The sequence below is a fragment of the Amblyomma americanum genome, chromosome 7 (assembly GCF_052857255.1).
Source record: "Amblyomma americanum isolate KBUSLIRL-KWMA chromosome 7, ASM5285725v1, whole genome shotgun sequence".
Lineage (NCBI taxonomy): Eukaryota > Metazoa > Arthropoda > Arachnida > Ixodida > Ixodidae > Amblyomma > Amblyomma americanum.
Window position 1 is genome coordinate 124,749,955 of NC_135503.1, and position 144,179 is coordinate 124,894,133.

The 144,179-nt window shown below is 48.9% G+C and overlaps 1 protein-coding gene across 1 annotated transcript; it reads left to right on the forward strand.

Annotated features, from left to right (window-relative positions):
• Nucleotides 1–27,270: 27,270 nt before the first annotated feature.
• Nucleotides 27,271–91,905, forward strand: LOC144097440 (uncharacterized). The gene is made up of 5 exons (XM_077630158.1): nt 27,271–27,375; nt 32,834–32,972; nt 61,350–61,541; nt 90,278–90,409; nt 91,182–91,905. The coding sequence occupies exons 1-5, from the start codon at nt 27,281–27,283 to the stop codon at nt 91,380–91,382; spliced, it is 759 nt and encodes a 252-aa protein (XP_077486284.1). The 5' UTR covers nt 27,271–27,280; the 3' UTR covers nt 91,383–91,905.
• Nucleotides 91,906–144,179: the final 52,274 nt, after the last annotated feature.

Sequence of the window (144,179 nt, forward strand, 5' to 3'; positions counted from 1 at the left end):
TTAACAACGTTTCGTTGCTTCTTATACAACTTATGTATACAGCTTTTTTCCGTAAAGTTTAGACGGATTTATTTCCTTCTCTAGAAATGATTCCCCAAAACAAATGTTGGTGTGTATGTGTAGCGCCATCTTTTCTGGCTAACTTAACCTATTTATGTTAATTGCCGTGGCAGCCGCTAGATGGCAATACATTTAGAAATATACGTTCTCACTAGTCGTCTGCGCATTCTACTGTGAGCGAATGTGGAGAGAGGAACGTGCGCCTCGAACAGCGTGTAAACATAAAAGTTCTGTGTGAAGCTTGGGAAGGCAGCCAGACAGGCATATGAGCTCCTTCGTGACGCTTACGGCAACGAGACAGTATCGCGGGCGCGTGTTCTCGAGTGGAACAACAGGTTCGTGTCGGGGAGAACGTCGGTGGAAAACGACACAAGGCAGGGGCGTCCTTCAACCTCACGGAATGAAAACAACGTTTCTCGGATCAGGGAAATCGTCCAGCAAGACCGCACCATTACAGTGCGCATACTATCAGATGCTCTCGACATTAGTAAGACAACATGGCATCAAATTTTGCGTGAGAACTTTGGGCAACGAAAGCTGAATGACAGACTTGTGTCGCATTCCCTCACGGAGGACCAGAAGGACACGCGGGCATCAGTGAGCACTGATTTGCTCTCCGAGGCAGAGAAAGATGCTGCATTCGTAGACAGCATCATTGCTGAAGACAAAACATGACGTTTTCAATACGATCCTCAAGCAATGAGGCAGAGCGCCGAATGGCGGTCCACAAGCTCTACGGAGCCCAGAATGCTGCGGCTACAGAATACCAATGCAAAGACGATGCTGATAGTTTTTTTCGATGCCAGAGGTTTCATACAACACGAGTTCGTCCCACAACGGCAGACGGTGAGTCAGGAGTTTTATATCCGCGTGCTCCAACAAATGCGTGATGCACTAGCTGCGAAGCCGTCGCCCTGACTTATGAGCATCTGGACAATGGAGCCTTCTCCACGATAACGCAAGGCCGCATATTGCTCTCAGCGTGACAAAATTTCTCGCCAAGCACAGCATTACTGTACTTCCCCATTCGCTATACTCGCCTGACCTGTCCACATGCGATTTTTTTTCCTGTTTCCACGCTTGAAGAGAGCCCTAAAAGGTCGCCGGATGAGGGGCGTTGAGGCCATTCAAGACGCCACGACAAACTGACAGCTGACAGTCCTGCCGAAAGAAGCATTTTTCAGCTGTTTCGAAACCTGAAGAAGTGTTGGAAGCTGTATATAGACTCCAAGAGAGACTAATTCGAAGGGGTGCTGGACAAATTATTTCAATGTTAAACGCATTTTTTTTAATGAGCTCAGTCTCGGAACTTTACGGGCAAAGGTTCTATAGGTGTATGTACATACCAGGTGTTTCAGGCAAGGTGATCACTAATTTTTAAATGAGCGTTTTTGTGGTAACCCGAAGCAATCTGCGGCATACTAATACGAGTGTTGGCGGACGTAAAAAAACGGGCCTACCATCTTTACTAGCTAAGTGATGAACAAAATTCTGATAGTTAACTTTTCATCTACTACCAATAGGCGCCTGATTGCAATTAGAGATTTGCAGCCCATTGTTAAATATCATACCATATTTTAGAATTTTCGAAAATTCCATTACTTTCGCCGTTGTGGCACGACCAAATTTGGCTATTTCGATTATTATGACCACTGGAGGGGTTCCTTTGGCTGCATACCCTTCGGAAGTGCATGTATTTTAGAACGATGTAGTCAAATTTTCTCGTGCCACAGCGGCGAGAGTGATGGCGTTTTCGAAATTCTGAAAATTGGTATGGCTATTATTAACGGCCAGCTACAAATCTCTAATTGCAATCAGGTGCCTACTGGTAATAGTTAAAGAGTTAACTATTAGAATTTACACTGAATACGTCTGGTTCGCTCGTTTATTGGAGACACACCGAGGATACATGGGTATGTTTACAAGAGAGAGGACCGTACTCTCGGCGCATGCGCGGCCCCTCGGATCTCTGGCGGTGGGTCTTGCATTGCTGAAACCGAAACTTGCTCATACCACACTGGAAACCGAAACTCTCGAACACCACACATCCCTCCCTACTCAGAGGGAGTTACCACCACTCTTCGTAACGGTCCGGGGACGGCGGCGTCCCGGCGGCCTCAGTGGTGGCCCCTGTAGTGCATCGTTGGATGGGAGTGGCTCGCTTATGCCGCAAATCGCGGAAGCACTTGTAGTGAGCGCCTCTTTATCGTTAGTCTGGCTGTCTGGGAGGAACAGTGGAAGGAGCGACGGCTGGACGCGATTGCTGGGTGACTCTGCTGCGAATGCTTTGTCGTGAGTTGTTTGCTGCCTCGTAGTATGAATGCGGTTTTTGTGTCGCCGCACCACGCCTCTGTCCGTGCTGACCAACCAAGATCGGCGACCGACATGTTTGATGACGCTGCCTTGCACGCACGCTGGAGCGCCTGCGAAGTAAACGATCTGGTTTTTAAAGCGACAGCTTTACTGGTCGCGAACTTGCGATTTCGCCTTGGCGGTCGTCCGAGGACGCACATGACGTCACAACGCGCGCAGACCGAACCGGTCTGGCCGGGCCGGCGGCGGCAGGCGCCCTCGGCGCGAAATAGAGGCATGCTCCGTCTCCGCCAGTGCGGTCACAGTGTGCCGAAGTCGCCGAACGCGTCGGTGTGTCACAACTACCGATCGTCAGCCGGTGGCCTGGCGCAAGCCGTCGAGGCACAGTGGTCGCTTTACGCTTCCCCGTGGCCTAGAGGCGAGTGTTACGCAACATTTATTTGTAAAGGCCGGTCAGCCCGCGCGTGGTGTACGTGTGTCGGTGATCGAGAAGAAACTCAATGGGTTGAGGTTTCTCAAACACTTTACTCGGTGGCAGGGAACAACGCAACCAGGTAAAAAACGAACAATGGAGTGACAGAAAACGGTAAAAAACACGAAACGTGACTAGCAGGAGACACACAATACACAGGCTAATCCATCCAGTTAGGAGAAGAACAACAGAGGCATATAAAATGCGTTAGATGTAGTAAATACAACGCTACATATACAAGGAAAAGGAAACGTCCGGGAGACAGTTCACGTACGGGGGCCAAGGTGACGACTCCGGTTCGGGTGGCTGTCGATGCGGCGATGGCTCGAAGGCGGCGGGCCTTGTGCGATGGAACGCGTGCCTTGGCGCGGTAATTTGGCCCTCAACACCGCGGACACACCACCCACCCTCCTTTGTTGCGTGTCTTCTCCCGACTGCCTCAGCTCCCCTTAACCCGGACGAGGCCGGCGGCCGGAACACAGTTTTCCTCCAATCATCGGGACGCTTTCTCTGTGTTTCTCCCCGCGGGGACGACGGGGAAGAGGGCACGCCGGGGAAGAGGAGACGCCGTAACCGACAAGGCACCTCGCGAAGCGCAACGGAGAGCCGCACGCTCTGAGGGCAGGAGAAAGCGCACAAGATTTATGGCTCCCGTGACAGCCGTCGAAGAGTGGGGGGGGGGGGGGTGGAGAGGGAGGGGGGGCTGGAGAAATCGCACAAGATTTATGGCTACCGTGACAGCCGTCCCCGAGTAGGCCGGGCCTGCACGGTGGAGTTCTGACCACCAGCGCATATGTGCCACTGTCCCTGAAAACGCCACCCTTCCTCAGAACACTAATGTTCGTTTGGTTTGCCGAAGGCGGAGCCCCGAGAAAGAACTCGATGGATCCCCCGCAAGCAGCCGTGCTGCGACCCAGTTACTGCTCTACGTGAGCACCCTCCTCTGCTCTCTCCCAATGGGCAACGTCCGGCTGGTCTGTGACACAGCCCCCGCTGAAGAATATCATAGAATAATATTTTGCTAGGCACAGACAAGCGACAAATAACACGAGAAAAAAACCTTTAGCAGTTCCACGTCACACATAAGAGAATAGCGATCAGCACTCAAAAGGGGCTTACAAGTTACAACCTACAGTCATACATGCGGATATCCACTTCACACGCGCACTGGCACGAGTCTCCTCACACAAGTAAGAGTATCTGCACCCGATCTCGCGGACGATGGTCAGTTCGCACTCACTCGCGAAGTCGACATGAAGTACAATTCACACATCATGACAAATGGCCAGCGGCCACACTATAACAGCGTACACTTTACATTTGTATTACGCCACAATGCCGTCACACTGAACACAAGAGAGAATATACAAAATATTATTGCACTGGAACGTGATAGCGGACACACCCATACACAATACCTGACGCTATACAGGTGTGTCAACGATAGACACAACACGCCTATGCCACTTAGCCCACCTACTCATGTAGTCTGCTCCGACGTTGTCCTTGCCCTTAATATACTGTACCCGAAAGTCATACTCCTGGAGTTTGATACTCCAGCGAAATACCCGGTTATTTCCCGACGTAGTGTCTTTGATGAACTGCAGTGGTTGGTAGTCGGTTTGCACGACGAATCGCCTACCATACAGAAACACGTGGGATTTTCTATTCCGCACACGAGAGCCAGAGCCTCCTTTTGTACAATGAAATAGGCTACCACCCGCGGCAGCAGCTTGCGGCTCGCGTAAGTCACTGGGTGCAGGACTTGATCGTGTTCTTGAAGTAGAGCGGTCCCGAGTCCCCTGTCCGAAGCATCCGTCCTTAGGACGAACTGTCTATTAAAGTCTGGAAGCTTCAATATGGGGTCAGTTGTCAATATGTTTTTGAGACTGACGAATGCCCGTTCCTGGTCGGAGCCCCAGTGAACAGTCGTCGGCTCCCCCTTCCGGGTCAGGTCAGACAGCGGACAAGTCAAAGTGGCATATCTGGGAATGAAATCTCTATAATACCCGGTTAGTCCCAGAAACGAACGGACCTGCTTTTTCGTCTCGGGCCGAGGAGCGTTCTGAATTTTCTCCAGGTTGGCATGAAGATGCGACATCTCCCCAGACCGGATCTTGTGGCCCAGAAAAGAGACTTCTCTCATCCCACCTCCGATTTGGCCGATTTGACGGTCAATCCAGCATCCTTTATCCGCCGAAACACTTCGCGGAGGGCTGCACAGTGCTCCTCCCATCTCGCGCTGGCGATGAGAACGTCGTCGTAATAATATGCGACGTCCGCTAACCCCGAAAGGAAGGTACGCATCAGCTTAGTGAAGACCGCAGGGGCGGTCTTTATGCCAAATGGCATGTAGCGGAAATGGAAACGCCCATTTCGTGAAGTGAAAGCGGTCTTACATTTTTGAGTCAGCCGAGAGAGGGACCTGCCAGTAGCCGCTGGCAATATCTAACTTGGAAAAAAAAATTTGTTGCCTACAGTCGCCAGCAGCTCGTCAGAGCGAGGAATGGGCTCAATATCAGCTCTCAGAACCTTATTCAGCTGGCGAAAGTCGATGCATAGCCGGTGCGTGCCATCCGACTTTCGCACGGCTATTAGCGGCGAATTATACGCCGACTCGGACGGCTGGATGATTCCTGGCTGTAGCGTGCTAACAATTTCCTTCTCTATGATATCTCTTATTGTGAAGGGCAGAGGGTACTGTTACACGTGGACAGGTTGTTCGGTCCGCAGTTCCAGCTTGCACTCGGCTAGCCTGGTCTGACCTGGGATATCTGAAAATATTTCTTCGTAATCTTGCAGAAGCTGCCAGATTTCTCCCCTTTGTTTCCTGGTCAGCTGTTCCCCGATGCTCACCTCATAGAAAGTCTGCGACTGGAAGCCCTGTGGCACTTCAATTTCACTTGTATTCGCTTCCTCTGCGGAGACCACAGCGCCTACTGCAGCCACACTCGGTTCTTCCTCTCTTCGATTATACTTTTTCATCATACTTATACCAAGAAATTTGGTAGTGTGGCCTAGATCTACTTCGTAGTCGACGTCTCCCTTTCGAGTCATAATGGTATAGGGCCCCCTTCACTGCATCAGCAGTTGTGTTCCGTGGGCAAGAGGATCAGAGCTTGATCACCAGGCTTCAGCGATCGCTTTCGACTCTTCAAGTTGTAGTAGCGGCCATACCGCTCTCCTTCTCGCTGCAGCTCTCCACGTGCCAGCTTGCAGGTGTGCTCCAACCTCTCGCGAAGTGCCAGAATGTACTCGTAGGTGGTCCTCAGCTCCTCCGGAGTGGCGTCGTTCGTCCACAGCTCTCGCAGTACAGCAAGTGGCCCCCTTACATTTCGCCCGTAAAGGAGCTCGAAGGGGGAGAACTGGAGGCTTTCTTGCGGAACCTCATGGTACGCGAAAAGGAGTGCAGCGAGATAACGCATTCGTTTCAACATCCGTTTGAGTGTCCCGTTAAAACGCTCCACCAAACCGTTGGCCATGGGATGATAAGGTGTCGTATGTAGCTGCTTTATTGACAGCAGTCGGCTCACCTCTTTCCTTACGTCCGAGGTAAAATTCGTGCCTCGGTCGCTCAAAACTTCTCGTGGAACTCCCACGCGAGGAAACATCTCGACGAGGGCCTCGGCCACCCTCTCCGTTTCAATGCTTGGGAGCGCAACCGCATCAGGATACCGGATGGCGTAGTCAATCATCGTTAATATGTATCGGTTTCCCTGAGCAGACCTCGTGTTCAATGATCCTACAATATCAATGACCACTCTCTGAAAGGGCGTCTCAATGACTGAAAGGGCGTCTCAAGGGGTGCCTTTCGGGTGTGGCCTCTGGGAGTGGTCCGCTGGAACGAGTCGCAGAACGCGACGAACCGTTTCGCGTAGGCCTGCAGTCCCGGCCAGAAAAATTCACTTTGAACTTTGAGCACTGTTTACCTCCCATTACACCGTCATGAGCGAGTTCGAGTACTGCCGTCCTAATTTTCATGGGAACGACTACTGGAATGTATTCCCGCCCAAATTTAGACGTCAATTCGCGCTGGAGAACTCCGCCTTGGAGGAATAACTGATGGCTCTCTCCATTTCTGCTGTGTGCCACTTGACCCACTCGATCGAAAGCATGCCCGCAGCGTGCAGTCATGCTTCTGCTATTCGCACAAGCCTTCGCGGCTTACGTTTTTCGGAGTTGCCCAACAGTCAGAGCTCCCTCAGTTGTCCCTACTCCCGGGCTTGCTCCCTTGTCACAACGGCGTTTGCCTGGGCATCCTCTCTGTTTGCAGCAGCTGCTCGCTCGTTCTCAGCGATGGCCTCCTCACCACTACCACTCCCTGGTGGCTCCAACTCTGTCGAGGAGGGCATCGTCGCAGCCTTCGTCTGTAGCTTCCAACTGGGATCCGGGTCTGCGGCATGTCTGGCTCCTTGAACGTTGCCTAATACGAGATCGTAAAGGGGGTCCTCCATACACTTCGGCCGAAGCCGATCCTTGGGGTAGGCGGTGTCAACGTCGACCCAAGCCTCAGGAAGCATGAGAACCGACCGATCGAGGAGTTAAACGGGGGAATTGAATCCCGTGAGATCGCCATCTTCGACCAGGCTCCTCCTCACTATCACCGTGTTGCACCCGGTGTATCGAAGTACTCGAACCCTATTTTCGCTAACCAAACCGGTGACTACAGGAAGCTCCCCGCTCACAGTCCCGGCCTTAACAGTCAGACCGGCTCCCACAACGGGGACCTTTTCCCCATTTTTTAACTCAATTTATCTGTCCTCGACGCATAACGATACTGATTCTTCAGTGGCGTCTTTTGGCTTCGTCGAAGCCCTCTGCCAACACTTCCAACTAATATGACCCGTTCGGCCGCATTTGAAACATTTCGGAGGTAGGCTGTTGCCCTCCGCCCTGCCGACACAGCAGTTTTTGGCTCGATGGTCGGGGCGTGAACAGAGGGAATATTTCTGCGCCTCCTGATCCTTCGGCTTCCCAGCCGGCTTGCTCCCGTCTTTCCTTTCACCATTTTTTTGAGAGCTTGCTGTAGCTGCCTACTTTCTCCTTGTAGCTGGCCGTTTTGAAAAGTTCGCCCATGCATGAGCGTCCACGTACTGCTCCGCTCTTTCGACCGTTTCTTCAAGGGTAGTGCCCTTCTTCTCTTTTTCTTAAGAAAGAGTTCCACCGGCACGGCGCCGCTTGAACGGAACTGGTTGTTAACCATCAGCTCGAACATAGCGTCATACTCCTTCTGGGTGCTGGAAACCTCTACCCACCGCTCGAGGAAGTTCTTGAGTCGAGTCACAAACTGGGAGCAGGTTTCCCCATTCATTGGCGATGCCCTCTTGAACTTAGACTGGTTCCTTCCTCCGTCAACCGAAATCGCAGCATTAGAGCTTGCTTTAACTTGCCGTAGCTCGTACAATCAGGCGCGGAAATTCTACTAAAAACGCTCAGCGCCTCGCCGCTCTTTAGATGGGGTAGCGTGGTCGGGCTCGGAGAAGGGACGAGGAGCATTGGAGACGTGGTTACGAAGGGAAAAACAAGGAGAACATTACACAAATACTATTTACATACTTTACAGAGCAACTGTGAGTGCTTCTCAGTAAAGGGAGCTTCTTAGCTGTCGGAAGTGTCTCCCAGAAAAGGGTCTCTCTCAAGAGGGGGGCTTTGTCTGGTAATAAACCAGCCGCTCGTTAAATACCCTTCGTATTCCCTAGATCACTGACTGGGGAATACAGTTCGAAGAATGATGTTCAATGAGACGATGACACTGATGGTGTCACCCATGGTAGGGCGGTCTTGATGTTCTCTCGCAGCTCGGTCGATGGAAAGCGAACAGGAGCCGGTCACTTTGTCGTCAACACCGCCTCCAGGTGGGCACGCACGTGGCTCCGGACTGCGCCCATGTGGAACAGGAAGGCGCCTGCGTGACACAGGAATGCGGGCTGTCTCCCAGCAGGGGTTGAAAGATCTTGTACTGATGACCGCAACGCGGAACCTCTGTCGAAAGCGCAGCTCTCGGGCAATTGTTCAACCCCAGCGTGACTGAAGAGGACAACACTCCGTTCGTCGACTAGATGGAATGCTCGACCACGTGGAGACGCCATTGTTGTCGCTGCTTCCGACATTCTTGCAGCCACGTTTCTTCCAGAAGGATCAATAGCCTTCTTGTTAGTTTTCTGGAATTCCGGATCGGGGATTCCGCGTCTTTATGCATTTGGGCTGGAAGGCATGCCAGACATAAGAGTACCCCCGCCACCAGACAATGCGTCGGGAAGATGAGCTTCTCATACGCAGCTCGGCTGACAGGACGTGCGATAATGGGTTCTCGTTCTGTAGTTCTCCCGGACTCTCCTGCTCTACCAAAGGAAGTCCAGCTCCGTGATCTCCGCGAGTTGAGCAAAACGGGACAACCAACGCCAAACCGCACACAACAAAAGCGAGTGCCGCTTGTAACCCATTCGTCCCGCCAGACCAAAACCAAAACAAACAGATTACACTAGGGAAATTCCTGTATGCTAAACTTTAATTTAAACCAAAATTTTGCTGAACGAATACGAAGCGTGAACACGATGCAAGGTTCAGGTGTTCGGACATTTTCAAAGTGTTGTCATAGATGACACTCAAGAAAGAATGAAAATTAGAATTGATCTGCAAGTGGCCGGGAAGGTTAAAACTATCTCGGATGTCATCCGGGCAAGGACCAATCTACTGAGAGGTCCCACGGAGGCTTTTAATTTTGTCACAAGCAGTTTTCTATTCCCAACTAGCAAAATTGGCCATACGGTCTTCCTTTCGTTCTGCATGGCAGCAGACACGACATAAATGTGCAAAGCTTGCACAGCAAACAGTACTGAAGGAACATACTGCACAACTTCATGCGGCAAAACCAAGTAGCATCCCTACGAGTTCTCGCGAGCTACCCGATGTACAACGGCCGAAAGAGGCTTCGCCCGTGGTCCTTTGTCTGCGGACACTAGCACCAAACAATCAGCGCAAGTAAAGTTTGCGCGCCAAACCAAAAAACGAGTCTAACAAAAGTTCAAATTCATCTCAAGGCGCCCACACGAGAGACTGCGCCACATAGGCCCATCAATCACGTCATTATTTCCGCTCGTCAGCGGACACTCGCAGTGCGCAGCTAAACATGCCGCAAGGTGATTCGCATCAAACCTATAAGCATAAAGTGATGCCGTGAAAGAAAAGAACAAAACATGAGATAACTGCGCGGGTGAGATTACAGATCACAAAGCAGATGGTTGTTGCTACAGTGTTATATTGTGCTACATGTAACTTTAGAGAACTCACTGGTTACATAAAAACAAGGATCAAAGCTACATCACTACAGCACAAAATTCCTGAGGGGCGCAAAGTTCTACTGAACCATAAAACTCAAATCTTGGTTCTAATGAATAGAAAAACGAACACTAAATGCAAGGAGGACCTAATCCTGGTATACGCCTTAAAACATTTTTAAGATCTAAGGAATCAACTGTTTCTTGAGCTGCACCCTGCACGGACGCGGTCGGACGGCCGCTCTACCAGCCCAGGCATAGCCTCCTATGGCCAAGGCTTCCTAAATGTTGAGAGGCTGGTTAGCTACGCCTCTGTCAACACCCTCCAGAGATTTCCCTTTGTGCGACATGCGTCGAAGTCTCGGGTGGCTCTTGGAAAACTTAAAGGGCAAGGGTGCTGGACAGGGCCGCTTCCTGCTCTCTCTCCCTTCCTTGAATGCTGTGTGCCCCTCCGACACCTGCGCGTCCTGTGGCGCCCTTTTGTGTGGCGGCCGCATGCCCTTCTGTGTTGCACCCCGCACGTGTCACGTTTCCGGGGACAACAGTCCCACAGTGGGACAGGTGGCTTCCGCCCTGCATGCGTACGCATAGTCGGTTAGTCTTGCTCGCGACGCCTTTCGGATTTCCGGTGCCGCGGCGAAGATGTCGGGCCGTTACACTACTGATTAGTTTTCACACTTCCGGTGCTTTTGACCCGCACGTCTTTCTTCGCCTGCAGCCGCCTTCGGGAAACTAACATTGTTGATTTTCCCTTTCTTTCATCAGTTCTCGCGGTGCCAGCGCGTGTTGTGTTAAGCTGCTCGCCTTCGCCTCAACACCAGCAGCCGGCATAGCATTTGGCAAATGCTCGTCGCGTTCTCTATTTTTCTCGCGCAGCAAAACTACTTGCGCCTTGCGCTGGTAGCAGACTACGGCGCACCTGACGAACCGTTCGCTGCCATTTTGTCTGAGCCCGATGGCTCATTTTCCTGTGATCTGTCCCTAGCTGACCAAGCGGGCTTCGTGGGCTGGTCGCTGACACACTGATGGGAGCGCTGCCCGCTGCCATCAATACGATCTTTAGAGTCCGCCTCTATACGCATGCCGAAGAAGTGGAAGAGGGCTCTTTTTGCTATTTCGTAGTTGTCGGCCTCCTCGTCGCACAGCCGCGCTAATACGGCGCCGACATCACAAGGGAGGATGGCCGTCAACATCCATGGTCAATCGCCCTGGTCTACCTGCTCATCTGCGCAAATGTTTTCAAAATTTGCAAGAAAATTTTGGAAATTTTCTCCTCTTCTAAAAATTCTCAGACGCGCTCTCGCTCTTTGCCATCTGAGCAATTTAAGTTTATGCCTGAGCTCTTCCAGTTCTCGTTCACGTTGCTTCTCTAGCCTTGCCAGTCTCTCGAGATACTCCGCCTACCTCTGCTTTTCTGTTTCCTCACGAAGCTTTCGCCTTTCTTGCTGGTCAAGAAGCTCGGTTCTCTTTCTGCTCGCGGAGCCTTCGTTTTTCTTGCTCAGCTCTTCGTTCGAAAACCGTCTCCCACGCCTCGTATCCCGCTTCGACTGTCACCTACTCCGCCCGTATAACATCCAAAATCGCCTCTCTCGTTTTAGTGGGGTCTACTGAAATCCCCAATTCCTCTAGAAATTCAAGGGGGTCCTTTACCTTGAACTTCTCCATCGCGGATCACACCTTGTGCCGCTAACCCCCTAAAACACAAGCTTCACCTTGAAGCAAACAAAACACAAAACTTACCAAATTTCCTTCCCCAGATATTCAAAATCTCACTACTAACATCTGCCAGTGCTAGTGCGGTGGGGCGAAATGAATGGAAAACATCGGGCACTCACCCTGCCGAGATACAGCTGACGCCGTCAGTCCCGTAGCTGCCGTGGTTCGTTGGAGCCGGTGACCTGACTTGTCGATCTCTCGGCATTCCGAAGCGTAGCTGATGCCATCAGCGAATCACGCAGCTGCCGGGGTCCATTGGAGCTTGTGGTTTGACGCGGGCATCCCACCGCTGCCAACCAGTTGTTGGGATGGGGTAGCGTGGTCGGGCCGGAGAAGGGACGAGGAGCATCGGAGACGTGGTTACGAAGGGAAAACAAGGAAAACCTTATACAAAGACTATTTACATACTGTACAAAGCAACTGAGAGTGCTTCTCAGTAAAGAGAGCTTCTTAGCGGTCGGAAGTGTCTCCCAGCAAATGGTCTCTCTCAAGAGGGGGGTTCTGTCTGCTACCAAACAAGCGGCTCGTTAAATACCCTTCGTATTCCCCTGCAGATCCCTAGCTGGGGAATACAGTTCGAAGAATGATGTCCAATCAGACGATGACACTGATGGTGCCACCCACGGCAGGGCGGTCCTGATGTTCTCTCGCAGCTCGGTAGAGGGAAAGGGAACAGGAGCCGGTCACTTTGTCGTCAACACCGCGTCCAGGTGGGCACGCACGTGGCTCCGGACTGCGCCCATGTGGAACAGGAAGGCGCCTGCGTGACACAGGAATGCGGGCTGTCTCCCAGCAGGGGTTGAAAGATCTTGTACTGATGACCGGAACGCGGAACCTCTCTCGAAGGCGCAGCTCTCGGGCATTTGTTCAAACCCAGCGTGAATGAAGAGGACAACACTCCGTTCGTCGACCCGGTGGCATGTTCGGACACGTGGGGACGCCATTGTCGTCGCTGCTTCCGACATTCTTGCAGCAACGTTTCTTCCAGAAGGCTCAATAGCCTTCTCGTTGGATTTCTGGAATTCCGGATCTGGGAGTCCGCGTCTTTATGTATTTGGGCTGGAAGGCATGCCAGGCATAACACCGCTCAAACACAGACTCAAAGAAGTGGACCATTGGTCCCGTGGCCAGCCTTGGCTCTGTGCCACGCGCTCAAAACGCCTCAGATAGGCATCGAGGTCATCGCGCTGTTCATTGAAGACAGGCATAACTCCGTGCGGGTTCACTTTGTTTCCTTGGACCGCTCCCCTCTTTCTCTTCCGACCCGGACCTGGAGTCCGCTTCAGAGGTACCTGCGGGTTCCCGCCTCAACAACACCACCTCCTTTTCCCTTTCAAGCAAAGTCATTCTTATTTTGGATTCTTCTCTCTGCCTCTCTAACTCCTCTCTAACACACTTTACTCGGCGGCAGGGAACAACACAACCAGGTACAAAACGAGCAAATGGAGTGGAAGAACGATACAGAACACGAAACGTGACAGGCAGGAGACACACAATACACAGGTTAATCCATCCAGTTAGGACAAGAACAACAGAGGCATATACAATGCGTTAGATGTAGTAAATGCAACGCTACATATACAAGAAAAAGAAAAAGTCCGGCAGACAGTTCACGTACGGGGGCCAAGGTGACTACTCCGGTTCGGGTGGCTGTCGATGCGGCGATGGCTCGAAGGCGGCGGGCCTTGTGCGATCGAACACGTGCCTCGATCGGCGCGGTAATTCGGCCCTCAACACCGCGGACACACCACCCACAATCCTTTGTTGCCTGTCTTCTCCCTACTGCCTCAGCTCCCCGCAACCCGGACGAGGCCGGCGGCCGGAACACAGTATACCTCCAATCATCGGGACGCTTTCTAAGTTTCTTCACGCAGGGACGACGGGGAAGAGGGTACGCCGTAATCGGCAAGGCACCCCGCGGAGCGCTCCGGAGAGCCGCGCGCTCTGAGGGCAGGAGAAAGCGCGCAAGATTTATGTCTGCCGTGACAGCCGTCGCCGAGTCGGCCGGGCCTGCACGGTGAAGTTCTGACAACCAGCGCATATGCGCCACTGTCCCTGAAAAAGCCACCCTTCCTCAGAACACTAATGTTCCTTTGGTTTGCCGATGGCGGAGATCGGAGAAAGAACTCGATGGATCGCCCGCAAGCAGCCGTGCTGCGACCCAGTTACTGCTCTATGTGAGCCCTCTCCTTTGCTCTCTCCCAGTGGGCCACGTCCGGCTGGCCTGTGACACGGCGGTCAAGCGCAGTTGGAGTATAGAGGGTCTCGGTTCAGCGGACGTGACGGCGCCGTGGTGCGCACGCGCGGGCGTTACGCGGTAGTACAGTGGTGAGCAGCTCTGTCTAGACTCAAGAGCGCGCTGACGGTGCTCTACTTTGCTCTCTCCCAGTGGGCCACGTCCGGCTGGCCTGTGACACGGCGGTCAAGCGCAGTTGGAGTATAGAGGGTCTCGGTTCAGCGGACGTGACGGCGCCGTGGTGCGCACGCGCGGGCGTTACGCGGTAGTACAGTGGTGAGCAGCTCTGTCTAGACTCAAGAGCGCGCTGACGGTGCTCTACTTTGCTCTCTCCCAGTGGGCCACGTCCGGCTGGCCTGTGACACGGCGGTCAAGCGCAGTTGGAGTATAGAGGGTCTCGGTTCAGCGGACGTGACGGCGCCGTGGTGCGCACGCGCGGGCGTTACGCGGTAGTACATTGGTGAGCAGCTCTGTCTAGACTCAAGAGCGCGCTGACGGTGCTCTGCGGAGCAAGTCAGCGCCATCTAACGTTACGCTCTGGGTTCGAGTCACGCGTCCCGTGCGCATGCGCGGCAAAAACAGAGGGATGCCTGCTCATCGCTTCCTTGTTCAGCCCCCACCTTGCGAGCTCGTTTCGTCCCGCCAGGAACGCGCTGCCTGCATTTGTGACGGTGGCCAGGGCGTCGGCATGCCGCCGTGTTCAAGTGTAACGAGAGGGCCAGGAAAGCAAGCGCGAGTGATAGCGGATGAACGCCCGTTTCTGCATCCAAGCTCCTTGATCTGTACGGATGCCAAATGCAGTGTCCCTTGTAGCTGATAATACAGCGCAAAGTCACGCAATCAAACAATACGCCTGCAAGGCATGGTGCGTGGTGATAACGCGATAACCTTATACGGACAAAACGGACAACAAACAACCACCTAAGCCCCATTCCCGCACTCTTAGCGTGGTGCGTGTTTGAAACGCGCTATCATCCGCTCTCACTTGCGTTTGAAACGCGCGATCACCCGATATCACTTGCACCTGCTTGCCCAGGCGCCTTGCGATTCCTGCGAAACGCGTTGGTTTCCCGGCCGCTATTACATAATATGCAGCGCGGCCCTGGCGCAAGCAGTGCGAAGAAATGAGGCCGAGAACCCACGAGCATGCACCGCTTTACTGTGGCCGCGCATGCGCATGGGGCACATAACTCAAACCCAGAGCCGAACGTTAGATGGCGCTGACTTACTCCGCAGAGCACTGTCTGCGCGCTCTAGACAAGGCTGCTGACCACTGTACAAACGCGCTGTAACAGAGCCTGCGCTTAATTGGTAAGCAACGTATTTGGTGGCGGCATCTATGGGAGCCACTGAAAACCTCCGCACACTCACGGAATAATAAAGAAAAACCTGTGCCGAGGCTCGGAATCGAAGGAGGGCCTTTGGTGTCTGAGGCTGAGACGCTAGCACTCCGCCATGACGACTCTAGGTTTAACCATGAATAAAGGCGCATCTAGTGCATGCACTCTTCAGATGCAGAAGTCGCCGCGCTTTCGCTACGTATACCCTGGCCTCGCAGAGCTAGGCCATCAGCATTTTTTTACGAATCAGTCGTCCATCATCTTTTTCCTCCCCCCGTTAGCTGGGAGTCTCAACGCTTCAGTTGCGTCAATGCTGTCGAAGTTCGCGACCAAACATCATCATGGCAGGTGTTTTCTTTGGGCTGGCATGCATTGTTGTGTGCTGCTTTAGCAAAAATCGTGGCAGTCGGCCGGCGACAGGGCTGCCTTTCTCTTTTATAAGCGCTTGCTTGAATTCGAAGACAATGCGCTCCATTTGTCTGTTCGTGGCAGGATGATACGGAGCGCTCGTGACATGTTCCACTGCATTTCGTTTAATGAAGTCCTCTGTTTCCGCTGAGACGAAAGGCGGTCCGTTGTCGGTTACTATTTCCCTTAGTACGCCAAAGGTTGAGAATTGATTTCTGCACTCCCTAATTAGGTGCTTCAACTGTATGCTCGCCATTTGTCGCTCTTCAAGCCATTTGCTGAATGAGTCGACGGCAAGCAAGAACATGCAGCCCTCGATTGGACTTGCGAAGTCCATGTGAATTATCTTCGATGGCTGTGTTGTCTTTGGCCATACTGGAACCAGTGCTTTCGCCGGTGCCCTGCGGTTTTCCTGGCATGGTCTCCATTCCTGAACGGACTTTTCTATGTATTTGATGAGACTAGGTCATCAAAGGTAAGCTATTGCATAGGCCTTCATTGCGACGATGTCTCTTTGTCCTGATTGAATGACCTTTAGAGCCTCGGGGCGTGGTGCTCGCGGAATTATCACTCAGGAGCCCCTAAGTGAATACCCTTGGAGCGTTGACAGCTCAGGCGCTAGCTTCACATAAGGCCGGAAGTCATCGCCTTTCAGTGCTTGAAAATTTCCCTGCTGGGTCGCTTGAGAAACTGCTGACAGAATATTGTCGGCGCGTGTTAGCTCTGCGATGCGTTGGGACGAGAGTTGGGGATCAATCGCACAGTCTAGCATCATCACATCGCCAAGAGCGGATGGCTCGTTGTCATCTCCTTGTAGCGGAAGACTGCATAACGCATCTGCGCTCTTGTTGCGACTGCCTTGTCTAAACAAGCTTGTAGTCGTAAGCGGACAGCCTGAGGCACTATCTCGTCATGCGAGGTGGTAGGACCTACGGATGTGGCTTTTCGGCCCCAGAAGGCTCAGTAATGGCTGGTGATCAATGAATATTGTCATGTGTCTTCCAGTTATATATTTCTGAAAGTGATCAACAGCAAATATCACTGCAAGTAATCTTCGATCCAGTTGTGCATAATTCCGTCCAGCTTTGCCTAGCGTTCGTGACACAAAAGCAATGGGCGCTTCACTTCCGTTCTCGTCAATCTGCGACAACACAGCGTCAACGCCACAGGGCGACGCGTCTCATGATAGAAGAGGCTTGCGTTCGTCATGGTGAGCAAGCACTGTGCAGTCTCGAATTAGCTTTTTTAGCTCTTCGAAAGCCCTTTAATGCTTTTTTCTTCATATCCATTGCATTCCCTTGTGCAAAATTGAGTACAGTGGTGAGGCCACTGTCGCCCTGTCCTTAAGGAAGCGGTCCTAGAAAGCAAGCAACCCCAATATTGCTTGCAGCTCCACTTCGGTTTTCGGCTCTGGTGCATCCATGATGGCCTTATCCTTTGCTGCAGTTGTATGCACACCTTTTTCATCCATGCGGTGTCCGAGGAACTGCACACTCTTGACCCCAAACCAAAACGTGTCCTTCTGAAGGTCCAGACCATTTTATTCAATCTTGACAGCACTCGGTCTAACCTTTCATTGTGTTGCTGTGGCGTTTCTCCGCAGACAATTATGTCGTCCGGGTACACGCTGGTGCCAGAAATTCCGGCGAGCGTTGTCTCCATGATCCGCTGGAATATCGCCGGTGCTGCAGATATTCCGAATGGAAGTCTTTTGACTGCGTACAGTGCATTCATGTTGTTCACGGTCAACACCCTTGCTATGGCTTCAGTGACCGGAAGTTTCTGATAGGCTCGAAAGAGATCAAGCGTTCAGAACAGTGTTTCACCTCTTAGAGTAGCTAGTACCTCCGCAGTGGTTGGAAGCGGATAGGCTGCTTTCGCGGATGCGGCATTTCCCGTGCTTCTGTAGTCCCCGCACAGGCTCAACAACCCAGACTTTCCGAACCAACACCATGGGTGTCGCCCAAACAGCATGTTGAACTGGCTGTAGAATGCCCTGCTGCTCCAACCGATCCAACTCTTCAACAGCTGGTTTGAGCGCAAGGGGAACCGGTGGAGCCTTACAAAAGAGTGGTGGGACGTTCGGGTCTAGCTCAATGTGAAATTGTGGTCCCGCTTAGCTTAAGACGTCTTTGTCAAAAACACGTGTATGTTTTTCTAGCAGGCAATGCAGCACAGTGTGCTCGGTGTACACTGCGTCTTGCGTTTATTTACGCCTTGCAGACGGATGTTCAGTGCACTGAACCAGATAAGGCCCATAAGGTTGCATCCGTTGCCTTCTATGACATGCAGTGGAAGAACGTAATATTTTGTCTTGTGGCGAGCGTGTACTTTCGTAGTGCCAACGAGGCTCAAGTGCTCTCCTGCCCACGTATGAAGGTTCAAGTCGAATTTAGCTAACGTGGAAGTTTTGTAGGACATGTCCACTCGTAGGTCTCCCTACTGATTAAAGAATAGGATGCCCCCGAGTCAACCTCGAACTCCAGCACCTTGCTGTTGACGCGAAGTGGTACCATGAGCTTTGGGCACGCCTGTAGGCTTTTTACTGTGTTCAGGTCCCGTGCTGACCTCTGTAGCGGCTGTTGCATGCTGGTATTGTGGCTTGCAGTCTTAGGATGGATTTGATGCGTAGCAGTTCTGAGTTGCCTTTTCTTTGCGAGGCAAGCTCTTTCGATATGACCGATTTTTTTGCAAAAGTTACATGCAGCATTCCGGAAGTTGCACTCACTCGGATCGTGCGAGCCGTCGCATCTGTAGCACCGCGCCTTGCGCGGAGAGTGCTTTCTCCTTCTGTGCCTTCTTTCCTCTGGCTTGTGTTATGCACCTCTAGACTTTCTTTTTCATCTTTATACTCTGTCGCTGCAGGGCAGCGCTTTCCGCCCTCTCGACGAGGTCGAAGGCCTTCTGGAACGTTAGCTCTCTTTTGGCCAGCAGACGCTGTTGAACAAGTTCATTGCGGATGCCACAGGCGAAACGGTCGCGTAACATGATATCCAGGAGGAGGCTGGTGCTGTCGCCGAAGTTACAATCCGCGGCGAGTTCTTGTAGAGCAGCTACGTAAGAAGCAATGGACTCGCCTGGTGGTTGGTCCCGTCTCTGGAATTTGCAGCGGCAGTAGAGCTCTGATGGGCGTGGGCCATAATGCGTAGCCAGGGTTTGGACGAACTCGTCGTATGGAACTTCTCCTGGGCGCTTTGGTGCGACCAGTGCGCGGACGGTTTCGGATGTCTCCGGCCCAGGGGTAGGGCGCTTCTTCTCTTCTGCTGTTATGGAGTTTGCGATGAAGCAAAACCGGGCGCGTTGAATCCAAGATGTCCAGGACTTCCCCGAAAAAAAGGCTCGATGGAGGCTTGAAAAGACGTCATTTCAGGTTGACCACACCCGCGTCTTCAGGGGTTCTTTGTTTTCCTCGTCGCCAGTACTATATACGTGTGGTTGTCACGTGTATTGGAGACACATTGAGGATACATGGGTATGTTTACAAGAGAGAGGACCGTGCTCTCGGCGCATGCGCGGCTCCTCGGATCTCTGGCGGTGGGTCTTGCACTGCCGAAACCGAAACTCGCGCACACCACACTGGAAATCAAAACTCTCGAACACCGCAATTGAGTTAATCACTTAGCTAGTTAAGATGATGCGCCTGCTTTTTGACGTCCGCCAACGCTGGCATTACTGTGCCGGAAAAAGCTTCTCTTTGCCTAAAAATCCCTATCGCACCACCGGCGATCGCCCCTGACGTAGGATGTTAAACTCCTGTCTCCGGTCTCCTACGGCCTGGAGTCTCATTTTTTATCTCGTGCTACCACAAAGCATATCTGCACGGGCCCCATCAACCGGATGCTATGCACGCTTTACTGGGTCTGTCGAGGTATTTAGGAGCTTGATGCCTTCCTGCGATTTCGTCAGGTCTATTAACCGTTGCTAGGTATTAATGTGGTTGAGACATCAAATTTTGAGGCTATAAAAAGCTTGCTATGGGCTTCCTCTGTATGTAAGGTCACCCACGGCGAAGTATTTGGTGCAGCAAACGCTTAAATTATATTGTTATTCATCTCCAAATAGTCCGTAAATGCCCTTTCTCACGATCGACACCCATCGCTTGCGCTTTAGTTGGTGACGTAGAAGTGTGAAATATCAGTGAATAGTAGTGACATCACAGCACTGCAACGTGACATACTATGAATGTAGTGAGATCACAGCACAGTAGCGCGACGTACTATGGAAGTCGAAGCGCGACATCGGCCAGGCGATGAGTCGGCAACTCGGCGGTCGCCACCAGCATCGGCGGCCGAGCGAAGCTTTCCCTTCGACGAGGCGATGACTATATATACTTGCTATTGTGGACACCTCTGTAGAACGAGTAAGCGACACGAACGGCAACATTTCGTAAGTTCACATTTGGCTCGACAGCGGTACTAATAGGTCTAGGGATCGTATGTGCGGGGATCGCATGTGCGATGTCGACGATTGTGGAGAGCAAGTTCAGAAGTTCAGAATGCAAATAGACACAACGCATTGTTTTGACAACATTAACCGGAAATCGAGGATTAATAACATCCTGGGACGGAAATCCATTTAGCCGGAAACGCCGGTGCTACCTGATGTGACCCAGTCTGCTAGGAGATGCTGAGCCCGGCAGCAGTCGTCGGGGGCTAATGTGGAGAAGAAAACAAGCCATTTTAATTATTGCAAACGGGCGCCGAACATGCTTCTAGATAAAGCAATTTAAAGTCCAGTCTTGGGCAGAGCAGAAAAACCAGTTGCCACGGGCGATAAAGGCCGGACATACGGGGTGTACAATCTGGCTATGAAGCGTTCCCTACCCTGGCGCTCACTTTCATCGGTAGTTCTTGCTGAGTTATCGCACTGCGTAAACAAGTAAACGTACAGCCGGCACAAGGAAAGAAGAGATTATTCAACTTAAGCAGAACGTAGCTTTACATTTAGGGCTGAACGAACGCGCGATTGCTGCCTAGGCAGCAATGTAAACAAAAGTAGCGCTGAGATGCAGTCGTCGTCATGTGCGCATTCCTGGAAAAATTCTGTACTCACGCGGTAAACGTCAATTACTGCGGAATTATCTTGAAGCATTCATTTAGCGAATACACGGACTGTGTGCTATAAAACAACAAAAATCAGCAGTGGCTTAGCCCGGGTATACCAGGATATGCGTAGCGAGAGGTACGCTTCCCTGGCTGAGCTTATTGTGGTCACTGTATTTTTAGCAGTGAGAGGCATATAAGCTCTATCTCGGCGGCTATGCGCAGTTTATTACGCTCGGCAGTCTGGCATCTCCGTTTGGCAAGCCGTTCCTGCAGTCTCTGTTCGGCCGTCTCCACTGCTCTCTTCGCCTTCTTACGCTCATTATCGTTTTGCTGAGTAGCCAAGTACCAGGCGAGAACCCCAGGACCGCCGTTTAGCAGACGCTGGACCCTCCTTCTTTGCACCCATGCCAAACGTTGTGCTGCAGCCGCCCATTACATCTTCGCCTTTTATACGAAATGCTGCGCATGCGACGCGCGGTTCGAGTGAAAGAGCGGCGTGCGGCGAGGCGGCGACGAAACGCGCGACGCACCTGTGGGGCTTCTCTGGTTACCATGGTATCAGCGTATACCACACAACTGCTTATCCGCGTGACGTCACGCGCGGCTCCGACGGTGGCGCGCGGCTGCGGCGACGGCGAAGCGTACGCCGCACCTAGTGCTCCTGTACGGTTGCCATCGTAGTGGTACGTGCGCACAACTGGTCTCTCCCAGCCACCGCGAAATGCTCAACTGGTAGCCCAGTGTAGCTCTCGCTACAAAAAGCGAGCAGCAGAAATCGTAATCAGTAGCCACAGGACCCGGAGGTGTCTCGCAGCGCGGCTGCGCGGGCGGAGCGAAGTGTAGACAGTGTGAAGGGCCGCATACGGGAGTCCCAGGCATTGCTGAAAAGAACTAGCCTGGCGACCAGTGCCCAAGACATTTTGCCTGCCTTCAAATATATGGACCCAGACATGTCGGCGAAAAAGGTGGTGGGGAATGCGGCGGGCGATGCAGAAGACAGACGTGCAAAGACAGCCAGACGGCTAAAGAGGAGAGGCTGCGCGCGGTGCCCAACGCAACCGCATTCTTCTCTGGGGTTTGCGCGGAGCTCCATCCCCCCGCACCGGCGCGCGCAGACGGGTTCGTTTGTCCGTTTACGTGTGCAGGCTGACAGGCGGCCTTACTAGCAGCGGACACGACAGACTGCGTAAAGGCTCGAGGTGGTGGGGGAGGTCGGCGGCTGGCAGCAGACGGGCTGCCAGCAGAGGAGGCGAGACTGACTGCAGAGAAGCGTTGCCCTCTGAAGGACACCAAATCCCCTTCGACCCATCCCCAACGAGGCCATCGGCCTTCCCGTCATAACGGCCGCAGTTCCTAGATGTTTGGCGAACCGTTGGGCGTACATTACCCAGAGAAAGAGAGAGAGAGGCAGAGAAAGGGAATCTCCGGCGGAGGCTGCGGAGACAAAGAAGAGGATTCGAGGAGAGACGGACGAGGTGAACAGATGCAAGATCGCGCTGGTCTATAGTCAGCGAGGCCGGATCTTAGCGTCCGCAGCAAACTGACCGCCAGCCGAAAAGCCCAAGACTTGTGGCCTCGACCCGTCACAGCACCGCCGGCCGAGACGCCGGGAAAAGAGGCAGACCGCGGGAGAGCTGAAGCAGCCGCAGCCCAGCGACGCGAGACGATTGGAGTGGAGCCCCGATCTACCGGACCGACTTCCAGAGGCTCTTATAAACCAGCGGTGAGCGGACCACCAGTTTCGCCTCCAGGCAGAGAGGAATAATTATCGTTTTGTCGGGTTACAGCGTTGTTGGCTCAATTCTCCTCGCTTCGGCAGGACCAGTAGATTGTGTGACTGACCCGCTACAGGCGGGTGCATCACAACAGCGACGGGTATTGGTCGGTACGAATGGTGAGGCATCTTGCCGTTGTAATGTTACCAGGGGATCGACCGACCGACGCGCTGCCGGCTACGGACCACCGACGCAGACGTCCGTTGAGCATCAGCGTCGTCGTAGTGTGGCAAAGCTAAATTCAACGCAGACGCCGCGTTGGCACACGCGGTATGCAAAACTGATATCGGCACAAGCGAGCCGCTTGGTTTCAGAACGCGATGTCACCCCTCGCCCGCTTGAATTTGCTAAGCATATCGTACACTGTAAACACGAATCAACCCAAATGTAGGTTTAAATGGTTGGCTCCTCCCTTTATACTCCGTGTGCGGAAACATTAACTCATATATATGGAGTAAAAGTGTGCTAAATGACCTATTTTACTTCCTGCACTAAATAATGAACCATAACGGAGGATTCTACTCCTTATAACCGCCATTTTTAAATGAAGTTTTTTGGCCTCAATGCGCCCCAAATCCCCAATGGAGCAAAAAAAAAAAACTATTTTGCGCCATCCGCCCCGCCACCTAGCGTCCCTTCTGCTTCTGGTCAGTCGTCAGATAATGGCGGTGTGTGACGACCCCATGGTTGTCATCGTCGCTGGATCTCTGCTCGCTTCTGCGCCTTCACGGGCGCCTGCCGCGGTACAAGATTTTCGGCTTGTCGCCGTTTCCCGCTATAGTAAGCCGCAGAATTTGACTCCTCTAGAGAAGCTTATAGTGCTCTAACCATACCTGACCCTCTTTTGTTGGTGTCGCCACCCCGTTAGAGCCTCCGCTTAGGCCCAATTCTCACAACTTATTTCATTGTGGTTCTCGCGGTGTGCTGCCGGGGGTTATAATGTGTTGCATGAACATGACACTGTTGCAGAACATAGTTTCAACGCTGAGCTCTTGATTGAGCAGGCGAGGCTACATTTTTCCTCAGTAATATTGAAAAGCCAGGCCTTAAAGAAGTGAATATGAAAGCAAACACCGTAATATCAAACAACCTTCAGCGGTGGTTTCATTTTCAAGTTATTCTACTCTGCTTTTTACTCAATTATAGCGTGGTGCAGACAGTGAAAACTACCCCGCGACTCTTAACAGATTTCACCTATTGATTCTAGTGTTACATTCCTTTATCTACGAACATAGCCAACCAAGCGAGCTCGGACAGCAAAAGCAGATTACAAGCAGACGACTCCTACCACATCCTCCTGCGCCGCCGCTCGGCTTGCAGACGGCGAAAAGAACGCGCTACGCGGGGTCACATTAGGGCAGAGCAGTTTCACAAGTTGGATTGCCGGCGGCCCCTGCAGCTGATGCCCGTTGCCGCCACTGGCACTGCTGTAAAAATGAGCCTAAATGAGGATAAATAAAGATGACGCAATTTTTGGGCTCCATTTCTGCAGGTAGCAAAAAAATTACTTCCTTGTACTCCTTAATACCTCCCTTATATAAGGAAGTAAATAAAATACTTCATATATGTGGACTAAATGAAGCCTTTTTTTTCAGTGTGCGCTAGAAGACAAGCCATTTACTCCCATTTGGGCGTTTTTTTTGTTAACAGTACAGTGCCGGCCGGCATTTCGAAAGCCACTGGTATGCACAGCATGTGTACGACAGCAGACTGCGAAGCGGTCCCTGTGTCAGTAGTTTTGGGGCCCACGTGACCAAAGTTGCTGATAATCGTAGGGAGTGGCGTCATAACTCACCACGGTGCTCGGAAACCAAAACTGAAATCGTTCATTATAGGTAATGCGATAATAAATTATTTCATCCACATCATCATCATCATCATCATCATCATCATCAGCCTTACTACACCCACTGCAGGGCAAAGGCCTCTCCCATGTCTCTCCAATTAACCTTATCCTTTGGCAGCTGCATCCACCCTTTGCCTGCAAAATTCTTAATCTCATCCGCCCACCTAACCTTCTGCCGCCTCCTGCTCCGCTTACTTTCTCTTGGAATCCACTCCGTTACCCTTAAGGACCAGCGGTTATCTTGCCTTCGCATTACATGCCCTGCCCAAGCCCATTTCTTTCTCTTGATTTCGACTAGGATGTCATTAACCCGTGTTTGTTCCCTCACCCACTCTGCCCGCTTCCGATCTCTTAACGTTACACCTATCATTTTTCTTTCCATGGCTCGCTGCGTTGTCCTTAACTTAAGCTGAACTCTTTTCGTTAGCCTCCACGTTTCTGCCCCGTAGGTGAGTACCGGTAAGATTATGCTGTTGTAAATAAATTATTTACCTGACATATATGAATTGCGGAGTACGTCTCACGTGTCCTGGGGCAATATGCAATGTTTGAAACAAAGACCACTACAACCAAAAAAATTGGTGTCTCCACCCCTTTTACCGCCGGGCTTTACCGAGTTTCGCAACTTACTCTCCTCCCGAGTGAGATACCAACACGGCCACTTTACCCGTCTTGGGGCCTATAGGGGCGGCTTCCCCAAAACCCAGGCTTGGTTCGCACAGCCCCATGCACCTGCGTGGCACCGAGCTCTTTGGAATCGGAAAGCAACGCGTGCGCGACTGGGTGGTACGCCCTTCGTACCGAAAGGAGACCGTCCGCTTCCTCTCCTCCCTAATGCTCTATGCGTGAGCATGCAGCATAGGGAGGTACACGAGGTAAAGAACTGAGAGGTATCTGGAAGAAAATAATGGTGCCAGGGCTTGATTTCGGGAATGCGGTTTTGCACCGAAGGACAGAAATTAGCCGGGCCTGGACATAATCAGCGAGCTGTTGGCAGGTTAGCTCCAGCTGCCCAAATGAAAACCGCCAACGAGGCAACAAAGGCGTACATAGGCTGGGCATAGAAGCACGGCTCAGCTATTCTATTTAGTACTAGTGAAAGAGCGCGACTCAAATTGGCTCAAAAGGACTAGAAAATGAACCAATTAAGCAGAAAACCGGCACGGAGGTATTAAGAACTTTAAACGACAGGTTAAAAGGTTAATTGGAGTAATTAAATAAAAAGACAGCTCACCCTAAGCCAGCATAAAAGTGGAAATGAATAATCTAAATGGAATCTGGTTTGTAACTACTCGCGTGAGAGTGCATTACTTTTTAATGCGAGATCAGACTCTTAATTAGAACGCGAAACAAAATGAAATTTAACAAAGCAAATGACACATGCGCAGATTGTTGTAAATCTGGGAAAATATTGAGAATCTTTTACTACAATGTAGGAGTATACAGTCAGTCTCTCTCCTAAGGCCCAAGGGTTTATAAATAACGAAGGTAATGCGACTGAATCTGCTGTTTACCATAGGAAAATGCGATTGGAAGGTTCGAGGCCTAAAAGTAGAGCCCAAAACGTGGCCCAAAAGTTCGTTCGTCCGTCAATACTGTGATCCGCTCAGCTACTCGCCCGGCGGCCTGCTCGTCCGTCCGTCTGTGCTTATATCCACTGACCCGCTCGGCCGCTCACCCGCCCGCCTGCTCGTCCGTCCATCCGTTCATGCTTCCATTCACTGAACCGCTCGGCCGCTCACCCGCCCGCTTGCTCGTCCGTCCGTCCGTTCGTGCTTATATCCACTGATCCACTCGGCCGCTCACCTGCCAGCCTGCTCGTCCGTCCGTCCGTTCGTGCTTATATCCACTGATCTGCTCGGCCGCTCACCTGCCAGCCTGCTCGTCCGTCCGTTCGTTCGTGTTTATATCCACTGATCCGCTCGGCCGCTCACCTGCCAGCCTGCTCGTCCGTCCGTCCGTTCGTGTTTATATCCACTGATCCGCTCGGCCGCTCACCTGCCAGCCTGCTCGTCCGTCCGTCCGTTCGTGCTTATATCCACTGATCCGCTCGGCCACTCACTCGCCCGCCTGCTCGTCCGTCCGTCCGTCCGTCCGTCCGTCCGTCCGTCCGTCCGTCCGTCCGTCCATCCATCCATCCATCCATCCATCCATCCATCCATCCATCCATCCATCCATCCATCCATCCATCCATCCATCCATCCATCCATCCATCCATCCATACACATACATACATACATACATACATACATACATACATACATACATACATACATACATACATACATACATACATACTTACTTACTTACTTACTTACTTACTTACTTACTTACTTACTTACTTACTTACTTAGTAACTTACTTACTTACTTACTTACATACATACATACATACATACATACATACATACATACATACATACATACATCTATCCCATCCCATCCCATCCTATCCTATCCCATCCCATCCCATCCCATCTTATCCCGTCCGGTCTGTCTGTCCGTCCGTCCGTATTTATAAACATACATGCATACATACATACATCCGCACCTATCCATCTATATCCAGCCCATCCAGTGCATCCGTCCAGTGACCGGCCAACCAGTATAAAATTTAGGGATATCGCTCGCAGCTTTCGAGCGATATCTATGCTTGTCACGCAAAAACCGGAATAGCGACTTCAGAGTTGCGCCTTGAAAAGGCGTTTCATTGAAGTGTGCATCGCCAAAAAATAGCAGCTGCATTGTGACTGACCACCCATAAATTTTTTTCAGCAGAAATTCGAAGAGTATATGACACCGCCACCCAGAGGCCGCGCACCCATTACGGCATTGGGGCTGGCTCTGATCACGTACCGTGGGCTCAGGGGATACCTGCCGCTCTTTAAGTAAGTGTCCTATTCCTTTCCAGATGTCCAGCTTTTAGGTGCGGGAGGTAACGCAGTACAGGCAGGCGATTTTTGCAGTACTAAAGCTGTTATACCCTTTCTGGATACTACTGAGTTTTATTCTATCTTTACATTGCGCTTTTCAATACAACACGCGTTTAGTACCTCCTTCCGTGAGGTTTGTTGTCCACGAATTTCAATCAAAAATCTCAAGACCTGTGAAACCTTATTTAAAGCTCATAATTAATAGTAGATTGAACAAAGGTTTCTCAGGAATAATTTCGACCATCTGGTCGAGTCGGTTTTCCTGCTGTTTGCGAAGAACGTTTCTCCCGGCGTGACATTTCGATGAGACGAAACGAAAATGAGAGGCCTGTGTGATCTACAACGTGAGTACGCATTGATGGCCCCTAGGTGGTCGAAATTATTTCAAGCCCTCCGTTACGCCTTTTCCTCTCTGCGGTCTTTCACTCTTTATATTTCATGGGTTCCTCACGCTGCTCCTGAATGACGAAAAGTGAGAGGAGGCTAAACGCAAAGGCGCCCGTGTGCTGTGCGACGTCAGTGCACGTTAAATATCACCAGGTGGTCGAAATTATTCCGCAGTCCTCCACTACATCACCTCTTTCTTCCTGTCTTGTTTCCCTCTCTCCTTTATCTCTTCCCTTACGGCACGGTTCAAGTCTGCGCCGATATGAGAGACTGATACTGCGCCATTTCCTTTCCCAAAAAACTAATATTCCATGTTTTTCGAACCCGACCGCGGCGGCTGCGATTTTATGGAGGAAAAACGCTAAGGCGCCCGCGTGCTGTGCGAGGTCAGTGCACGTTAAAGATCCCGAGGTGGTCGAAATTATTGCGGAGCCCTCCAAAACAGGCGCCTCTTTCTTCCTTTGTTCTTTCATTCCCTCCTCTAACCCTTTCCTTACGGCGCGGTTCAGGCGTCCAACGATATATGAGACAGATACTGCGCCATTTCCTTTCCCCAAAGAACCAATTATTATTACTAATATTATTGTTATTATTTTCTTTGTACAACAGTATTGGTATAGAAAAAGTGTTTTTATCAGCTCTCCCTCCATCATTTTTTACTGACCCCTCACCTCTATCATTTCACTTCTGACTTCCTGATATTCTTTCTTTCCACTGCCCCAGCTCAGGTGCCACCGCCGTAGTGATGGCAGATGCCGGGGCTAGGAAAAAACTGTTACCTTCCTTTTTGTTTTCCTACAGTTTTCCTTTCTTCCCCTCAAAAATTACAGTATTGCACTTAAGTCAAGCTCAAGAGCGCAAATGCGAAAGCCTTACCCTGTCCTCATTCACCTTCATTTTTCTTCCATGGTATATAAGGAGCGCAAAAACGGCACAAGGGACAAAGAAAGACGGACAACACAGGCGCTAACTTCCGACTGAAAGAAACCTAGGCGACCAAAACGAACGTGGACCATGAGGGGAACCAGGCGCATGCGCTCAGAAAGATCCATCATTTTGGCGCGGTGTCATTTCAGAATGAATCCGGTCTGTCCGTCAGCGGTTTTTTAGAATTGCTAAACTTTTATCTCCGCTCCACTTTCATTAACTGGCAAGGCGATGCTCACATTCAGAAACAGGGAATATGCATTGGGTCTTGTCTGGCCCCTGTACTTAGTGACCTGTATTTGGCTCATCTTGACAGGAGTCTCCAAGAGAGGCTTGCCAGCCCTCATGTAGTCAGGATTTTCCGTTTTGTTGACGATTTCCTATTTCTGGTTGAGTGTACGCCATCGCGCTTAGAGCAGGTTGCATCCGGTATTTTAGCTAATGTACAAGATTGTTTTTCACCGCTGCTATTGACTAACGAAATGCCTACCAACAACGAAATTCGCTTCCTTGATATCCGGTTTAAATTCCTAGAAAACCACGTGTGTTGGAGCTATTCACCTCGAGCCAACAAACCTTTACTTCCCTACACTTCTGCCAATTCAAAACTCGTTAAAAGAGGCATTATTAATTTATGCTTGAACAACGCTCTAGAAAAGTCATGCCCCCATCTCACAAGCGAGAGCTTTCACGAACAAATCGCAAGGTTCCATGAAGCAGGCTACCCAGCTGATATTTGTGTTTCTGTCGCCGAACGAATACCGAAGAAGAAGCCCCAGGAAAGTCTACTACCGTCCGGACCCTCAGAAAGAAAGAAGGAGAAAATTGGTGTCATTCCTGACATCCATTGCCTGTCCCATAACCTCAAGAAAATTGCAACAAAATCTAATGTTCGTGTCATTTTTTCTGCCCCTGACAAACTAACAGCGCTATCCAAAAAAACTTTGCCCGCCGATAAACGTCCCCAAAAGACGCAGTGCACCATTAAGCACAGACAGAAATTCGTGAAATGCACTGAAGGCATTGTTTACGACATCCCTCTCTCTTGTGGCAAGCGGTATGTTGGTCAGTCTGGTCGGTGCTTAAATGAGAGACTTCGCGAATACAATAATAATTTGAGAACACTTACTGGCAGCAATCTGGCTTTACACTGCAAGGAATGTGGTTGTGTGCCATATCTGGGCAAGTGCTCGATCGTCGCCAGACACCGGGATCAGTTAACTCGCGAGATTATAGAAGCAGCTCGCATCGCTGCCCTGCAAGACAAATGTGTCAGCAAGCCGTCTATCTCCCTGTCGAAAAGAGAGCTGGCCTTCTTAATGATGTCCGTTGTTCCTCGTTCACCTGGTTTTCTTTATCTTTCCGAGCGCATGCGCCTGGTTCCCCTCACGGTCCACGTTCGTCTTGGTCGCCTAGGTTTCTTTCAGTCGGAAGTTAGCGCCTGTGTTGTCCGTCTTTCTTTGTCCCTTGTGCCGTTTTTGTGCTTCCCATATACCATGGATCATCGTTACCGACTCGCCCAAGTTTCCACCCTTGTGAATCATTTTTCTTCCGGTGTTACTTTCTGTAATTTTTTGTTTATATTTATTTTTTAATTTTGCGACAGCGTATACAGCTTGTTCGGTCGCAAAGCCGTCGGTGTCATAGGAGTAGTAGTAGTTGTAGTACTGTCGACACTGCGCGTCGGAAATATTCCTTCCCTTACGGCGCGGTTCAGGTGACCACGGAGATGTGTGAAGCAGGCGTCATTTCCTTTTATTAAATTGTCCAACGGGCAACGCGTCGCACCAAGCGGACGATGTCGTTCCGCGGACTTCGTGCCAATGTTGGGGCAGGCGTCTTCCAGTCCTCTCGGGGCTGGGATCTAGGAGCTCTCGCTCAAGGGACCAGGGCTCCTTGTCTCCAAGGGTATCTGTATCTAAACCGTCGTCGTCGCTTCAGTCGACGCGGTTGATGCGACGCGCGTCATTTCTTTCAATATTGCCTCTCTCATTTCTTTGCTCTCTCCTACTGTCTGCACGTGGCAGCGAATGTGGCTCAGCTTGAGCCAGTGGGCAGGCCCGTGCCATTTCCTTTTCATTATTCCTGCAGTAGCAACAACAACGACAAGCTGTCGCGTCCCATTCTTAAAAACCAAGCTTAAGCGTCCTGCGTTTTTTTATTTTTTCTAGTCTTCGTACTGTTTGTTTTGCATGTGTTTAATTTTATATTGCTTTTATTCCTGTATTTCTGGTTTATTTCATTACACATGCGTTGCTCAGGAACGGTTGCTTATTCAACATTTACATTTTTGTTTTACTTTCCGCACAGCTTATGATTGACAGTTCGGGCGGACAACTTCCGTCTACAGTTTCCTTCTCCAGCTTCCGGCCACGCCACTCATCAGCCAAGAAAGGCCTTGAAACCTTTCTCTCGTTCTTCTCGGCGTGCGGCTGTTTTGTGGCGCGCTTCTTTCCTCGTCCTCCACCTCCCTTCTGCTAGTCCACTAAGGAATATCTATCGTCTGTCATGCTTCACTCCTTCTGCTCATTTCTTCCCTAAGCGCGCAAAAAACGCCCGTGCGTTGTGCAATGTAAGCCACAATATCAGACCGCCTAGAAATTATTTCAGAGCCCTTCACTGGGCAGACGTCTGCAGAAAACAGCTGAGAAAGTCTGCCCGCGAAGTTTTTTGCAGACATGGTCAGTGTGGGCATTGCAGTTCAAAAAAGACGAAAACATACTCCTAGGTTGTTTTGATCTTGAGTGATTTCAATGTGTTGGTCTTCAAAATGGAGCAGGCGGTCTGGGATTATTGTTATATTTCTTGCGCGAAATCTGTATCTTCGTAAATAAGCGATTAGGTTTTGATATTAAACTGTTTAGCTTTGAACCTGAACGAAGTGTGTTATTATGCATTATACATAGACGACGAGTGTCCTTTGTTTCAGAAGTGGTCTACAAGCAATTTGAGGAATTTAGCACAGATTCCGTACATTTGGGGTTTGTTGGGAAGGTTCGGACGACTTAAGGAACCGAAAGCCTTACTAAAATAAAGGAAAAGGCCAACTATATACAAGTTCTCATAATACTGATAAAGTTCTTTTATTATTGAGAAGGCTGCTTCTATAAATTTACAGGTGGTGAAACTAAACTGCGAGTCAGATATTACCTTTTGTTTGTCAAAGAACTTGAAGAAAAAACCTTTTGCATTCCCTTGGAAAATACAGAGCCTACTGAAATCGTCCTGTAATTTGATCGTATATTTTTGTCGCCTCCTTTATAAATTAGACAGTTCTGCAGTTTTCATTCCACCGGTAGAAATCCCGCATTCAAATGCAAGATTGTAGATGTAAGAAAGCAAGGTGAGATGAGAGGTAAGATACATTTCAATGGTTTTATCTGCATGGTGTTGATAATTAATCCTTTGCTTCTTCTAATTCCCATGTACAGGTTATAAATATTGTTTTCACCAGTAGGCTAGAAAATAGTCTCACTAACCTGATTAGGATAAGAGGTGAAGTATTGTCTGTAATAACTTAAGATGAAGAGACCTGTGTCAGAAAATGTTCCTTAGAATGATCTGCAATAGAACAATTTATGACGGGCTCCTGAATCCTGCAGGAGAGACCCAAAAAATTAGTTGGCAGCACAATAGAAAATACGGCTGGAATTCATAGAGCTAGCCACAAAACGTGCTTTCAGTTACCTGCGTCGCAATTTCTCGAAGTGCGTCCCTGATTTCCTCCCACGAGGACACCTTGCTTGGCTTGTGGCGGAAGTTGTCTCTGACGTCCCACAGAAGAGGGCGCTTCGATAATTTGGTGATGAGCGGTTCATTGAAGAGTCCACGTGACATTTTGCCGTGTTTCCGGAAGCGCATGTAGTAAACAAACATTGTCTTTCCCGTACGGGCCCTCCTCTTCTGCGCTGTCACTGACAGCGCTGCACTGACAGCGCTGTCACTGCTGTCAAGCACTTAGTGTACTAAGTGTACAGTCTAAGCATATATAGAGAAGTGTATTAAAACATCAAAGCCCGTCTTAGAACTGCCGGCAACGTTAAGGCAGACATAAAAAAGGTGCCGACAGAGCCGAATGTGCATTTCTCTTCTCTCCTAGGACCATATATTCTCCAAACGTGCTGGTCTCTGTGGCTCACATAACGTTCCGTGATGCCGACCGGCCAGACTGCGCGATCCTTCCGCCATCGATGGCGTCCTATCGTCGGGATCTTCGCCGCACCTACTTCAATACACTGGTGAGCTCCTTAAACAGGCCCGGTGCTTTGTCTACGTGCTGATTAATGAGATAGTATTTAAGTTCACGTCAGGGGCAAAATCTGCTGTACGAGGTCACTAAATTTTCTGACTGATCGAGCAATGTCACATGACTATATGACGTCATCACAACATGCCCTGATGGTTCGCACTGATAGCTCGAGGTCCGTGACCTTGTGACGTCACCGCAACCTAGTCACTATAAAAGGTAGAAAACTGGCCACCAGATTATGAGCAGCGTGCCCACCGTGGCCGGCGGCATTGAAATTAACAATAGGCCGAGATAGGTCACGTGTGGTGACGTCATCGCAACCAGCCTGCTGGGTTGTGGAAAACCTATTTTTTAGATAGCAACGTAGGCAGCACAAGAGTTCACGTCGGGATAAATGCGGGGACGTCCGGGGTCACAAAAATTCCCTAAATGGTAGAATTTGTAGAAAGAGGAATGTCGCCGGAAGGTCATAGGACCCCAGGGGAACCAAGCACAGGTCGCTACCCAGAGGAGGAAATTTCGAAAATGGATCGAAATTGATAATGAATAATTCATAAATCATAAATAGTGTATTACTGGTGATTAGTAGAAGAATTGAGGTGAATTAGTAGGCTGATTAAAATGTGTATTGGGAATTAGAAGGAAATGGTGCATTAGCGGCCAATGGACAATAGTCATCACGCCATTACCGCCCCCAGTAACAGAGAAAGAAGAACTGCACAAGTGCCTGAAAGCACGTTACGAGCCCATTCGTATTGCTTTTGAGACTACCACCTAAGACCAATCAGAAAAAAAATGTAACATACCAATTTCAGCACTGTCCCAGCATGCGGATATCTTCGCTAGCAGTCCGAATTTGGAGGGACCGACAATGGCAAAAACCTGACGCGAACACACTGACAAGTTGTGACCGGAGCTACGACATATGCAAAATATAGTGATGCCGCAGCCTACTCCTATATAGAGTCTGTAAAACGTACCGAGAGGTTTCGTTTTTTTTTTCCCGGCTAGCAATCATTTGCGTTGCAGCGCACGGTGCTGCCATCTATTCAGTGGATTTATTTTGCTTGACCTTTTAAGGACTGCTGACGCGAGTTTTCCGGAATACCGATTCCACAGCGTCTACTGATTTCCCATATGCAGCTCGCGTAAAAGAAATTCGATGGCAAGTGTGTAAAGACGCAGGAGCCCACATGTGCGACTGCAAGCCAATGCTGAATGATTTCTCGTGCTTCATTTTGTAAGAACTGCTGCGGGAAGCATAAGTGATTTGTTGGAAGAAGAACAGTTTACAGCGGCCTTTCAAGGCTTATTCTATCTAGACAGCACGCTTGGAACGTATAATTTTGTAATTGTGAAACCTTGGTTCGTCACGAGACAGTGAAGATAGGTATTTACTGCACTTCGGACACGTCCAACCAGATATATTACGCTCAGAAGCACCGCGTTTCTTCAGCTGAGTAGGCTAAATGACGTGTGGTTTGTCAGAAAAGTTACAAGCGCTGCACGACACACCAACAATTAGAGGGAGAGAAAACTTCAATTTTCCATCCATTTCCCGCACTTTAACCTAAAAAGAAAGCTTTTCAAACAATGTAGCGTCGTTCCCACCATTTCCCCCGCCGCACTTGCTCACTGCTTCTACGCTGGTCTTTGCTTCTTACATTCAGGCGTAGTCAAGGATTACCGCAACATCCCAGATGAAGGAACGCCCCTTTATCGCAACCATTTTTTTTTCTCACTCTGTTCATGCTGGGGCTCCATCTTCCTCGCTCGCTTCAGCGGTGACATGCTGCCCATGGTGACCCAGCCAGCGTTTCAATTTCAGAACGGCTTTACTTGGGTACAGCAGCAGCAGCGTTATGACAGGTTGCAGGGGAATGGTAAAAGCCACTGTAATTCTGTGTTTCAACCGAGAGTCCCGAAAATATCATATCGCCAAGTATCAGGGAGAAAGCGAGTGCATAATAATGGGTGGAAAAGATTTTGTTGCTACAAACGCCACCTACATCATGTCAAAGAAAGTACAAAATTTTTCACGAAATTCACAAGAAATTTACTTTAATATTTAATAATTATAGAACTAGCCCTTCGCACCTTATGAAAAGGGCTCACGTTCTCGAGAGAGAGAGAGAGAGAGAATAAAGCTTTATTTGTAAAGAAGGAGACCGCTGCTGATTGTGTGTGCGGTCCTCAGTCGAAGACTCCAACGGGTTCCGCCGACGCGTTGGCTATGGCGACTAGCGTCTCCGGGTCTCCCATGGTGCCGCTGGCCAGTGTCACCTACCACTGCTCCAGCGCCGCGTTGTGTGGCTTTAAGTGGTTCGGTTTAATTGAGAAAGTGCATGTATTGTGCGTGAATGTGGAAATATCGCCAGGCCAAAAATCATCGACCTGCAATAAGGTTTGGTATTTTTAGAGTGCAGCTGTTAGGCGTCCGTTCCTGCGTTTCGAGGCGTCGCCGTTGTCCGTCGTAACCACTGGGGCAAAGCGCTGCTCTAGCTGTGCACGCTCCTTGCGCCATTTCACCGTCACGCCCAAGCCGAAACGAATAGCCGCCGCCGTTCGCCAAATGCAAACTATCATAAAAAATATCATACAAATTATCGTTTGAACCCACAGCCAGAGGCTAATGTGGGGTTCGAAAACGAAAATTTATTTAGGCAAAAGCAGCCCTTTTGTGAAATGAAAAGTACACCATTACAAGCAAAAAGATCAAAACACAGCATTGCGTTCGGGTTAAATAATTTAGTTTGCACGTTTCAGTACAGTTAACAAAAACTAACCAAAGCAACCAACCACAATAGATACAAACCGAAGACAACAATCACATTGGTCGAATAATGGTCATAAAGTATGTTTTCAAGGTTTTACAGGTTTCATGAGATTGTTGGATCTCTGGTGGTAAACGATTCCAAATCTTGGTTCCAGCAAATTCCACCAGCCGTTCACTGCGTACAATATTATTCGGTGGCAGATTAAAATTGCCATATGAGAGGTTGTTTGTAAGCCGAGATGATGGGCGAAACAAAGCATTGAAAGGATGATCTTATTTTATTATGGTACTTATACAGATTGCTAATTTTAATGAGTGCAAAAAGACCGAAAGAAAGAATATTCAATGAATGGAACAGTGCCCTACATGGCTCGTTGTGTTTACAGCACCAGTCTGGTTCTTCCAGTGCAAATGTTCATCTAGAATGACACTGAGATATTTAAATGAGTTGGTTCTTTCAACGGGTTGACCGTTAATAATAATATTTATTTGCTTATTGTCAATGTTTATCTCGTGAGCTGAACACTATTTGGTTTTGTAGGAATTAATTGTTAGCTTGTTTATAAAAACCAGGTTGAAAGTTTTTCTAATTCAGTTTTTGCTTTGGCTTCTAAATTCTCATGGTTGTCAGTTGTAAATATAAGAGCAGTATCATGCGCATACATTAAAATTTCAGAACAACTTAGCCCTTGTGGCACGTCATTCAGATATAGTGAGCATAGCATGGGCCCTAAAACGGATCTTTGCGGAACCCCGGTCTGTGAATATTGTAATGATAAGGCTTATGCAAGTGAGCGTTTGGATGCCTCTTAGGTGCTAGGAGTCCGGCGGGGGTAGAGACGCCTATTTAGGCGGAAGCTCTCTAGGCAGGTAAAAAATGGGTTGAAAGGGGGTGTATAGAGTAGAGTTGATGTAAGCTTTGTTGGTATAATCTCGAGCTTACACATGCGCCCTAATATTGTCATTGATACCAGCATGTGCTAGGACCCAGGTGGTGATATTTTCATGTTGGAGATGGCCGCCCAGAACGCGGACAGCCGTGTACGGGACTCGTCCACTCGTACAGGCTCTGAAGGTTGCTTGGGGGTCTTTAAAAATGTTGGTGCCATGGTGTTGGATGCCGCTCATTTTGTTAGCCATGGCTATTGCAATCGCTTCTGCGGTCGCCGTATCCGGTGTCGTGAATAATGCTCCAAAATAAGGTGTGTTGGCTTGATTGGCAGCAGCGAAGGCATATCTGCGGGGCGGTGCATAGGCAGCCACATCCACATATATAGCCAGGTGTCTTGGCCGTATTGCCTACGGAGGCTGCGAAGATGGGCTTGACGCGGGGGGCGGGGGGGGGGGGGGGGGGGGGGGGGGGGGGGGGGGGGGGGGGGGGGGGGGGGGGGGGGGGGGGGGGCGCTCTGTCTCGCGGCTCATTTGGAGTGGGATAGTGTCCATGTTAAGGCAGGAGTGAATAGCGTTGGGAAGAATTCTGGTCAGCGGTTATGGTCCTGGTGGCTTGCGAGTTGCCTATTCTTGAAAGGTTGGCCCTACCCGCAGAGGTGGCGAGGAGACGAGTCTGTTGGAAGTTCAGAGCTGCCTCCTGGATTTCTGCAATAGTGTTGTGAACGCCGATTGAAAGCAATCTAGTGGTGGATGTACACATGGGAGGCCCAAAGCTGCTTTAAAGAGGGTTGAGATAAGGATATCGATCCTCTCTTGGGCAGTGAGGTCAATATTATGGTATGGGAAGCCATATTGGATCCGACTCAAGGCCAGCGCCTTGACGACGCGGATAGTGTAGTCCTCGCGCATTCCCCTTGCGATGTACAGCGATAAGTCGCACTCTATGTTCTATATTCAGCACGGACGTGCGTAGAGTGGCAATGGTGTGAGAGGGCTTGCCGTCATTGTGGACCTAGAGAGAGGCCAAGCACTCGGATGAGTTATTTTTTTCTTTAGGGTGGTTGTCAATTTCGAGCATGATTGGGCCGGGGGAACGATATCGGGACCATAAATACGGATGATTTCATATTTACCCGGTGCACATTGCATACCGCTGGTCTGAAAAAAATGCTCGACCACAGTGATGACAGTTCTTAGGGCTTGCTGTTTGGTAGCGAGGGTTCCTCGGGTTGACCAGACGGTGCTGTCATCCGCACGAACTGCGTATGCGATGCCGGAGGATGTATATAGCCTGTGCGCGAGAGGGGGCCATGGCTATATTCCACAAGCCGAGTCCTCAAGTTCGCCCGCTAAATTATGATCCGGGCAACTTTAAATCCCCTGCTGAAGAGCTCCGACCTGTGACGAGGCTCTCTTCTACGAATGAATCGTCAACGCGCACTACAGATAGCTCCGCGGCTCCTTTCAAATTAAGACGTAATGTCATGCTTATGCATAACAGCCCAACGACACAGTGCCAAAGAATACATGCACTGTGCCGTTGCGCACATATGCTTGAAAACATCACCATAAGCCTTGCAGCATCAACTGGCCCAACAATGAACTCTTCTAAAGACCCTTCCGCCCCCCCCCCCCACACCTGCCACCTCAATTCAGCATCGCCCAGACCCATTCTCTGCAAGCTTCAGACCACCCCGCCTCTTCCTCGAGCTCTTCTCACCTCCACCTCTAACCTTCCAACCCCATTTCTCCTACCCTATGTCAATCTGGAGCATTATCAGTGCCTAGTAGCCCTCCGAAGTCCTTCAATGAACTCATCTAAAGATCATTTCCGCCCCCCCCAACCCCCCCCCCCCCCCACGCCACCACTCAATTCAGCATCACCCAGACTCATTGTCTGCAAGTTTCAAACCACCACGCCAGTGCCCTAGTAGCCCTCTGAACTCACTTCTTCCCCTCACGTCCCTTCTACGTGGTGTACCTGGCTTGCATCGTACCACCTGGACGATCAGCCCGCAGTGATGCTTCATACCCAGGCTATTTCGAGCGCGTAAAGGGCTTTTCGCTCTCCTCTCTCTCTATCCGCAGCTTTTCCCATTCCAGATACCTGAATGCCTCCTGTAAACACATTGTGAATAGTATACTGGAGAGAACGTGTCTCCCATCCTGACTCATTTTTGTTGTAATTTTCTTTTCTCTGTGAGGGAGTACAGCAGTTCTGCAGCCGATAGATTTTTTCCAGTATAGTATTTACTTCTTTTATATCCAGATTCCATAATACCTGCATGATCACTGAGATTTCGACTCAGTCAAATTCTTCGCCGTAATCTATGAAGGCGATATATAGGGGTTGGTTTTATTCTGGGAATTTCTTCATTACAGCACTGCTGATGTGGATAGGGTGTATTGTCGAGCAGCCTTTACCAATGCCGGCTTGGTCGTTTGGTTCATAGAAGTATCTGATTGTTTTGCTTCTGTTAGCGATCGTTTTAGTAAATGCGTTGTAGGCAACGGACAGTAAGATAATCGCATTTTAATGTTAGAACTTCTAGTCGTCTCCGTTCGTATGTGTTAATATTGTAACATTGTTCCAAGATTCCTGCATGGTTCCAGGTCATCAGGCATTGTGTATACAGGGTGGCCAGTTCTTCTAGGACAATAGCACCACGATCCTTTAAGAGATTTCCAGTAACCTGGTCCTCACCAGCTGCTTTCCCTTTTCTCAATTGTTTGCAATGCTTTCTGTGCTTCCTCGTACGTTACCGATGAGGTTACCAGTGCCTCTGCACCCCTGCTCCGTGATCTCCTGCTACATTAGCTATCTTATATTTATTTTTTTATTACTTCAAAGACCCCGGATATGGGGCTTTACATGAGGGATGGGCATAACAGTCTACAGTCGTCCTGTCCCGAGATTATTTAACAAAAAAAGATCGTAAATGAGATGCGGTTCTTGCAGGGGGAGGGTACACTGTCTTGCTGTGGTGAATGCGGCTGGACAGACGATGTGCTGCTGATATGATCGATGCTCCTAAAGATGAATGATAAAACTTATGGAACAAGCATAATCGAGATATTTTTCTTCTTGTTTCAAGACTAGACAAAGAGCTCTAGATTTTAGAGAAGACACACTAGTATAATATGAATAATCACAGTAAATAAATCGGATAGCGCGATTTTGTATTTTTTCAAGTGTTAGCGAGAGGTTCGACCGATGAGGGTACCATACTGCAGAAGCGAATTCTAATTTAGTCGGACGACAGTTTAGTAAGCTAATAATTGAATGGAAGGGGTAGCAAAAACGAATATTTCGACGTATGAAGCTAAGGGTGCGGTTAGCGTCATTAGCGATGTTCGTTATATGTGAAGACCATGTTAGGGTATGAGTTAAAGTAATGCCTAAACACTTACAGGTAAGACGGAACGCACTTAAGAACCAAGAAGAACATATCTAGAGGGAATGTGGGATTGCCTGCGATGGAATGGAATCATACATGTTTTAGCAATATTAAGGGACCTTAACCAATGCTTGCACCAGGTTTCAATTCGGGTTAAATCTTGTTAGAGGTAACGTTGGAAGGAAGATCATTAATGCAAATGAGAAAAAGCAAGGGTCCGAGCACTGTGCCTTGAGGAACACCTGAAGTAACCGGAGAACGAGGGGACGACGATTTGTTAGCGTATACGAATTGTTCTCTGTTAGTCAAAAAGTTTTGAAGCCAGTTCATCACTAAATGATTAAGGTTTAGACGCGAGTTTTAGTAGTAATCTTTTGTGCGGTAATTTATCGAAGGCTTTTTCAAATTCAAGAAACAGCGCGTTAAGAGGAATATTTAAGTAAAGACGCGAACTAAGGTCATTGATGAAAAGGGCTAGTTGAGAATCACAGGAAAGTCCTTTTAAGAAACCATGCTGGTTAGGGTGAAAAAAGTTGACTGAGACTAGGAATTTAATGATGTGAGAATAAATAACATGTTCCATCAGTTTTGAACAAATGTTGTGAGGGAAATAGGGCGGTAGTTTTTACAAGAAAAAGATGAATTTTTTGGGGGACTGGGGCGATCTTACCTATTTTCCAGTCTTGTGGCAGCACACCTGATGTTAGAGACTATTGGAAAAGGTGGCATAAGATGACACTAACAATTTTCTTAGTATTTTTTTAGAACTTTAGAGTTTAAGCCATCAATACCGGATGAAGAGGACACTTTCAATGATTCGAGTAGTTTCATAATTCCACTGGTATCGAACAGAATGTCTGGCATAACAGGGTGATCGAACAGAGGGAAGTATGGTAATTCACCTTCGGGTTCTTTAGTAAAAACTGAGCAAAAAAAGGAGTTAAGAGTGCTACAGACTTCTTGTTCCGGTATGAGAATGTTACCATCTTTGTGTAATGTTAGAGGTTTGTGGCGTGTAGGGTAAATAGTTTTCCAAAACTTGTTAGGATTGGTGCGCAGCATAGACGGTAACACTGATGAAAAAAGGAACGTTTGGTTTGGCTTGATAAAGATTGGAATATGTTTTCCGCAGACTGATACTTTTTCCACGCGCAAGGGATATTTAGGCGTTTGGCTGTTCGAAAAAGTCATTTTTTGTTGTTGAGGCGCTTCAGTTCGTTATTAAACCATGGTGACGATGATTTTCTGTGATGGTGATAGTAGGGATGCGCTTATCAATCAGTTGATGCATTTTGTGTTTGAAGAGAGACCAGTTAGTTTCAATAGACCGGCTTGAGAAGTCAAGGACCAGCCTCGCCCAAAAGTCGGACAGTTCTGCGTTCATGGCTGTGTAGTTCCCTTTGTCATATAAGGTTAGTGTCTTTTTTTGCTTTTTCAGGTATGGCAGTTTGAAGGGAAATGTGCTTAGTATTACGGAGTGGTCACTAAGCCCAGTAAATGAAGCAGAGGTGACACGTTATCTGGGTGGGAAGTGAATACAAGGTCAAGAATATTAGAAGAATGATCAGTTTGCCTGGTAGGGTTAGCTGGGACAAGCCAAAGGTTAGGCACGTGTTAACAAAGTCACTTTCGATGTTATCTTTCGATGTAATGGCAGGAAGGTCGGACCAGGTAATATCGGGAAAATTAAAGTCACCATAAAGAAGAATGGGAATGTGCTGATGTGACGCAGTTATGACGCGGAGTATTTCGTGGAAGTGAGCTACAAAGGAATCTGTTAGATCAGGTGGTCGATAGCATACGCCGATGATAACTGGAGGGAAGGAAGCATGGCATTGAATGAAGAACAATTCTAGAGGGGAAGCAAGGTTAATCTCGGAACAACGACATGACTGATGAGCACCAATTAGTACACCTCCTCCTCGCCTGTTTATCCTTTCACGTCGAAAGAAATTGAAATCTGGAAACACGGAAAGTATGTCGGAGTTTCCTATGGACAAATTTGGACATGTTTCGGTTAGTACAGTTATGTTGCTCTCCGTCATGCGTACGAGACTGGCGATGGTGTCAAGCTTAGGTGGAAGGCTGCGGATGTTAGTGTAAAGAATGGTCAAAGGGTGGAGCTTAGTCTTTTCGCAAGGGCCATTGGGTAGCTATGGAGTGCGGGGAACGACTTTGTAACATGGCCATAAGTGTACGTGGTGGTACCGATGATGAGCTTATTATAGCGGAGTTTGTATTTTTCGGTTTGCGATTTTCCAAATGCAAGTAGCTACTTCCTTGCCAAGAGAGTAGTTTTAGAGTAGTCCTAGCCACTGTCCTTTAGTTTGCTAGCACAAGAAAGAATTTTTTCTTTTGTTTTATAGTGAGAAAAATTAACAATAATCGGTGTGATTTTGTTCGCGTCAAACTTTCCCAGTCTGTGAGCTCTTTCAATATCTGTTGGGTTGATTGTGACGTCTAGTTCTTCTTTGCATACCTCAGTGACAATTTTTTCAGATTCAGACCAGGTTTCTTGGTTAGTGTCTTTTAAGCCAAAAAAAACAATAAATTGGATCGGCGTGCCCTGTCTTCGGAATCGGCCAGCTGAGACATTATGTGCTATATTTCACCCGCATCCTGCTCCGCAAGCTCCCGAACATCGCTTATATCATCCTTTATGGCGCCAAATGATGCGCAATCTTCTTCAATTTTAAATAGTCTGCTTCTTATTTCACCTAGCGCTTTGTCATTATGGGTTAACATGCTGCGAATTGTTTTCATTTCGGCCAGCAAAGATGCCTGTCCAGATCGAAGTTCATTCAAAGCTTCCATTATGTCGGAAGAATCTTGCGGAGCAGTACCGCGGGTGTTGGGACAGGGGTTTAATTCATCACCCGCCAAAATCAGCAGTTGGCGGATGACACCGAGACATTCAAAAGCAGTCGCAACACAACACTGAGGGCTCGGCAGCACTAGCAATGCCGCATAACGGGTACGCCGCGCAAATAATGAGTATTCATAGTTTACCTGCACGACAAAAAGGCAACGCAGGTGAGCGTACGTGGACATCGTTGCAGTGCTGCCGAGCCCATTAAGCGCGTTCGGCGTTGGTGCTGTCCTTAAGTAGTGTGGACGCTGCGGTGACGTAGACATGTTGGCTATCATCGTTGGGAGGGGGGGAGCGTGGGTGAGTAGAGTGGCACATGCGCTGTACTCGGACAGGAACCAAAGCTGGCGTTTGGGCAGTATTCCAAGGTAGGCCTGCTTGAGGGAGGACGTAGATGGCACTGGGTCGACTCGAGTGATCCGGCCGACTGGAGTCCGGCCGTGATGCACGACCAGGTGTTGTTTGCTCCATGAATGATATGGCGATGATACCGGCAGGAGGGTGTTGCCGATGGCCCAGCTCGCGTGAGCACAAGCACCAGCCGGCGGACGGAAAGGCACGAGCGCAAGCGCCAGCACCTGCTCGACAAAAAGGCGACGCAGGTGAGCGTACGTAGACATTGTTGCAGTGCTGCCGAGCCCATTCTCTCACCGTGTAGATCTGATTCTTGCATGTTCTTATTCTCCTACTGACAGCTTTTAGGCTACCTGTGTTGTTAGGCAACATCGGTTACCTGGCGCTTATTGATTAACTTTGAGAGCTGTGCCTTTTCTATGCTATCTATGAGCTTTGGCGCTATCAATCTTTGGCGTTCCTAAATGAGATTTTTCGGGGCTCGTCGTAGGAGTAGAAATCAGTTACATAAACTCTAAGCGGGAGATCCGGTCGTGCAAAAGGCGCTGCCGCTTCTCGGTTTTTGTGCTGCAGGTGCCACAGATGCCCGCGGTAACGATGCAACTTGGCTATCAGCCAGTGCTCGTGATTTTGTTTCTCGTGGAGGTTTAAAGGCTTTTTTATATGGCGACGCTCACCGTAGAGGTATGTAATAAAAAATCAACAAATCACATCAAATAGGTAACCGGCATGGTTTTTTTTCTAGAAAAAGACGGATTGTAGAGAGTGTAAACCACAATGAAGGTAAGCGAGCAGTTATGAAAGAAGTATAGGAGGTCTGTTGACCCGTAAAGGGGTTAGGCACATGGTTGCTGCTCAAGCGACAAGGATGGATTGGTGGATGGGTGGGTGGGTGGGTGGTTGGATGGATGGGTGGACGGATGGGTGGATGGATAGATGGACGGATGGGTGGATGGATGGGTGGATGGATAGGTGGATGGATGGGAAGATGGGTGGATGGATGGACGGACGGATGGATGGATGGATGAGGCTGAACCTTTTAAATCGGGCGGCGGGTCAAGCCACCTGGCCATGTCACCTCTTCGCGCACTTTTGCGTGGGCTCCCAGACCCCCTTAGAGCGTGGGGGGGTAGCGGTCTCGGTCACAAACGAGATGCCCTCGACTCAGCGTGGCAAGCTCAGCCAGAAAGCAGCTACCAGGTGAGAAGGGGGTCGGTCGTTTGGTGCCCAGCTTTTGCCGCTCGCAAGCCAGAGAGTGGGTCAGAGCCAAAGGTTCACAAAAGAAAACAAAGCTTATAAAGCGAAGAGACGATATAGATGATTTCGCAATCCCTCGTACGAGCGAATACAAAGTGATTCACAAATACAATGCAACTCATGGAAAGTAACACTTGACAGAGATAATCATTCAACAGAATATTTGCACCTAAACTGCACTAACATAGAGAGAGAGACAAGCAAACAAAACATAATTTGTTCACCGGGCACTGCGACAGTCCGACGACCTGAGGAGCACGACGGGGCCGATCCGCAGACTGGCGCACGTTGCCTCGCTGGTCTGTGGCTGGGCGAGTGGTGTTCTCCCGGGAGTTGAGCGGGCGCGCTTCTCGGAAGCCTAAACGGCGGCTCGGGCTAACCGACAGCGGTTGAAGCCCCTCATTTATAGAAGCAGTCGGCGTCTGTTTGTTCTTCGTGCCAAGGCAGGCGCGCAGATACACGCAGCTTCAACTGCACAAGCTCCTTCTCCTTCTCGCGCCTAGCGCGCCACCCCATTGGTCGAGCGCGGAAACCACCTTCCAGAAAAATCTGGGTCATTCTCGCCACGCAATGTCATTTGCGCGAGAGCAAAGGGGAGAGATCATTTTAGCGCGGACAAGGTCATGCCCTCTCCATCGGCGATGAGTAGAAACAACTTCACAGACATTTTACAGAAATCGACGCCGCGCGTGGCTATGTTTACTTTGGCGCCGCGCCGGCGAGCTGACTGTAAAGGGCAGCAGCACACGCAACGTTACGCACTCTCCGGGGATCCTTCCCCGCTGTTTTTGTTTTATTTTACCGTGCGCCGGCACGATTGCTCACGCGCAGCGCTGTTTTTTTCGAATATGCGTCGAATTTTGTGACACCTTGACATGGAAATTTTACTCTTGTCTTGATTTTAGCCAACATAAGGTAACCTTCGCTTGGTTACTTCCACACGCTTAAAATCTACTTCCCCTTCACTGTCTTTAAACCCAAATGCTTTGAATAAATGAGCCCCGCTACTTTCCCCGGTAGGGTGGAGCCCTTTACAGAAAAGTATCAAGTGTTCAGCCGTTTCCTCCTCCTCTCCGCACGCAACGCACAACGTGTCTATACCGTGGTACCTAACTCTATATGTCTTAGTCCGCAAAACGCACGTCCTGGCCTGAAACAACAAAGAGCTTCCCCTATAATTATCACAGATATTTTCTTTGCCGATTTCCTGCTTAAAGATTCTGCATGTTCCCAGTGCTCATTTCGCCAGTATCCCTTTTTTCTACAGAGCTCTCTCTCTGTTTCTGTAACCTTTTTCTTGACCGATAATTGTTGATTTGCCCCATTACTGTTGTCCAGATATTTGCTTATCAATTTTCTAGGTCGCTTTCTACATTTGGTGCCAACATTCCTTATGTACAGGTATCTCAAAACATTCCTAGCCCAATGCTTTTCCCCCATTTTTCTCAATCGCTCCTCAAATGCTATCTTACTGCTAGCTTCTATGCTCTCGAACGACGGCCATCCCATATCACCTTGTACCCCCTGATTTGGTGTATTGCCATGTGCTCCCAAAGCTCGCCTCCCTGAGCCGCGTTGTTTGATTTCTAACCTTGCTTGAACATCTGGTCTCATGCACAGGACCGCATTACCGAAAGTCAGACTAAAAACCATCACCCCTTTCCAGACCTCTCTTACCACTTTATACCTATTGTAATTCCACAGTGCCTTATTTTTCATGACAATTGCATTCCCACTAGTTTTATTCATTAAAGATTTTTCATGCTCTGTCAGATAGTCAGCAGCGTTAATTATCCAGTCCCCAAGATACTTCTACTCATCCACTACTTCTAGCGTAAACTCCTGTACTCTACGTTCGCCGCCCTCATCATTAAATATGATGACTGCAGATTTTTCCTTACTAAACTTGAAACCTATTCTATTTCCCTTTGTACCGCATATGTCTATCAACTTCTGCAAGTCTTCCTTGTTGTCAGCCATTTGCACTATATCATCCGCGTATATTAGTCCCGGTAATGACTGTTTAATCCATTCCCCTTGCTTGAAAAAAGAATGGTTGAAGCCTAGTCCGCACCTCTCTAGCTTGGTCTCCAATCCTTGAATGTACAACATGACCAACAAAGGAGACAGAGGACACCCTTGCCTAAGACCCCGCTGTATATCTACAGGCCCTGATACATTTTTTTCCAATTTATGAGCACTCTGTTACCTTTATATATATATTTTTACGGTGTGGGATGCCACGGGGTGGCCACGGGCCCGCCCAGAGAAATATAGCAGCAGTACGGAGGAGAGCCGGCGAAGCACGACCGGCGGCGGCCAAGCTTTTCTCGTTCTATCTCCCTCGTGCTAGAGCCGCGCGCTCGCCGCTCGCGCTCGCTCTCCGCCTCTTCTTTTATTCCCGTATCACCTTTCCACCGGGGGGGGGGGGGGGGGGCGGAGAAGTTAGGCCGTGCTTTGATGCAGGGTTTCCTGGGGCGATGCAATGTGGGCTCGCAGATAGGAAACGGTCACACTCTTCGTTGAATTCGAAGTGTGTGAGCTGGGCGAAGGTGTCTGCAGTCGCCGAAGAAGGTCCCACACCGGTTAGGCTATCTTCAGGGAGTTTTATGCATATTGAGCGGCGATTCGTTTATGGGACTGTATTGCGTGGGGAAGGCATGGAGCCAGCAGGCGACGACGGCACTGATGAGGACCCGGTAGCTAAGTCGGAGTCACCGCAGGCGCCGTAGACATATCGCTTCATGTTTGAAACATGCTCTGGGAAAATGTGGTGCACACCGCATGGTCGATGCTCTGGCAGGTCTTCGAGGCGGTATGTCACGGGGCCGAGTCGGGCAACGACACGGTAAGGGCCGCGGTATCGGGGCAAGAGCTTTGCGGCACGGCCAGTCGCACGGATGGTGCGGCGAACGAGGACCAAGTCACCGGGCCGGAAGGGGGGATGTGGTGGTGCTGCCGCGTTGGCCGCTTGCACACGCGCGTGAGCCGTGAGGAGGTTGCGCTGGGCGTCGAGGCGGGCGGAATGAAGTCGTTGAGCAGATTCAGTTGGTGACGCAGTGGGATGGGGAAGGCCCAACTGCGCGTCGAGAGGGATGGAGGGCGTTCTGCCATAGACGACTGAGAACGGCGTCACATGCGTTGTTTCTTGCGCTGCAGTGTTGACTGCAAAAGCTGCAGCAGAAACAAAACGATCCCAGTTTGTGTGGGACGGAGCGACGTAGGATGCGAGTATATCCGTGAGGGTACGGTTAACACGCTCCACGAGGCCATTGCACTGCGGATGATTGACGGATGTAGTGGAATGCGCAATGCCGAAGGAGCGGAGGGCTCGCTCGAATTCATGGGACATAAAGCAGCTCCCACGGTCCGTGATGAGGCGCCGGGGAACACCGTGCCGAAGAACGAGATGCTGTTCCACAAACGCGACGGCATGAGCGGACGACGTGTCTGGAACGGGCAGTGCTTCGACCCACTTGGAGAAGTAGTCGATCGCAACTAGAACATACCGGTTGCCGGCACGCGTCTTCGGAAACGGGCCCAAATGATCCAGTCCAACCAGCTCGAAAGGTGAACTTGGTGGCGAAAAAGCCTGCGGGGGTGGCTTGGTTACACCTGTGGACGGTTTTCTGTACTGGCATGTCTGGCAGGACGCCACGTGTTCCTTGACAACTCTGGACATATTAGGCCACCAAAACCGCTCCGACACTCGTGCGTAGGTCTTGCCGCGACCAAGGTGACCAGCCGTGGGAGCGTCGTGTAAGCCGCGCAAGATTTGCGACCGCAGTGTTGCCGGCACAACTGGCAACCAGACGGGTGTTCGACCACGGAGCCGCTTCACATGACACAAGAGGTCGTCCTTCATTCGATAGACCCGGCGTAGTTGGCGGAGGCCTGCGCCGGCGGCGGTGCCAAGGGAGTGGATTATGGCAGCAATGGCGGGATCTTGCGTTTGTGCAGTCCTCAGGTCCGTCAAAGCCGTCACGGAACAAGGGTGGCGAGAAAGGAAATCGGCATCTTGATGGGCAGAGCCGCGCCGATGCACTATTGTGAAATTGTACTCTTGAAGTTGCAGGGACCAGCGTGCAATCTTGGCATTCAAATGTTTGGCGGACTGCAGCCAAGTGAGAGCGCTATTGTCCGTGACTATGGTGAAGTGACGGCCGTACAGGTAGGGACGGAACTTCTCGACGGCCCAGACAACGGCGAGGCACTCGAGTTCTGAAGAGTGGCGGCGGCGCTCAACGTCGGAAAGCTGGCGGCTGGCATAAGCTAGGACTTTGTGGTCACCAGACTCGTCTTCTTGCAGGAGGACAGCGCCGAGCCCATCTTGGCTGGCATCCGTGTGGAGGACGATGGGGGCCGATTCTTCGTAATGGGCCAATGTAGGAGGCTCGAGGAGGGCGTGCTTGACGTCAAGAAACGCGAGCTGTTGGGCCTGCGTCCAACTCCACGGTGCATTCTTCTTCAGCAGGGCGGTCAATGGAGCGCTGCGCTTGGCAAAGTCCGGAATGAAACGACGGAAATACGAAGCAAATCCAAGGAAACTTTTGAGCTCCTTGGCGGTGGTGGGAGCTTCGTAAGCTGTAAGCGCTTTTAGCTTTTCAGGGTCGGGACGGATGCCATGCCGGCTCACAACGTGACCCAAGTACGTCACCTCCGCGAAACCGAAGAAACATTTTTTTGGTTTTAAGCGAAGCCCAGCACAGGTAAGGGCTTCGAGGACGAGTTTGAGGCGTCTCTGGTGTTCTTCAAATGTAGCCGCGTAGACAATTACGTCATCCAGGTAGACCAACGCCATAGTCCACTTCAAGTGGCCTAAGACTCGGTCCATGAGACGCTGGAAGGTGGCTGGAGCGTTCTAGAGACCGAAGGGCATACGGTTGAACTGGTAAAGGCCGTCGGGAGTCACGAAAGCCGTCTTTTCCGCATCATCGGGGTGAACAGGCACCTGCCAGTAGCCCGAGAGCAGATCTAGCGTGGAAAAATAACGGGCCCCCTTCAGGCGGTCAAGCGCATCGTCGAGGCGAGGCAGCGGGTACACGTCGCAATTAGTAATAGCATTTAGCTTCCGATAGTCAACGCAGAAGCGGAATGTTCCATCCTTCTTGCGCACAAGGACGACAGGGGAGGACCAAGGGCTACAAGAAGGGGCAATGATTCCCTGGTCAAGCATGTCGCACACGTGCTGCTGGATGACTCTCCGTTCGGCTGGCGCTACACGGCGAGGTTGGTGATGAACGGGCCCGCGGTTTTCGGTGTTGATCCGGTGTTGAGCCCAGGAAGTGCACCCAAGTTCACCGGCGCTGAGAGCAAGGCAACTGCGATGCTCGAGCAGCAAGGTCTTCAGAGAGGCGAGCTCCGTGCAGGTCAGGCTGGGTCCAAAGTTAAATTCTTCCCATGATAGGATCGCCGGCGCTGGAGGGTGGCGAGGCGGGGCTTCAGGTTGCAGAGACGCCACTGGTGACCCGGGGTCCAAAACTGAGGCTGTACCCAATTGCGTGCCGGGAGTCAGCGCGAGAGGTACGCTGCTGATGTTGAGTATAAATACGTGGGCCTCTCCTTTGAGCACAGGCAGAAGGCTTCGAGGGGAGGTCATCTGACGGGCTGGAGCTGAAGACCGGATGAGTTCGAACAGCACGTCTGCTGTGACCGGACTGTCAAGCTTGGCATACACCCACGTTGCCGCACCCGGTGGCAGGGTCACGGCGGACGCCACAGTCACGGTAGTGACGTCGAACGGCTTGACTCGACACGGCCACTTCATCGCGAGGTCACGCAGAGATGCTGAGGCACGCTTGGTCGCCGACACCAGGGACTGCCACAGGGCGACACCGAGGCTGGAAACCCGGCTAAGCCAGCCCGGCCCACAGAGATTTCGGCTCGCCCGTGGTTTGGTTCTAGTAAAATTAAGGACGACTCCGGCTTGCTGGCACCACCCGCACCCGAGGACCACTGGCCAAATAGGGCTGTCTGCGACAACAAACTCGGTGGAGATGGTATTTCCGAGTGCTGTCAGGTTGACGACGACACGTCCGACTTGCTCCACAGGGGTGCCGTTAAAAGCTAAGAGCCGGGTTTTGGCGGCTGGCAGAAGCAGGTGGGGCGCGTTAGCAACAAACGATTTGTGCAGTACATTGACAGCCGCTCCAGTGTCAACCAAGGCCTTTACGTGCCGGTCAAGCAGGGCGACGTCGACGAGCACGTAAGGAGCATCAGTGGTAATCGGAGCCGACGAAAGGAGGGGACGCGGAGAACGAAGGAGTGTGGGGACGGACTTTCCCGACGTTGGAGGGCCGGTACAGTCCCTCGCGTAGTGTCCCCGCAGGCCGCAGCGGAAGCAGGTCATGCGGACGTCGTTACGCAGGCGTCGGATAGAGGCCGCAGTTGGGGCTGCGGACCGAGGAGCCTGCACCCGGACGCTGCGCTCGGCAGACGGTGGCGACCCCCGCGTGGCCAGCAAAGTCAATTCCGCCTCGATGGCGAGCGCCATGGCGGCGCGGACGGAATCAGGACGGCCAGAGCGGACCAAGCGCTGCACCTCGGGGAGTCGGATGGCGTCGACAAACGCCTCGGTGCCGACCAGGGCCACGGCGTTCTGAGGCGCTCCCGGCAGCGACTGCAGAGCCAGGCGCTCAATGGCGGCGGCGAGGTCCTTGTACGTCTCCCCGGGCTCTTGACGGCGGGCTCGCAGGCGGTGGTACTGCACACGGGGTTGACCTGAGGCACCATAGTGGTCGGCGAGGAGGCCCGCCAGAACAGTGTAAGAGCCCAGCTGGTCGGGCGGCACGTTCTGCAGCAGCTCGGTGGCGCGGCCCCTCAGTTTTGCAACGAGCATCCATGCCTTCATTTGCTCGTCCCAGCCTCTCGCCGCCGCAATACCGTCCAGCTGGATGCGGTAAGCATCCCACGAGATGGTGCCGTCAAATGTGGGCAATTCCACAACGTCCAACGAACACTGCGGCGAGGACGCACCCGCGCCGAGCACGCCATTGGCGGCCACGACCGCAGGCCCAGCGACGGCAGAGCCGTAAACAGCGGCGGCGGGGACGCCCAAAGGCACCTGACCTGTGCTCGGCTCGGCTGGCACCAGGCGACGGAGTTCGCGCCGGAGAGCTTCCATCTCCCCAGCCTGGGCAGTCAGACGGGCCTCCCATGCGTCCATCCGTTGGGTGACTGTATCCAGGAGGCGCTCAACACCGGCGTCCGGCTGCTGCGAAGAGCCGAGCCCCTCCGAGCGCCTAGGTCTAGCGGCGCCGGCCGCCGCGTCGTCGGCGCTATCGGCTGGTGGTGGACTCCTGTCGTCTGGCACGTCGGTTGCTTGATTCCGGGAGCGGGTGAGCGGCATGACCCCACTTCTGACACCAAAATGTTACGGTGTGGGATGCCACGGGGTGGCCACGGGCCCGCCCAGAGAAATATAGCAGCAGTACGGAGGAGAGCCGGCGAAGCACGACCGGCGGCGGCCAAGCTTTTCTCGTTCTATCTCCCTCGTGCTAGAGCTGCGCGCTCGCCGCTCGCGCTCGCTCTCCGCCTCTTCTTTTATTCCCGTATCAATATATATATATATATATATATATATATATATATATATATATATATATATATATATATATATATATATATATAATCTTTTAAAAGATTAAGTACTACATATTCCACTTCCAATGTGCCCAGTATGTCCCAGAAATACTCTTGAATAACGTTTTTGTAGGCTCCCCTAATATCCAGAAATGCTAGCCATAGAGGCCTGTGTTCCTTTTCAGCAATATCTATACACTGCGTCAATGCAACCAGATTGTACTCCTACCTCTTTTGTTTCCGGAACCCATTTCGTAGCTCCCCTAGCACCCCCTCGTTCTCCACTCAAGCCTGCCATCTGTCCGTTAAAATCTTCATCACCACCCTGTAAACCACTGATGTCACTGTTTTGGGACGATAGTTACTTAAGTCAGCTTTGTCCCTCTTTCCCTTATATATCATGTTCATTGTACTTAATAGACATTCATCGGGGACTTTCTTATCCACTATCATTTTATTCACTACCTGTATTAATGTTTGTTTTGGATTCGGGTCCTAGCTGCTCTAATAACATAATCGGAATACCATCTTGTCCTGTTGACGTTCCATTAGGAACCTTCTTCTCTGCCCTTTCCCACTCTCTTTGCTCAAGTGAAGCAATTGCAGTAACCGGTCTATCCTCCTTCGATAAATTATGTGCCACATTTCTTTCTATAAATTTTTCTGTCATCCTTGTTCCTATGTGTTTCATTGCTTCATCCTCTTCTTTTCGAATACCCTGATCTGTAACAATAAAGCTTTGCTCTAGCCTAGACTTATTACTCAATGCATTTATATGTGTCCAGAATTTTTGAGTTGCTTTTCTATCCTTTTTATTTACTTTTGACATCCATTGGGCACCCTTTCTTCTAATTTCTCATTAATCAAAAAGGATGGTTCCCTTCTATACTTAATGAAGGTATCCACTAATTCCTCCTGCCTTAACTGTTCTTCTATTTCCTCCCATTTCAGTCTTTTCGTGCTATCTTGCATGCTAATGAAACCTATATCTTAAGTAACTTGGCCCTGCCGCTTGTGTCTATTCGTTCTGGTATGGTTCCTTCGCCCCTTTGATCTCGGTTCATCCTTCTCTACACTGGTTTCCACAGAGCTCTGGGTCCCTCAAAAAAGCTGCTGCCTGGAGACCTATGCGGCTACCCGCACTCTTGCCAGTGGCACCACTGTAGTGAATGCCATCCTGTGCAAAAGGGTGGGGGCTGACCACGTACACGTGCCTGTTAACTTCTATAACGCCGTATCGTAGTCAGCCGCCGCGGTGGCTGAGTGGTTACGGCGCTTGGCTGCCGGCCCCAAAGACGCGGGTACGATCCCGGCCGCGGCGATCGAATTTCGATGGAGGCAAAATTCTAGAGGCCCGTGTACTGTGCGATATCAGGGCACTTTAAAGAACCCGAGGTGGTCGAAATTTCTGGATACCTTCACTACGGCGTCTCTCATAACCTGAGTCACTTTGGGACGTTAAAACCCCCATAAAACTATAAAACGTATCCTAGTCATCGACTCATTAACCAAGTTACACGGTTAGCCTCAGCGACACTCCTTTCCGTTTCGCTTGCCTGCCTCTGGACCTCTGGGATTGTGCATATGGTCACTTTCACACTTTCAGAGGCCTCTCTGAGCCTACGCATCCCCACTTCTAACTGCTTCTCTGGATTCTGTCTGCTCGCCTTCAGCATATCTTTGAGACCAGCATGGATAACGACAAGGTGTTCACCATCCATGTTGCCCCCTACCACCTCCTGGGCTTTGGGCATTGCATCTACCATGGACTTCCCTGACTGGGCTTTCACCTGCACCCGCCTGTGCGCCTTCACTGTCGTCAAAACGCCTCCCTCAACCCTCGCTACGTTCGAGTCACCGACTACCAGAACCCTCCTGCGCTCTAACAGTTCGCTTCCTAACTGCAACTGTTGCCCTCCGGATCACACTAGCTTGCTTTCCCGCTGCCGTACGCTACTGTTGCAACTCTCCGTGCCCATTTTTACCTGTCTGTCTGCCCCACTCAAAGCCTGCTGCGCTACAGCACTGTAGGATCGTTGAGCCTCGTCCCCAACCTGACACTGCTCCAAACCGGGGTGCCCTGCCGGCTTCGAACTGAGCGCTTCTACCTGCTCTTCTAGCTGGGCCGGCTTTTCCCGCTCCTCGTTCAGCTCGCCCACAATTCGCTCTACCAGGTCGGCATTAGCCTCATCTTTTTTAAGCGACTCGGCGATCTGAGGTTCTAGCTTAATCGATTCCTCTCGTTCCACCTTCAGGTCCCCTTTGAGTTTCTTAATCCTAGCTGCCCATTTCCCATTCAACGTCTGAACGGCCTCTTTAAAACGCATACATATCTTGCACGCGAAGCTAGCCCCATCTGGTGCGGCTAAGCTGTTGAACCTGGAAGCAGCAAGTGCAGCCTGACGAGACCATCGAAACCTTGTCCGCTATCATTGCAGCATCAAGCGTGCGGCCAGTATTCATCGGTGTTGGAAGCAACCGTCGGCAATGAAGGCAGCCAGCGTGACGACCACAATACGCCGGTCACGTCACGTCCACTAGGGAAGCGCCTGCTACAAAAAGGGACGCGTTTCCACCGAGGAATCACTTGGCAGCAGCAAGGGTAGCCTGACAAGACCATCCGAATCTTGTCCGCTATCATTGCAGCATCAAGTGCGCGGCCAGTATTCATCGGTGCTGGAAGCAACCGTCGGCAAGGAAGGCAGCCAGCGTGACAAAGACAATACGCCGGTGACGTCACGTCCACTAGGGAAGCGCCCGCTACAAAAAGGGACGCGTTTTCACCGAGGAATCACTTGGCAGCGGCAAGGGCAGCCTGACGAGACCATCTGAATCTTGTCCGCTATCATGGCAGGTTACAACGTTTTCCATACAGTGTATTGCCATTTCTGTCCTTTCGGCCCGAGCTGCTGCCAACGCCGTTGCTTGTGTGCACTGTTTTGTTGCATTTGAGATCGGTGAATCAGCTGAACTTAGGAAGGAAATGTGCGAATTTCAAGCTAAACTTGAACGGGATCTAAGAAAAGAGCCAAAGGAAGTAAAGGCAAGTCTCAAATTTTTCAATAAAGAATTCGAGGACAGCAAGCAAGAACGTGGTAAGCTCGAAAAAGTAAACAAAGAGCTCCAAGCGGCTATTGAAAGCTATTAGAAGGATGCCAAACGCTCAAAACGCAAGTTTTACACCTCGAGGATCGAATTACTTTCTCGGGGCAGTATTCGACGAATCGGAGCCTTGAGATTAAAGGGATACCTTTCTCTGAAGATGAAAACCTTCCTGATGCTGTTGATAAAATAGGGGAGATTTTAAAGGAGCCTGTTGCGAAAGCCGACACTGAAAGTTGTCATTGCGTCCCTGCAAGAAAACCCAACACTGTACCAAATATCGCTGTGGAGTTCAAAAGCCGTCCCAAGCGAGATTATGTGCTCCAGAAAGCAGGTAAAATGCGGTTGTGAACTGAGGACCTGGGTTTATCACCGAGCTAGCCCCCGTTCATCGACCAGAATCTTTGTCCAACACTAAAACGAGTACTTGGCATGGCTATTGAACACTAAAAGCAAAAGGGTTGAAAATTGTCTGGACAAGCAATGATAGGGTGCCAGGAAGGAAGAGTCGTCATCGATTCTGTACCTTCGTAATGCTCAGGACGTGGAAAAAATGGTTTAAGTGTGTTCACTTGTTCACATTATGCATCTCGCCTGTAAAATGACTGAGTCTCCGCACGACATAAACACCACATTTAATACATCGAGAAAAATTGGCTTCAGTTCCTTTCATCTGAATATTAGATCAGCAAGTGATAAAAAAGGTGAGCTTACTATTCTTCTAAATGAATTTGTTTTTGATATCGATCTAATAATGTTGATAGAAACGTGGTATTCATCGGATACAGAGGTGTACAAGCGTGAGGGGTATAACAGTTTCTTCCTAAACAGACCTAATAAACAAGGCGGGGGAATTGAAATCCTCATCAACAATATTCTAGAATGCGAAATAATTTCTGAACTGCCTCTGTTGGCTGAAGATTTGGAATGCCTATGCTTGAAATCGAGAAACTACATCTACTGCGTGGTCTACCGACCACCAAACGGTCAATTTAATAATTTCATTTCCCACATTGAACTGCTATTCAACTACGTGAATGTATATAATTTGGAATTATTACTTGCGGGTGATTTCAACATTGATGTGCTAAAATCTTGCCCTGCGCAGGAGACCTTTATTTTGACAGTAGAAGCAAATGGTCATGCTATCTTTACTAAAACTGCAACACGTGTTACAATGTACACAAAGACTTAGATAGACCTCTTTATCACCAACATTGGTGTAAAAAATGTAATATCAGGAGTTGTATGTAATGACATAAGCGACCACTTTCCGATATACCTTTTTGTTGGATGTGAAGATAAAAGAACTTATGCGCGAACTTCGACGACAGTAATTATCCAGAACATCACCCCTGTAACCTTGGAATCTTTCTACTCAAGTCTCGTGAATGAAAACAGGGAAGGTGTATTCCAATGTGACACTGCTGATTAGGCGTATGAAACATTCATATTCATTTTTAAGCGATATTACTGTGAAAAGTTAAAGAAATCGTTTTAAAGCCACCTCATAACAACCGAAAGCCCTGGATCAGACGTGAATGTTTAAGACGAATAAAAAAGAAGGCTAGATTATATAACTAGCTTGTCAAAACGAGGTCACTTTTAGATTTAGGAATATCTAAGAAATATAGATATAAGCTCAATTCCTTCCTGAGAAATGAAAAGCAGCGTTTCCTGCAGCATCAGTTCCAACAGGAATCCTGTAAAGGTAGTGCCGACGTATGGAAAAAACTAAACAAGTTGCTAAACAGAACCTCATCTTCGCCAGTCATCAAAGATCTCGTTTTTCAGGGCGGCCGTATACAGGGCACAGAACTTGCCGAAGAACCTAACAAATTTTTAAAAGATGTCAGCAGTTCTCAAAACTCTCCATTTCTGAGAAGCACAATTTCTAGGAATAAACGCAGCATTTATTTCGATCTGACAGATGAACGCGAGGTATGTAATATATTGAACTCGTTGAAAAATAGCAAATCACGCGATATTTATGGCTTACAAATTATTACAGTTAAATATGTGCTCAACGTTATTGCCCCCTTACTTACTTTACATATAATCTGGCGTTATCAGCAGGATGCTTTCCCAAATGAATGCAGATCTCCAGAGTAATTGTACTTTTCAAGAGTGGCGATAAAAATGATATGTCCAACTATAGACCGAATCCTATTCTGCCGATTTTTTCTAAGGGCCTAGAAAGAGTAATTAAGAAAAGACTCATCAACTTCTGCTATAAACTTGACCTCATTAATCCATCACAACATGGTTTCCGCCCAAACAGGTCCACTGAAACAGCCTTACTAATGCAAAAAGAGATAATCCTCGAGGTACTTGAAAACCTGGAGATGTGCATAGGTGTTTTCGAGGATTTCTCGAAGGCATTTGATCGCCTAAACCATCAAATACTACTCAACAAGCTAGAAAGATATGGAATCCGTGGCACTGCAACTTGTCTACAAAAGTCCTACCTACAGCATCGATATCAATGTGTAACAATAGATCAGCATGTTTCAACCCTTCAACCTATAACCACTGCAGTTCCACAAGGAAGTATTTTAGGACCGCTACTGTTTATTGTATACATAAACGACGTAACAGATATCAGCAACCTTCCAAAATATCTTCTGTATGCAGACGATACGAGTCTCTTATTTAGGGGCAATAACAATCCATTGCTCATTTCAAACATATACAGTGTACTAGAAAAGTTGAAATCGTGGAGCGCAGCAAATTCCTTGATAAGAACTAGTAAGAAAACAAAAGCGGTACTTTTCCATTACCGGCAGAGTGTCGTTACACCAGATCTTAGGCAAAAAATATACAACTCTATTATAGAGGTGGTAGACACAGTAAAAACACTAGGAATTCTCTTTAACAAGAACATGAGCTGGGACGCTCACATTAGCTCCACTTTAACCAATTTATCAAAGTGCGTCGGAATGCTCGAAAAATGTCCCTCCTATCTACCCGTATCGATTAAGTTAATAATATACAACACATTATTCATGTCGTATGTTAACTACCGTTTCCTTGTCTGGGGCACTACTACTCAAACTAACCTGCACAAGATACACATGCTGCAAAAGAAAGCAGTACGTTACACAGCAAATGTTGACTACCTCGCACATACCGAACAACTGTTTAAGCGATTCAAAATCATGCCCGTTCATAAGCTATACGAATTTTTCTTAGCCATAAGATACAAAAAAATCCATTTCTCACAGTGACAACTTCTTGATATCATTGTCATCCCTCGAATCAAGCTCAACGCCATACTCGTTTCGAAAACACTAAAGTTGGATCATTCCCTTTTGCCGTACAGAACATGGTCTACAGATGATGCGTCATGCAGTTCCGAGGTTGTTAGATGAATTAATATTTCAACGTTTTTCTTTTGAGACATCTAGAACGCAAACACTAAGAAATCATTTTTGTAAGCAGCTGTATTCCCTTTGCGTTAAAAGTGTGACAAGAATGATTTTAGCATCACTGTTAACACCCATGTATTGCGTATTAAAAAGCATGTACCAAGATTTTATATCCATTGTTCTGAATTTCTTGTATTATATTCTGTTATGTAGTGTGTGTGGATTTTGTACTTTTTTAAAACTTTTGCCCTTGCTTTACACCATGTAGGGGGGTTCGGGCTCCCTCAAGCGAAAATCGTTCGCTTTTTGTCTGAGCCTTCCCACATCATAATGATGTAAATAAAAATGACTTGTCTCGTCTAAATAGCACCAACGGTCGCACTCCTGGCACTGCACTAACTCCCCGTCCCCGTCCACGTTGACTTTCCTAGCTTGCCGACTCATCATCCGGCCGACTACCCAACGTCGCCAAATATCCAACAGAAAAACCTTCGGCACTACGCAACGTAAAAGCCCGCCAAGATTCCTACACAAAAATTTTCGGCACACACACACACATGACCACATCGCTACGGCGTCTTCTAAGCACAGCTTTGTAAAGCTTTGAACTGGCTAAGGCCTTCGCTTACTGGAAAGCGCGTAAAACAAAATGATTGTGAAAACTTTTCAATGCAATGTAGAATATACGGTGCACCGCTTTTGGTTTAGGTAAACAGAAATTCCGATTAAAAGCTGCAAAGACATGACGGTGCGATAGTCGAGTGGCTAGAGCCGGTGGTTGCGTGCCTAAGTAGCACAGGTTGGCATCGCTGCCAACTGCCCGTTTAGCGCGTTGTTTATTTTCGCTAGTTTTCTCTAGGTATGGACGGAAGGGCGGACGTAGAGAATTCGCGGACGAGATGGGTAAAAATGAAGACGCTGAACGCATTCCGACATTAAAAATTTTTGGGGGACATTTAACTTCAATAAATATGATGCGATTGCAGTGTCTCTTGGCGCCTGAGCGCGACGTACTTGCGGCCTATGCCGAGTCATCCCTCGTCATATGACTTATAAGCATATACGCAGCTGCCACACACAACCTCACGGTATCCCCATATATCAAAACGTCACTGTGTACTGCCTGGGCTCCTGTGTTACACCACGGCGTCATCAAGTATTGTTACAGATGAGCGAATGAGTCCCGGTCCAAGGTCCTCGGCCGTCGCCTCCTGGCAACCTGCGGCCCCGATGCTCTGTGGATTGGGACTCATTCTCTCATCTCTTTCATCGTGGCGGTCAGCACTTCACCGCTTTGTCATTACTGTCCAACCATTCTCTCAAGCATACAACCATTTCGCGCGTCTCTGTCACCGAATGGGACGGTCGCTCGCTGGCCCTGGGTAGTGTGACGAAGACGGAGCTGGCAGTGGCGCGGGGCGCAGCGTTTGCTCTAGACCAGCGGCCTTTAAATCATCTGTCTGCCATCGTTCATCGCGCCTCATTGCTCGGCTGGCCGCCACGTAGCAATATGGTCCGACGAGGTCCATATGCTATCTCACAATAAACACAGTTATGCTCAAACAATCCTTGCATTAGAATCGCACAGTTTAATTATTTCGAACAAAACTGCTAGGGCTAACTTATAGGCCGCTGTAGGGTCTCGGCTTTCTTAAGCATCGAGCTAACTGGAGTGCTGTAGCAGGAATTTCGCATATTAAACAGTTGAAAAGTTGACATGGCGATGCGTATATTCGCCGTAGCGACCAAACAGCTGTATGCCAACTTTTTTAATGCACGAAATGCATTTAGCGGCTACATTTTTTCCTCTATTTGCCCGCAGATTTTTGTTCGTCCATCCGTGTAGACCACAAAAAACTGGACCAAACAAGACGCACGCATAAAGGCACAGTGGAATCCGAATTCAGGCCATTTAAGTGCTAGCATGGGTAGTGGAGCGCCGACGAGAGCTGAATTTTGTAGGCAGGAAAGCATAAGGATGAAAAAGAGATTTATATAATGATACCCCGCGCGGGAGATATATTTTACCCGCTTATGAATACAAAATGTCTGCACGAGATGACCGAATATATATTCCTTGAATACGTTGCTGTTTTTTCTTTCTGAACATACAGTTTGTATTCCTTTATGGTGAGTTCTCTATGGCGTTCGAGCACGCGTTGATGTCGTCCCTCGCATGGACTTTTCTGCGCGCTCGCACGTGCCGGTAGTGTCCGCGATCGTTCTCTTCATGCGCAGTAATAGAAGTGTGCCAGTGCTAGCGTCCTCTGCCTGACCTACCTTACCTCACATGGAGTGTATGGCAACGATGGAGAGTAAATAATATTACTCAAAAAGTGCTTGCGTCATGTCACCGAGAAGAGGCGTCGATTTTAGTAGACACGTCGTACACGCTACGTCCCTGCGAAATGGGTGCTTACAAGGAAAGTAACGAAACGAATACATAACGGTTTCTTTATTGAAAGCCTGCCTTGCTTTGTCGCTTGTACATGAGATTAAAACACTGACCGGAAGGCATGCATTCTTGCTGTGGTGTAATCAGCGCGTAGAAAGAATTAGACCGCAAATATTTTTAGCATGTGACTGCTGGTATCCGGAACCACAGACCCCCCATAATAGGTGAGCAATGGGACGAGGCTACATTGCCTTACATTACGTTAAAAGCATAGTAAGGTGTCTGAAACGCCACAAAATAAACTGTATTATTGCGTGACTTTCACCTTATCCTTTGCCTTTTTTTTTGCACGCTGTTCGCTGACACTCGGACAAGGATAACTTCATACAACACCTTGAGGACCCTGTTCGCGAAAGAATTCGCTCTTCGGGCGCCGTATCCTTCACAATGAAGGCGCGTTGGTACCGGCCCAGGCACCCGGACCCAGCGGTAACGGACGCCGGAAACTTCAGCCTATTTCACCGCTGCACCAATTTCCAGGGGGAGCAGGACGTCTCGCCTTCTGTCGTAAGTAACACGGCGCTCGTACATCAGCGTGCGTACGTGTAGGTACTGTCAGTCATTGGAGCACTCCGAACCGTGAGCGGCTGTATTTTGTCGATTTTTAGGTTCGCTACAAAAGCGTTCAGGGTAGCGCAACTGCTTCGCACAAACACCTGCTTTTCAAATGTATCATCTGTCGCTGCTAAGTGCTACCCCCTTATCACAATCCTTACCAACCAGGTTGGGCTCGCCGCATGACAAATACCTATCGTGGCAGTCTTGAATTAGCCATGTCTTGCACCAGTCGCACCACCCCTCTCCTAAACCTCGTCTATCCACACCACTCTCGGTTGACTCCCCCCCCCCCCCCCCCCCCTTCTTTAGCTTGCCTTGAAATCTGCTTACATCTGCTCTGCAATGCATGTCCTGGTTAATTCGTTTGTTTTATTAAATATTTACCAGGATATCAGTACCTCGAATTCCTCCTTCAATTTGCGCAGGTGTATTTGTCTGTGGCCGTTACCCCTAGCAATTTCCTTTCCATCACTCGCTGCGCTCTTTTTTGTGTTTCGTGCCGTGTACACAAATTGAGACCTCCTTCAAACTTTCTCTTCAAAGGTCTACATTTAGATATCCCATATAGATGCACTCCCACTATACCGTGAAACCTATCTCAGGGTCTTGATGCATACCTAGACTATTAAACATGAAGACGACAACTCGCGCTTGTTAACAATTCCAATTAAATTCAATTTATTTTCCAGTTGGAACCATTTTCTTGGCTAAAAAGTCCGATTGGGCCTTTACTGAGTCCCGGAGACGTTTACAGAGCGGCGATAGCCAGTATCTACAGAGAAATGCTATTAAAGTACAGGATTAAAGAGTGTCTATATATAAAAAGTACATACATAAGCACAAAGAACACAAAAGAGGTCCACATATACAGAACTAAATAACCACAAAATGCGATGCAGAGGGCTTTTACAAATTGCTGAAATATTCGTGTTGAGCTTTTCGCAAGAAACGTTATTCATATCTTTATGGCGATTTAGTATAATAGGTAGATTGTGCTTTACAGACTGCAATAAGTGGGGAGAAACTGTGTAATGAATTTAATAATTTCTTTGTTAAGGTAACCAAAACATTATGCTGTCCCTCTGACATAACAGCGGTGTTACGCGTGTAACACGCCATGTATTCCAGAATCCCTGTTCATGCATCCTACACATTAAGACGAAATCATGACAGTATTTAGAAATCTAAGAAATAGCAGAGCTGAAGATAAAGATGGCATTCAGGTCAAGCCGTTCAAGTTTGTAGTTGACGTACTAGCCCCAATGCTAATGCATATCTATAACCTAGCTTTAGCATCTGGTGTCTTTCAAAAGCAAATGCAGGTAGCAAAAGTGGCTGTCATTCACAAAGGTGGTGCTACGTCGGATATGACTAATTACAGGCCTATTTCAATTCTGATATTATCCAAAGGTCTGTAAGAGATTAGTTACGTGGAAATTCATAATTTTCTAGTTAAGAATTCAGTCTTATCCGACAGTCAATTCGGTTTCAGAAACCAAGGGTCCACGTAAATGGCACTAATTAAGCAAAACGAGATAATAATAAATGCATTTGAGTAAAAACTCCTTGTACTCGGAATATTTGTTGATTTTTCAAAAGCATTTGACCTCCTTAATAATGATTTACTGGTACATAAACTAAATTACTATGGCATTAGAGGAACGAGCTTTTAATGCAATCATATTTGAAATATCGTAAACAAATGGTCTCCCTTAATCACGCTATATAAAACTCACTACTATCCTCTCTTATGTACCCCAAGGCAGCATTCTGGGGCCGCTGTTAACTATTATCTCCATTAATGATATAATTTCTTCTCTTCCTGCACACATAATAGCGTATTTAGACTACCTCACAATGCTTGCCTTAGGTGATACAGAAACTGACCTACTAGCTCTAGGCAATCAGTTCTTAGAATTCTTGCGTAAAATAGTCCTTTAAGAATTTCCTTAAAGTAAACATTACCAAGACGAAAGCAATAATATTCCAGGCTAAAAACAGAATGGTGCGTGCAAATCTCGACCTTTGGTTAGAAAACAAAAAAATTGAGGTTGTGCCAGCTGTGAAATGTCTTGGTGTTGTTTTGACCGAGTATCATAATTGCGATAAACATATTGAGAATATATGCGCAAAATAAACTGAATTAATGGCATCCTATGTTGCCGGAGGCACACACTTCCCCTTAAAGTGAAAATATTAATTTACAATGAATTTATATTGCCACATATACTTTATTGTCTCATGGTCTTTGGGAAAGCAACTAAGCAAAACTGAATGAAACTTTTAATTGCTCAAAAACTAGCAATTATATTAATAGCTAATGTACCATGGTGTACTCATACGGGACCTTACTTTGCAAGCTTTAATATCGTGATAATTTCGGAGTTATTCCAAATCAAGTTATCTCTATGTATAGAAACGCTGTTTCCCCTAATAATGAGTTCCTTTTATCAAGTCTCAGTCTGACTCGTTCGATTCCATCCTACAATACACGGAACAAAATGTCATGGTGTGCACCTTTCTGCCTCACCACATACGGTAAGCAGTCACTGACATATAGTTCGTCACATTAGAGAGTTATAGCATATCGTTACCGTGTTTACGTAACCGTTTACCGGGCCCGGCAAGCGACGTCTGTGCATGCGCCGCCACTTACCGGTCCGCAAGCATTTTACGGAATCTCTTTTAGCGTTGCGGAGAGTTAGCGTTCGCTCGTAAACAAACATGGCGGCGCCCTGCACGGCCGCTTCGGATCAAATACAGCACCGCCGCCATGTTCTTCGGCGCCATTTCTCGCTATACATGAAGGCATTCGCTTTTCATTTGCAAACTCTCACTCATACGTTGAGGTTTAAGTAACATTTAGGCCATGTTTTTGAGATTATTTGCAGTTTCTAGAGCAGTTAAGCCTGACTATATGTCGTGTACATAGACAAATAGCAACGAGTACACTGCAGCTATTCAGTTTTGGGCCCGATTTAACATTTTTTTATATTTTCATGATTTTTTCCTCGAAAAAAAAGGCTGGTAATTCTCTTGGTATATTCATCTGTAATTGCGGAAAACAAAAAGTTCCTCCGGCCCGGAGTTGGCGCGCTTTAACTTACTGCCAGTAGATGGCGCCACAGTGTTCACATCCAAACATTAAGAAGCTACGATGCGGCACGGCAAACAGGTGTCGTAGTTGTGCTTTTTTTACAGCGCTCGCAACGCAAGCTTGCTAAAAAACGTCTAATGCAAGCTTACTGAGGTCTACGTAGTGAAACTGTCTACTGGCCAGGGCAGGCAAAGGTGTCTAGCTTTACGGGCACATTTGAAAAGCCGCTGAGTCGGCTGTTAGCTGAAGTGTAGTCTGTACTTCTTTATATCCAGAGAAAAAGATTATTAAAGTGTAGCATTACATTTCATAGAAATGATTTCAAAGCATCCGAATTTTTTTATCATTAAAATTTGGGCATCTGCCATCATCATCACTCGTTTTAGCCTTCGGTAACTTGTTACGGGAGAGACGGTATACGCTATGGCGGAAAATCTTCAAGCGCCGACCAATCTAACGAAGTCGACGTCGCACATGCGAAAGCTGCGACACGCGATGGTTACAGCGAAAGACAAGATAAAGGAGAAGTTCCCGGGCATCGTGTATAGGGTTCCCTGCGCTGATTGTGAGCATGTCAATATCAGTGAAATAGGTGATTTTTGGAAAAGATTGCAGCAGCACCACAATGATGTCATGAACAAGCGCGTGGCAACAAACACACTGGCTGATCATGCTATCTCCGAGGGCCATGACATCGACTGGGACGGCACGAAGATAATCGGGAAAGAAAAGAGCAAGACGACAAGGCTTTACCTATAATCTTTTTATATTCAGACGACCGCAAACACGCTTAATCGCAACGAAGGCAATCTACCCCGATATACTCCCGCTGCTTGCGTCACACCATGAAACCTATATAACTTACCTTCACTCCTGTCTTTCTTTCATTGTGAACAAGGCCCCCGTAAGCCGGGGCCGAAACGTCATCTTTTTACGATTGGTAGGCGCTTGAAGATTTTCCGCCATGAACATACCCGACCAGACGGGTTTCCGTCGAACCCTGGATTTCACGGTATACGCTAAAACGTCTTCTGGAGTGCGCCGCGCTAACCGGAAAGTCTGGCGTCGGGTAACACGGTAAACAATAAGGTAAACACGGTAACGACATGCTATAACTCTCTATTATCTCAATATTCTCCAAAAGAACAACACCATACTTGAAGAGACTTCACGGCATAAATTAGTAAATGTACATAGTTCGTGATTAGAGTATATATATAGCTTCGTGTACCTTCATTTTACTTGCATTGTATCTCGTGTGATTGTAAATGAGTTTCCTGTACACAGAAATGCGGAGTTGTTTTGTCAAATAACGTCCAGTGATATTAGAGGCGTAACTTCATGCAAATGTCAGATGTAGATACTTCGTGACTCTATTTCTTTCGTGTTTGTGAGTGCGCTCTTCCAATGTTGTGATCCGCTGCTGGGCTATACACCCGGGAAGAGGGCGCAGGGTGGCTCTCAAGCTGCAACAACGCAGCTTTTCGCCTTGCGTCCTCTCTCCTTTGTTGCTGATGTAGCCTTGAGAGAGTTAATAAAATATTTCATTCATTCATTCAATTTATAGTTTGTGCAAAATTGAGGGTTGAGCCAAGAGTCGGTGTTCTAGAACTTTCAACAAAACCAGCGCACGCCAAGAGGTCCAGAGAGCAGGACACTACAAGAAGCGCAATCGTTGCTTTTACACAGCGCGAAGATCAAACAGAAATGACCCATCTTAGCTTGCAATTTTAGTGCCTGCGGCATTTTTCGTATTTTTTTAAAGCACCGCTCCTTTAACGGCTCCTATCGCTCATGCCAAATGTCGGGCACAAGCCATGACCGGCCTATCTCTGTGTAACCATTCTACAAACCAATTGCGTATTTGTATGTTTTTTGTCTACCGCCAGTGCCGTCTAGTACTGTGTCATTCTTCATTTTTTCCCTTTTTCACCAGACACTTTGACCAGCCAGTCCAAAGTGAGTTTTGTTGTATATAAGCTTCGCCAATATTGTATGAATATGCTCACAATCTCTTAAGTCGCAATCCTACCGTCAAGCTCTAGGTGGTCAAGCCCTGCTCGCTTGTGGGGTTTCGTCCCCTCGTCTTCCTCTAAGTGTGGGATATATTTCTTCTGCATAGTTTTCTTCACATTGCGATTTTTAAGCTTTCGTTCGAACAACGAACTACGGACGGACGGATAGCACAAACGAGGCGCATTTCTCTGTTATGTGCGCGCGTACGGTACCCCCTTTGCCAAAAGTAACCACGAGGTTTCCCCAGTCGTATTGCGGATTAAGGCACACCCGCAGACCAAAAGGTTCTAAAAGGTGACGCCGGGTTTCTCCTTACCTGCACACATTTAGAGCTCAGGGGCTGCCACAAGCGCTCTGCTTACACGCTGGAAGCAACACCCGTTGATCTGTCACTTTTGGCAAAGACGAAGCCTGCTTTGTGGCAGGCGCCCCACCTGCCCACCGGTTGTGGGCAACCTGCAATGAGTGCAGAGTGCACACGTGGCACCTGGACGAAGGCCTTCAACAGAAATGCCTTAAGGGTAAAGTTCCTTAGATAAAAGGCTTTAGTTTACTTTTAAGGCCTTATTTTGAACGCGTTTAGGGTGAAGGCTTTCATGGTAAATGCCTCCCAAGTAAAGACCTATAGGTAAAAGATCTCTAGGCCAATGGCCTTTGTTATAAAGACCTTTCGGTCAAATGGCTTTACAACTTAAAACACCTCAAGTGTCTACCATATTCACTGCTACTGCACGATATTCCGTGGTTAGCCATGCTAAACCGTCTGCTATTTTTTCTTTACATTTCTCTAACTAATCTGTCAAAATTGAGGGTATCAGAGGAAGAAAAATGCCCTCATTTTTGCGCGCTAGCACGACTAGGCGGATTTCTAGACTTCGGACACCGCCACTTACGTACGTCCATGAAGCCTACTTTGTAGGCAACCTGCCTGGTGTTTACTCCTGAATGAAGGCCTTGGCGGTAAGTGCTTCAGGATGAAGACCTTGCGGTCAAAGGCCTTTGTGATAAAGGCCATAATGCTAAACGTATTTAGGTGAAAGGTCTTTAGGATAAAGGCTTTATGGTAAAGACATTTAGGGTGAAGGCCTTCATGGTAAACGCCTCCCAGGTAAAGACCATTTTAGCCCAAATATATTTATGTTAAAGGACTTAAAGTAAAACGCCTTTAAAACATAAGGGACTAGTACTACAGCATGATGTTCCGCACTTAGCCATGCTACACCGCCTTCTAATTTTTGTTTTGCTTTTCCTCTGTCACCCTTACTTCATTGTGCCTCCCTCAACCTCATCGTCACAATAAAGACTTTCAAAATTCGAGCTATTTTTTCTTCTCGCTGCAAAAAAAAATGGTGAATTGGTTTTTGGGGAAACAAAACGGCGCAATATATGTCTCACATATCGGCGGACACCTGAACCGCGCCGTAAGGTAAGGCGTAAAGGAGGGACCGAGAGAAAGAACGAAGAGGCGCCGTAGTGGAAGGTTCCGTTATAATTTTGACCACCTGGGGATCTTTTGGCCGTGTTTCGATGGAGGCGAAACGCTATGGTTCCCGTGTGCTGTGCGATGTCTTCTTGCTGGCAATTCCACGAACCTTGGACTTCATTTTAGCATACTGCAGTATGGTAAAGTGATATTTTGGAAATACTGTAGGCAATGGTTCATTTTTCCGACGCGTAGCAAAATCTTTCCTTTAAAGTTCATCGCAAGCATCGGGTAGTCAAGACTGCTAGACAAAACAAGTTCGGAAGATTTTTGACGACTGCGAAAATGTGTATAGCAAACAACTGCAAGCCTGTAGGGATTATCTGGGGATATATTGATTGTTACAGTGTAATCGTACGATATATAGTCACGGCATCAGAAGGGACGCAGGAATGAGAGTTTGGTAGGTCGAGTGCTGAACGTCTGCGCCCCAGCCGGTCATTCAGCATCCTCGGCTCGAGGATACGCGCGCTCGGGAACAGCACAGAGCAGAGACAGGAATACACCGACTCAATATGAAAGAATTGCGTTCATAAAGTATTTCCAGTTGAATATGTTTTTGTCCCGAATCCGCCTTTTTCACAAGATGTGACGCCATCTGGGCAGTGGAAAAAATTCGTCTGCTACCCGCCTCGGTGGCTGAGTGTTTAGGGCGCTCGGCTACTGATCCGGAGTTCCTGCGTTCGAATCCGATCGCGGCGGCCGCGTTTCGATGGAGACGAAACGCAAAGAAGCCCGCGCGCTGTGCGATGTCAGCGCAGGTTGGATGGATGGATAGATGGAAAAAAACTTTTATTAGACTAAAAAAAAAATCTTCCAAGGCGGTCCCCTACTGGTGCAGGAGTCTACGGGCCTGTGCCTCAAATAAGGCCCGATCCACCAGCTATTTCTGGCCGGCGGGCTGAGCGGTCCGTAAAGCAGCCTCCCAGGAAGAATAAGTGGAATTGGGGATTGGGGGTACTGCCTGTGGTGAAGGACATTCCCAAAGGTAGTGGGAAAGTGTGGATCTTGGCACGTCACAGGTGTTACAATAAGTAGGAAAGGTGGGTGAAAGCATGAGACGGTAGGGTGAAATAAAGCAGCCCGTCTGTAATTTTCAACATGTGGAGCTGGATAAGGGCGACAAGAGCAGAGAAGATAGCAGTAAGATAGCATTTGAGGAGAGACTGAGAAAAATGAGGGAAAGCAGTGGGCTAGGGAAGTTTTTAGATACCTCTACGTAAGGAATGTTGACACGAAATGGAGAAAGCGAAGTAAAAAAGTGACATGCAAATACCTTGACAGCAGTAGGGGCGAAAATCAGGAATCATCGGTTAAGAAAAAGGTTTTATAAAAACAGAGAGAGCTCTATGAAATTAGGGATGCTCTCGAAATCAGCACTGGGAACATACAGGATTTTTATGCAGGAAATTGCCAAAGAAAATATATATGATAATTGTAGGGGAAGCTGTTGTTTGAGGCCCGGACTGGAGTTTTGCGGACTAAGACATATAGAGTAAATACCACGAGATAGACATGTTGTACTCTGCGTGCGGAGAGGAGGAGGAAACGGCTGAACACTTGATACTTTTCTGTAAAGGGCTTCACCCTACAGTGGAAAGCAGCGGTGCTGATTTATCCAAGGCATTGCGGCTTAAGGACAGTGAAGGGAATGTAGATTTTTAAGCGGGTAGAAGTAACCAAGCGAATGTTATCTGATATGTGGCTAAAATCAAGACGAGCAAAATTTCATAAGCCATGGCTAGGTGGCTTGAGTATCCATCCATCCATCCATCCATCCATCCATCCATCCATCCATCCATCCATCCATCCATCCATCCATCCATCCATCCATCCATCCATCCATCCGTCCATCCGTGCTTCTATCCATCCGTCCATCCATCCGTCCGTCCGTCCGTCCGTCCGTCAGTCCGTCAGTCGGTCCGTCCGTCCATCCATCCATCCATCCATCCATCCATCCATCCATCCATCCATCCATCCATCCATCCATCCGTCCATCCGTCCGTCCGTCCGTCCATCCATCCATCCATCCATCCATCCATCCATCCATCCATCCATCCATCCATCCATCCGTCCGTCCGTCCGTCCGTCCGTCCAGGCACTGTGGGGAGGTGGGAATGTCATGCGGCTGAGTTTGTAGAATGTGGTGATTTGATATGTATAAAGGACGAATGGGGCCTCTGGCGGAGGGTTGGGTGCCAGATCATCCGGGGTCCGGGAGGAGAGTTCTCGGGTGAGCGCATGAACGCGCTCATCACCGGGGATCGAGGCATGCCCAAGGATTCACGACAGAGTAACGGTTCGGTCAAGAGAGGTGGCTATGGCAAGAATACGGTGTGTGGCTGGTGTCGCCACGCACTTTAGGTAGTGGCGGTATGCGGCCTGGGAATCTGAACAAATTTCTTCTACGTTTTTGTCAATGGTGGAGTGGGCCAGCGCAAGTGCGATGGCGGCTCCTTCCGCCACTGCAGGTGAATTAGTTCGGATAGCGGCGGTGGCCCCACTGTGCCGTCTTCATAGGCTGCGACTGCCGTGAAGAATCCTACTTTAAAATTTTCTGTCACGTCGACAGAAAGGATATCGAAGCGGTTGCTGTATGTTTTGGTGTAATAGCTCGCTAGAGCCTGCGGCCTACCCTAATGGAGGCTAGCGCTCATATTGCGCGGTAGGGGCATCTGACGTATGTGATCTTGCGTGCGCAGAGAAATCATGTAAGGTGTAGGACTTGTTGGGGTGGAGATGGGTGGACTGAGACGGAGCTGTCGCAGAAGGCATTGTCCTATTTCAGTGTGACTCAAGCGGACTAATTGGTTGGTTCCTTGAGCCTGTATTTATTCGATCACGGTATTGTGGGCAGAAGTGGCCAGGAGACGTTTCGTGCTAACCGTCCGTGGAAGACGTAGGGCGGAGGTGACAGCCGTGCGTATTAGGATGTCTGCCTATTGTGTTTGGCTCCGAGGGAGTATGTGGCATGAGTGGTGAAATGTAATGCAGCTAATGATTAATGCATTTGTCATATTGAGGGTACCGCGTTCATACAGCCCATGATTGCGTGCTGCCACCCGGTAGATAGTACAGCCACCTGTTTGGTCTGCCTTTCCAAGAGCTGAAGGGTGGCGGTTGCTTCGAGTGTGTTGTTAATGAGAAGGCCGGGAATCTTCACCTGAGACACAATGGGCACTGGATTCCCGTACATGTGCAGTTCAACGGGGGTTCACTGGGGAGGGGTTTTCAGCTGCAGGAGTTCTGATTTGGAGAGCAACGGAGACCTTTGGTGTGTTTGCTAATTGGGTGGCGATGTTTATGACAGATTGCAGGATATCATAGGCTGTTCTAATGGATACTCCCGTTGTCAAAAGGGTTATATCATCTGCGTATAAGGTTGTCTACAGCCCTGGGACAGCAGCAGGGCATTTTGCCAGTGGCGCTAGGGCAATGTTAATAAGTAAAGGTGTTAGGACCGCGCCATGTGGAGTTCCCCGGTTAGGCTGGGGGAAAGGCTGGGAGGCGACATCCCCGAGGGGGAGTTCTGCCGTGCGTCCCTGAAGGTAGGCACTGACATATTGCCATTTGCGGGTGCCGCAGCCCGTGGTGGCTAACGTCGGCAGAATATGGTCATGGCTTATTGTGTCGAAAGCCTTATGAATATCCAGGGCCAGTATGGCTCGCGTAGCGGCTGTGTGGCGCTTGGTGTCAACGAGACACTCTTTAAGGGCGAGAAGTACGTCTTGCGCCGAGATGTTTGGACGGAAGCCAAATTGAACAGTGGAGAGAAAGCCTTTTGTTTCTTAGAACGGTTGCAGGCGATTGAAAATGACGTGCTCGAAGAGCTTGCCGACACAGCTCGTGAAGGAGATGGGGCGCAAATTTTGAAGCGTGAGGGGTTTGCCCCTTTTTGGGTATAAATCGCATGCTGGCATGGGTCCCGGCTGATGGGAGCGTCCCAGCGTGCCAGCGGTTGTCTTGTGGAGGAACGCATGTAATGCTTTACCGCCTCTTGAGGTGTAATAGGGGTTCAGGGATTGGATAAGGGGTACTAGTGGAGGCTGCTTGAACGGACCACTCACCCTTTTCAGCAGGACCGGCTCCTTTCACGGGTGTAGCTTTCCAGTGTGACTGCGTCTCCTGGGTATCCTGGGGTAGAGGCCCGTGGCTCGGTGGCGTCCGTCTTGGTAACACTGGGCTCCAAAGCTTTATGTCCGGCATTCACGGTGTTTCTATAATTGTTTTTCTGGGGGGGGGGGGGAAGAAAATGGCGCAGTATCTGTCTCATATATCGGCGGGCACCTGAACTACGCCGTAAGGGAAGGGATAAAGGAGGGAGTGAAAGAAGAAAGGAAGAAAAAGTTGCCATAGTGGAGGGCTCGGGAGTAAGCTCGACCACCTGGGGATCATTAACGTGCACCGACATCGCACAGCACACGGGCGTCTCAGCGTTTTACCTCCATAAAAACGCAGCCGCTGCGGTCTGGTTTGAATCCGGGAACTCCGCATCCGTAGCCGAGCGCCCTAACAACTGCGCCACCGCGGCGGGTGTATTCACGGTGTCCACACTGTGCTTTTCCGTGTGGCTTTGTTATCTTGTTTGTGCGATGGTTCCGGGTTCTCGGTCTCCATGGCCTGCTCCAGAGGTATCTGGGCGGTCGTGGTGACCACTGGGTTCTCCTTCCTCAGCAGTGGGAGGGGCGGCCATCCTTCTGCGCTTCGGTCCCAAGGTTTCTTTGAATGGACGGTGAGTGCCTTGCTTGGACCGTTGGTCTGATTTACTTTCGTGGGCAGCGTTGTACTGTTGCTATATCTTTGCGGTTCTCCCGGCCGGTCGGCTTGGGTTTGGTTCAATTTGGGGCGATGCTCATTCCTGGGCCGATGCTCAGTCTTGTTCTCCTGCTGTTGTTGTTTGCCCACCTGCTCAGTCTTATGCTTCAGGCAGTCTTTTTCTTTTGCTGAGTCTTTAGCTTCCTCTGCACATCCAGAAGAGGGCTCTGTGCAGCAATTTCTCCATAAGGATAGCGCCGGATTGCGGCTTCATCAGTTTTGCCTGTCTTTTTCCCCCATTTTCTGTAATTCTTCTGTCTTGCCGCACAGTTCGTGTCAATGGTGGAGTGGTTGGATGAGTCGCAGAAGATGCTGTGCTTTTAGCAATCGACATGTCCTGGTGGAGGACTGCGTATTACGCAATTGTAGCACCTTTTCTCCTGCGGAGTAGGGCAAATGTCAGCACGGTGTCCTGTTTTCAGGCAGCATCCGCAGACCTGCATCCCTGGTCAGAATGGTTTGCACCTCTATTCTATGCCGCTGAGGTAGAAAAACCGTGGTACTGATTTGTCTTCAAATTTAGGTATATAAACATGGCCTCTTTGTGCCGAAAGGCCTTTCTTGAATGATATTTATTCGTTGGGGATATGTTTCCGTGCAGTTTGGCAATTTCTCTTCTGTTGGTATGGGTAAGGCCCCGGTAATGATGCCCCAACATGAGTTGCTCGATGAGGCTGCATAAGCATTCATTGAATATTCATTTCCCTCTTGATTTATTGCCTGGATGTTGCATATCTGTTCGGTGAGGTCCGAATCCAGGGTGCTCAGAATAGCGATGTTTTGCTCTGGCTTGACTCTTACCCTGGCATCGTGGGTTAATTAGCGGCCGAGCTTGAATTGCAAAGCAGCAAGTAGTGACCTACCGGAGTGGTTATGCATCGTCACCTATGCGTGTAGACGTATTACCAGCTTGTAATCATCACGCGGCCGCCTTGGTAATTTGACGGGGCGTGCGCGTCGTGATCTTTCTGCAGGTTTGTGTGCTTCTGCCTCTTTTACAGGTATGAATCGTTTTTTTCGTCCGCCGATCATCCTGAACAATGGCGGGCCTTCGCGCAGGCTTCCGTCATGTCTCCTGTCGTCCAGTTGGAACACGATTTGGAGTGCGGGCCCTCCTGCGGCGTCCCCTGCGGTAGGCCCTCCGTTTAGTGGGTGTTAGAAATTCCGGGTGTGGAGTACTGAGTTTCCATGTCGGCAAGTTCGTGGACTCCTTCTGGAGCCACGTTAAAGATCTCCAGGTGGTCTAAATTATTCCAGAGCCATGCACTACGGCACCTATTTCTTCCTTTCTTCTATCAGTCCCTCCTTTATCCCTTCCCGTACGGCGCGGTTCAGGTGTCCATCGATATGTGAGACAAATACTGCGCCATTTCCTTTCTCCCAAATTAAATCTTGAACATCAATTTTCTGTTCCCGGGTTGGAACCCGACCGCCACGCCTGCGTTTTTATGGAGGAAAAACGCTAAGGCGCCCCTGTACTGTGCGATGTCAGTGCACGTTAAAGATCCCCAGGTGGTCGAAATTATTCTGGAGCCCTCCACTACGGCACCTCTTTCTTCTTTCACTCCCTCCTTTATCCCTTCTCTTACGGCGCGGTTCAGGTGTCCAACGATATATTTATTTATTTATTACATACTGCAGACCCTTGGGTCCAAGCAGAGGGCCATTAGTATATATGCAGATAATAATGAACGAAACCGGTACAAACAAGTACACATTTATACAATTTTTAGTCACACTGCAGTCAGCAAACCATGGTTCCAGTCCGATACTGTCCGAGGAAAAAAGTAAAAATTAAACGTATCAGTTCGAGCATAATAGGGTGTGAGTGAGTCAGGATGATGATGTCTTGAGAGGCGCGTTAATGCAGGCGTTAAATAAGGTGATTTATTCATTTGAAGTTTGAGCCGCCGCGGTGGCTGAGTGGTTATGGCGCTCGGCTGCTGGGCCAAAAGTCGTGGGTTCGATCCCGGCCGCGGCGGTCGAATTTCGATGGAGGCGAAATTCTAGAGGGCCCGTGTACTGTGCGATGTCAGTGCACGTTGAAGAATCCCAGGTGGTCAAAATTCCCGGAGCCCTTCACTACGGCGTCTCTCACAGCCTGAGTCGCTTTGGGACGTTAAATTCCCATAGACCAAACCAATCATTTGAAGTTTGTTGTTAAGAAGGAGGGAAAGGAATTCAAGTCTTAATTGCTTTCTTCGTGATTCAAGAGTGGGTATACAATTGTCTGCCGTAATTTTAGAGGGAGAGTAAAGCCGTGCGAATTTGTTAAATATAAACCTAACTGCCTTTCTTTGTTTTCTTTCAAGGTGACTGTTATTTGTCTTAGTGTGAGGATCCCATGAAATACATGCATATTCGAGCTTTGGTGGAACAAATGAAAAATAACGGAGTAATTTCAAATTAGTAGGGGCGTTTTCTAGTTTGTGCCTCAAAAAGCACAGTTTGCGGAAAGCAGAACAAATATTATTATGTGTGTTCCACGACAATATTGGTGTCAAGGTAACAGCCAAATAATTGTAGTTGATAGCTTCACGTAGTGGAGAAGAACCTAATGTATTAGAAAAAATGAGTGGTTTTTTTTACGAGTGACACGAAGGCATACTGATTTTTCAGCGATGAGAAACATCCCCCATTCATTGCACCAATTCAATATCCTGTTTAAGTCTGTTTCAAGGACAGTCTGGTCATGTGGACAGGTTATTTCTTTATACAGGACACAATAATCAGCAAAAAGCCTAATTTTCACACTGGGAGATATGACATCAACGATGTCGTTAATGTACAGTAGGAAGAGAAGGGGACCCAAAACACTACCTTGCGGTACCCCTGATGAGACAGATACTGCGCCATTTCCTTTCCCCAAAAACCAATTATTATTATTATTAATAATTTCAATTTCCTGCACTACGGCATCTCCTTCTTCCTTTCTTCTCTCAGTCTCTGCTTGATCTCTCCTCTTACGGCGCGGTTCAGGTGTCAGCCGATATGTGAGACATACTGCGCCATTTCGTTTCCCCAAAATCCACTTTCACCAATTTCACTGATTTAAAACAAACGCATGCGGAGACGCACATGCGGTCTGGTTCCACGAGGAGATAGCTGCGCTTGCGAAGTGGCAAGCGTGTGCTTGTCAACAGCCGCCACCTGTCGCATGCATCTGTCACTGACATGAACTGCGCATGCGCAGTACGAACTGACTGCTTTACTTTAAACATAGTTTGTAAATGTTACATAGAAGAAAAGCTGGCGCCACCGTCTATGCGCGTTTCTTAAAATGAAGTGCCATGAAAGTGCTCTTCATTCACCGTGGGAATGCCGGGAAGACAGCAAGACGCACTTCGCTTAGCCCTGGAACATGACTACGACTGAAGAAATACGAATGTTTGCAAATTATATGTTGCAAAGAAGCGTTATCTTGCAATCATTATGTCGTGTATTAAATATGGTAACTCTACATCGCAATAAATGAGCAGAAAAGAAGGCAAGCACCGAACTTGCGCATGGCGAGAGATGGCTTTCTCTTCATGCCGCCAAACATAGCTAAGCGGGGAAAATAATTTTTTTGTGTTTAACACACACGATTTCTAGAGCGAATATTTGTTGCAAAATATTGTTAATTCTTCGAATCCTTCACTTCAGAAGCGTCTCTTTTGCACTGTGAAAATTAAGCCAGCACCGTCTGGAATACGTTGAAGTAAAGAGCGCTAGCTGTTTGGCCGCGCAATATATGGTCCATGCGATGTGCTGCGTTTGTCCGTAAAGTTTCGAGACTGATTCATTTTCTTCTCTAGAAATGATTTTCAAAACACATTTTGGTGCGTATATGTAGCGCCATCTTCTAGGGCTAACCTGAGCTATTGATGTTAATTGCTGTGGCTGCCGCTATCTGACACTACATGCAAAAATATACGTTGTCACTAGTCGTCCGTGCATTCTTTCTTTGTGTGAATGTGGACAGATGGATGTCCAACTCTAAGAGCGTGGAAACAAAATTTTTTGTGAAGCTTGAAAAGACAGCCACACAGATTTATGAGGTCCTTCGTGACGCTTACGGCAGCGAGACATTATCGCGGGCGCGAGTTTTCGAGTGGCACAAGAGGTTCGTTTCGGGGAGAACGTCGGTCGAAGAGGACACAAGGCAGGGGCGCCCTTCAACCTCACGGAATGAAAACAACGTGGCTCTGATCAGGGAGATCGTACAGCAAGACCGCACCATTACAGTCCGCATGCTATCAGATGCTCTCAACATTAGTAAGACAACGTGCCACCAAATTATGCGTGAAAACTTGGGGAAACGAAAGCTGAATGCCCGACTTGTGCCGCACTCCATCACACAGGACCGGAAGTACACGCGGGCATCAGTGAGCACTGATTTGCACTGCAAGGCAGAGAACGATGCTGCATTCGTCGACAGCATCATTGCAGAAGACGAAGCACGGTGTTTTCGATACGATCCTGAAAGAGGCTGAGCGACAAATGGCGGTACACAACCTTTCCGGCGTCGAGATAGGTGTGGCGATAGACCAAAACAAAGATGTTGCTCATTGTTTTTTTCGATGCCAGAGGTTTCATACACCACTAGTTCGTACCACAAGGGCAGATGGTGAATTTGGTGTTTTATGTCCGCGTGCTCCAACACATGCGTGATGCACTGCGACGCCGTCGCCCTGACTTATGAACATCTGGACAATGGAGCCCTCTCCACGATAACGCAGGACCGTACACTGCTCTCAGCGTGGCAAAATTTCTGCCAAGTACAACATTACTGTACTTTCCTATCCGCCATACTCGCCTGACCTCTCCCCATGTGATTGTTTCTTTTTTTCTCATCAGAAGACAGCCCTAAATGGTCGCTGGATAGGGATCGTGGAGGCCATTCAAGACGCCACGACGAAGAAGCTGGCAGTCCTGCCAAAAGAAGCGATTTCCGACTGTTTACAAGACCTCAAGAAGCATTGGAAGCCTTTTATAGACGGCTAGGGAGATTATTTCCAAGGGATGCTGCACAAATGATTTCAATGTTAAACGCAATTTATTTAATGGACTCAGTTTCGGAAATTTATGGACAAAGCTTGTATTGGCACGTGATTAGGCTACTTTTCCATACCTCACGGCGAGGGGGTGCCTACCGCCTTGTGTGCTGCCGAGTGCTGATGTCACGACCGCCATGTTGAGCATAACCATAACTATTAACCTAATTAGGCGATATTGTTGTCTAACATGTTTTACTCATCTAGAGGCTTCTAAATATCTAATTAATTTTATGACGGCCTCAATAATTAGTGTCATAAGCGATTTAACATTGTCGTGTCCTGTTAATTATGACGTCACAAATTGAGTGATCTCCGCAGTCAAACACGAATTCGATATCCAAATGACGTCACCAATCAATTAAAAATTTGGCTACTATATCGAGTTACTATGGTGGCCGCCATCTTGAATTCCTCGCACTTGGAAAATTTCACGCCGAACCTAGGTGGTGGCAGGCCTCAAGAAATCGAGAAAGGTGATGAATAAGAGCTCGCGCTCTTAAAATAGAAACGTTTCATTGGAGTAGTCTACTATTCCGGGACGCGTTCTATGTCCAAAAATAGAATATGTTCGTGCCGCGAGTAACTTACCCGATCCCCGCTTTTCAATGAGAATCTAGTTTGCGCGCACCAACTGCCAGCTCTTGACATGCCCTGGCACTGCGCTTACAGATATTGCCCAGAAAAACGTGAATTAGGAAGCGAAACGTCTCCGACTCCAAGTAAGTGACGGCCGCGTTCATGAAGTGGAAGTCGTCCCTGCATGCAATGCGTGGCCACCGCCAGTCTTGGAATGAAACAAACGCAACCCTAGGCGAATACGGTTAACATAAGTTGCGCTTGTCGAAGTACTTAAATTTTGCGCTTTTAAACTGTCTTCGAGACTCCTACGAGAAATGTGCTGAGTGGTCACAGCAGCGAACTGTTGCGTTCTCAGTTCACAAAAAAAAACCTTCCCTTCTTTCACATTTCAAGGCGCAGGTTCCCGCCGAGCAAAACCGAGCTTGCTGCATAAATGGCTCCCAGTGAGGGGAAAACGGAATTTAGGCCTAGCAGGCGCCCGACACTGTGCTCAGCTTACTTCGAGTCAAGCGTCTTCGGATGCTTGGGATCTCAAATTAAGTGCGTGCGTAGCTGCAGTGGACAACCACAAAGCGCACTAAACTTCAGCAAAACCTACATTGGTGAAAACGAAACTGAACAACCAAAAATTCCAATCCGTAGCACAGTCAGCGGCCGCATGCTGTGTGATGTCAGTGCACGTTAAAGATCCCCAGGTGGTCGAAATTATACCGGAGCCCTCCACTACGGCACCTCGTTCTTCCTTTCCTCTTTCACTCCCTCCTTTATCCCTTCCCTTACGGCGCGGTTCAGGAATCCAACGATATATGGACAGATACTGCGCCATTTCCTCTCCCGCAAAACCAATTATTATTATTAGCACAGTCAGCCAGCCACTGATGTCAATCCAGTTTGCTGTCATCCCATTATGCGTCGGGCGTACATGGTTAATGAAGTGAACAGCCGCCAACCTTCCCTGTTGTGTAGAGCAGAAATTCTGATTTTAAACCAGTCGAGCTGGAGGACAAGAGGCGCGCTTGCGCATAGCGGCCTTGTGAAAAAGATGGATTTCTATGTATGTAAGTGCTGATATTACTGATTCCCATTAGGCGCAGTTATTCACTGCGTCCGCTTTTGACTCTATCGAGCCGCGTGGAGCTTGCTTGGCACTCTGAAGATTCCGTCCGGATGTGGCCGTGAGGTCAGTTAGTGGTCCCACTAAAAGCTTGTAGAAGGGGGAGCTTGATAGGCCGGTAGGCGCGCAGAGGAGGGCGATACGAGGCGTGCAGGCTCAGAGCAGCCGGCGCACGTCCCCAAGAGTTGAGGTACGTCTACATTTTATTGCAATCGCCCTGGGTTGAAATGCGCCCTCTCTTGGCCTCTTTTTCTCCCACGTTGGTTGGCTCATACTTGTCGCGTTTGGTGTTCAACTACGAATCCTAGCTGGCCTAGGTTTGTATATGTCGTAGATCGCTTCAGTTTGTACGCAGCGACCACTCCATTGCAGAAGCGCTGTGTTCGCTGAGACCCTGGAAAGTCCTACATTTCAGGCCTTTCGTCGGGAGGCTTTTCCCAAGCGATGAATGGCCATGAGCGCGTTCGGCGTAACTTGCGTAACTTCTATGCTGCACTTCGCTCCCTCTCGAGAAACACAATGACTACTGCTTCGCAACTCGGCGCTTTCGTTCTCCGCTTGTTGAAGTTTTTTAACGCAGTAGGATTAGGAGGGCCGAAGGCCAATGCGATGTGGTGGTCTCGGCTTGTGTGTGAAGGCTCTAGGTGCTAGACGGTGTTTCATCACCAACTTCAGCCTGGCTACGTTCACAACCCTGTTAAACTCATACGCCCACCTGACTTCCTACGCTTGCCTTCTATTGAAATCCAGTTTACTCTTCAGGGCCATTGGTGATCTTGCATTCTCATTACATGTCCTGCCCAATTCCATTTCTTGCTCTTGATTTTGATTAGGATGTCACTAACCCGCTTTTGTTCCGTCACCTACTCTGCCCTTTTGTCTCTTAACGTTAGAGCTATCATTTTCCTTTCCATAGGTCGCGATGTTATTTTCAAGTTGAACCTTTTTCGTTATCCTCCACGCCTCTGCCCATAGTTGAGAAACTGCAAGATACATCTGTTATATACTTTTCTGTTTAGGGATATTGGTAAACTGCCACTCATGATTTCAGAGAACATGCCCAAAGTTCTAAACTGAATGTGGATGAGCTCAGCTGATCCAGGATATGCAAAGCGAAAGCTATCGGCGTTCATTGTGTTCATTAGCGTTGACGTTGACAACGCTCGAGGCACCGATGATTTTGAGAAAAGGAAGGGCGCATAACTGGCTCCGTGGGTCTGTGGACGCCTCAACGCGTTTTGAGGTAGGTGGCGGTGGTGAGAGAGAGATTAGGGCTGCATTCATTAGCGCGGACAACATTGTGGCAGACACGCGGCACTGCAGCAATAGGCCGCAGTGTTCATTGGGTGACCAACCTCTCGCGATCACCCATTAACTGCCACTTGCAAGGGTGGCAGGTGGGAGCGCTGCCTATCCAGTGGGGTGGAGAGCCGCCTGGCACGGGGCGCATTTGGCGTTAGGGTCCTGTATAAGGCGGGGCACGGTGCGACAGGGTGCGTCCCCACGCATTGTGTGCAGCAGGCCTAAGAGGGGTCGGTTGCATGCGGGCACGCATAATGGCGTGGCCGTACACAGCGCACACAGCGGGATCTCGACGGAGGTCCAGTTGACGGTGGCACGAAGGGCATCACGAAGCCGGTAGAAAGCGGCAGGGTCTACCTGATGAATACACTAGCACAGCTTTGTGGGAATTATAGCCTGACACATAGTCCAGACATAGCACCCGAAAGCGGGCCCACGGAGCTACGCGCGCAAAGAAAAGACTGTACACGTATGACTGCACAGCTAAGGGTGATTGCATGCAGCACGACCAACCAAAGGGTTAAACCAGGTTAAACCACGTGCGACCCAACACGAGGGATGCCCTCGCATCGCTGACAGTCAGGAAAACCTTAGAAGTGAAGCAACCAGATGATCAGGCAGGTTTTCGTTAAAGGATACTCGACATTACACCATAATCACATTATCGATCAGGTGACCGAGAAATTGGCAAAATATGAACAACCCCTAAATATAGCCTTCATTGATTACGAGAAGGCATTTCATTCAGTGCAAACTTCAGCAGTCATGCAAACATTGCAGAATCTGATTGGTAATGGGCCTGATGTCAAAATAGTGGAAGATACCTATAACGACTGGACTGAATGCTACCATTGTCCACCATAAAGTCAGAAATAAAATTCCAATAAGGAAAGGTTTCAGACAGGCAGACACAATCTCGACAATGCTATTCACCGCCTGTTTACGGGTGGTGTTCCGAGGCCTGGATTGAGAACCGTTGGGGATAAGAAACAATGAGAAATACCTAAGTAATTTGAGAATAGCTGATGATAGTTCCTTGCTATGTGATTAAGGAAATGAGTTGCAAGGCATGTACAATGAGTTAGACTGGCAGAGCAGAACGGTGGGCCTGAAAATTTACATGCAGAAAACCAAATGTAATGTTCAACAGTCTAGCAAGAGAACAGTAGTTCATTACAACTAGTAGCGAGGTACTGGAAGTTGAAATAGAATAGGTCTGCTTAGGGCAGGTAGTGACCGCTGATCCGGGTCATGAGAGGAAATAACAAGAATAAGAGTAGGGTGGAGCACATTTGGCAGGTTCTCTCAGATCATATGTAGCAGTTTACCAATATATCTCAGGAGAAAAGTATACGACAGTTGTATAGTACTGGTGCGAACCTATGGGGCAGAAGTGTAGAGGCTAACGCTAAAAGTTCAACTTAAGAACAACGTAGCGAGCTATGGACGGAAAAAGGAAGAGGCAGGAAGAGGAAACAGTGGGTCAAGAAACAAACTCTGTTTGCTGACATCCAACTCTCAATCACGAGGAAGGAATGGGTGAGGGCAGGGCATGCAGTGCGAAGGAAAAATAACCGATGGTTCTTAAGGGTAAAAGAGTGAATTGAAAGAGAGGGAAAGCGTAGCAGGGGTTGGTAAAACGTTAGGTAGGCGGATGAGATTAAGAAGTTTGCGGGGATACGGTGGCTGCAGCTGGCAAAGGAAAGGTATTACTGAGATGACATAGGAGAGGCCTTTGCTCTGGAGTAGGCATAGTCAGGATGATGGTGACGATGACGTCTATTAATGTAACCCATAACACAGTCCGCGAATTCTTCGTGACTGACTTTGAAATTGACTTTGAATTTGAAATTCAAATTCTTTGTATGCATGAGATCTCAATAGGGATTGTCATAGACCATAGGCTAGTCACGAGTCCAAAAAATTGCAATCATGCAGGCGTCCCATCAAATACACAATCCCAACTCGGAACAGCGTGGAGATATATACAGGAACATGAATAGAAATGTAAAAATTAAAAGTCACAGAGAACAATTGCACAATATCAACAAACATCGCACATGTTCTAAACGTCGGTTGCACACCGCAAATTGAGTAATCTTAACTTACACTATGCACCTGCCGAAAGAACGTTTGGCCGTAGGAGCAAAACTTCGAGCATATTTTAGTTCGTGTGGAAGCGTATTCAATATTTTTCAACAATGAAAAGAAGCTTTAGTTCTCACGCCGTGAGTTGGCGGTAGATTATAGTTTCCTAGTGTTAAATTTCTGCTGGTACGGCATGACGTGTAAGATAGGAATATATATGTTAAAGGGTGGTTGCATTTTGCGATGTAGTTTGTGAAAGCTAGCTTTCTTTAGTAGGCGTTGTGAATAGAAGCACAGTATCTTCAAGACGGCACATAATGACTTTCTGATATGATGTGGCTTACAATGAGTTATGACTGTTGATGATATTGTCTGTAAGCCACCGACGTGGGTTAGTGGGTACGGTGCTCGGCTGCCGACCCGAAAGACGCGGGTTAGATCCCGGCCGCAGCGGTATAATTTCGATTGAGGCCAAATGCTAGAGGCCCGTGTACTGCGCGATGTCAGGGCACGTTAAAGAACCCCAGGTGGTCGAAATTGTCTGGAGCCCTCAACTACGGGGTTCTTCATTGCCTTTGACGCTTTGGGACGTTGAACCCTATTGAACCAAACTAAAACAAAAAGCCCCTCGTTTCTATAATTTATCCCCATGATTCTAAGCAGTATGAGAGGTGGCCGTGTATAAAGGAAAAATATAAAACGCGTAATATAATTGCGCCAAAGAGATCACGTGCCTGAAGCACGCGAATGGCATTTTTCTTCAAGTGCTAATAATTGATATTTTTAAGTGCAGGTGCCTGTCAAAGACAACGCCAAGATATTGAAAGGAAGGTCTATATTCAAGGAGAGAGTTGTCTGCTCAATTAGGCATGCATGATATTCTTTTTTCAGTGAACGCATTAGCCGCCACCTATTTATTACGCATTTTTTATACTGATAAAAGTAATAGCTGTTAGGCTTTTGCAGATTCCTTTTGGTAACAAATCTCCTTCTGTCGTACCCCTGCTAGAATTTCTTTTGTCATCTGCGTGCGAAACGGGCGCCTTATATGAGCGGGCAGATATCTTAATACTGCTGTTAATTGCAGGGTATGTAAGAGTGTCAATTAGTTTCAGAAATCACGCAAACTTAGATTTTCGCCGCTCACTCAAGGGCAAATAGGTCATCTTCGTTTCAGCTTTACAGCTCATGATCTGTTCCATATTTTATTGTTAAATTGGGGCTGTTGAATAAAATTGCCTTTGGCCTTCGTTTGGTGCAGTTTTTTAGAGAAGGCTTTTTTACTTTTTTTTTGTATTTGAGAACCCAATTTTATGCGGGGGCGTAAAATTAAATGTACATTTTCTGAGAAACAAAATGCAGTATAGCCGTAAAACTTCGCATAGTAATCATACAGGGAAGTAGGTTTACTGCGCACCTAATACAATTCGTTTTCGTCGTATATCTTAAAAGGAAAAAAAATATTATTCTCACTTGTCGCCAACCGTGGAAGACACTTTCCAATTAACTTTTTTTCAGGATAATAAATCAACAATAGTACTAAGATTTAGGTTCAGACTTTTTGCAATCGATTTTAGTAGAGCTTGAGGAAATTTAAGCACAGCAGACTTGATCCTTTTCGAAAAAGGTACATCAAAGTCCGAAAAATTTCAAACCAGGGGTTGTGAGAAAAACGCAGTTTTATGCTTGCGCACAGAATAAAACAGTTCAAACCGCACCGGCTGAATGCGGGCACTTTCTTGCTTTTTTGTCGCGAAAGCAACACTACGCCAGCCAGGCAGCCAGCTCGGCTCGTCGCGTGGTCACACTTCAGCCGTATGCCGTGGCGTTGCCTAGGAACACCGCAGCCGCGCTCCAACAGATGGCGCCGCCGTTGACGCCGCTGCCGTCGCCGCTCGCTCTACCAGATGTTCTCTGCTTGGGTAGAGGGAGAGGAGGGGTCGCCTCGAGGGGGCTATATATATATATATAATATGCGCTTCACCTCAGTGGATTCTAGTCGTTATGGAGAGCGCGAAAGAGAGGCAACAACGAGAGAACGAAGCGAGAAAGAGACAACACGCTAAAGAGACGCCAGTAGAACGCGCCGCTTGATTCGAGAAGCATCGTAACGAAGATGCAGCTAGAAGAAGTCGTGCCACGTCCCGGAGAGACTCTTCAACTGCGGAAGAGACCGGTTTGTCTTCTCGAGAGCGTCAGAATGAGAATCTGCGTAGACGACTTGCCGAGGAAACGAAGGTTTCGCAATTCAACTACGGTTAACCAGAGCTACACCACCGCCAATCTTTTTGTACCTTCCCCGTAGCCTTTCTTCATGTCTTTTCTTTCTGCGACGTTCCTTGCTTTCTGGTGTGCTTCGCTACTCTACCCTTGCGACGCACTCCTTGTCAAGCCGTTGAGACCAACTGTGCAGAAAACACACATCGTGATGCCAAGTGTTCTATAAACGTCAATTCGTGCCTCGAATCCCGTCATTATAGTACGCTACAACATCACAAGTGGCCAGTTTCAATATCTAATTTCAATCAAACGCTGTTTTCGGACAGTGGCACTAGATCAGCTGATTCAAAGACTCATTAATGTGTCCAGGCGTTGAGGCACTTGCTTAGAAGTCCTGATGTGGACAAAGCTTGGAAAATGGCTTGAGTGCTTCCAGTACAGATGTTGGAAAGCTGCTTCTAGGGCAATATCCCTCACGATTTCCTTGACTGAGTGCACGGTTGTATCCACGCCATGATGGCGCTCCTTTGGGGCACAGCCCATGATTTGGCTTTTCATCAGTGGACAGCTATGAAAATAAATAATGGCCGACAGAGCCTTTCGCATGTTATCGAAGCTATAAGTGTTCTCACGTATGGCCTCGCCATAGTAAAATTACCGGCAGTCAATGTCCTTCTCTGTGAGAAGACCTATTCAAGACAGTGGTAGTCCATCTGACAGCTTCTTACCCCTCAGGTTTGACTTCTGGCTTATACGCCTGGTCCTCATATGCTTTTGTACATGGGAAACGCACTCGTGCTTGTCTTTGATGTATAGTTTTGATTCTTTCACTGCAAACTTTGCTTTGCTGTCCCCGTCGCCAATATATTTAGTGTACATCCCTCCATGTTTTGCAACAGACCGTGCAAAAATATTCACAGCACCCGCAGCCTACATACCTCCAAATGGTCCAATATGCGTTGCCTTGCACTCTTTTTGGCTGCTGTCAGAATGGAGATTCCGTGAACAAAGATGGCAGGCTTAGTCCCCACTTGGAAATCGAGCGTCTTGCCTGTGTCCGTTGATATAAGTGTGACGACACCGTGCAGGGATTAATGCCCTCTCTTCATCCATCCACACTAGCGTCGATTTCCTGCTGTTCATTACTCTCATGCATGCCGCCCTGCCAGCAGCCCGTTGATACTTCGCGAAGCAACAGTTTCTGTTCCATAAATAAGCGCGAAGTGTAGGACGCAGATTTCGTAGGCGGCGGAAGCATGTTTAAAACAGCGCATATCACACGGCCAGGCAACAGTCCTTTTCCATATGTCTAAACCCTAGGGCCTCAGGAAGAATGACTGTGCCTGCATCGACATCGGCATGGATACCATCACATTTAAGTGTGAGGCGTTCTATTGTTTCTAAAGATTTACCGCACAGAGCACACGTGTCATCTTCTTGGTTAAATTTCTTTTGGTACCTGCGCGTTCTAAGACACTCTCATCTAGCTTCAAAGAGTGGGGCACTGCCTCTTGGGTTATCATGAAACGTTTCCTATATGATCTGCCTTTTTCATTATCGATATAGTTTTACACTATGCTTTTTTTCCATTGAAGTTATCTAATTTTTGGCTTCCGCGTTTTTAACCTCTAGTTTATTGCTCTTTCTCCGTCCTCGTGTCTGGCATACTTACTGGTTGGTTAGCTTCCTAGTTCTTTTCCGCCACTGTGAGTCAACGCTATTTCTGTATAGGCATTTAAATACCTTAGCTGCCCGCCTGTTATAGTTCAGGTGTTCTTCATAGGGAAAAATTTTAAGTTACGAATTGTGAAAATGGCAGAAATTGAATATATTTAGCCGATTTAGCCATATATGTTGCAAAAAATGCACACACAGAACAAATGAGCAAAAGCAACGTCTAAACAAACTCTTGGTTCCTCTGTTTTTAAATACCAGGAGGCGCGGTTTTTTGCGCCGTTTTTAAATGAGTTCAAGCGTTCCTGCGTGCTCGCCACTGTATGGCTTTGCTTGACCGAAGGCCAAGGTCAAAGATCAAGGGTCGAAGTCGAAATATTTGCTGTAACAGCCGCTGGTGTGGCTGCTGTAGCTGACGTCATGTTTCGAACCTGACTACCCGCAGTTATGCTCACGGTTTGACCTATAGCTACATTCAAGGTCAAATATGCAGCCCCGCTAACGGCTCGAAAAGCTGACGTAGTGAAGCTTCTCGCTTCAAAATTGGGTTGGAACTGAAGTAGAGCTTCTCAAAACGGTACCGTTTTAGATGAAGGTCAGAGAACTGGAGACCTGCTGATACAGCGAATTTTAAGAGAGTTAGCTGTTATTCATCACGTTTCTCGATTTCTTGGAGTCTGCTACCACTTCCCTTCGGCGTGAAATTTTCCAAGTCCGCGGAATTAAAGATGTCGGCCCCCATAGTAAATCGACATAGCAATCCAACTGGCGTTTCATTCGTAACGTCATTAGTATATCTAATTTGTGATAAAGTGGTTACGTTACTAATTTTGTGACATCATAAATAACTAGTCACGCGGCTATGTTTAACTGCATATAATTCAGTAATTAATGAGCTCATCATAAATCGAATTATATATTTGGATTCCTCTAGATGAGTAGAGCACGTTAGACACCAAAAATAACTAAAGAAGTGAATATTTAGTATTGATTAGGCTGATATTTGATTGCTTATAATTATTTAACCGAAAAAAACTAATGGCATATTCGCAACGGTCTTGATGAGTAGAACATGTTAGGCAGCAATACCGCCTAATTAGGTTAACATTTAGTAGTAATTCGGCTTAACATTGCGGCCTTGACATCGGTAGCTTAATCACATGGTAATACATCACATGGACAATAGATGGCGCTACCAAACAGCTGACGCTCGCTACTTCACTATTAAACAGCGTGCGCTAACAGGACGTACACAGGAAACTTGGAGACAGAGGAAAGAAGCGCAACTTCCAACTTTAATGGCAGGAAAGGATGCCAGACGCTCTTTTATATCTGCTGGGGTGAGGGTGTGCGAAATGAATGACAGAGGCAAACTTCAAACATCGGCAAAAAAACAAAAAAACAAAAACACGTGGCGTAACAAAGCTCACCATGCAGACCGAAAAGCTGAATGTAACAACATGTGACTAAAGAGTGATAACGATTGATATGAAGTGCAAAAACATGAGCAGATAACGGTTGATATGAAGTGCAAAAACATGAGCAGATAACGGTTGATATGAAGTGCAAAAACATGAGCAGATAACGGTTGATATGAAGTGCAAAAACATGAGCAGACAACGGTTGATATGAAGTGCAAAAACATGAGCAGATAACGGTTGATATGAAGTGCAAAAACTTGAGCAGAGAAAACGTAAGGAACAACACGAGGCATATGTAAAAGAAGAAACTTAAAAAGGCACATAAAGTGGCGTGTAAAAGGGGCATAAAGAACAGTAAAAACGGAACAATATAGGAGAATGCAGAGTAAGAGAATACTGCTAAAAAAACATAATAAAAAAACCTGGACTTAACCATCTAAAAAAGATAGTTCCTTTCTAGAAAGAATAGAAGGCGTGCTAACGCACTTGTCTTTTCTTTGGTCAATGTAAAAGGCCTCAATGACTTCTCTTTTAGTCTTGTCGGGTGCCTTGGCTAGGAACCTTGTTTCGTGGAACTTGGGACGGCAATCTTTACATTGGCTGTAGTGTATAGGAAGTTTACCTCCTGTCATGCTATTCAAGGTCACATTGTGCTTTCGGGCGCGCTCATTAAAACATTTTCCTGTTTGTCCCACGTAAACTCTGCCGCACGTCAAAGGGATCTCGTACACCGCATTGGCAGTACACTCTGTGAACTTTTTTTGATGTTTGATGAGACAGGACTTCTTACCTCGCTTACTGGAAACCATAGGGCGAAGTTCTGCCAGCTTGCAGGGAGCTGAAAAAACCAGCTGCACCCCGTGTCTGGAAGCAACTTTTTCAAATTGTGCGAAAACCATGTAGGTACGGTATGACCCGCAAAGGTTTCTTTCGAAGCTCTCGTTTGTCACCTGGATTCTTCAGTTTTTGAAGAAGGCCTTCAGACACGCTGGTAATCAAGTGCGCTGGATAGCCTGCTGACAGAATTCTTCCATTCTGGCACTGGAAACTTTCACCTATCGTATGCGAGCAAGATTTGTCTAGGGCTGATGTTAAGCACAGGGACAATATGCCACGCTTAACTAGCTTGGAATGGGAACTATCATAAGCTAAAAGTGACTTTTTTGATCGTGGTTGATACATCCAACATACGTGCTTGTAGGCAAAGGAAGGCTACTTCAACGTCTTCCAGGCAGCGGCGGCATAATTTTTTTTCTAATAAAATATCGTTTTTGGGTTGATTTACCTTACTATACCCTTCAAGAAAGTGTACAGCTGTTCAGGGTCTAAAAGGAACAGATTATCATTTGACGCATAGTGGTAGTTCAACAGCGCAAACACACACAGACCAAGTAAGAGACGAGACACGCAAACCAGCGCTGAACACCAACTTGGCCATTCTGCAGTTCTCCTACAGTTAATTATCATTTGAATTCGAGGGCTTTTACTGTTTAGCGTTTTATTGTTATAAGGTCTACGTGGGGCTTGGAGAGACCGATATTCTACAGCATCTGGCATTTCTGGGTGCGTGGCTCAACCCGCCGTTCCAGTGCCGTTAGTCTAACACTTGTGATGTGTTCGAAGCAGTGGAAGGCAGTACAAAATGTGGAGGAAGGGTGCAGGCCACAGAGAGTGAGCTTCTAATGTCCTGCTCCGAAACCGAGAAAAGTTCATTGCCGGTCGTGCATGGACACAAATATTTCACCTGTGTCCGCATTCAAACTTCCTATTAGCCATGCCTTTGAATGAAAGATTGCCAGTCCTAAATTTCTATTTCTTATTTTTCGCAATAATCCAGGCTTGTCAAGCGTCTCCAGTGGCCTTTCGACGGAACTACTACTACGATGGGAGGTATTATGCCAGCCTAACCTTCGACAAGCAGCTGCAGCGCACTCTTGTGCTGGAGACTCCGGAGAACCTCCAAACCAAAGTAAGGCATGGCACGACGTCAGCAATATCAGCAATGGTGGACGACGAGCTTTGACGCCTCTCCCACAGTAGTCAGGGGAGGACTCTTCCGTGCCAGCCTAATGTCGGAGGCTGTGGGGTGAAACGTAAATTATTGTAATATTCAGCTACAGCGAGTGGCAAGCGGACAGTGCACATCATGGCTTTATAATTGTTGACGAGCCTTTTGTCGGCCGTAGTGGACAATAAAGAAAACCTTGAGTGCTCCCTGAGGCGGCATGTCTGCTCCCGTTTGTTGGCTATCCGTGTTCAACTGTCTGACGTCACAGAAAGAAAAAACGGACAACACTAGTTTGGGATGCGCTCCTCACGCGTTCGTCCTGCGTTACCTTCTGCCACGCTCCTCCCGTTAGCCTGCACGATCGTGGTCAGCCATTGCCGTAGGTCCACTGCATACATGAGGGCTTGGCAAGTAATTCTAAAGAAGCTGTCTCGAGTGAAAGCGCAAATTTATGCCAGCCGCCTTGTGCGATCGACGTAAATCGACTGGGTCAGTTCATCCATAGTATAACATCCTCCCTCTTCATGCTTGCACCTTTTCAAATATCAGGTTAAATCTCCTTTCAACATAACCGCTAGTTATTCTGCTCTACACAGAGCGCCATCCGACGTTTGCTTTGTTTGTGAGGTGTCTGAGAAGTGCTGCCTGGAAAGTGCCTTGCTGAAAAAGTTACCATAAATCAGCTCAGTGTCTCCCGATTTCCCGCCAACCTGTTCCTCTGTCTTTGTTTCAGCTTTGCTGGGTCAAGTTCCAGTACGTTCCACTCAATTTCAGCTTCGCCGTGTACGACGTCGACTACGACGACGGACCGGGCTGTCCCAGCCTCTCAATTAACGGCCCCTACCGACGCTTGAACCTGCTACAACGCATACTGAATTACTTCAAGGAGGATTACACAACTGAGAATGAGTGCAATAGATTCTTCAACCCGTGAATGTGAAGCCACAAAAACAAGCGTCCGTCATTACCACCAAAATCGAAAGCGACAGTTGGCAAGAACGTAGAAGCGGACACCTCACGGCCGTTTGATCCGGGGCACTGCTACGTGCGCCACTGCTGTGTGCTTTGACAGATGGTTCCAGTGTGCATGACAACGCTTGATTGTCGACAATGATGACTATTGTTTTAGTAGTGGACGGAAGTGGGCTCTACTAGACTGCGTTCAGTTCTGAGCCGTTGGTCTTGTTATGTGTAACGTTTACTTGGTTCATTGTTCGAGCTTCCTCCAATGCCGTTATGCCAATGCCGTTATGCCTCCTTCAGGAAAAGCATGGTTTGTCTAAGGAGAACCTTGCGCTGTTTTGCACGGGAAAATCGCAGGGTTTTAGTAACAGCAATAAGCGGGTTCGCGGGTGCTTCGCACAATTCCAGCAACGTGTTCTTTATGGGATGCTAAGTCGGGCAACAGCTTTCACGATTTATTGCCAGCGCTTAAAGCAGCGGCCTTTTTTCTATAATCGCAGCAATGAAGCCATCGCTTTCTGTGTCGGTCGCGAACGCTCACTTTATGTGTCGCATGAACTTTTACACATCTGATGTTCAAAGCAGAGTTTGAATCCCCCACTCTCTGCGTCATCTCACGAGTTTTGACGTGCTTAATTTTTTAAAATAATCCATTAAAATCTTTTCGCTCTTTTCTTTACCACACGAGTGTCCACATCGATGATACGGCGTTGCATTTATGAAATTGAAGTTACCCAGTTCACCTAGTGTACGCACACACTACCACTTTGTTGCGCGCTTTGGGCTGATGAAGCTGATAATATGCGCCAGCCTCTCGGTTTTGTTGATCCGTATACCGTAACGCGTTCAGGGAAGTGTATGCGGATGTCACGTTCGACGCGCTGCGGTTCTGTTTAACGTTGCAGCACATCATTCGAAAGCCATCAGTGAACAGTTGATGTGTATACTGCACGCAACAAAGTGCTGTTAATTACTCTTAGCTGAAAAGGTGCGCGGGCGTTTGGCCATGCATTGTTCGCCATTGTTTAAGTGCGCCGCCTTTTAATTTCGGGCCATGTTTAAACAAAATGTTCCAATAAAGACGTGTGTGTCGTGCGTTTTGGTGCGCCAGAAGTGGGTTAATTGGAAATTTGAAGCAGGGCTGAAAGGGGCAGTGAGCACAACTCTACTGAGTTACTCTTCTGACTAAAAAATGATTTTTTGGCCCTTTCTGGCTATGTTGACGGTATTCAGGCAGCAAAATACGCATACATCGAAGAGGAAATTGCATTTGAGAATCTTCCCTCCAGTCGATTCAAACTCGTCACGTCCGCACCCATTTTAAAATATCATGTTAAATCTTATTTAAACATGACCGCTAGTTATTCTGCTCTACGCAGAGCGCTATCTTTCGTTTGCTTTGTGTGTGAGGTGTCAGACAAGTGGGTCGACGCACGTACTCTACTTGCGAAATAAGCCGGAGATGGTGACACCTGTACTTAGGTCTATAAAACAACAGTTTTCCGTGAGAGTGGTCTCTGAGTAATTATAGCACGGTGTCTTATTGATGCAGTAAGTAGTAGTAGGTGGTTTTTATTAAAATAATAAGGAAGGAAAAGATTTTTGCTAACTCCGGCGTCTACTATCGATACTGAAGCAGCTGAGCTGGGGCAGCGGAAATAAATGATAGCAGTCAGAATGGAGAAATGAAATGAAAGAGGTGAGGAAACAGGAAGAGAGGATAGGGGGAGAGGTAATATACACAAGCTATTTACACAATAAGAGATGTGTAAAGGTGGTGCGCGTGATTAGTTCATGAAGGAGTAATAAAAACACAAGCGCACCGAACTGTGTTGACTCACACTGGAGTGGGGCGTTCAGTTGTTAATCGTTCAAGGTAGAACTCGCGGAGAGTTCGGTCAATGCGTGTAGATACCTGACGGAGAAGAGACGGGACGTCAAGCCCGTGTGTTCGAGAAATGTACAGATGCTCACCAATGTTCGCTCACGAGTGCGCGAACTGCTCTGCGGCCACAATAGCGTCTTGAGGGAGTGTGTAAGTACGCCCAGCGCTGTCTATAGGCCGGAATCATATCGCGACGAGCATCGGCGAACGCGGCGAAGTGAAGGAGCAAGTGTTCTAGTGTTTCCACTGCACCGCATCAGTAAAACACATCACTCGTCGAGATTCTGTGACGCTCCCGTCGTTCCCCGGGCCACACGCAGCCAATGCGCGCGCAGAGGATCATTAAACATTGCGACCGCGTAAGTGTGCGACAGCCGGTGATGCTGTTGATGCGCTCACCTCCTGCGATGCGTGGGTCGGGGTGTTGCTTTCGGAGATGATCGTAGATGACTGAACGCACGTCCTCCAGCGCAAGGGGCAGATCGCTGGCAGGTAGTTGATGTGCGGCAGTCGCGAATTCGTCAGCTTCTTCGTTGCCGGCGTTGCCGCAGTGACCGGGCACCCACTGCGCACGCAAGGCGTGTCCTCTCTGCGCGAAGCGCTCGATGTGCGAGTGAATTTGCTGCAGTAGTGGGTTACCGCGGCCGTTGGATTGCAGGCTCCTGAGGGCGGCGCGGCAGTCGCACCGCAGAGCACTCCTGGGCGGCGGAGGGCAGAGGGTGAACAGCTGGTCCAGCCCGAGCCGGATCCCCATCAACTCCGCCGTGGTGGAGGAGCCCAGTAATGTTGCGTGTTGCTGGCTGTGCAGTCGCAGGGCGGGGATGGTAGCCGCCGCTGCAAGGGAGCAGCTGTCGCGGGCCACTGAGCCGTCGGTGTACACGAGGAGAAGGTCCTAGAGCTCCTCGTGTATGACCAGCTGCTGCACAGCCCGGAGGGGTGTGCTCCGCTTTCCCGCGATGCCGCCGATCTCTCACTGTGCCTCCGAGGCAGCAGGCCAGGGTGCGCAAGAGCCGTAAAGGGGTGGGCCTTGAGCCAGTTGCTCATACTCGAGCAGCGCCGTGCCCATTCGTGAGCGCGGGTGCGGGCGCATACGATGTAGCAGCGAGCGGCCGTCCGGTGCGCGGTGAAGCCGGTCGATGTGATTCAGTGCCCTCCGCCCTTCTTGGAGCTCTAGTGGCCACGCTTCTGCCTCAGGCAACATTGCGGTGCGCTGCGAGTGTTTGGGCAGGCCTAGGCACACGCGCAGGGACGTGTGGTGCTGGAGCTCGATCTTGATTCAGCACGGCTTCCGCACCGTGACGAGAGGCAGCGCACAGAGCGCCGCCCCCAAAGCTGCGCCATTGTATAGCCGCAGCGCGGCTTGCTGGGAGAGGCCCTGGACTCGAGGAGGAGGAGGAGGAGGAGAAACATTCATTCAGAGCATAAAAACTGGGTGGGTTCAGTACGAGACCCCATTGGTCGCCATCATAATCCGGCCCCTCTCAACCAGCGATTTCTGGTCGCTGGGCTATGGCTATGAAGGATTGCCTCCCAGCGCTCATAAGTCGGATCGTCATTGCTGGCCAAGTCTGGGTTTTCTTGACATTCCCAAACCGCGTGAAAGAGTGTGCCAACTGCTCCACAGAAGGGGAAGGACGAATCGTAGGTGTCTGGGTTCCATTCACTCATTAGGTAAGGATTGGGCAGAGTATTAGTTTGTAGTCGCCTGATTATGTGCTCTTCATATTTACTTAGGGTTTTGCGAGGAAGAGGATATTTCCTTCTTGTGATCTTATAGTACTCCGTAATTTCTGCGTAGCTTAGTAAGGGTGAGCGGTTGTCAACTGCGTCAGAGAGAGGCTGCGTGCCAGATGCTCGGAGGAGGAGAGCTCGAGCAGCTGTGTTGGCCGCCTCATTGCCCGTCGTTGAGAGGCGCCCTGGCGTCCAGAAGATCTGGATGTTGGAAGGATTAGACCTTTCTAAAATTTCCCAACACAGAGCGCCAACGCGGCCTCTGAGGTAATTGCGTACCGCTGCTTGTGAGTCGGACATAACCTTTGCCTCGCTGTTCTTTGATATCGCTAGTGCGATTGCTGCTTCTTCAGCCGATGTGGTATCCACCGCTTGGATAAGGCTGCTTTCAATGACATCCCCCCGGGATGAAACTGCTGCAATTGCCGCGACTCCGTTAACGGGTCCAGCCGCATCGACGTAGATCATGTCCTTGTTTCCATCCCAGCGCTTAGAGAGGTGTCTAGCTCTGGCTAGTCTCCGTCCTCTGTTTTATTCCTCATCCATGCGTGTTGGTATGGGGTGAGTCGAGATGTGTGATCTCATATGCATGGGCAAGTCGATCTTGTCAGCGACTTCTCGGGGTGGACTTATTCTCAGCTTCTGTAATATTTTCCTGCCAGGCTTAAATGTTGAGAGCCTGACAAATTGATTTACACGGTGGGCCTCTATTAGTTCGTCGATGGTGTTATGGATCTCCAGCTGTAGTAAGCGCTTAGTGGATGTGCATAAAGGGAGTCCCAGCGCCGTCTTACCTGCCTTTCGAATTATAACATCTAGTTGGTATTTTTCCTTTTTGCAAAGCCATAAGTACGAGGTGGCGTATGTTAGCTTAGAGAGAATGAAAGCCTGAACTAATCTTAGGGCTTCCTTCTCTCTTAGTCAACTTCTTATCCCGATTACCCTGGCCTCGAGCGGTGAGCTTGTGCACGGCGGCGGTGATCCTCTTCATCCGCAGACAGGCCTCAGTCGCCGCGGGCGGAAGGAAAGACGCCAGTCGATGTCCAGGCCAAGGTAGCGCACCGATTTGCGCCGAGGAATCGGAGTCCCGTCCAGTGACAGTGGCGCAAGGTGCGCGCGCGAGAGCGAAACGCCGGCCATGGCCACCGATTTGTCCGTGTTCAGCGACAGACCAAGGCCGCGCAAGCTCGCATCGATATCGGTCAGAGCTCCCTGAACGCACCCCGCAAGCGGAGCGCCTCGCCCGGTGGTTCCCGGCACCAGGGAGCGTTGTCGTCTGCATATATTGACATGTACACATGGTGTCGGCAACTCGTGGGGAGGGAGGCCGGCACCACCGACATGGCAACATTAAACAGAAATGGTGATAAGGCAGAGCTCTGCGGCACGTCGAAGACCACAGGGCGAGACTGGGAGAGCTTACTCCCTACTCGTACGCGCATGGTGCGCCCGCTCAGCAAACCGTAACGTATCGCAAAAGGCGCCCGTTCACACCGGCCCCTTCAAGCACCGCGAGAATTGGTGCCCGTTGAACGTTGTCAAAAGCGCCCGAGACGCCCCGTAGCAGCAGCAGCGCAACCTGGCCTGCTGCCCTGGCGTGCTCCAGCGCTGTAACAACGTCCGATATAGAGTCAGCCATGCGCCGCATCCCACGGAAACCCGTCTTCCGCTCGTCAAACAAGTCAGCCTCCGCAGCCCGCTAGCAGCCCGTTTTTTTTATATGCTCCGTGAGCTTACCTACCGCTAATGTTAATGCCACTGGCCGGTATCCGCTCAGCTCCGTAGGTGGGTGCCTTGCTTTTAAGATGGGACAAACGACCGCGGTTCGCCAATCCTCGGGTAGCTCCCCGCGTTACCACACCAGGTTGATCTGCTGCAGGAGGATCTGTTGTTGCTGCGTTTGCGGAGTTCGGCGGCGCGAACCGGTCGGCAATCCGCTCTGCCAACTCTTCAAAGCTGAGTACGCTGGAGATTGCGAGGGCGCCAGCTGTTGACGGTTTGCCTGTGGTTCGGCGATGCGCCGCAGGGTGTCAAACAGCCTCCGCGAGCTGACCTCTTCCTCCATCCTTCGGCATAGTGAAGCCCACTGCCGGCGCTATAGCTTGTTGGCGTGGCGGCGCGCTGCCGCGTCCAGGCGGTTGTAAACAGCCCGGTCAGCGGGTCTGTCAGTCTGTCGTGCCTGTCGCTCTGCGCGATCTCTCGTCTCGCGCATACCGAGCAGCTTCATATCAGGTGTGGGCTGCCCTGCCCTTACCTCTGCTCGTTTGGTGGCTGTGAGAGCACTTCGGACTAGACTTGAAAAGAAATCGGCGCCAGTGGCCGCCGCCTCGTCGACCGCCCGCCTGAACGCAGTACTCCAGTTGGTAATGGAGTAGGCACGTTCGGGGCGCGCCTCCAATGCAGTGGGTTCGATTCGTATGGAGTAATGATCCGAGCCCCAGAGAGATGGTGATCGGCGCCATTTTGCCTCGATGCCTCTGAATAAGAAGGCAACGTCGAGGTGTTCAAGGGGGTGAGTCACAGCTGCGTTTCTGCGTCGTGCATGTCGTCTCCACGCGCGGAGTGGCGCGCACTGCCCCACGCACTATGGTGGGCGTGAAAATCACTAGATTTGGCGCGGCGCACAGCACGAAAACACAGCGCGTTCCACGCGACAGCTGGGCGCACATAAACACCGGCCACCGATGTGTCAACGCCACCGACGCGCACTGTCACCACCACGCACTCCTGGGCATCGCAGGTCGCCACATTCTGCCGCACATATATCGCACAGCTTGATTTCCCGGGGCGATGAGATGTTGCACAACAGGGCACTGCATCACATGTGGGTTCCTCGCACTTGGTGGCTGAGTGGTAGCCAATGTAGCCAGGTAGCTGCATCTCGAGCTCCCCGTCATATGAACGTAAGTATGTCTCCTGCAGCGCGCTAACTTCCGGCGAATCCTGTGCGATGCGAGCTCGCATTTCGGCGTACCGCGCCGCAAGAGAGCGCAAGTTCCACTGCAGGATGGATGGTATGCGGGAGGGAATACGGAGGCTAGCCATCATGCTGGCTTATCTGGGCGGGAGCACCTGCTGCTTCTAAGCAAGCCCGGTGTCCATCGGTGCCCTGCGGGAAAAGTGCGCTGAGGGCGCGCAACGTCAGCTTTAGGCGCGCTATCTCCGCGTCCCGAGCGTCCGGGGGCTGGCCATCAGAAGCGGGCCGCAAGCTCTGGCGGCGCTGCACTGGACGCCGGGCAACTGGATCGCCGCTGCCGGCGCAGCCGTTGCTTCGGTTGCTGCTGCTGCAGTGCTCCCCTGACGGACTGCGCACAAAAAAGCGAGCGCGGCGCCTGCTGATTTTGATGAGCTGGTGCCGCTGTTTTAGCCTGAACGACGGCTCAGACAACCCGCCTGGACATCGGTGCGATGGATGTGGGCGTTAAAGTGGCCACGTGACGCTCTCGCTGCCAGTGCTAGCACGCTGGGTTCATGGCCGCGTGCCGCCCCCGCAGTTAATGCAGCGGGGCTTGCCGTGCAGGTACCAGGCTCGTGCGGCCCGCCGCAGCGCGTGCATCGGGCAGCAGCACGACACACCTCAATGACATGCCCTAGGCTGGCGCACTAGGCACACTGGAGTGGCCGGGGACGGCCGGGTGGTGGTGGTGGAAAGCCTTTATTTAATGAAAAAGGTGAGGCTCTTTAAAGAGCCCCGCAATGAGTGGAGTCCTTATTCCGGGACCCCATTGGTCGAAGCCGCCAGCTTAGCCCTCTTGACCAAAGCCTTTTGGGACTGAAGGTCCGAACAGCCAAGCAGGGCCGCCTCCCATTCCTCTCTGGTAGGGTTGGGGTGGGGGGAGAGAGCTGAGTTGCGCTGGCAAGCCCTAACCATGTGGTAGGTGTCAGCTACCTCCCCACAGTGTTTGCACCTGCCAGTGAACGCGGGATCGAAGTGCTTTAGTACTGCCGGGCACAGCATTGTGTTCGTGAATAATCGGAGCAGAACGCGTTCGTTTGCTTTCCCCAGTCCCTTTGCAGGGGCCGGGTAGTGGCGATGCCTATCCTTATAATAGGATGTGATAGCTTTGAAGGAGATTAAGTAGCTACCTTCGACGGCCGGGGCCGACCACGAGCCTGCGCTTGAACATGGTAATGAACGTCGGTGGTGTCGGCGCCGCAAAACGGAGAGCGAGTGTGCGGCACTACAGCGACGCCGACGCCAACGGCACCGTTGACTCCGCCGCCGCTAGCAGCTCGTCCGCTGTCCTGCGTCTGTCCACACCGAAGACCAGGCCGGAACTTTGGTTCCGAGGAGGGGGCTCCTTGGCGCAGACCGGCATGCCACGGATGTCGGCTGTGGCAAGTAGGGCCTGGAGAGCATCGCTGCTCCGCGCGTCCACTGCCACCACATTCCGCCGCATGCTTACCCGGACGGCGAGGACGCGTGGGCGGGGTCCGATCTCCTCGGCCAACTCGCAGCCCTGTTCCCTGGTGAAGGCGGTGCCCCGCTTCACCGGCCGAAACAGCACCGTCCCCACCAGGCTGGACGGGACCTCCACGGCAGCCGCGGCTCGCTCCAGGGCAGCTCTCCGACGCCGCTGCGCCTTGGTAGTGATTGTGCGCCACGGGACCAGGCTGGCCCCAGCGTCAGCATAGCCGCTGTCTGCAGCGTATTGCTGCGGCGCGCCGCGGAGTTGGGTGCGCTCGCTGCCAGGAGACGAGGCCCCAGCCACAGCCTGGTCTCGTGCGGCGGGATTTGGCGGGCTTTCACCCGGTTTTCCTCCGGACGCCGTCGACCCAGCAGGAACAGCAGCAGCATCGGCAGCAGGCTGGGGGTGGGCTCCATGGGGTTCGGGCTGGGCAGGCCCTCTTCCTTCGAGTGTGGAGGAAGAGGGAACAGTGACGGGGGGGGGGGGGTGGCTTCGAGCTTCGCGCTTGGCCACCGCAATGTCCCTTTTGTTTTTCGCGTCCCTCTCCTCCTCGGACCCCGTTGAGCGGCGCCGTTTCCGGAGAACAAAACTTGTCCGTCGGGGTGCACTTGTTCTCCTCGGCTGCATGTGTCTGCTGTGACCCCCTGTAGCAGCATCAGGGGGAGAGGGCATCACATTCCGGTTCCCCAGGAGTAGCAAAGGTGGCAGGAGGCGCAGGGGTGGCCGGAAGTGGCGGGGAGGAAGCCTCAATGGAGTCCTGCGTCTGGTGAGCAAGCGCCATGGCGTCCCTCAAGGCTAGAATGCGTGGGTCCGTCGGCGACACGTCCAAGGCTTTGATGACGGACTCGAGGTTGTCCGAGGTGGTGATGAGCGCCGCCGTGAGGCACCTCACCGTGTCCCGCAGATCAGCGATCTCGGCCTGCATCCGCCGAATGGTGCAGGACGACCTTGCTCTGGATGGCGCTCGTCTCCGTGATCGTGAGCGTGAGCGGCGTGCCCTGCGTTGCTCATCATAACCGCCGAACGCAGACTGTCACTTGTTCTCGGAGTCTTATACTTGTGGCGCAGGCTGAGGCTCTTTTATATTTATTGTTCTTATGCCTCAACATAAGTGATGTCTGTGCACTCAATGGGGAGACCCCGCAGCGCCGCGAAGCCTTAGACACAGCGTCCGAAGGAGCAGAGACCTAAAAAACACGTCCGCTCGCTTCAAGCGCCACGGCCACTGCCATTTTTTTAGGTAGTAAAGATGTTCTTCCTCCTCCTTATAGCGGAAAGGAGTGCTTACTGTGTCCACGTTTAGACGAGCGAGAGACCCGCTTGGATTCCTATGTGTGTTTGATGTTGGTCTCAGGTACAAACCCTTGCTGCACGCTGTACAATTTAAGTTTATATCAGTAACTGCTGAAAACGCTCGGCAGGGTACATATCTTGTCGCGGAGACAAGACGCAGACGCATCCTACTGCTTTCAATTGGAGCCCTATTGGTGCAGGACCAGTTATGTCTTACTAAAGGTGAACAGTAGGCAATGAGATACAGGAGCTAAAAATTACCAGACACTTTGGCAACCATGGAGGAAAAAAAAATCTAGGAGTGAGCGTGACGTCATAATCTTAAAGCCTAGTCATATGAAATATAATGGAAAGCACCATGGGAAATAGGCCGCAGCGGCTTATGCCTGGCAGTGCATAAGCCGCCGCGGCAGCGAGCTACATCTACGATGGAGCACTGCCGTCCTCCTGGCTAGTCGTCGCCTACCAAACATGCTGCCGAAACGACATGCAAGTCTGAAACATCCTTCCAAGAAACTGTTCAGAAGAGAGGCTGCCTGTCGTCTCAACCTGGCGTATCGCAGCTATGCATGGTGGCGGTTTAGCTGCGCGAATCCTTCGATGGGTCAACTTTTTCACACCGTCTCATTGAAATGACCTTCCAGAACTGCCTTGGAACAGATGGATTTCAAGGCGTCGCAGCTAACCGCCCCATGAACACTATGACCGTTCGACTGTGCTCATTATCCGACGTTGACCGCCTCCGTGAACTGCAGACTTATCTTGCCGGACTCTGCTTCGACCACAGTGACTGTTCAAGCTTACCTGGTACCTGGTTCAGTCCTTCGGCGCCATGTCATGTCGGTTGCAGACACAGTCGTCGCACCCAAGAAACTTGTTTCTTCGTTGGATTGTTCCACACACACAACGTGATGGAAGCTCGCTACATAAGCAGTGGACGTACGTGTCTTGTAACTCTGCAGGGACCTACGACTGCTCCGACTCTCACCTCATTTTGTGGGGCATCTTGCAACAGCCCCGCAACAAACCTGGAGTCGTTTACTGTCATCGTTGCTTTCGGCCAGGACATATGAGAGTCTCGCCCGTATCCCGTGGACACCTCTAAGGGGGCTTCTAATTATGAGCAACTTCGCTGCGACCTTTGTGGCAAGGGCGATAACGATATCACTTCCATTGACTGCCCAGTGAAGCTGCGCGCTATAGAGAAACGGCGTAAAAGTTCCAAGGGTGCTCGCCCGAATGCAATGCCGGAGTCGTCAAAAGGTGTCTTGCCTATATCGAACCGGTTCGTACAACTGGCGCTCAGATGAAACCACCGCACAGCATGACGCTGGTGAAGGTCCTACCGCCACCCGAACTGTACAGTAAAGCATTGTAGTGAGGCAAAGCACGTCCTGCTAAACCACCCCAAATATCGGCTCTTGAAGAGCAACCTTCAACTGACATTGCCGGATTGGATAAAAGGCTTGCTGTTCTGCAGGAGGAGGTGCAACGTTTCTCCCAAAGACGGGCTTTACTTGTCCAATCGTCCAGTCGCCATACTACTCACACATTACCTGTGACGCAGTCAAATGCGCACACATCACTTGCCCCTTGTGCAACACCACAGCCTGCTTAGTTGACTTCCGCAGAGCTGCTCCACTTCACGGCGCGACCACTGCAACAACTGACAAAGGTGTTGATAGCTAGCTTTCCTCCGGTTTCAAAAATATGGATTCAACATTCAACACCCACCAATATATGTTACATTGGAACGGCCGGGGTTTCCAGAACAAGGTAGGCGAAATCCGTCATCGAGTGCTCTTAGGTAAACTTCCTGCGTGGGCGTTACTTCTACAAGAGACTAATGCTCTGCCAGCGCTTTCTGGCTTTACTGCCTACTCCTACCCAACTATCCCAGACGGCCGTTGCAGTACTGCCTCCAGAACACCTGGAAAGGGCGCCGTCTACATAGCCACGTGTTACCCTCAGACTGAAATTCCACTGGCGTCTTGGTGCAAGAGGATGTGGCGGTGCTGGTTCCCCTTCCCCGCACTAACGTTATCCTTGTGTCGTGATACATACGTCCCTATGGTGGCAGAGTTCCTCGCTTACAGCTAGGCTGGATAGCTCACCTTCGCGGCGCATACCCAGGACGCCCTATTTTGGTTGGCGGTGATTTCAGTGCCCCGTATCAGACTTGGGGTGACCCTTGCTCTAGTGTGCGGGGAAACGCAGTTTTGGACACTTCTAATAAGGCATATATGGTGCTTCTCAATTCCCCAGGCAGCGCAGCCCGCCGGTTGGATCACCCTCAGTCCCATCCTTCATCCACAGACCTAACATGGTAGTGTGGTGCGCACTCTGTATCCTGGGATCGTGAAATTATCTGTTGGGGCTGCGATCACCTTCCATTGCTTATCGGGTTGGATCCTAATTCCCAGCGTAGCCGTAAGCGCTGTTGCCATGTCACAGAGTGGGACTTGTTGGAGGGCACTCGACTTCCTGCTGTCAGATCCATCAGATCTGCAGAAAGATTTGTGTGCAGCGCTTCAAAATGCCACTCATTCAAGTTACGTCGAGGAAAGCGGGCCGAATCCGGATCGCACCTTATTCGGCTCTGAGCAGCCCGTCATCGGGCAGAACTAGTCATTACTCTTGACCCATCCTCGCTGCAACGCCTAAACACACTACATCGTTGAACAGCTGCAGCACGCCGACCTGAGAACCGCCTTTTTCGCCAGCGATGGCAGGACTGGTGCGCGTCTCTTGGCTCATCATTAACGACTGCATCAATATGGCGCACCTTTCGTCTCACAGAAATCGGAAAGCGTTCAAAAGACCCCGCAAGTTCAGCATGTCTTACTTCGGGACAGACGCCAAGTCCGTTCTCAGCTTTCGACCAACCACCAGCGCCGTTCATCTACCCGAATACTCTTCCTTTAGAAGCGGGCTCGCATCCGAGCAACAATGACCTTGAAGGTATGGAGACGCAGTTCACCATGGCCTTAGATGAAACGAAACTGCTTAAATCTCCTGGGCCGGATAGACTTATACTTATGAGGTTTTCAAAAATATCGAAGGCCTGGCATTGGAGTGGTTACTTGAAGCCCTGAACACAGTTTGGATATCCGGAGACGTCCCAACATCATAGAAGCATGCTGAAGTGCACGGTGCCGATCCCTAAGCCCGGAAAGGATCCCAACAGGTTGAGCAACTCTCGCCCGATAGCGCTTACATCTACTCTATGTAAGCTCCTAGCAGGAATGATTACTACGTGGTTCTCATCGCGACTGGAACGGTATCAGTGGTACCACTCACCTCAGATTCGCTTTCGCCGTCACTTGGGCACAGAGGTCGGACTGGACCACCTATCAAGCATTGTGCTGCTCGGAGACAGGTCTCGCAAAATCCGCACGCTTCTAACCATGGGCATCTATAAGGCGTATGACAGCGTAAGCCACTCAGTGACCTTGGGCATGTTATGTGTGCTTCATCAGCCTCCTTGAGTACGGAACTGTGTGGCTTCGTTATTGGAAGACCGTTCTATCACCATACGCATCGCCAAGCAACGTCTTGGCCACATCACCATAAAGAGGGGTGTACCTGAAGGACCCATGCTGGCCCCAATATTATTTAACATTGCCCTGTTTTTTTACCACAGCAACTGGCTGCTATTCCTGTTATAATTTATTTGATGTTTCGCGGATGGTATAACGGTTTGGTCAGTAGACACGGACCCGCCAAGAAGTAGGCCTTCAGACCACTCTGGACAAGACCTCTGAGTGGTGCACCAAGATTGGCCAGGCGTTGTAGGTTGAAGGAACTACGTTTATGGCTATCACGGGTAGACGCAACCTTCTGCTCACTCCTAGACTGCTGTCCTTGAACAGCCAAATTCTCACTACTGCCTAGCGGATGCGGGTGCTAGGTGTCGACCAGGACAGCTCTCGATCTGGAGCGCCGTGGGTTCGATCTGCCCGACAGAAAGCGGCGAGTACGCTGAACCTATTTCGCCGAATTGCCCAGAAAACAGGTGGTGCATGCTTCAATGTGGCCCGAATGTTAGTCCGCTCAGTGTTGCAGCCACCGCTCGTTTATAAAGCAGAGTTCCAACGCCTTACCCTAGACGATTGGGACCGATTAGAAACAGAGAGGCCATGCAAGTTATCACTGGCCTTCCTCGCTTAACCCCTATTCCTACACTACAAGAGGAAGCTCAGCTGAATACCATTCAGGAGCTCGTGGAGCAGCACCTTAATGCGCGCAACGTGAAAATATCAGCAACTCCTGCGGCATCTGCCCTAGCAAACCACTTTTATCACATTCATCTGCTTCTTCACGCATCGCCTTTGAAACCTCCTCCTTAGCAGCATCTTCAGGTCACCGACAACCGATCACTACGTGTAATGCGCAACGCTCAGCGTGCAGTGCGAGAAATAGTGTCTTCTCTCCCTGCAGACTCCATAGGCGCACTTCAAGCTTACGTGGACGCAAGCACCAAAGACATGTTGCGCACCATGTCTTCTCTTTCCAGCCCTACCTACTGCACGCCAGATATATTCCTATTTCACAGAGGCACCACTTTCCTCTCTGATAGCAGAGCTCATTGCCATTTGTGACGGCTTTTCTACTTTTAAGGACCTCCTGTGTACTCCACCGACCTGCCTTATCTTATATACTGACTGAACACAAGCAGTAGGAGTTCTATAGGGCGTAGCCTGTCCACTGGCCATTTTTGTCGATGTGTGCTCTATCGTGGGTTCGTATCCAAGCCCTGTCCGAGTTCTGTGTGCTCGACACAGTACGCACTATCTAAGAGAGGCGGACGGTGCGTCCCATCCAAAGCAAGTGCCATACCCTCTTCCTCTACTGAAATTATCCGCAGGAGACGCCGTACAATCTAAACAGTAATTTCGCCGCAGCTCCACGCGTGCTTTAATTCCACGGCGTTGATACAAGCTTTCCAGCGGTTTAACTCGCCGTGAAGAGGTGGCGTTGAGAATCCAGGTGGGTGCTGCGCTGACATGTGCGGTCAAAGCCTCCTAGACATCACAGACCGCGCTTGTGAACTGCCCCTTCGGCCCTGTTTCTACTAGTGAGGCGACATTGCCTCATTTTCTGCTGATTTGCTGTGGACTCCGGAAACCACGCAGGCGATACCTCGGCATTCAGGATTACCACCCCAACCGACCACCGGACACTCGAATCTGGACCCATGGGCCCCAATACCGGGCCTTCTTGGCTTTCACAGACGACGCCGGCCTGCACATGTACATATAACTTATGCCGAAAGGCATATTTGCGCAATTGAAAAAATTATGCCTGGCAGGAAAAACACCTTCCGTCTCCTCAAAAGTTCGACTTGATGGCGATGCACACCGCTTCACAGCCAAACGTTCACAGCATCCTTGTGCATTTGAGCATTCGCCAGGGCCCTAAACAGCGCTGGTTGTCAGGCTCTTCCATGGCGCACTACTCACGCCACCGGACTAAGACTAGGCGATATCGCAGCAAGCCCAACTTCCATACTCTCGAACTCAACAGCCTTCTCAGTACTGATGCACGTTAGACACTTTTCGCTGTTTAGCAGCCACTGCGATTACCTCTTGGTATGATGTGCACCAATTTTCGAGAACAAGGCTTACAGGAGGAAAACATGAGCCCACATACACCGCCGCCTTTCCCGAGGGTACAGCAGTTTGTACACGACGGTCTATCATTGTAGGAGACATGTAGGCACTGAAGCCTGGAATAGATGGCAAAGCGTTTGTTTCCTGTAGCAACATGGCCCTTAACTGGAGCTTGTGAATTCGTAGTCGGGTCTTGAGCTCTCCCACCTTCGCGGAAATGCCTCTGCAGTTCCACTGCAGCAGACCAGCACGAACGGAACTTGCCATTTCCAGTTACGGGACCAAGCGCTGTACTATCGCGGACGTCAGGTTGGACAACTGGCTGACCATAAACCAGAGCAAAGAAGTCGCAGAGTTGTCCAGTGGCATTGCGGTAAACAGGGAAGAGGCAGGAAATGACACTGGTTTGCGGGAGGAAGTCGATGTGGCTGCGCCATTGATAGATGTGGTGGATGATTCCGCTGCCCGTCTACGTCGTGCTCAGCTCGGGGACCTCCACCATAAGACGTGCGATTTGTTTGTCGACTGCGCCCATTTCGTCCTGCGGCAGTTCAGGCATACTACGCGGTTCTGTTGGCTGTTTTCGGTGGCGGTCTTTTCGCACAGTATCGACAGACGGCTGCTGAGGTGAACGATCATGCGAGGTGGGCTCAGGAGTCTCCGGCCACTCGTCGTCATCCCACTCGAGAGCTGCGAACCGATTGGATGTCTGCAATGAAGTTATATTGTCATGTATTGGCCAATGCTTAGACATTCGGCGACGAGCCTTTTGTGTAGCCTTGTGTTTTGTCGGACAGCTTGGAGATGTTATCTCATGGTCGTCGGATTTGCAGAGGCCGCATCAATAAGCAACTTTTCCTTCCGGTGTAACTTCACCGGCAGCAGCGAAGGGGCCGGATTTGCGCATATGCCCAGTACGGAAGCAGTTATAGCAATATACCGCTTTTGGTTTATATGGCGGAGTCGGTAAAATACAGCAATAATTCTACATATAGGCTGTGTCGGGACTGGATGATACGGTGCGTGGGACAGTACAGCTCTCGCGGAAGTGTAGTTTGATCCTGAGTCAAGTCGACGTTGCAGACGACGCAGAGCTGCAAGTCGGAGCCTTCAACTAAATACACTCAGACTGGCACTGAGATTTCTCGTGTGAGTGAAATACTCCTGAGCGTTTGCAGCCGTTCTAAGGAAGACAGAGACGGAAGCCACACAGCAATAGTGTTGGACTTTGTCCTGGCCCTGATGCCCCGAAAACCTTTGGTTCCGAGGCACGCTTCCAAGTTATCCTGTAAAATCCTCTTAGGTATATCCGTGAGGCTTTTGTTCACGAGAGAATTAATGGTCACTTTGTAAGATGACGATTCGGGTGCAGTCACAGTCGTGTTCTCGATCGTAAGACAAAAGCGCTTGCCTTGAGAGCCATCACTTATTATAAATTGGTTTTTTGGGGAATGGAAATGGCGCAGTATCTGTATCATATATCGTTCGACACCTGAACCGCGCCGTAAAGGAAGGGATAAAGGAGAGAGTTTAAGAAGAAACGAAGAGAGAGGGGTCGTAATGGAGGTCTCCGGAATAATTTAGACCACCTGGGGATTGGCGAAGTTGAAATCGGTTGACTGTCGTTTGAAGGACACTTGTGAGATTCACGAGGGCACTTTGGCACAAGTAGAGGTGCCGATAAGTCCATGGTAATGCTCCATTCATTACGCCCTGCAGATTGAGGCCCATCCGGAAGGGTAGAATGGAAGGTCATTGGCCCTGGGGGCAGATCACTTACGAGAAGTTCGGCATTACGGGAAGTCAGGATGATGGGCGCATCTGCCGATGAACCGGGAGCTCAAAGCTGGATCTGGAGCCGCGGATGAGGTGTCTACTGCAGGGCTGGTGCTGCCGTGAGAGGCGCCGGCAGAGCTGCCTCGGCCAGCGTGGCAGCGGAGGCACTAAGCCTAGCCTCAGGGCCCACCTCGGCTGTAATGATGCATGGATCTCACTGCCTGGAGGCCTCGCTACCCGACGGCGAGAGGACGTCTGGAGGTTCCTAAGAAGGCGAGGATCCACTTCTCTTGAAATAGGGCGCCTATTTAGTAGATGCCTGTCGCGAATTGGTAGCGCGTCCCCGGCTTTCTGAAAGGGAACGCTATCGCGTGCATGTTCGAACAAGAAAACAAGAGAGCAAATATAGATAAAGAGGAGAAGGGAAAGGCAGGGATGTTAACCAGAAAGGGGTTCAGGTTGGCTTCCCTGCCCTGGGGAAGAGGAATTAGGAGACTAAAAGGAGGAAGAGAGAAGGGGGAAAAGGCATAACACACACACACACGCACAACGCTGTCACAATTTATCACTCAATCCAGTCGCACTCAAGTAGGCAAAGAGTGCCTTGTATGCCTTGAGGGCACTCGACTGCTGTGGCCGCGGACCGAGGATCATTTGCTCTGTTAATGGGCGAGGATCGAGGCGGTCCAGGGCACAACACGGTGTATGTCGTGCACTCGCGAATGCAGGGCACTCACAGAGAAGATGAGCGATGGTCTCCTCACAACGACAGCTTTCACAGGCAGGACTGTCGGCCATCCCCATCCGGAAAGTATAGTGGTTGGTAAAAGCAACACCGATCCATAAACGGCATAACAATGTTGCTTCGCGACGTGATAAGTTGCGTGGAAGACGAAGGCGCAATCCAGGGTCCAGTGCCTTGAGGCGGAGGTTGCAAAACTCTCCCGTGTTCCACGCTGAAAGTGTGAGCTCCAGCACCAAAGGGCGAAGCCCACACGCAGTGTCAGGTCTTGCTATTGGAATCCTCACTAGAAGTCCGTCGTTGTGAGCAGAACGCGCAGCCGCAACGGCCTGGTGATTATCGTTAATACCACAGTGTCCTGGCAGCCATCCAAAAAGGATGTCATGACCTTTCGATACGTTGCCGTGGTACAGTAGACGGATCTCAGCAACAACTTCCTGCGACCCGCGGTGTATAGCAGCTTGCAGGGCTTGAAGGACTGTTTAAGAGTCGGTGAAAACCGTCCAGTAATGTGGAGGTTCTTGACTGATGAACTCTACCGCAGCTCGTAAGGCTACGAGTTCCGCACCAGTTGAAGATGCTGGATAGGTTGTCTTCACTTTCATGCAGATGCATCTGGGCGGTATCACCACCAACCCCGCAGGACTTCTCGAGTGAACTGATCCATTTGTGTAAACATGTATGCGGTGACTGTGGTAAGAATGCAGGTGATTCAATGTCAGTTGTTTGAGAGCCGGCAGCGATACACCAGCTTTCGTCGTATTGCCAGGAATATGGAGGTGAACCCGAGGTTCATGAAGACTTCATAAGGGTGAGCATGGTCTTGACGCAGGGGTGAACTCCGATGGAAGATATGCGCGATGGGCTTCAATGACTTTGGCGAATGCAGTACGCGGCCTAATTATTGGGAGTGTTGCGAGGTGACGACAGGGAACCCGTGTGAGGTGCCGAATATGTGTTCTCAAGCTGTCAACAGCAATGTATGTAGTAACAGGATGTTCACGGGAAACAAGAACAGTTGCTGCTGTTGATGCACAATTAGGCAGTCCAAGGCAGATGCGGAGAGCTTGCGCTTGCACACTTCGAAGAGTCTTGATATTTGTCTTTCTAATGGAACTGAATATCGGAAGACTACCGCATGTAGCCCAGAAATAGGGAACGGTACAGTTGTAGCATCGAGCGCACTGATGCGTCCCAGGACTTTCCCCCGAGGAAGGAGAGAACGTCGACAACCGCAATTAGTCTCTTTCTCATGTCGTAGATATGTGGACTCCACGAGAGGTTCCTGTCAATGACAACACCAAGAAATCTGTGGCTTCTCTCATAGGGAATGGCTTCGCCATTGATGCGATTGGTGTAACGGGACATTGTTTTGCGTGTGAACGCCACAAGTGAACACTTTTCGGTCGAAACGTTCAGGCCCTGCAAGCGAAGATAAGATGTCAATATCGATGCCGCCTTTTGAAGTCTTGCACGAACTATAGGACGGGTCACCCCTGATGCCCAAATACAGATGTCATCTGCATATACAGAGATCTCAGCAGATTGTGGCAATACGTCGACCAGGCCGATGAGAGCAAGGTTGAAGAGAACTGGGATCAGCACTCCACCCTGAGGGACTCCGCGCGAATTTCGGTGTAAGGACGTTGGTTCGTTCTTAGTCAGGACAAAAAACGACCTCTCTCATAAATAGCTGCGTAACCAGCTGAACGTGCAGCCTCCGATCTCAGCAGCTTCCATTGCGTCCAAAATGGCCTGATGCGTTACGTTGTCGTACGCGCCCTTGATATCCAAAAACAATGCCACGGTCAATCTTTTCAAACTTTTGCTCCGTTGCACCGACGTTACGAGCTCAACCACATTGTTGATAGAAGAGTGGCCCCGCCGGAACCCAGACATGAAGGTTGGAGAATTCTGATATCGCTCCAAGTACCATTCCACGCGTGTAGGCAGCATTCTTTACATGACTGCCAACGCAGCTGGCGAGTGCAATTAGATGGTAAGATGAAATGTAGAGCGGTGATTTCCCCGGTTTAAGAAGTGGAACCAGACGACTGGTCTTCCAATCATGAGGAACTATGCTGGGCCAGCAGTCCATTACTTGTTATAAGCGTCGAAAAGAGCCCGTCGAGCTTCTTGGCCAACGTTGGCAAGTGCGGAGTACATCACTCCATCGGGCCCTGGTGATGATGACCTTCTACAACAAGCCAGAGCAGCATCAAGTTCTTCCATAGAGAATAGTACATGCATCCGAGAATGCCGTGAGAGTAGAACATTGTTGCAGTGCAGCGGTGCGCCTGGATTCGGACGGCCTGTGATTCTTGCGCAGAAATCTTCGGCTACCTCAACTACACTGCGCCTTTGGTGGAGCGCTACGGATTTGAACGGGCAGCGCTGCTGAGGGGACGTGCGAAGACCCCGAATTACACTCCAAACGCGTGACAAAGGCTTCCTCGGATCAAGTGTTTGGCAAAATGTCCTCCAGCGTTGTGTTTACAGTGTCTCAATTCAGCGCTGAATCTTCTTCTGTATGCGCCTAGCATCTCTTAGGTCTAGGCGCGACATTGTGCGTTGTTATCTGCGCTCTGCCCTGCGCCGTTGTGATCGCAGTCGCTGCAATTCGAAGTCAAAATCGGTGTAGATAGCGACAGGATTAAAAGGGCAGACGGTGTGTTCCATGCCCACCTTAATTTTTTGTTCAAGACCGGTAGAGAAGCCCTCTCTGCAAGCAGCCGCCATGAGTAATTTAAAAACTGTCCAATCAATGCACTGCCTACACGTGGCTGGGGAAAATGTGGAATGGCGGGTAATAATCACATAGGTTGGGATATGGTCGCTGCTATGGGTTTCTACATCCGAAAACCACCGGACGCTGTTGGTAAGGCACTGTGAAACGAAAGTCAAGTCCAAGCAGCTGCTATAAGTCACCCCTCGAATATACGTCGGGCTTCCGTCCTTAAGGCACTGGAGGTCATGGTCAGAGGCGAAGGACACAAGCTGTCTTCCCCTAACGTCGATCCTAACGCCTCATCAGATGGTGTGATGAGCATCGAAGTCACACATAATAACCCACGCAGCAGGTGTAGCTGCCATTAAACCACTCAACCCTCTGGCGTCGAAATGACTTGATGGCGCCAAGTACACCGCCAGTAGCATAAACGTCAGGTCTCGCCTCTTCACTGTCAGGCAAACGTACTGATTGTCTTCATTCGGAGGAACTGAATGTTGCACATATGTAAGTTCACGTCGAATGTAGACGATGACTTTGCTGGATCTGTTGCGCGTGGGTGATGCAAATGCCTCACAATCGGATATTCGCAAAATTACCGGGGTCTTCGGTTCACAAATCACAAGAATGAGGAAGTGATTCTGGTAGACGTAGTGCCGTAAATCGTAAATCAGGAACTGGAGTCTAAGAGCATTCCACTAGAAAATGAAAGCTTGCTTGACTTTATTTTGAAAAGACAGGTCCGAAGAAGACATGATGCCTTCTACTGTAGAACCGCAAGAACTGGATGTAGTGCGTCCAGCACTTGAAGCGCGCTATTTGCTGCTGACGTGTGTAGACTGGAAAGCAGAGCACGCATGACATTCATTAGTGGCGTTAGCATTGCAATCACTTGCATATGTGGGCCATGGTCTTGACCGTGCCTGTTGGCTGGATCAGTCGTAGGCGCTGCACGCTGCCCTGAGTGCGCCAACATCCCTGACACAGTAGGCGTAGAAGGCTTTGGCAGTGGTGGCCGAGCTGCATCTGAGGGAGCAGGTACGGCCTCACCAAGCTCTGGGCTCCCTTGATTTGGTATGGGTTTTGGTGGAGGCGGACAAACTGCAGTGCCGCTTGGAGCATTCTTCTCAAATGTGACTGCTTTCTTTAACGACCTTCAGCGGCGCGAAAGACGTCGTCGCACCTTTGCGGCGGCTTCTTTGTGCGTAGAATGGTGTCTCGCACCATTTGCTTCAGTACCGCCCGCTCGGTCTTTAGACGAATGCAGTCTTTCGAGGAAGAGTCATGAGGGCCGTGGCAGTTGGCGCGCTTCAAGGTAGTCGCGCGGCAAACGTCACCGCTGTGTGACTCGGAGCATCGCTGGTACACGGTGGAGTTGATGCAGACGCCGCTCACGTGAGTGATCCTCATGCACTTCCTGCATTGAAGGGGCTTAGGCACAAAAGGTCGAACTGAATGACGAAAGTGTCCAACCTTCACGTACGATGGTATTCAGTCACCCTTGAAGGTCAGCTTGATGGATGTAGATCTTCCTAACCGCTGAACTTGAATGATGGAAATGCCGTTGGTTGCCGGCTTGATTAACATGGTTAAATCTGCGTCACTGATGGCGATGTCGACGTTGTAGATTACGCCAGCCGTAGTGCCGCTGTCCTGGAGAATAAGGGGGCGTACACTGATTTTGCCGAGTTTGGTGATTGCGGTTAAACTCTCTAGTGCACTTTGCTCCACCACATCAATGGCAATGACGTTTTTGAACGGGTTTATTCTGACATCTTTAATGCCTCCCGGTACGATGCTCTCCAGATAAATAGAGATGGATTGCCTGTTCAGGAGTTTCAAGTTGTACGTTGTGTTCAACGGCACAAACAAGGCTGTATGCGCCGCGGAACTTCGCGCCGTGATGATCGTTGGCGTTTTTGGTGAGGACACCGTTGACGTGCTCGATGAGGACGTCGGCTTGTCTACGCGGTCTGCGCTTGGCCTTCTTGCCAACAACCGGTATGAAACCGTTGTCGGCCGAGGACGAGGAGTCTTCACTTGGCACCGAGTACACAACAGTGCCCTGGCTGCTCGAGTCACTCTGGCTGTGCAGGCGCTTGCTCTGGGCGGCTGCTGCCGACCCACCGGGTTCTAATAGAGTCCCAGCAGCCTCCATTTTCATCGCGGTGGCAAAACGGGAGCGGCGCCTCCCTGTTATAGCACTACACTACAGAATAAAACGAAGTGTACACCAGGCACTGAGCATACCAGGTGAAGCAGGGATGCCTCGCAGACAGGGCGGACGCGGGTCGATGTAGTGCGATGCGTCGCTGGCGTTGCGTCGACGGAAGCGGCGACAAAGAGGCAGGTGGTAGTAGGAGCGGAGAAAACTGTAGGAAGACGCCGGTGGTCTGAATTCAACAGCCTGAAGAACTAGACATGCAGCGGCTGCAAAACCGTAGCCAGGTCTTGTCTACGGCGTCACGAAACGCCGGAGGCTTCAAGTAGGCTACCCAAGTGTGCCTTTTTGCAGCACGGACCGCCAGTCCATCGGCTGCCACCTCCCCGCTTGCAAGGAACGCAGTAGGTTTGCGTCGGTGATCCAAGGGAGGTCATGTCAGTGCGGACCCAATGTCGGACAGCTGTCACCTCCACGCTTGAATGACCTGATCTCCGCTGCACTGTCTTCGTTTACACCTCGGTTTCCTGACACGTGAGCTGTCCGCTCCTCGTGCTCGCCACGCTGCCTGTCGCCGTCGACTCGCATACACCGTTCGCATGTGCACACGTGCAACGCTGGGCTGGCACGCGCGGCGCTCCACTGTCCGACGCACCACTGCCCTATAGAAAAAACCCGTATAGAATCATTATTGAAATTAACACTTTACCTACCCACTTAGGTGCTTTCCATGACCAGAACAGCTAGCACAGTGTTCTGAAAATGGTCCCCGCGCATGCAGGTACCACAGCAAAATATGCCGGTGCATGGCCCCAGCATGCATGTATATGGTGATGTTTGCATGTATTTCTTAAAATGAACGCGTTATTTGTACAATCGTGCTCCTTTTTCTTGACTAGGCAGTACTCTACTCGATTTCTTTGCAAGCCACAAGCGATGCTACATGCGATAGCAGCACATGCGGCCGCCACGCACGTACATTTATTATTGCTTGTGGCTCAGAAATAATCCGAATGGGGCTTTGCTTAGCCAAGAATAAGAAGCAGAACGTATGCATATCGCGTTTATTTCAAGTACTGGCCACAAATGGCAACAGGTGCACGTGAGCTAAGCGCATGCACTAGTAAATTTCATGTGTGGGACTCAAATTTCTGGGGTACCTTTTTGAGCTCATTAAGCTGTGTTTCACTGCTTGGCCATAGAAGATGCCTATGGTGGCCGGTAACGCATTTGTTTTATTAATAATACAATTTCACACGAACACCAGTTGCAAAAGCCTGTGCTGATATATGTGTGGATGTCACAGTGTAGCAGTGCACACACACTGGCTATTTCACATGTGGTATCAAGTGATGACTGCTCCAACCAGCATTGCTGTTGAAAGCCAGATGGCTTTGGCACTAGTGTGGGGCAGCGAGGATTGAGGGGTGGGATGAAGTGAGGTGAGCAAGGCAGTGGGAGGGGTGTGAAAGTAAGCAGCAACGTTGAGGGAGAGTGAAGAGGTTGTTACCTTTTGAAACTGACTTGCTTCGAGACACTTCTGGCCTCAGAAGCCGCGAGGGGTAAATAGAAGGATGTGGGGAAGCAGAGGTTTGAGAATAAGCGGCAGTGTTATTCTCTCAAGATTGACGTGCCCTTAAGGGTGATTATTTCAGAGAATGGGGCGTGGCAGAAGTGTGTGGCCTTGTTTCTTCAAGAAAAGCTAAATCTGCTAAGCATTGACGACCCCTTTGTGGTTAAGAACTCAGAAGAAGTATTAGACTTTGTTTTATCCCATCCCGACAAGAGCCTTCAGGCCTTTTCAATCGATGTTAAAGACTTATACTACTCACTGCCACATGCTTCTTTACTAGAATATGTTCAAGACAGCATCGACCACTTCGGTGTTGTCCCATTCCAAAATGATGCCGGGGTTTCATGTAGTGCCTTTCTTGAACTTTTGCAGTTTTACCTGAAAAATACTTTTATTTCCTGGAACAACCAACCCTTCCTACAAAAGGAAGGTGTATGTATAGGCTCCTGTATAGCACCGGTGCTCAGCGATCTGTTTTTAAGCTACCATGACAGAGCCCTCCAGCGGTACCTGGAGGGGTCAAAAGTTTTTAAGGTGTTTAGATTTGTGGATGATTTTTTAGTTTTTATTGACTGTGACCAGAAATCCCTTCAACACGAAGCTAGCCAGACTTTAGTAGCCTTCCAGAATATTCTCAGCCCACTAAAACTAACCCATGAACTACCATCTGGCGGGGAAATCCGCTTCCTCGATATAAACTTCTCACTCACCGACAACCACGTTTGCTGGAGCTACGAACCTCGCGGCAATAAACCCCTCTTAGCTTTCCGCTCCGCCCACTCTAAGCTGGTTAAGCGAGGAGTGATTGCACTTTGTTTCAGGAATGCATTGACGAAATCATGCCACCACTGCATGCCCCGTAGTTTTCATAAACAAGTGAACCGGTTATCCGCCGCTGGTTACCCGGTTCCACTTCAGATCTCGGTAGCAGAACGCGTCCTTAGGAACCTGAACGGTCGCGACGAAATCGCAAATAAGTCTAGTGAGAGAAAAAAGGTTGCTGTGCTCCCTTACGTGCACACTGTTTCACACAACCTAAAAAAGGTAGCGCAGAAAGCAGATGTTAGAGTTGTTTTCACGGCCCCTAACAAGCTAAACAAGCTTTGCAAGCTGACGAAACCCTACTCTTCTGTCAAACAATTATGTGGTATCAAACACCAAACAGCGTACGTTGACTGTGTAGACTGTGTTGTGTACTGCATCCCTCTTTCTTGTGGCAAGAAGTATGTTGGGCAAACGGGCTGTTGTCTCAATGACCGGCTACGCCAGCACAACAACAATGTTAAAAATTCCTTCGGAAGCAACCTAGCCATTCACTGCAGTAAGTGCCGTAATTGTGCTCCATTGTTAAATCAGTGCCATATCATCGGACGTAGTCGTGATCAACTAACCCGAGAGATTATAGAAGCACAGAACATAGCATCACTGGGTAGCACTTGTGTAAGCTCACCGTCCATTTCATTGTCAAAAAAAGAACTTGCCTTCCTCAGGGTATCAACGTAATCGTGCACTTATCTCCTTGGTTCTTTTAGTCTCGGTAGCTATACGGGGTATTCTCGCACGTGTAGTTTACTGCCGTGTCATAAAAGCGTTCGAGAACTGTTTAAAGCACTTGCGGTTTTACGAAATAAACAGTTGGAAGTAGCGCTCGTCCCTGTCTGTTCCCTCTGCGACCTCGGTGTTTTAGCGCTTCTGAAAATGTCAAATCTGCACCAACTAGCCCGATCCGCTACCCTTCTGTTCAAAGGAGAGGGGGGAAGGAAATATTATGATGTTTAATTTTAATGGCGCAAGGGCCAAAGAGTGCTTTTTTTTTTCAAGGTGAGGTCACAAACCCATTTTCGAAGCATTTCACCCCACACTACCAAGGCAGTAGAAATCCTGTACTTATTTTATCACCGGTGGGTACCCTGCAGCACTGTTGATTTAACCCCGCAGCTTCTGCACTTGAGCCAGATGCGAAGGGAAGGAAGACAAGCTGCAGCGGTTGCTTCTGAGGAGTCTAGAAAGGGTGATGGTCAAAGCTAAGGTTAGCACATAGTGTGGCAGCACTAAGCCGGAGCATAGTACCCTTCACGAAACCCTGCCTCTTGGGCCCGCTGTGTCCATTGTAGGAAATTCATTTTCCTGCCGTAGGCTTATTTTTGTGCTTTATGCATTTTTTTGCGAGCTTGATTCATGTTCCCGCCATGATAATACATATGTCTTATGTGTGTGTAGATTCACTGTCTGTCTGAGACTGTCGACTGAAGTTGCACAAGGTCATGCCAGCAGAATGCCATTGTGGTGTTACCAAATAAATTTGAAATAAACATGTTCGAACCAGCTCAAGTTTGCACTACATTCTAGAAAGACATCCAAATCCGGAAGACTTTCAACGGTGTAAAACGCACACTTACAAAGCTGGCCATGATTTAGGCGAGTCCCAACTCCAAGATGAGTCCCATACAGATCTCCCGAACAACCTGTTAAATTCGGGGGCCACATTCAATCCGGGTGCCCCATTCAATTCGGGTGTCCCATTAAAATCGGGTGCCCCATTTTTTTCGAGGCCCCATTCAATTCGGGGACCCCAATCCTGACTCTAGAATTATCTGGGATATAGGCCCTGTTCCATCATCCCGGCTTCTGAACCCATTCAAACCTATACACGATTTTTTTCAGTATGGTGTCAACGCACCGCGTTCACAAATCCTCCGAGGATCTTTTGTGCACCGCACATATGCCTCCCCTTCTGAAAAGTTTTTTTACACATAGAAAAAAACTGTTGTTGGTGCACACAACACTAATGTTCACGTGGTAAACGGAGAAGTTAGACGCCGTTGAGGTCATTGAAGGCACTTTACACCGTGACACATGGAGGTACATAGTGAAGCACCCAGAGAGAACAGGGGGCCCAACGTTATACATCTGGCGCAATAGAAAATATAGAAACCTTACAAATCATTGGACATACACTTTGCACACGTCTGTACTATAAAGGTTAAAATTTACACACTGATCAACTCATAAGGGTAAAACGAAGAAAATAAAAAACAACTCTTCGACACTCCTAGACTACATTTGTACAGGCAACCATTGCAAACACACGGGAGAGTAGCACTGCACATTGGGCATCACTCTCCGGTAATATACGACTCATGCAATCGGCGCCTACGTTTTCGGAGCCCTTGAACTACTCTACACAAGAGGTATACTCTTTTAATGTTAAGCTCCAACGCAGTGCCCTGCTGTTCAAGTGATTTGCCTTTGTTAAATATTTCATGGGTTGGTGGTCAGTCTGAATGATGAAGAACGTCCCGTACAAGAAGATGCGGAATTTCTCAACAGTCAATACTATCGCCAAACACTCGCGTTCAATTGATGAGTAACGACATTCACGAAGTAACAACTGTCGATTAGCATACCGGGTGATACCGGGTGGAGGATTTCATCATGCTCCTGCAGGAGAACGGCGCCTATGCTGACCTCGGAAGCATCCGTGCGAAGCACGAACTGCTTGCTGAGAATTGGAGCTCTTCATACGGGCCTGGAAGTTGACGCGTTCTTTAGGCCGTCAAAAGCGGCTTGCCGCTGTGGTGCCCAAGAGATAAGGCTGCGTTCATTTTTGCGTGTCAACTACACGAGCGGTTGGATTTTGTCGGCATAGCCAGGGATGAAATCGCGCAATATCCGGCAAGCCCTAAGAAGGAACGCACTTGCTTCTTCGTCTTTGGAAGCTGGTGTCCATGAAAAGACAGTGGCTCCGATTTCACTCTTCTGCGGCTTGATCGTGAGGCCGGCCTCGCGCACCCTGCGAAATAGCCTGTCTAATATTTAAAGATGTTCTTCGCAGGCAGACGTCGCTACGAGAACATCGTCGATATAATGAACGACATTGTCAGCGCCTAGTAATAGAATGCGCATCAGGCACGTAAAGATAGCCGATGCTGTCTTAACGACGAAGGGCATATAGACGAACTGATAGTGACCGGACTGGGTAGAGAACGCTGTTTTCGGTCTCGAAGCTTCCTCCAAGGGTACTTGCCAGCAGCCTTTAGCAAGATCAAATTTTGAAAGATACGCCTTGGTTCCAACCTCGATAAACATTACATCTGTCCTTGGAATGGGCTCTGCATCAAACACAAGAACATCATTGATGCATCGAAAGTAGATGCAAGTCCGATAGGTGTTGTCTTGCTTTTTAATCAGAACGAGAGGGGGGTTGTATGGAGATTTGGAACGCTCAATGACCCCTAATTTGATCATCTCGTCTATTTCCTTTTCGACCCCGTCCTTCATGGCAAAAGGCGACGGGTATTGCGGGCACTCCCAACTTCAGAAGTCAAGAGCCTGAGTTGACACGCCACTATAGATTACTCTTCCCGGGAATCTCGGAAAAGATGTCTGCATACGTGTCAAGTGAGCTCCGAATCTCCTGCTGTTTTCCGTTATCGAGCTAGGTGGAGATCTGCACGGCTTCAATTCATTTACCGTGCTCCGTGCTAAGCGTAGAGAGTTGTTCTTCTGAGTCACCTTCTTTGATTATGACAAAAGAGACGCCTGCACGGTGTCATGGGACGCACGCTCTTTGTACCGTTTGAACATCTTTATGTGGAATGGCTTCTTAGTGTGGCCCAAGCCGCTCCAATAATCCACGTTGTTGTTTTTGCCAGAAGCCACGAATAGACCGTTCCACTGCATCAAGAGTTTATTGTGGCTATTCGGCAAAATGAGGGCACGATCTCCAACCCTTAACTGCCTCTTCTTGCTGTTCCTGTCATAGTATCTCTTCTGAGACTGTTGGGCACGCAAGAAATTTTGATGTGCCACTCTCACAGTTTGCTCGAGACGTTCTCTTAGATTGAGAACGTAACCATATGTCGTCTTTGTGTCTTCTGCCAGCTCTTCCCTGGTCTATAGCTCTCTGAGGACCAGAGGTGGGCATTTGACTTCAAAAATCTCGACCTCACCTCAACCTCAAAAAATTTGCTGACCTCACTCAACCTCAACCTCGTCTGTGGAGGTTGAGGTCTCCAGAGACGCCTCACATCACTTCTCCTGAGGCTACTGGCGACCTCACTCAACCTAACCTCAACCTCAAACTTTGAGGTTTTAGGTCGGCTGGTCGACCTCAGAAAACAAAAAAATACACCACATAACGCGATTAAGAAGTTTCTTGAGTTAAAAACAATTCTGAGAATCATGTCAGACAGGAAAGCCAAAATGATAATGGTACGATTTGATTACTAGTCATTACAATAGCTTCACTGAGCGGTCTGTAATTATTTAATAAGGTGCGTACAGACACTATTGATGTGCACGTAATAAGAGAAGCTTATAATCTGGGATGAACCCTCGGAGAGTTTATGGCCTGCAGACAAAGGTGTCCTTTACGCGGTTGCTACCAATACGTCGGAGGGTACTTTTTTCATGAAGTTTGGTTAACTAATTAATTGTAAGCTTAACAGTGTCAATACTCGGCAACTGCTTCATACTGGAAACCTCTCGCTCATTCACGCACGAACCGGTAATTGAGAAACACAGACCTTCTACACCGTCTACCAGAAATTAGGAGGGTGGTAGGGGGAGGGTGGTATTCACGATACTCTTATTAGACGCGTATATAGAGAAAGTGGTCGCCGATGTGCTTCCCAATGTGATGGCTACGCAGACGCATATCAGTATATTTCGATTTTTTAGCTCTTTCCGGCATAGCGAGAGGACTCAGCTTGGATGAAAATTTGCCACCCAGCAAGCGCTCTTTTCAATCCTCTGTATGCTGCCTTCGAAAGCAAGCTGCGACTGCAGTACACCAACAGGGCCGAGTTGTATTTGTGTCTGTGTAGAAGGGAGCGGCTTCTTTTATTAATCCGAAAGCATTAGATGGCTCAGTTTCAAGGTCATAACCGCAAGAAAGTGCCTGCAAGAAACGGCACCTTGTGACGTCACGAACCAGCGAGTCACGTGACGGATATAATGACGTCATATCAATAAATATTGCTAATTACCATACATTGATCAACGTGCCTAACCAATGCTTATAAATGTAATTATGTAATGCTAAGACTAATTAGTATTAGTGATAACATCATAAGAGTTTGACGTAATACCAGGTCACGTGACAGCGATGTAACAAATTATACATACCTTTAGCGCAACCAGGACAGGAACACAAAGAACAGAGACAAACATAGCGCTCGTGTTTTTCTCTGTTCTTTTTGTCCCTGTCCTGGTTGCGCTAAATGTATGTATAATTTGTCACAGATCCAACTAGTCCAACATCTAACCCTTTTACAGTGATGTAATGTGACGTCAAACCTAGTCACGTAACGAAGATGTAACGTGACGTCATGCCAGGTCCCCACCCGCCCCCATTTCAAGGTCTATATGGATCCCACGTTACTACACATGCGCGCCTGGCGCATTACAAAGAGTGCCCACAGCTCAGTACACATTAATGGCATTCGGATTGTCCAGCAGGCAAACACGCCAGTTCTCATTTGTGACATACTGCAACGATCATGCAACGACACATGCCGTTGAGCCTCGAGGTGATGGCGATGATGATGACGATGATAATAGTGTATCTTTATGAGCCCGGGGAAGTCGATATACCGCTATTAAATCAAAAGTTTCCGGAATATCAGAATATTGATTAAATATAGTACATATCCAGCAACACAAGACAGTAATTCTGCGGGGAAGCAGGAATAATTGTAGCCAAAAATTAATGGTGATGATGTTGATCTTCTTGGGAGGTCTAGACCCTCCCCCGTTTACGCCACTTCTATCCAGGTGGCGATGGTAATGGTTTCAAAATCCTGGGAATTCTCCGATGTTTCGGTTATACCGCGGCACTCTGCAGGAATAGGCTTAATTACGTCTTCGAACACTGTGCCGACTATTGAAATTACACGGACCAAACAACTGGCCTAGAGTGAGCAGTGTGAACCGCTCTCTCTGTTAAGAGCACCACGGCTCTCCACTCAAGTTTCGCCTCAGTGAAATCTCGTCCTCCCCCCCCCCCCTCCCCACCAAACCGGACAAAAAATAAACACCTAAATGCTAACGCCTGAACAGAATTGTGGGTACCATTTCGTCAACCAGTCTGAGAGAAGTTGGTTTTAGTCAGTCACTTGTCTTCCTTCAAAACTGAACTAATCAGTGCTGCGCCGCCATCCTCGAAGTTTTTTTACCCTCGAGCACCGCGCGAGCATTCTGCGAAGCCGTTTAGGCTAAACGATGGATCTCTGCAAAATACTTAAATGAAAGACAATAGTGCGAGCAGTGCATGGTCGTCTGGAAGGCAGGCCGCCAACTTACCTAATCCCATACGAGAAAACAAAACAGTGTATGGTTACAAACTTACGAACAAAAATCGCACACTAAAAACAGAAGCTATCAACAGTCTGCCCCATTAAACGTGATATTGGAAGGTTTGAAACGTCGACTCGTCAGCATAGCGCCAGCACGTAATCAGTTCTAGTCACATATGCTCATTAAAAAAATAAAAGGAATCAGCCACCACATCACCATTCATTCATTACAGTTTTGCATATTTTACAGATTGTGCTTTTGTTAGCCGAGGCTTTCCACCGCGGCCATATTATAAAGTTTCAATGGATACCGAGCCATTGCGGCATAGCGGGAAAGGAGCGTGCTGACGCCGAGGCTCGGATGGCACATAGTGATGGTGCTTTCATTGAGATAGCCTTTTCAAGATCAGACATTGGAGCCTTGTTGGCGCATTTAATGCAGGCGGCAATGCAGTCGCACTGGCATGATCCGAGTCATCAACAGGACCGCGTGTGTAAGCTTGACGCTGGCTCACGATTACATTTCCCATCTGTGGTGGTGCGACGTCATGGGACTTTACTCCACCGGCTACGGCTTGGCGTTGCCTACACCAAACACTATCTTCACAAGATCGGCATCGAAAGTCACCCAAATTGCGCACAGTGCAACACACCAGAGACTATTGGACACCTTCTTTGCGCGTGCCCGAAGTATACTTCTGAAAGAACAACATTGGAGGCGACCGTGAAAAACCTGGACTCTCGCCCTCTCTCTGAGGAAACTCTTCTGGGCGCAAGGACGAGACGTTCTGATTGGTGGCGTGTGACAAAAGCCCTGCTCAACTTTTTGTGTGAAACAGGCCTGGATACTCGTTTGTGACCGCCTGTGCACAACCTACATGATTAATGACATGTGTCGGTGTTGTGTTGCAGACACCAGTTTTGAGTTTTATGTGTGTCCAGTAACCGCGATGCGAGCGCCAGCCAGTGTTGTGTGTGTGTGTGTGTGTGCGTGTGCATAGACATCACCCGTGAAACTCATTGTATTATGCCATCATCAGCCTTCATTCACACTTTCCTTTTCCTCCTCTTCCCTTTCCCCTGTGTGGAGTAGCAGGCCAGGGCCCTGTTACCACCGGCCGACCACTCCGCCTTTCTTTCATTAAAATTCCCTTTCTTCTTCTGCATATTTTACCGCTATTACACCGCTACATGCTGGTACGTTCGCCCCGTGCTGTGGTATTTCCGCATAATATGTTCATTTCTGAGAAGGACCAAGGAACAGGAGACCAAAGAGAGGTTGTTTGGAAGGATAAAAAAGTGAAATTATATCTGCATCTGCTTGCATTACGGAACGAAAATAGATACAAAAGTAGGGTGAGATTCGAAAGGGGAAGCACCGATCAAAAGCTTCGACGGTGTTATACATGTTTTTCTGGCTTCGTTCTCTTTTCATCGAGTCAACATGTGCCGTTGTTAGGAACTACCTGAATCACATTCTCTCTCCTGTGCTGGCTGCTCCGGTTCCTGTTAGGTCACCGTGTAATGTACAGCAGGATCATTTTACTCGACTGCATGGCAAGAGCCGTGACGACAGCGCCGGCAACGAGCATGAACAAGAAGCAGTCTTGGTTTGGACCATCCGCGCTGCGACCAATTTATACGTGCTTGTTGGACTGAACTTATGTTTGCCATGTGTTACCATGTGTCAACATGTGATATGTGCTTTGCGCGCTCCCGGGAGTTTGAGTCAACCGGGAGGCAGCTACGGCTGCTACGCCAGCTGGAGGAAAGGGAGGGAGAATGGCGTGCTGTGACAGCAGCACTCCTTGCAGGAAGACCGGAGGGTTGCGTCTTCCTGTAGGCTGGGGCTGAACGGACATTACGGCGCAGCACCAAAAGCTAAGAGCGGACTGTGGCATCCGGTTGTCTAAACAGGAGAAACCGAACACCAAGAGTCACTGCATGAACAGTGCGGTGGTGCGCTCCGACTCTGCTTCGGAAGCGGCACTTCCCGAAGTAAGTCGCGGAAACTGCAAAAAGTCTCGACCTCAAAATTTCGACCTCACTGAATGACGACCTCACTCAACCTCAAACTCACGCGTGAGGTCGATGTCTGGTTTCCTGACCTCACTCGCAAAATTTCGAGCCGTCGCCAACCTCCCCTAAACCACACCTCACGACGTGAGATTGAGGTCATTTTGAGCATGTGGTCGAGCTCATGAGGTCGAAACCTCATGAGGTTGCCCACCTCTGCTGAGAACTGCGAGCGGTCCTCGTACAAGTCCGCCAAATATCAACTCAAACGGAGAAAACTCCCGACTCGCCTACGGCACCTCTCTCCGTGTAAAAAGAAGCGGAGCGATATAACGATCCCATGTTTTGGGCTGCTCCTGGCTGAGCTTGAGCAGCATCTGCTTAAATGTGCCGTTAAAGGGTCGTGCTCAGATTTTTCTCCGCCAAGAGATCATTGAGCTCTCTCATCATTTCGGAAGTCAAACAGGAGCCCTGGTCACAAAGGATCTCTCTCGGAAAACCTATTCGCGAGAACATCGCCACTAAACCTGCCACTGTTGCTGAATCTACCTTTAGCAAAGCGATGACGTCGGGATACCGTGTGGAAAAATCGACGAGACTGAGAATATATCTATTCTCTTTATCCGACTTGGGCGATAGCGGGCCGACAATATCGACAGCGACCCGATCAAATGGAGTGTCGATAATAGGCACGCGTCCCAACTGAGCTTTCCCTATGCTTTTCGGGCACGTCCTGTGCCACGAGTCGAACAACCTGACATACCTCGTAATCTCCTCCTGCACTCCCGGCTAGAAGAATTCTTCCAGAACTCGATCTGTAGTCTTCTTAATGCCCTGATGCCCAGCCAACAGGCTATCGTGGGCAAGCCTTAACACATGATCAGAAAGAACTGGGAAGTACTACTTGTCGAACCTCTCGGCCAGAGGCAAAATGATAGAGGCGGTGCAGCAAACCATTTTCAACAGAATACGAGTGCGAAGTGCCGTGCTTGCCATGGAACAGCTTCCCTACTTCCACCCAAAATGCCTTCAATGACTCGTCGTCTCTTTGCTCTGTTTCTAGCATTTCCTTGGTGAGCCCCATGGTACCAACACTTAAAGCAGTACTTTCCCTCCTTCATCCAGAAACTTCCTTTTCAGCCAGCCAACACCACTTTTGGGCCCTCTCCCTCACCATTTTCTCGGGCGACCACGTAATTGATTGTGCCAGGACGTAATTTACAGCTCCGTCCGATTTCTTCCAATTAATATCTGGATTTGATGGCTCACGGGCCTCTGGTATACTTCCAATGATGACATGGTCATGGCTGTCATGGACAACACACATTCAGACCATCTGTTCCAAAGCATCACGCACACTTGGTTTTCTCCGGCGCAATCTAAAATCTGCATCACCTGAAGTAAAAAAGTTGGCATACATAACATTCGTACATCCTAAATTGGAGTACGCGTCATCTGTCTGGCATCCATCACAATCGTATCTCATCTCAGACCTTGAAGCCATTCAAAATCGCGCCGCCCGTTTTATTACATCGCAGTACTCAAGAAATACCAGCGTAACATTACTAAAACGATCCCTCGGCCTTCAAACACTAGCAACTCGCCGTGTTATTTCCCGTCTATGCCTCTTTCACTCTTTCTTTTATCGCTCACCAAGACATTTGTTGCTGCAGCCACCCCCACGTAGGTCATCCCGCCTAAACCACAGTAACCCAATCGAACGCATTAAAACCCGCACCTCCGCAATGAGCAGTTCATTTTTTCCCGACGCCATAGTGCTCTGGAATGGCCTTCCCGACAACGTAATAACATGCTCCGATCGCCGCCTTTTCCGCGAGAAACTGGCTAATCACTTCTCATAAACATATTCATACTGCGACACCGAAGTGCCAACTGTTCCTTGTTTTCTTTTTGTATGTTTATTTCTTGCTTTTAGTTTGTATATTATTGTACACTTTTTTGGTATCCCGTGTATTTTTCCCCCTTTCTCTCTTTTGTGTTCTCTGCTATTACCCTCCAACCTGTATGTACGCCCCCCCTTATGTAATGCCTTCGGGCCTTTAAGGGACAAATAAATGAAATGAAATGGTGTCTCCATGCACTTTACCAGGGCTGTGCCAGTGAAATAAGGGGAGGCGATATAGATTTCTGCCTCGGGAGCTTCCAGACTACTGCCATCAACAAAGAACACCGCAGATGTCGAGCCAGTGAGAGCTGAGTCCGGAACTAGTCTCTCCGCTCAACCATTGCATTGCTCTCCGTGTCCTGTAAAACACGTACGGGTAGGTCTCGGAGCTCTACCTCTAGTACAGGCATGTGTTGGGCGTCTGCAGGCTTTTTTCAGACATGTCCGACCACCACCTTATCCTCAGCTGGTTCAAGCCTATCTGCTGTTGTGGACACCGTTTCAGGAACAACACTCTCTGGCTGAACACTACAAGACGATTGCATCTGGTTTTAGTCCTTCCTTGAGCAAGAACTTACATCATGCCCCGTTTTTCGGCAGTAAACGCAATAAAGCTGATTTGGCTTAGAGCGACAGTCGGCGGTCTTATGTCCCGGTCGGTTACAAATAAGGCACCTTCCTAGCTGTCTACTTGATGGAACATCCTTCTCTCTCGGGATGCCCACCTCGAACGATTCTTTGAACGAAGGCAAGTTTCTTTGCCGCTGGGCCTCTAGAAAGTTGGCTGCTGCCTGAGCCATTTTGTCCAGCGTCTTGCGCTCTTTCTCGAAGAAAAATCGCTAGACATCTATGACAGTTCCTCATGAACTGTGTGGACACCACCAAGTCACGTAATTGATTGTACGTTGTGGCCGTTCCCAACATCTAGACCCATCGATCGAAAAGTCTGAGCAAACGAGCTGCGTATCGCATGCCTATTTCTTTATCAAGCGGCTTACTTTTACGAAACCTTTCGCGAAAACCTTCTGCTGTTAGCCGAAAATGTTGGAGCAGGGCTAGTATTGCTTTATCTTAATCTGTTGAATCTGCTGGGGACAGTCGGCCGAACACACGCAGAGCCTACCCAGTCAAAGACATATTGAGTGCTGCAGCCCATTTTTCCTTGGGCCAGCTGTGCCCTTCTGCGATACGCTCAAAACGCTTGAGGTATGCTTTCAAGTCATCCCTGCGATCGTCGAAAGGCGGGATCAATTTGTGTGGGCTAACTGCTGCTGAGGGCCCCTTTGCAGGTTCTCGATTACCCCCACCAGCTTCTGCGAGCCTTAATTGGAGCTGCAGTCTACGCTCTTCAGCCTCTGCTAGCGATTTTGCATGCTTGCTTTCGGCTTTTTCTTTACGTTCTTCTGCCTCTGCTTGCGCCTTGGTGTGCTCGCGTTTGGCAAAACGTAGTGCGCTTTCAATCTCTTGCTCGGCAGCCACCCACGTACGTAGCACGGCGTCTTTCAACCCCATGCGTTCACCCAACTGGACTAAGTCCTTTAGTGTTACCATCGTTTCTTTTTACGGATAAGCAGGAAAGGAAGAAACGGTTTCATCCTGTCGCGCGGACGCCAATTGTTGCGAATTGGTAGCGTGTCCCCGACTTTCCGGAAGGGAACGCCATTGAGTGCAGGTTCAAAGAAGAGAACAAAGAGATCAAACAAAACAATACGAAGCCGTATTTATAAATTAGAGGGAAAGGGGCCAATAAGAAGCGGAGACGAAAACAAAAAAACACACACTCAACACGCGTACAACACTACAGAATTAAAGGAGAGAGTTTACCTGGTACTGAGCATCCCAGCTGATGCGGGGATGCCTTGCAGAAAGGGCGGAAGCAGATCGATGTAGTGCGACGCGTCACTGACGTTGCGTCGACGGATGCGGCGACAGATTGCCAGGTGGCAGTAGGAGCGGAGAAAACTGCAGGAAAACGAAGGTCGTCTTCAGTCAACAGCCCGAAGAACTAGGCAGCGGCAGGAAAACCGTAGCCAGGTCTCGTCTACGGCGTCACGAAACGCCGGAGGCTTCAAGTAGGCTAATCAAGTGTGCCTTTTGGCAGCACGGACCCTCAGTCCTTCGGCTGCCACCTCAACGCTTGCAAGAAACGCAGTAGGCTTGGGTCGGGGATCCAAGGGAGGTCACGGCAGTACGGACACAACGTCCGACGGCTGCCACCTCCGCGCTCAAATGAACCGATCTCCGCTGCCCTGTCTCCCTTTACACCTCGGTTTTCTAACACGTCAGCTTTCTGCTCCTGGTGCTCGCCACGCTCCCTGTCGCCGTCGCCTCGCACACACCATTCGCACGTTCACACGCGCAACGCTGAGCAGGCGCGCGCGGCGTTCCGCTGTCCGACGCACCACTGTCGATGCACCGCGTTCAAAAATCCTCTGAGGATCTTTTGTGCACCTCACAATAACAACGTTTTTGCGAAGAGCGATGTACAGCCACCTTAGCAGGGACACACTACTTCCTTCTTTTCGGTGCCGTGACCAGGATTGATTTTTCCCGCCTGCAATGTGTGTACGTTCTTCAGCGGTTGACGTGAACTGCGTTTTGAACCCCAGCTGAAGTGTTTTCAGGCTTCATATATAACTGTAGAAGTGCGTAGGTTCGTCCACTGCTGTCCAAGTACCGTATCTAACGTATCGCCACCAAAGCAGTCTTTGGAGGCCCTGCCTAAAGCGTTTCTTTGTTCTAGATTGTCGTAAAGGACGGTGATCGCTCGCATTTTAAACGTTTTAGGTTAGAAAGCACGGGCGAAGTCAACATGCGCGCATGTTCATGCGCCAGAATGCATTTTTAATGTAGCAATCGTTGTCCTGAAGTCGTTGTTAATGAGACACGTACAAGCGCTGCCGTGATCTGTAGGCGTAGAGCAGCTCGGCACGACTACACATCTGCCTCGCATGGTAAGCAATCCCATGTCTGCATGCATGCTGGTTTCCTTTATTCAAAGGATATTTTACGGAAGAGCAGCCTCCGGGCTTGCCGATTGTAAGACCTAAGACCAAGATGTGCTGTGCGACAGGCCGCTCTTTCCCTATATCCTAGGAAGAGAAGCAGCACTGAACAGAGTTCGCCGAGAATGATTCTAGTCACAACTGCTTTTGGTTTGACGAAACGAACGTTGCTGAGTACTGGAGAATGCTGATTAAGAGCTGTAGTATGTGTGCTCTATCAAATCCAGTGCCGTTTAACACGATTCCGTCAAATTCCTCGTCCTATGGTTTATTCGCGCCTGGCAAATTTTGCGGCGTGCGTATGGACTACACCTTATCCCTGCATAAAATGCATTACCTAAGCGTCACGTCTGAGATAAACTTTCAATTTTTTCTGCTGTACAAGCACTGTCCGCTGGTAGTTTTGTGCTACAGGCCGCTTTACAGTTTGTTAACGGTGCCATCTTTTGGATTTTTTTGTTTTTAGAACGGCACCCAGATTAAGGAATCCTGTGCTGTTCAAGCTAGGTATCTTTAGTTTGCTTCTCCGAGTTTTTAAAAGCTTCATTGTTTGGTCAGAATGACCTAATTTCTCAATCTTGGCGGACTTTTTTGGTGATGGTATAAAATAGATGTCTGCAGAGGGAAAAATAAGCAATCACTTGGGAGCCCACAGCCACAGTTTTCACCAGTGTTGCGGATATATCCATGATCAGTATGGAAACAAAGGTGCGTTTTAGTTCTTGCTGCCAGATTTTCTGTGTTGTATGTTAGGTTCTCTTTTGGGCCGTTTTCCGTTGTTATCTTTATCAAGCTGCTTCATGAAACATGGTACATAGCCTAGCCATACCCTCATTTATGTGTACATCCTTGCTAGTTGGTTGTCAGCATGGGTTATTGCAAACCAATTTGTTGAACCCAGTTTACTGAAACGCTGCATTAAGCGAATGAAGTGGCAAATGTGAGAATGGGTTTGTTTTGTATGATGTTAATATGATTAAGGCAAAAAATGTAGCTTCTCGCTGCATTTCTATCTGTCACGAAGCTGCGAATTTCTAAGCTTTGTCATTATGAGTTGTCGATAATAGAAAATGTGTTGTTCTAAGAAGTGATGCAAAATAAAACCCTCAGCTAAAACAAAACCCCATCTCAAAAGGTGCTCAGTTTAAGACCTGTTTTTCCAACTTAATATATTTGAGCAGATGTAAGGGCGTCAGTATTAAAAATATAATGCCGGTACACTCATTTACATGAGCCAATCAGAAAGGCGCAATGCAGAAGCACATATGAATACTTAGACAATGAAGGGTGATAATTAAAAAAAACCTAGACTTTTACTGTATCATCAGCATTCAAGCTAACGATATAGTTAGCAGTCCAGACTATATTAAAGCAGAATAGCCGGCTACGTAGCTCATAGCGCCACTGGTTTTTTTGAAGACCTAAATATTCATTGACTTTTTTGTAGCATTAGCTGGCATCAGAATTATCTGAACTGCTCGAAGCATGGACCGCAGTGAAATCAGTAGCCGTTACATGCTGCTCATAATCCAACATGCTGCACATAATCCAGCATGCCCCTCACCACTTCTTGCATTGCATTAGAAGATGTGAGTGAAAGGCAGCGACTTCCACATGTCTGCCGTTCTAACATTAGTAACAGAGTTCTGGTAGCTGTCACCTCACTAGCATAGAAGATATGCTAGTGAGGTGTCAAATCTGTTAGGCAAAAAGTGGTACACTAAATGCAGTGAACCACTGAAAGAAAAATTATAGGGTTAATGCTAAGAAATGGAGGAGAGAGCTGCGTGAGTTGGCAACAAATTCGAACCAGAATCTGAGCTGAAATCACGAACAAACATAGGCAGGACATGCATTTTAAAAGCTGACGGTCATTTTTAGTAGTGGAGTGGTTGCTGGCAGCAGGGAACTCGAATCTTGCCTTCATTTTATGTACACATTGCTTTGTGCTTTAGGACCCAGAGCCTGCCATAGGCAGCATACACTTGTAATGAATTATCTGTCCAATTATATGGCCTTGGTAGACTAGGCAAACTCTAAAACCTCCCCAATGCCCACTTTCTCTGTAGTGAACTTCGTAAACCCCATTATTCACCAGTTTATTGCATGTCACCCCTTCACTACAACGTCCTTCATAGCCTGAGTCACTTTGGGATGTTAATTTCAAATAAACTAAACTAAGCATGTCACCCCAAATGGGAGCCATGGTTATGATGCTCAGATGCTGGCCCGAAATATGCAGGTTCAGTTCCAGCTGCAGTAGTCGCATTTTGATGGAGACGAAATGCTAGAATTGCAGGGACTCTGTGATATTAGCACACTTAAATATTTATCTGCTCCTCTAATATCTAGCATAGCCTGCGCCCCTTTGTGGCGTTAGACCCCATAAAACCAAGCAAAATTAGTGGTTACATCATTTCTGAATTTTTTTTCAAATTTATAATTATTTTCTAAACATTAAAAATTTTCTGCACCCCCTTTCTTTCATGATTGCTTCTCCTATTTCCTTTCTCGGTGAGTAGCAGCTCAGTGATTTTGACTGTCAGCTAAATATTGTTCTTCGTTTCATTAGAAAAACTCTGTCTCTCGCTCCATTGCTTTTGTCAGTTGTATCTGCAGCGTAGTATTATGCAGGAATATGTGAAGCTTAGATCCAAGAGCTATGACCTGGATAGGAAATTCTATATTCAAGGATAGTCAGTTTTATGTCAGCCCCACTTACATTACTTATTACGCTATCTATGCAGAGTTCTTTTGTAATGGACCAGGCACAGAAGTGCTTTGACCTGCAATGGTAAATATATCTTTAAGGCAAATTTCTCATTTAAATGCATAAATAGATGGGCAAGCTCACGCGTTTACGAAGCTCATAAACTTGCATTGGTTTTTATAACCTTCCCTGTGATGCACTGAGTCACTGGAATACACGGCATATCTTCAGTGCTATTTGATTTGCCTAATATGGTGAGACATTGGTTTACTCATGTTTGGCTTGAGGGTAAGTCAACTGGGCTCAAATGAGTGCACGGAAACTTGCCTTTATGAACCAAAGTATTTGCACATGATTTATGGATTTTGTTAGCTGGCAAAGATAAAGCAACTGTGGCAGTGTTGTGTAATATCCGCAGGGCATTCTTGCAAACTCCAGTATGCATGCCATTCTTTTCTTTTCATGCAACATAAACAGTGTTTCCTTCTCATTCATGTTTGAAATAAAATGCTGCGCACTTCACCACTGTAAAAATGAAGGGCATTGTGCTGCTCCACAAAATGATATCTTGCTGCAGCTGTAGTTGTGGCATAGAAAATTCTCTAGGCTATATATACACCTATTCATCATGATAAAAGCCACATGCATGTCGCAGAAACGTGTTGAATGTACAATATCCACAGATGATATGGAAATCAGACTGAATATATATTGGCAAAGGCATCAAGCATGCTAAATTTTTTGAAAATGAATTTTCGGGATGCTCCTCACAGGAGGAGCTACCAAAAATTCAGACCAATTATGGAGTACGCATATGCAGTCTAAACCCCCCCCCCCCCCCCCACCCCCCCGTCGGAACCTGATGTTGTGGTGTGCTGGAACGCGTTCAGAATCGTGCGAACTGGGGCTCTGTAGGAGCACCGTTACGAATAAAGTTATAATTACAACTGGAAAATTGTAGGCTTATGGCAGAGGCCGTACACTCAAGTGCACCTATCTGGGCTTGTGATGCAATGTGTAGGTCCCTTCGGTTTTGGGTAAAACCTGGTTTCTCCCTTTTGTTGCACCCAAAAAGATTCTTAAACGTCAGGTTCAACGCAATTTCTGTGCAAATGCGCCAGTAAGAAGGTGTTATTCGTTGGTGCATAAAGCAGAACTGCTGGAGGGTAGTGGATGTCACAGTTGCTTATAATTTTAGGATAAATTGAAAATTTCTGCGACATGACCTCCTTAATGCTACTGGGTTAAAATGCAAAAGAATTTACGTTCCCTGCTGTGGCGTCTGCAATTAGTGCCTAATGTTCTTGCGATTAGATTGTCTGTGTAAAGTCGATGGCTCAAACATCCATGTCATCTGCGCTGGTTCCATACTTATTTAAGACGACAGGAGACGCGATGGGCAGAGCCTTGAACGTTCTACTATGCTAGTGTCCGGCACCTCGTCTTTTGAAGCGCCAGTCCATGTGGTGGGCCGCATTTCCCCGCCAAAGCACTTGTTGGAACGGGTTTGGTTATCTTAATATTGTATGCATCAGTCATAACCTTCAAGAATGTTCTTAGTATCATATGGGAAGGTACTGATCCTGCCCACTAATCCGCAACAGTCCACCAAATAATCCCAGTAGTTTACCGTAATCCATTTTCTGTGGTGCGCCTACCTCGAAACATTTGGCGGTCACGTGGTGTTGATGGTATCACTGCCCTCCCAGTCGTATTCATAGATCGCTGGGAGTCCTCATACCACTACTGGCGCAGTGGTGCAGCGGTTAAGCGATGGGAGCGGCGCATCGCTTCAGAGGCCACGGTTGCTCTTCTCGGGCTCCCATAAGGCCCACGCACAGCGCAATGTTGGGCAGGTGGCAGCTGACTTGACTTTATCTGAATTAATTTTCTTTGCCAGGTTCCACGGTGGGCAGGATGACATATGCATGGCTGCCGGTTTGCGGTGACGTTGCACTGTCACGTGACCTCTCTCAACCAATAAATATTTTTCGCCCAAACAGTGCATTTCAGATCGCTCAGTGTAGCGTTCCACAGGTTTTAAATAAATCCACTTCACAGTAGAGAAATGGCATGCATTTTCAAAGAATGACCTATATGCGCTTTTTGTGTAATACGTGTCAACATTTCGCTGTCTTATTCCATTTTGTTACAAAATAAATGGTTGGCATCTTATATCTATTGCTTTTTTGCAGTTGTGATAACCTATGTGTGAACTGTGCTGCTTAACTCTGCCAAAGTGTCCGCTGCCGGGGTTACTGGGAGGTGGGGCTAGAAAAGCTACTTGTATGCAGCTTTTTCGCACCTTCCCAACCATATCTCATGTCCACATTGCTTTGCACTTTGTGCTAAATAAATCAACTTCAAGTTTATCTGCCCCTTCTCACCATGGGGAGATTCCCACCTGCCACGGGTCACATGACATCGCTAGAATAATCAAGCAATTTTGTGATAAATGATGATGATAATGCAAAAATTTACTAAAAAAAACGTCTTGGGTTACGAGCCCGCCTCGGGGCTCAGTGGCTAAGGCGCTCGTATACTCAGCCTGTGTACCCGGGTTCCAATCCGACCGACGCGGCTGCGTTTCGATGGATGCTAAACGCAATAGGCGCCCGTTGTTGTGCGATATCAGTGCGCGTTAAAGATCCCCAGGTGCTCGAAATTATTCCGGAGACCTCCACTACGGCACCACTGTCTTCCTTTCTTCTTTCACTCCTTCCTTCCTCACTTCCCTTACGGTGCAGTTCGGGTGTCCAACGATATATGTGAGGCAGTTATTGCGTCATTTCCTTTCCTCAAAGTAAAACAAAGACAAAAAAATGTGGGGTTACGGGAAGTCTGACTGGGCCCCTAGGCCGGTACACCGTTTTGATAAAAGCCGCTGCCGGTGCTCTTTTGACAAGGGCTCACTGTTTCTCGAGGTCCGAGCTGGACGGGGCCGCCTCCGAGCGTTCCTACAATGAAAAGCCGGAATTTTTTATGAGAAGACTACGGGGATGACATTGCATTAAAACAATTAAGCAGACCCACCAACGCCACCCACGCACCTCAGTTACGGCAGCGTAGGAGCATCCCTCCAGTTTCTACCCCTTTCTTCTTTCGCTCTTGGCTGCTTGGATTAGCTTCGAAAGCATTGCCTTGGATTGTTTTGGAGCGGCGTCAGAATTACAACAGAGGCAACCTCACTTAGGTACGGTATTTAATCAGTAAAGAACACCCCACCTCACTAAAGCTGTCCTAAAGGATATTTTTCTAAACACACCGCTTTCTTTTTGGCGTTCATGACTGCCGTGAAAGTTAGCGCTCGCCCTCTTCTTACGCCGAAGCAACTATTCAATAATATAGCCCCTTCATATGCAATCACTGATCGTGGCGAGGCATTTACAGCGAGAATTCTTGACGATGTTTTCCAACTAAGCCAGACACGTGACTGAAGGACTACTGCCTACTAACCTCTGTCTTAAGGTCGTACCGAGCGCCTCAAAAAAACAATAGCGGGCATGCTCGTCATGTACGTGGACGTGAGGCATAAGCCTTGGGACGAGATACTGCCTTATATCACATTCGTGTATAATACAGCCGTCCAAGAAACAACTCGATTCACTATGTGTCGCCAAGTAATACGGACAGTATGTGCAGACCATGCTCGATGCCATGCTGCCGTGTGTTAACTGGCGATCAGGCGCTTGCGCCTGACGCAGAACAATTCGCTAACTACGCTGAGCAAGCTCGCCAACTCGCCCATACTCACATTACGAGAGAGCAAGCAACAGATGCACGCCGATATAATGCACGACACCGCTACGTCGCGTTGCAGCCCGGTGACCAAGTCAGGGTGCGGACACCTTTCTGCCGCCCAGGCTCGTTATAAAAGGTTCTCGACCGCTACTTTGGACCCTGTAAGCTGTTGCGCCGCATATCAAATGTTGCTTACGAGGTTGTCCCCGACGGTACTCTGCCAAGTTCCAGTCATGAGCGCTCGTCTGAATTAGTGCCCGTACCACGCATCAGTTCAATTCAATTAATTCAAGAACACGGAGATGTTGGGTGCGCCGGCGAGTATAGAATAAAATAGTACTGAATATTTTATCGCACATAAATTGTCAAAATACAAAAATATAACTGCAGGGACCCAGCATAAATTGTTTAAGGGTCGCAAACTAATATGAACTAACACATTCTATGTGGGCGACAGAAAAATTTGACATAACTAATTAAGAAAAAAACCAATTGGTGCAATATGCACTGAGCATTGGTTACAACATCAAGTAAACACATATTGCACAACTATAAACTATAAATAAATAAAAGAAATATGGACTATGGATTTTTAAGTAGAAAGTGTTTCAATTGTTTTTTAAAGGCGTGGAGCGTGGGTACAATTTGAAGGTTATGATCAAGGTTGTTTCACAAGCGAGTACCTATGAATTCTAGTTTTGTGGGCCGTAATTAGGGTGTATGTTAGGAAGCAGGAGCCGATGTTGTGTAGTGGAGCTGTTAGTGCGTAATGAGTGGCTTAGACAAACCATTCTTAAATTTAATCTGTTCTTGATAATTTGATAAATTAAAGGAGCAATATTATCAGTTACCTGGCATAGATACTTAGGATACCTAAAACTATAAATAACTCATACAAAAGTTCATACTGCATATTATAGGCCACAATTAATTCGAAGAGCTCTTCTTTGAAACGTATGTAATGAGAGCAGATGCGATGAATACCAGAAAAAAAGGCTTTACGACGCACCCTACAAAGAGTCAACAGCAGTATGCACGAACAATTCATCATAATGTGCATAAAGTGTCATATATATTAAAATAATAGCAATTACAACTGATTACATTACATAGTTTTAGGCACTGTCCATATGAAACGAGCCCGATCGAGTAGAAGACTTCTGTTCTTTCGCTTCTTAAAGGGAAAGCTGTGTCATGAATGAGCTATGTAAGGTGTCATATACCTGGCAAACGGGGGTGATGCCAAGTGCCGCAAGGATCGGCTCTTTATGTTCGAATCGTGGAGCATTAGTAATACTGTGAACAATTCTCTTCTGAAATGAATGAAGCCATATTTTACACGCTGAAGGCCGTACTTCACATCAGGAAGATTTCTTTCTGTGGATATCTTTTTTTTTGAGAGAGGGAATAATGCCGATCTGGGGGCTATATAAAGCGGATCAAACATTATATAACTGGCAATGAAAGCGGGAACACAGTAAAAAGTACACATGACAGCGCTGGATTAAGAATCGATGTTTTATTGAGAGATGGCCTGCCCAGGTAACCAAACAGCGCATGAGTGTCAGGCGCCCAAAATACCGACGCAGAACGTGACCTAAAACGATCTCAATCTTTAGCCAGTGCGTGGACAAAAGATCGTTTAGTTAATTCCTACACGCGTACAGCTTACTCCAGTAGCCTAAATGCTTTATTCGTAAGCGACAGAGACGGTGCGCGGACGCACGTGTCACTTCCTTGCAGCGTATAATGTGAAAGAAACAGAATTGCTGCTCTACGCATCGGCTGAAAGTTGAACGTGTCTTATGTTACGTTCCAAGTGGGTGTTTTGGGCGCCTGATACGCATGCGCTGTTTGGTCACCTGTGTAGGCTATCTCTAAATAAAACATCAGTTGTTTGTCCAGCGCTGTCCTGTGTAGTTCTGTTTGTGTACCATTTTGTTGGTTACATTATGTCTGATGCACACCAGCTAGCTTTCCTTCGATAGGGAGGTGAAATCACCGCCATTTTGAAGGAGAGGCTGAGTTAGCTGCAAGAAAGTTTTTTGCTGGAATCAGTATTTTCGTGTCTTTGTCACATGACAGCGTCGAACACTGCTTTCAGACATGATCGAATTCTTAATTTGAGGGTACAGACAGAGAATAAGAATAACCCGCTAGTAATTCCACAACCAACTGAAACCACGCCTTCTCACAAAGGGTTCCACTGTTTCTTCTGCCATATTATTGAATCTAACAACTTACGATTGAGTTTCGCGCTGAACGCTGGGAGGTTTGCTACAGTGAACTGCAGTTGTGCTCCCTGTGGACGCAGTTATGGGCCGACAAGTGTTATGCGCATGAGTTTAAGATAAAAGCTGCTGACTACGCTCTCGGTCACAGATAGACAGCTAAAGAGTGCGTTTTGTTTAAGAAGGTGAGTTGTGCAGGATAATGAACTTATTACGCCTGTCTAAGTTTTGTCCAGTTTTACTGCTTCACATTTTTAATGACTATTATGCCGCGCGTATTGAACGCATCCCTCAGATCTCCAGAAATTTTCTTGTGAAAAGTACGTGCAGTACGGCCCGCATTGTCGTTAACATCGACACCCTTCATGTCACGTGCCTACTACAACGCGTCAGTCGCACCCCAGAAAGTTGCGAAGACATCCATCGTCTAGTGGCACATCCCGCAGCAAGCCTGTATTGAATGGGTTGCACGTGACCTCCTGAGCTCGCAAAGCCGTGCAGATTCTGCGACCCGCCTTGCAACCCCACCCTCGTCTTTGCCTCGAGTCCTCACTCTGGATGAGACCACCCTCGTGACAACAAAGGAACGCCTCCGGCGCCGCACACGTGCTCTCATCCCTCCATGTGTGGTAACTCTCCCCGCGGTCTTACCCGTGCAGAGGAGGTTGCGCTGCGGACTATCCGGGGTCGGGATTACCCTACGGCAGCCGTGACACGAAAGTGGCCGCAATTTCAACGTTTATATCCCCACCCCGGGTGTAAAGTCTGCAAGAACAGATACACTGAGGCAGATATTCACCACCTACTTTGTTTTTGCTCGGCGCTGAAGCCGACGACAATTGGCCACCTGGCGGCAGCGGGTCTCTCGCCGAACAATAATGATTCATATACCGCTTGGACGCAGGGAGCGCATCGTCATTCACTCTTCGACTTCATTAGATCAGCGAACCTTTTTTTCCATTTATTTAAGCATCCTCGTTATCCATGATTACATACCCCTTTGTGCCCTGAAGCAATAAACGTCGTTTAAAAAAAAAACTACAGTATTCCGCGCAACAATGAGACCAGCAACTGAGGGAGGACGAAGACTAGCACTGCCGCACGCGCCAGAAGAAGAAAAGGTGACGTGCCCGCGCTGCCTTTCGAGCTGAGCTGCCTACCTTTGGCCGTTTCACCCATGGGTGAGTGTTCGGGTTGCTGCTCATTTTCCTGCGTAGGCCCACGAAGGCGGTTCTGGGGAGAAGCGCATGACGTCGCTGCGTGTCGGCCGATCTGTGCGATTGGTAGCACTCGTTTCTTTTGATGCCTGCAGTTAGTCTGCGGTAGAGGATACGCCTCGTGAACTACCAACAGTGGCAGCGGCCTCAGCATGCTCGCAACGCGATTCCCCTCTTTTCTGAAGGCGCCGCCGTGCTATATCACGGAAGCCCTTTTCTACCAGATACCGAAGCCTTTTTTATTCTAGATAGCAGAACGGCCGATGCGTTTAGTATAAACGGTACTACACTAGGAATAGCAGCGGTTCTGGGAATAGCAGGAGAGAATAATTAGTAGAGTTTGCTGAGAGAAACAATTTCAGGATCATGAATACCTTCTTCCGCAAACAGAAGAACAGGAAGTGGACACGGAAGAGTCCTAATGGTTGACCAAAAATGAAATAGACTTCAGACTATGCGCTCACCCTGGCGTCGTGCAGGCTGAAGACGTCCTCGGAAAGGTGCGTTGTAGCGAGACTACAGAATGGTAATCTCAAATTAGCTTAGACTTGAAGAGGGAACGGAAGAAATGAAGCTGAAGTTCATTAACGAGTTAGCAGTAAGAGGGAAAGTAGAATTTAGAATTGCGCTACAGAACAGACATTCAGCTTCGACCGACGAAGACGATCTTAATGCTGAAATCATTAACGATAATCTCTGGGCTACTATTACGGAGTGCGCCGTAAAAGTAGGCGGTAGGATGGTTCGACAGGATCCCGGCAAGCTATTTCAGGAAAGGAAACATCTGATTAAGGGCGTGTAACCCTACAGACAGAATCGAAGTAGCAAAGCTATCGAAGTTGATAAATAAGCCTAAGGTAGCCGACATCAGCATGCTTAATATAGAGAGAATCGAGCATGCGCTAGAGAACGGAGGTAGCCTGAAAGAGATGAAGAGGAGACTAGCCATAGGAAAAAACCAGATCTATGCGTTAACAGACAAGGAGGGCAATGTCATTAGTAATATGCATAAGACTGTTCAAGCAGCCAAATAGTTCTGCAATAATCTATACATCAGCCAAAGCAATCAGGAAGTTTATGAGAGAGACAGTAGCGCACAGCAATGCGTCATCCCGCCAGTAACGAAAGAGGAAGTAAAGAAGGAATTATGACCAATCCAAGGCGTAAAAGCAGCTGGTGAGGCTCAGGTAACAGCAGATCTGTTGAAGGACGGAGGGGAAATTGTGCTAGAAAAACTAGCCGCCCTGTATATGCAATGCCTTATTACTTCGACCGTACCAGAAGCTTGGAACAACGCAAACATAATCTGAATTCATAACAAAGGAGACGCCAAGGACTTGAAAAATTACAGACCGATAAGCTTACTCTTCGTTGCCTACAAGGTATTTACTAAGGTAATCGCTAATAGAGTCAGGGCAACCTTAGAATTCAATCAACCATATGATCAGGCAGGCTTTCGTAAGAGAATATCCTACGATTGACCATATTCAGTGTCAATAAGGTGATAGAGAAATGCGCAGAATATAACAAACCAATATATGTGCAGCCTTCATTTATTACGAGAAAGCATTTGACTCAGCGGAAACTTCAGCAGTCCTACAGGCATTGCGGGTTCAGGGTGTAGAAGAGCCTTATGTGAAAATACTGGAAGATATCTATAGCAACTGTACAGCTACCATAGTTCTCCATAAAGGCGGCAATGAAATTTCAGTAAGAAAAGGCGTGAGGCAGGGAGACACGATCTCGCCAATGCTATTCACCGCCTATTCACCGCCTGAATTGCGAACATTTCGGGATAAGAAATAATGCAGAATACCTAAATAATCTGCGATTCGCTGATGACATTGCATTGCTGAGTCACTCAGTAGATTAACTGCAGAGCATGATCATTGAGTTAGACAGGGAGAGCAGAACGGTGGGTCTAAAAACTAACTAGCAGAAAACCAAAGTAATGTTTAACATTCTAGCAAGAGATAGCAGTTCACAATTGGTAGCGAGTTGCGGGAAGTGGTATGGAAACACGTCTACTTAGGGAAGCTGGTGACAGCTGATCTGGATCATGAGAGGGAAATAATTAGAAGAATAAGAATGTGGTGGATCACATATGAGAGGTTCTCTCAGATCATGAATGGCAGTTTACCAATAAACCTCAAGGTAAAAGTATACAAGAGCAGTATCTTACCGGTACTCACCTACAGAGCATAAACGTGGAGGCTAACGAAAAGGTTTTAGCTTAAGATCACGATAACGCAGCGAGCTATGGAAAGGAAAATGATAGGTTTACGTTAAGAGACCGGAAGCGGGAAGAGTGGGCGATGCAACTAACGCGGGTTAATGACATCCTAGTCGAAATCCAAAGGAAGAAATGGGCCTGGGCAGGACATGTAATGCGAAGGAAAGGGTAACGGAGCGGATTCCAGGAGAAAGCAAGTGTATGAATGGGCAACGGAAAGTTAGGTGGGTGGATGAGATTAAGAAGCTCGCGTGGATACGGTAGCTGCAGCTGGCAAAGGACAGAGTGAGCTGGAGAGACATCGGAGAGGCTTTTGCCATGCAGCAGGTGTAGTCAGGCTGATGATGATGACGCCTATAGCCTGTAGAAGTGATTATTTGTGGTCCCGTTTGACTGTACGCCTTTGTTGTGTATAAGGAGGACAAACAATTATGCGCGTAAAGAGAAATCGGATACGGAGGAGTCCTGCACACTTTTTGCGCCATTAGGGTCACTTAACCTAAAAACATTGTAGACGATCACGCGAAATATACAGTGAATGGCAGCAGGAGAGCCGTGGCCTCTCATGGTTTTGAGAAATGGCTGTGAGAGAAGATCTCGTACAAGCTGAGTCTCTGCGCCTCTTTTGCTCGGAGCAATAGCGCTCACCAATGCTGGTCCACGATAGGGTGCGAGCCCTGTTTGGCCCGACGAGAGCCCCCGTCGCGCTTACCGCGGAACCTGTAGGAGCAGTAGACCTGGCTGTGCCACTGAGAGAGAGGGACTGAGAGGTTGTCTCGTCTGGTGGTCGCCATCACTGAGAGAACCATCTGTGCGAATGCATGCACCATTTCTAGAAACGTCCGCACAACGCTAAGCGGCACGAGGCTCCGAGCACTAACGCAACTTTCCTCAGTGTTTACCCGCAAAAACTTCACCGACGCCGCTTTTTCATGCAACGTCGCCCTCTAAGCTAATGACTGCTTGTCAGGAAATGGAAGGTGCAGCAAGTGTCCCACTTTTCAACCGTGCCATCTTAAGGCTGATAGCCTTAAGCTGTGAAATTACCCAGGTGTAATATCGTGCCACCACAAACCTGCAGCGTTTAGAAACCTCACATATTTTAAAGGCGCTGTGTTTTCGAGAGACCACCAGAAGTGCTTGCTGGTGAAAAAGACGAAAGCACAGTTTTTATCTCGGTGGCATTAAGGCTCCCTTCTGCACAAAATCGTGCCTCCACGTTCAGAGCGAAAAATCCCCGGAGAAGCAGGCTAGGTGGGCCACCTAAGTCGCGCGACCTTGTGGCGTCCTCAGAAGCTCCCCACCGGATTGTGGACAAACAAGCCGCCGCGGCGAGTGCCAGTTAAATTAATGATTGTTCGCTAGATGTTGCTCAGGGAGAGCATTCTGGGTCACGCAAGCCCAACCGGTGGCAGCACCGGCCATCGTAGTGCAGTGGCGCATCGCTTCATCGTTGCACCACTGCACGAGGAGGGACAAGATGACTCTCAGAGATCTTTGAATGCAAAGTCGAAATTCACCAAATGCGTATTTATGAGCATTGCCCCATTATCGCTTTCGCGTAAAACCCTTAACGCTGAGCTTAATTGTCTCCCGTACATTTTTTCTTTCGTGTCTTTGATGTTCTTGCATATGTTTATTTTGCAGTGAACGACAACGTAGCTGTCTACAATGTTTTTTTTTTCGCATAGGCCACATAGGTGAACCATATATTTGGCAGATATATCAGAGTACCAGAGGATAAAATTTTCCTTTCTTTCGCTGCCGAGTTACGAACCACATTTGGCTGACGCACTTTGAAAAAACGGATGGCAGTCTCCAGAATCATGAACGCCTAGGTGCCTCATCGCTATTCGCTTTGTCTTTTCCTCGACAAAGCCGGATAAGCATAAGGATATATGGTCTAGCTATGTAACCCTACTATTACAATTTTTTTTCGTTCTAGCGTGCAACGCTCACCGATTATTTCCACTTTGCGCATTTCGTTCCCAGCAGAGCGCAAGGCGAAGATGTCGGAGAAGCAAGACTGTAAGTACTGTGTACTTTTCTGCATACCCGCAGAACAAGTGGCCTAGAAGGTGAAATCTGGCCCACATTTGAATATCTGCTCTCAAGAACTACTGATTTCTAAAGTGCCGGACGTGGCGCATTATTGATTTCAATGCCAGCACTTATCAAATACGCGCCTTTCCGTTCTGTGCCTTCGCGAACAAGTGTCAATGATTTCGAGGATTTAAACTCTGACAAAATATAAGGCACTTTGAATTTTAGTCCGCTTCGATTTTCCTTATAGGCGCGTTTATAACCTTGTGATGAGCGTACACGTGTAGCACGGCACATTTGCTAGAAGGGGACCCTCTAGACTACAGCGGCGCTTCACGGGCAGTGCCTTCGGCGGCTTCCTGCGCGCTCCGACAGCGGCCGGCTGCGAATAGAGCCGTAACTATTACTGCAGTGCACTGACCTCACTTTGGAGCCCAAGCCTGAGCGCGGCCATTTCA

Excerpts from the sequence above, each read along its gene's own strand:
- LOC144097440 (XM_077630158.1), top strand. The coding sequence starts at position 27,281 with ATGACACCGCCACCCAGAGGCCGCGCACCCATTACGGCATTGGGGCTG. Across the intron at positions 27,376-32,833 it reads GGATACCTGCCGCTCTTTAA|GACCATATATTCTCCAAACG; the intron begins GTAAGTGTCCTA and ends CTTCTCTCCTAG. Across the intron at positions 61,542-90,277 it reads AGGACGTCTCGCCTTCTGTC|GCTTGTCAAGCGTCTCCAGT; the intron begins GTAAGTAACACG and ends GCAATAATCCAG.